The sequence below is a fragment of the Acomys minous genome (genome assembly GCF_964271855.1).
Source record: "Acomys minous genome assembly, chromosome: 3".
Lineage (NCBI taxonomy): Eukaryota > Metazoa > Chordata > Mammalia > Rodentia > Muridae > Acomys > Acomys minous.
In genome coordinates this window covers 21,842,940-21,986,506 of record NC_140485.1, presented here as the reverse complement: position 1 = coordinate 21,986,506, position 143,567 = coordinate 21,842,940, and the positions used below count along the sequence as shown (strand labels likewise).

Here is a 143,567-nt window from a genome sequence, read left to right as displayed (position 1 = left end):
TGTTGTTTGGGGAGTCTCTTGGGCTGCCTCACAATAAGTCAAAAGGAGGCATCTCAATGCCAGGCACTAGCTTTTTTAAAAAAATCATTATTATTTTTTAATTTTTACTTTTTGGTCTATAGCTTCTTGGGAGAGGCATTATCATCCCAAGAGCTATAACTATATATATTTTGGGGGGGGTTCGAGACAGGGTTTCTCTGTGTAGCCTTGGCTATTCTAGACTCGCTTTTGTAGACCAGGCTGTCCTCAAACTCACAGCGATCCGCCTGCCTCTGCCTCCCGAGTGCTGGAATTAAAGGCGCGCGCCACCACGCCCGGCTGCTATAACTATATTTTAAGAATATGTCTCACCTGTAATTTTTAGACAAATACAAAATAATATGATTGCCGGTGGCTAGTTCCACTCTCCCTCATCTTTTGTATTGCACTCTCCCACCAACCCCCCAGTTTCCCCTGCTAGTCTCCTCTCTGGAGCTCTCACTACTCACGGTCTCTTTTCATGCAGTTACTTCCGATTATATACTCACATAGGAAGATTTGAGCTAGGGACCACAGATGAGCAAGAGCATGCAGCGTTTGTCTTTCTGGGTCTAGGTCACCTCACTCAATAGAGTATTTTCTAGCTCTATCGATCTAGCTACAATTTTATGATTCCATTTTTCTTTGCAGCTGAGTAGCATTCAATTGTGTATCTGTACCGCATCCATTATCCATTCACTATTTCAAAGGCGTTTAGGATGTTGCAATGCCTGGCAACCAGCTGGGGGGTGGGGGGGTGGGGGGTGACCTGAATTAGGACTGAGCTTGTGCTCAAGAACACAAGTAGGTTATTTATGTCTCTATGCCAGGTGGGCAGGCTATAGGTCAAAGGTCTAGGGGAACATGTATGTCCCCTGGGTGTAGATGAGCATAGGTTGAGAAAGCTTAGCTGAGCCAGGCATGGTGGCACAAGCCTTTAAATCCCAACACTCGGGAGGCAGAGGCAAGCGGATCACTGTGAGTTCGAGGCCAGCATGGTCTACAAAGTGTGTCCAGAACAGAGACACAGAGAAACTCTTGTCTTGAAAAACCAAAAGAGGCAGGGCAGTGCATGCAGTTAATCCCAGCAGTTGGCAGGCAGAGGCAGGTAGATCTCTGTGAGTTCGAGACCAGCCTGGACTACAGAACTAGTTGCAGGATACCTAGAGCTGTTATACAGAGAAACCCTGTCTTGAAAAACAAAACAAAAAGAAAAACAGAAAGAGAGGGACAGAGAGAGAGAGAGAGAGAGAGAGAGAGAGAGAGAGAAAGCTTAGCCATCACATGTGGTTGCATATGGGTATTTGTGTTGGTTGAGAAGGGTCTTACTGGCCAAGGGCGTTGTCCGACCTTTCTGGCTTCCCTTGCTTACTGCTCTCTCCCTTGTATCCTCAGTCAAAACCAGAGCTTTACTGACTTTATGATTCCCCAACCCCGGTCTCTGAGAAGACTCAAAAACACTAAGATACAAATGAACAAAGTTGTGGAAGCTGAGCCAGTCTTGTTGGATAAAGTGAAAGGCAAAACCGTCATTGTTGGGCTACCATCTTTGTGTTACCGGAACAGTGCCTAACAAGGAGGTGAGGGGACTCTACATCTTCCTTGCCAGAGGCAGCCCTTACTATACCAGTTATCCCTGGACAGTTATCAACAGATCTCCTCTTACCCACAAAATATCCAGCCGATAAGTTAAGGATTGTCCACATTTTATAGGCCGTCCTCTGCCTGTAGCTCAGGTACTAGGCACAGATAGAATCTTCTCAAAACTGCTTCCTTCTGCTGTTGGGTTCCCTAACTGTCTCTGTGTCCTTCTCTCCTTTTGAAAGTTTCATTCCCAACTTGGAAACTACCAGGATACAAATGAAAGTACATAGAAGAATTTTTTTTTTCTGGCCATTAGTTAAATAATAAACTAAATTTTGCTCCTTGGATGAAATCCTCCAGGGTCACTCCTTATGGATTTAGAAATCCTGCTTAAAAGTGTTTCCTCTTTCTATTGGCTGGAAAAGAACTTCTTTCATTGGCTTACTTCTTCATGCAGGCGCGTTGCTGGCCTTGACCGCATTGTCTACACTACAGTGCCTGCTCGTGGTCCTTATCTGCCGCCGGCAGTTAGAGTTTGTTCTAGTGTTGCCCTGGGGCCAGGATCTTACGGCAGATAAGGCTGAGAACCTGGCACCTGCAAATTCATTCCCAGTTATTCTAGCCCAGAGGCAAAGCAGAACACCAAAATCTCACAAGAGGCAACACGTGTATGCATATAAATAGCACTTAAGGAGGAAGAAACCATAAAAGCACAAAGCCATAGCATTCTTTCAGAGCTCGATTGGCGCTATAAAAAGCACATAATTTAGGTGCATTTGACCTGCTTCTCAGCTCCCTGTTGGTATTGAGAAGTGTCGGTGTATTCATTTGGGTTTCTACCAAGCAGACATGTTAGCACGTCTCCTCCACAGCTGCTGTTCCCCTAGCTATGCTGGTTGTACATGTCCCACCCGGCCTCTATAAAGAGCCATTGGCAGAAGGATTTGCTGTGCATTTCAAATTGGGGACATTTCAAATTCAAGCTAACCTAAGGATTTCATAACTTCGTTTCTATTAGCAGATTCAAGATGGTTACAAATTAATCCATTTAATGTACCTGGAGGTTAAATACTAGCATGAAGGTGAATGTCAAAACTGTAGTCCTCGTTCTCCTCCGTTTATGGGTACACTCTCATTTTTTTTCCATTTGAAATAGTTATCTATGCTGGGCACAGTGGCACACATCTTTAATCCCAGCACTAAGAGAGCCAGAGGCAGGCAGATCGCTGTGAGTTTGAGGCCAGCCTGGTCTACAAAGTGAGTCCAGGACAGCCAGGGCTACACAGAGAAACCCTGTCTCAAAAAAAGCCAAAAATCAAAGGAAGAAAGAAAGAAGGAAAGAGAAAAAGAAAGAAAGAAAGGAAGGAAGGAAGAAAGAAAGAAAGAAAATAGCTATTTTAATTTTTAATTTTAGGTGCGTTGGTGTGTCTCTGAGATCCCCTAGAACTGCTACAAACAGTTGTGAGCTGACGTGTGGGTGCCGGAAACTGAACTCAGGACCTCTGGGAGAGCAAACGGTGCTCTCCTTTTTTTTTTCTTTCTTTCTTTTAAAAAGATAACTATTTTATTGTGAATATATAATTTCATATGTAATCCTAAAATATGTCCGACAGGTGCCAGTTTATTAGGGATAAAATAGAAGTTTCATTTTAATGGTACAATTTGGAGGCAGTCTCTACGACATAACCAAACTACCTAGTTTCTTTCCTTTCCCAGTACTCTTTTTTTTTTTTAATTTAAGTAGTTTATTCAGATTACATCTCAGTTGTTATCCCCTCACTTGTATCTTCCCATTCCCCTCTCCCTCCGTCCTTCACCCTATTCCCCTTCCTTAGGCCTGTGACAGAAGGGGACCTCTTACTCCCACTCCCACCCTCGATATGGTCACAGCCTGTCAGGTCTCATCCTGGTAGTCTGCTTACCCTTCCTCTGGGTGCCATCAGGCCTCCCAAACAAGGGCGGTGGTGGTCAAATAAAGGGGCACCAGAGTTCATGTCAGAGTCAGTCCCCCCCACTCTACATACAACTGTGGAGAATGCGCTGTCCATTGGCTAGATCTGAACAGGGCATCTAGGTTTACTGCATGCATTGTCCTTGGTGGGTAGAGTAGGCAAACAGTGCCCTTAACCACTGAGCCATCACTCCAGCCCAAGTTTTCATTTGTTGTATTTGGATCCATCCTAATTGATACTGTCATTGGCGTCATTGGCCAGGTTCCTTTTTTTTTTCCCTCTAACAATCAGTTTATTTACTTACGACAGCATTTTAAAGACAAATATGCTCATTTTGATGAACACACCCCCCAACACCCCCAATCCTACTAGTGTTCCACGAATTCTGCACCCTCCAAGACCCAGGGGGCTCACAAGCTGTGTCCCCCGAGACTGCAGCTACTCTCAATACCTAACATGTAGGTTGATTTCAGAAGCCTTGAGGGGCCTTGGTCCCCCCACATCCAGGGCCAACAATTCCAGGCCCCCACAACCCTTGCCTCTAGCATCAAACTTGTAATGTGGAACACCCAGGCGCCCCAAAGTACAGAGCAGAAGAAACCAGTGAGAGTCCAGGTAGTCTCCAAGCTTGTGTGTAAACTTGTGGGCAGCTCCGTGGTGCTAGGCTGTGGAAAGGTCGGGTACGAACACACCCCATCCGCTCTGCACTTTCTACTTTGGCAGAAGAACAAAATCACCAAAAGTTTTAAGAACATGTGTAAACTTCAGGAGACAGAAACATAAAACAGCAGCCTGCACACACAGCCTTCAGGCCACCCCAATCACCCTCACTTCCTGCTTGTTGCCAGCATCCCCACTGTGAAAGGATGGAAAACAGCTGACCACAGGCATAGGTGACTGTCCCAGGTCCCCTTTGTTAGCCACCCTGGCTTTCCCTTGGAGAGGACAGAAAGCAGGCAGTAGCCTGTAGCTAAGATGACAGGAGAGCCAGGGGGACCTCAATCTTTGAGAGTAAGAAGCTCTCACAAGGCCTGGGAGGCTGTGACACTGGAGGGCCTGTCTGCACCAGGCAGACAGCTCAGCCTAAGTGGCCCAAAATTCCTTTAGAGGCAGTAAGGCTGGCAGGGACCCAGCCTTGAAATTACAGGGTAGTTCTCTTCCTGTGGGCTGGGAAGGGAGCTGAGGGACAGAAAACCCAAGCAGGTTCAGCCAGCTGGCAGTGGTAGCCAAGACCTCGGCCCTAGAACTCACTTTTTAGATGGGCTGGCCTCAGACTTACAGAGATCCTCTTGCCTCTGCCTCCCAGAGTGCTGTGATCAAAAGTGTGCACCCAACATGCCCTGCTGAAGAAAAAAATTACAACTTGATCACAGTGCACCTTTACCCTAGGGAAATGTTGGGGTCTTTGAAAACTTGCACTCTGAGTCATCAGAATGTTAACGGATATAAGGCTAACGTGTGTATGCAAACCAGGTGTAATAGTATATGCAGCCAATCAAGCTACGCTCTGTAAGATCAGGACTACTTGCTGTACACAAAAATGCAATCAGACTTGGGAGAAAGTGCCAGTTACCAGGACAAGACCCCTCAAGGGCATAGAAGCTGCAGCTCTGCAGTCTCTTCGTGGATGACACTGAGCAAGCAACATCAGGAGGAAGTGTGAACAGTGCAGGAGCCCAAGGCTTAGCGCACACGCTTCTTCTAAACCCTTATAGATTATACCCTCCTCTCTTTCCCTCCCCTCTCCTCCCCTCTCCTTCCCTCCTCTCTCCTCCTCTTTCTTCCCTTCCTACTCTACCCTGCCCTGCCCTCCCCTTCTCTTCCATTCCCTTCCTTTGTCTTTTGATAAAGACTTTGTAGCTTTGTAGCTCAGGTAGGGCTTGAACCCAGGGTCCTCCTGCCTCCGCCTCCCAGAGCACCACAGGCTGAGATTACAGGTGTGGGTCACCATGCCTGACAATAAATTCCTTTTTTTTTTTTGTTTTTCGAGATAGGGTTTCTCTGTGTAGCCTTGGCTGTCCTGATCTCACTTTGTAGACCAGGCTGACCTTGAACTCACGGAGATCTGCTTGCCTCTGTCTCTCCCTCAGTGCTGGGATTACAGGCGTGTCCCACCACACCCCGCCATTTTCTTTCTCTATTCATCTGCTGATGGGTGTCCAAGATCTTGGTTCCATATCTTGGCTATTGTGAGTAACACGGCAATAAAGATGGGTGTGTGGTGAAGGAGGGATCTTAAGTGCTTTATGGCTAGACGTGGAGGTAGACATGTCATTCCTTCTTTTGTTCCTTTGGTGGGAACTAGTCAAGAGGCCCTTCCTGGATAAAGGACAACGGATGTTTCCCGTGGGTATGCTAAGAAAAAGAGCGTAAAGGTCAGCAGATCTGTGAGAGGAGAGGCAGCAGGAAGAATGAGACGGGTTCATAGGTACTTTGCGTTAGAAGAGTTTCACTTCGTACAATGTGGCTTAATTATGGTGAAGAGACAAGCTATAATCAATATACTCCTTCATTGATTTATTAATTGCTTTTTTCAATAAATAAAAGGTTTTGAGGCCAACTTGCTGAGTGTGTAGTGAATTTTATTTGAGCAACTGTGGCACTGTGAATGTTTACTAGAATTTATATTTATATATTTGGTATTCATCCTGTTTCCTAGGGTAAGACCCTTAAAACCTTTGGAATATCCCAAGTTGAGTGTCCTTTTATGCTAGTGGCCTGGATGGTAAACTTCTAAATAATCAGGACCCTATCAGTCACCACAAAGACCAAGGCAACTACTAGAAGGTTGGTTGGGACTCGAAGCTCTACTTTGAAACCTTTTGTGAGTTAGTCACCAATAGCCAAGGTTTTCAGTCATGCCATTGGACGATGCTGTCACAGAAGAGCTTCTAGTACCTGGACATACGACCATATTTGCTGGGTGGTGTTCTTGAGAAGACACTGAAGTGGCACCAACCCACGGCCTGGCCTCATGTGCCTTCCCATCTGGCTGCTCGTTTGTACTCTTTGGGATTAGATGGAGAGAGGGGAATGTGGCAGCTAATTTTGGTTGTTATCCTGACAGCATCTGGAATCAATAAATGCATGTCCCTGAGCAGTCCTGCGAAGGGCTTTCTTGATTAGACTGTTTGAGGTAAGAAGACTTCCAAATGTGACTTATGGCAGAGCTCAGATAAAAGGCGATACAAGAAGAAAACTTGGCTTTTTGCCATCTTGCCTTCACTCTTGCTGGTAAGTCCATCTACTCTTTGCTGTTTTTTGGGACAGGTTCTCACTATGTGGCTCTGGCTGTCCTGGAACTCACTATGTAGACAAGGCTGGCTCTGTGAACTCAGAGATCCATTTGAATCTGCCTCCTAAATGCTAGGATCAAAGGCTTGACCCACTATGTCCAGCTGTATATAGGGTTTTGTCTCCATGTATGTCTGCACCCTAGAAGAGATAATCGGATCCCGTGGGACTACAGTTACAGACAATTGTGAGCCACTATGTGGGTGCTGGGATTTGAACCCAAGACCTTCAAAACGCAGTAGCTAGCACTCTTAACCACTGCGCCACCTCTGCAGCCATCATGCTTAGTTGATGCTTAAGGAAAACTCAGTACATATTTCATTTGAGACATTTTGTACTGAGTTACATGTGAGTGTAATAAAAACGTTTGCCTTTTGGCTCTATCTTTAATACAAGTGTCTATGGTGCACTCACTATTAACAGTGTTCCAGGTGCTGAGACGGACCTGTGGACAAAGTCAGACAGTGCCATTGCCTTCTAGATGCTCCTAGTTTCATAATGGATTTAGACATGGATGTAAACAAACACACTGTCAGAGAGTGGTTCAGGATGCTTCAGGGACCCAAGTGAAAGCACATCTCAATTTACGGCGGTTGCGGTGGTAGGGAATATTACTGCAGGTAGGATTACTGAGGGGGTTTTGTTGTTGGTTTGGTTTTTCTGTGTGACACATACTTTTCCAAGCAATGTGTGTCTACTATTGCTTCACCTCACAACTACCCAAGGAACTTATTTCCCTCACTTTATAGATGAGGAAGTAGAGCGGAAAATTATCTAACTTCCCTGTGTACACTGAGCTTGTAAGTGGTGATACCTGGGTTTGAGTCCAAATCTTGCATTTAGGGAATGGTTGTGAATTAGGATGGTCTAACTCAGAAGCACTGCCTGTGATGGTTAGAGCTAGGCCTCAGCCGTGGGGGTATTTCTATAAAGAACTCCACAACGGCCTTGAGTTTTTTGGTTTGGTGTGTGTGTGTGTGTGTGTGTGTGTGTGTGTGTGTGTGTGTGTGTGTGTGTGTGTGTGCTTTTGCCTGTTGGTTTGTTTTGAGGAATGTGGGAGACTTTGGAACTTTGGACTAGAAAAAAAAAAGCTAAATGATGTAGGAGTCTAGAAGATAGTAACGTTGACAGAAATGTGACGGTAAAGGCCTCTACCTCATAAGGTTTCAATGTGAGGCAAGGACGTCATCAGTCACTGGGCTAGAGGCTATTCCTGTGATATGGAGGCCAAAAAAAAAGGCAGATCTAAATTAAATTTCAGGAGTGATATTGAGTCTGTGGCATGGTTATCGCTGATTTTCCTTGTATGGGTCTGGGACAGAAAGAAATACAACATGTGGTTTAGAGAAAGACAGGGCAGTGGGACGCCTAATGCTGCTGCCAGGGCCTGTGCTGGACGAAATGAGTGCAGGGTGCCGGGGCGAAAGGGAGGATGTCCTCAGGGCAGGACTCCACCCAGCAGAGTCTCCAGTGTGTGAAAGGAAATGGTCTGAGGAGTTCTCGGCTCCTTGAAAGCAACTGCGCACAAAACTGCTGCTGATGTGGTCTAAGGACGCCAGGGTCCACCCCAAGCTGGCAGCTGACCTAGGCCAGGTCCACGCACTGCTGTGGAGACATAGACAATACAAGAAGGACATGTAGATTCTGCCTCCATATTCCAGGCAATGTATATATTTCCTGAGTGACACTGAGTCTAGGGCATGGTTACGACTGACTTCCATTTCTCTTATGCAGGTCTACACTGGAAAAGAGCAAAGGGGCAGAAGGCAGAGGGGGAAACATATATATATGTATTTATGTGTGTGTATGTATATATATATATAGAGAGAAAGATATATATAAAAGATATATATGTGTGCATGTGTATATATGCATATACATACACACACACACACACACACACACACACACACACACACATATATATATATATATATATATATATAGAGAGAGAGAGAGAGAGAGAGAGAGAGGCAGAATTGTTCACTGAAGTGGATCATTTGCCCTTTCGGCTGGACTGGCTAGCCAGTGTTAGAAAAGAGTACTCTCAGTGTCTCAGACAGAAACATGGACATAGCTAAGTAACCAGGCAAGCTTGCACCAGTTATATACAAAAGAATTTTCTTTTGTAGAAAGTGTGTGCAGGACCTACACCAGGTGAACAGGAAGTTGACTTAGTGGACTGCATCACATTCCACCGGTGGGAGAGCGACCTCGCTGTCTGGCACAAATGGCTTTCGTAACTAGTGGGAAAGGGAAGCATATGCTGGAGGGTCGGTTCTCACGCTTTTCTAGGGGTTGTGAAAACAGACACACAACAGTTTCACAGGATGAGGAGGTTTACAGACAAGCCACCTTAGATAGGAGAAAAAAAATCAATTTCTCACATTTCCCCCTCTTCATTTTGCTTTTTCTTTTTAAAATTTTTTCAAAATAGGTTTTCTCTGTGCTGTTTTGGCAGTTCTAGACTCCAGTTGTAAACCAGGCTGGCCTCAAACTTACATCAATCGACCTGCCTCTGCCTCCCAAGTGCTGGGATTAAAGGCTGTGCCACCATGCCCAGCTACATTTTCTTTTTTTTTTTCAAACTCTGACAGCATATCCTGACTTTCTGGAGTCTCTAGTGAGAGTATAAGTGACTGGGGGTTGGTTGGTGACAGCAGTCTCACTGGGCCTCAGGAGCTAATTATTCCATCAACCACTAGCATGTCTTAAAGTGATCCCACCTTCCCAGGGGTGGCCTTTATCCAAGCTGGTTGACCTGGCCCAGCTGGAATGTTGGGTATCCACCTGGGCCAGAGAACCTGTTTGCTTTTCTTTCTTTTTTACTTTCTTTCCTTTTTTTGTTTGTTTGTTTTTGTTTTTTGTTTTGTTTTGTTTTTTGTTTTTTTTTGTTTTGGTTTTGGTTTTGGTTTTTTGTTTTTTTTCAATACAGGATTTTTCTGTGTAGCCTTAGTGATCAGCCTGCCTCTGCCTCCCAAGTGCTGGGATTAAAGGTGTGGTGGCTAGAACCTATTTTCTTAACCAGAAGTTTCTCTTAACAGGCCTTTACTGCCTCTCTAACATTCTGTGTGTGTGTGTGTGTGTGTGTGTGTGTGCACATGTATACATATATGTGTGTACTTATGTGTGTGTGTGTATGCATATATATTGGTTTTCTTGAGTCAGGATTTCTCTGCATAGCCCTAGCTGTCCTGGAACTCTCTCTGTAGACCAGGCTGGCTTCAAACTCACAGAGATCTGCTTGCCTCTGCCTCCAGAGTGCTGGGATTAAAGGAGTGTAGTGCCGTTGCCACCACCTGTCTTGCCTGGCCAATTTTATTTTTTCTTTTATTTATTTTAATTTTGGTTTTTCGAGACAGGGTTTCTCTATGATAGCGTTGGCTATCCAGGACTCACTTTGTAGACCAGGCTGGCCTCGAACTCTCACAGATCTGCCTGCCTCTGCTTCCTGAGTTCTGGGATTGAAGGCGTGCGCCACCACTGCCTGGTTTACCTTGCCAATTTTAATCCTTTATTTGTATCATCTCCCCATCCCCCAAAAAGGTAACCCTAATGATGTTATAGAATTGGGTCAGCTGGGCAGTGGTGGCGCATGCCTTTAGTCCCAGTACTCAGGAGGCAGAGACAAGTGGATCTCTGTGAGTTCGAGGCCAGCCTGGCCTACAAACCGAGTCCAGGACAGCTAAGAATACACAGAGAAACAGTGTCTCAAAAAAAGAAAAATAATTGGTTCAATGACCAATTTGCCTTTTTCTGCCTGACTTGGGGTATTGGATGTAGCAGTTGAGGTATCCCTCTGGTAGGCTTATCTAAAATACACTCCCAAAGTGTACCTGTAGGTCCATTTGTATAATCAAGGAAACAAAGTCAGCCATGCCGGGTGGGGTTTGGCTTTCACTGGGATTCAACTAGAAGAGGATCTGTGATCTGTGGACTGGTTAGAATTCAGTTATGACAGACTCTGCCTCAAAACAAAGGAATTCAGTTATGAAGGGACATGGGGTCTGGGATCAGGGTCAGCGTTTACTAGGACTCAGCTAGGAGAGGGAGTGCGGTATGAGTTGTCATCACAGCTTTTCGTAAAGAAGGAGAAGGATTCCTAGGAATCAGGCTGCCACCTTTAGTCTTCTCTAATCTGGACATGGAGTTATCATTCTGAGTGTCTTCTTAGCATCATGATGGGGACATAACAACCTTAAGGGCCTCCGTAGTGTCGACATGGCGTCCAGACCCAACGCAATCGGTCTAACAGACACCACCCCGCCCCTCCCCCACCCAACCACCCACCACACAGACACCACCCTGCCCCTCCCCCACCCACCCACCCACCACACAACAACTAGTAGATTGGGAAAATTAGACGGTCAGTAGCTGGGAACACATGGTTATCAGCATCCAGGCTTTAATTTCTGTAAGCAAGCTGCATAGCTGAGGAGAACAAGAGGCTATCGGTAATGTCAGGGTTCGGTCTGGTGGCATAACCCTGGGTGCAGCTGCCTCCGGGCAGATAAGATGGTGAAAGAGGCTGGCTCAGGATCCAGACGCAGCCCTGGGACACTCAGGCAGGTAATTTTGGGATCTTGGCAATGTGGAGGTAGTATAGTGGCTGTAGGCGGCAAGGTAGATATTCCAATAAAGAGCCCAGTCCATGCAGGGCAAGAGCAGGGCCTCCCCTGTGTCTACAGATAGATTAGGTCGACGGGTTCACACTGCCCTTATGGGTGGGGCGCTTCTCTATTTCTGCACAAATGTTGAGCCATGGAATTCACACAAAAATTGGAGTTTAGTAGCCAACCCTTTGTGTATCTTTTTTTTTTTTTAAGATTTATTTATTTTTATTTTATGTGTATAGGTATTTGCCTGCATGCGTACCTGTAACATGGGCATCTCTGGTGCCCATGGGAGCCAGAGTGTGTTGGGCCATCTGGAGCTGAAGTTACAGGCAGTTGTGAGCTGCCATGTGGGTGCTGGGAATTGAACCCAGGTCCTCCATAAGAGCAGTAAGTGCTCTTAACCACTGAGCCGTCTCTCCAGTCCCACCCTCTGAGCATCTATCAAGTCAGTTATCCCCATCAGAGCACAGGGCGCAACAAATGTATGGGAGTAGGGTACCTACTCTGTGTCCCAGCTCTCGCCCTCTTTCTCCTCTCCCTTTCTCTCTCCCTCTCTCTTTTTTTGGCATTGGAGAGCAAGTCTAGGGTCTTACTCATGCTAAGCAACTGAGCTGCAACTTTTCATTTTGGCCCATTAAACCATTAACACGTTCTCGAAGTAGATCTGATGATGACTTTACTTGGATAGATAGGTGAGGCAAAAATATTTACTGCAGGGGGCTGGAGAGACATGGCTTGGCAGTTAAGAGCACTTGAGTGGTCTTCCAGAAGCCCTCAGCTCAGTTCCCGTGGTGGCTCACAACCATCTATAATGAGATCTGATCCCCTCTTCGGATGTGCATGAAGACAGAGTTTTCATATACATAAAACACATGAATAAATAAATCCTAAAAAAAAAAAAAGCCTGGGATAGTGGCACCATTCTGTAATCCCAGCACTCAGCGAGGCACAGGCCGTGGGATCTCTGTGATTTCGAGGCCGGCCTGCTCTACAAAGCCAATCCAGGACAGCCAAGGCTACACAGAGAAATCTGTCTCACAAAGCCAAACACAAAACAAACAAAAGAAAACAGAAACACTATCTCAAAAACAAACAAAAAAAATTACTGTAGCCAAACATAACACACATCATAAACAGCTGCCCTGCCGTACACATTCTAACCTGTTCATTTCTTTATAATAGTCTAACTGAGAGAATAACACTCAAGATCAGAAAAACCAAACGACGCATTTAGAGCCATAGAGGAAGAGATGACGTTGAAGCATTCATCCCCACGCTGCCTCTCGTGAAAGCCTGTGTTCCTCTCGCTAGCATCTGCCACATCTAAGAGCTTTAAGCAAAGTAAAAACCAAATTTGTGAAGCCGGAAACCAAAGTTGTGTTGTGTAATAGTGCTCTTCCTTATGTTTCTGAGATTCTAGACAATTCCAAGGGAAGCGGCGAGCCACCAGAGCCTGTTGGAAGATGCCGTTCCGCAGCATGTCTTCTGCTGCTTTGTGGCTTCCTCTGTCTCCTAACAAAGCCTTCTCTGACCCTACCCTCCACTCTCAGCTTCTGCTGGCTTTTTATATCCTCTCCTGTTCCCAGAAATCCCAGAGGCAACAGACACTGAAGGTCATAGGGTCAAGCAGTTCTAAAGGCTAAGAATTCCCAAAGGGCCAGATGGCTAGAAACAGGGAATCCCTTAAAGGGCCAGGCACACAACATAAATCACACACAACACTGTTCTCTTTTATAATCCTATATCGAATGGTCGTGTAACTGACGTGTCAGGGTCAATCATTTTATCCATGTGTGGACTGCATGTTGAACAACACCCAGGGATCGCTCACCTTGTTTATATTCTTGTTTTGATTCCCAAAAAGTTACAAAGATGCTCATAAAAAGGCCAGACACAGACAGAATAGAACGAGAGAAATATCCCAGGTAAATAAACTAGACCTGACTGTGAAAACGCTTGGTTGGCTCTTTGGGTTTGGGTGTTCTCTTGTTTGTTTGTTTGTTTGTTTTGCTGGTGTTCCTCCCAGCCTGCTCCATGCAGAACAAGCATGTCATCCTGTGGAAGGGAGCAAGACTCCCTGGATCCGGATTTGCTTAAGGTTTAATGTTTCTCGTGGTGAGCTTCTCCATAGATCCAATGAGTTAACAGGATTTACTATACTGTAAAAATTTAAATCATAAAACACAAAACATTCCCCCAATTCTTTGTTTTTCTGTTTTGTTTTCTTTTGGTTTGTTTTTTTTTTTTGCTGTTGTGGTGGGTTTGGGTTTTTTTGTTGTTTGCTTTTGTTTTGTTTTTTGTTTTGTTGTGGTGGTTTTGCTGTTGCTGTTGCTGTTGTTTGTTTGTTTGTTTTTCAAGACAAGGTTTCCCTGGCTGTCCTGAACTCGCTTGACTAGGCTGGACTCGAACTCACAGATATCTGCCTGCCTCTGCCTCCTGAGTGTTGGGATTAAAGGCGTGCACCACCATGCCCGCCTCTATCCCCCCAATTTTAATGCTAAACTCCAAACACCAATAAGTCCAGAGCTTAATTCTTCCACTAGGGGCTTGAAGAAGAGACTGAGGAGACATAAGCGAAGGAAAGACAGTTTTCAAAGGAGGTCTGACCTCACCCTGATGCTGTGGAGAATTCTGCTCCCAAGCTTACCTAGCTGGGCTAAGAGAGCTGGACTTAAATATTCTGTCACTGCTGGGCCAGAGGTATGGTTCTAGACACAATTCCGCATTTCTGGAAGTGCTGTGACAGTTGCTTAATTGGAAGCTGGAACCAGAATGGAGAAAAAAGGCTCCCAGGCTATTTTTTTTAAAGGATTTATTTATTCATGTATTTTATGTATATGAACACTGTCTTCATGCACATCCGAAGAGGGAATCAGATCTCATTATAGGTGGCTGTGAACCACATACGCATACAGAACTTCAGCTGTGTTGCAGGCGCCTACTTGATACTCAGTGCTTCTTTTTACTACAGATCCAATTCTGGTCAGCAACAGCCGGACGCTCCAGAAGCCAGCAGTGGGGTGGAAAAACCTCAAGGATTTGAACTCTTAGAGAGAGCCTGAGAAAATCTGGCTGGCAAGAATATGATCATCCCCCCCACCCCTCACCCCCCAACACACACACATAGTCTAAAAAACAAGTTTAGACCATTTAAACATATGCCACGACACCAGCCCTGTGGGGAAGACAAACGCTGATCAGATTAAGGTGGTTTGTTGTTGTTGTTGTTGGTTTTGTTTTGTTTTGTTTTGTTTGTCGTAAGCAGCTCACCCTCTCAGATTCATGTAGGTGAGACAAGTGTGCTCAATTCCTGGAACTGTGTGATCACACTGTCCAATTCCGGGAAAAGGAATGGCACCCTTTGCTTACACTTTTTTCAAAGACTTACAGTCTGGATGACGAATACGGTTAGATCAAGCCCATGCATGAAAGTCATCAAAAAAACAAAACAAAACAAAACAAAACAAAAAAAACTAAGAAAAGCCTCTGTGCTAGAGACGAGCACATTAGGGTTGAAAGTTGGGGGCAGATCACAAACTAGTGTGACAAGCACAGTGAGGCGGAATGCATTAGGGAGATTTTTTTTTTGGCTCCGTATTATTTTTCAGCGAAAAGTTCAGTGTCTGTATTTCATAGACACAGGGTGAATAACGTGAAGCGGCATTTATACCATTCTTTTATACATCATTAAGGGGAAAAACCTGCCTGGGTAATGGTGGCACAGCCTTTAATTTCAGCATTTCAGAGGCAGAGGCAGAGGCAGAGGCAGAGCCAGGCGAATCTCTGTGAGTTCGAGGCCAGCCTGATCTACAGAGGAAGTTCCAGAATAGCCAAGGCTACACAGAGAAACCCTGTCTCTAAAACAAAAACAACCCACCACCACCACCAAAAACAAAAAACAAAAAAACAGGGCATTTGGCTCAGGGCAAGGCCCCAGGTTTCATGTCCAAGGCTGCAAAACCATCATCTTCAACAAAACTGTCAACCAAGTTGCGCAAAGTCGTCACTTTATTTTTTTATTTATTTTTATTTATTTATTTATTTATTTATTTATTTTGGTTTTTCGAGATAGGGTCTCTCTGTGTAGCCTTGGCCATCCTGGACTCACTTTGTAGACCAGGCTGGCCTCGAACTCACAGCAATCCACCTACCTCTGCCTCCTGAGTGCTGGGATTAAAGGCGTGCGCCACCATGCCCCGCTAAAGTCGTCACTTTTAAAACACTAAAAACTCAATACAAAAAGTTTCTTTTAGAGTTGATATAAATTGAAATGAGAGAGAATCCTTTGGGTTTTAGATTACAGAGAGAGGGTAACCACTTCTCCCTGACTAGAGGATTGGGTTTTCGTCTCTGCTGTGCCTCCTGAGAAGAGAGAAAAACGGACTAACAAGCAGAGGTCCTTGGTTTCTCTCAGCGGCTGCCAACGAGAACAGTGCTGGCGGCAGCGTTTGAAATGGCGGCTAACACTTACCATTTACTGAGTGGCTCTGCCCCTGGGGCAATTGTTCCTCCCTCATTGCTTAATTTAATCCTTTCTTAATCCATTGAGTAAAGGTTTCATTTTACTGATGAGTAAACTAAAATTTCAAGAGGGTCAGCGATTTCCCTGAGGTCACACGGCTGCTGAGTAAGAAAACGACACTGGTATTCAGGTGCGACCATCTCCCAAGCGCGTGTTCAGGAACCGGCGCCAGTAAATGATTTGATAAGACCTAGCGGTTTTGCAATGGGGGGGGGGGGGGGCGGGGCACGGCAGGGGAGGCGTGAATCAAGACGCTCCATCTTGGCCAGCATTTATCAGCAACATTTCTTTTTATGGAGGGTTCAGAAAGCTAAATATTGTCATACGGACTGCAAAGGAGACCAAGCGACCCGTCTGAAGCTGTGCCTGTTTTCCCCATGCTACCACTGCAAAACCACTCTTTATACAGTCTGCGAATTATACTGCTGGATAATGTCTTTTAAATTGCATGTTTAAGTAGACTAAGAACTCTACAGTTAGTGGGGTGTATTTAAAAAACCACAGAGTAGATAAGGCGCACAATTAAAGAATCCGTTTCTGCCAAACCCCTCATTTGTGTTAGGATATTCAGTTGCCATCCTCCGCGCAGCCAGGAGTTTTGATCCGGTAGCAGCGAAGTCTGGCCCAGAAGTCTGCAGACTCCGAGTTAGTTAACCAGAGGCCATTACTTAACTCACGTTTGACACAACTGTTTACGTTCGCAGGCAATTTTGGGTTACCTGAATTTAGACAAGATTGGATAATCCTTGAGTAATCTGAGGTTAAGAGGTAGAATTCTGAGCCAGGGATGTTAGTTTGCTGGCATCTGAGTTTGGTTTCCCTATGAGCCGGACCATCAGGTCTCCCACTTATACTTTCAGAAAAATATTTTGCTGGCGTTGCTCAGTGATGGAGTGTCTGCGAGGGAGCTTATGGCCCTGAGCTTAATGCCCAGCACTGCAACAAATAAACAAATAGACAAGTCAAAGACTCCAACGGCCTCTTGTTTTGTTTTATTTTCTTTTTGAGATAGGGTCTCACTATGCAATTTTGGCAGACCCCAAACTTGCTATGTAGACCAGGCTCGCCCCAAACTCACAAAGGTAATTCTATATTTATTTATCTATTTGTTTATAGGCAAGGTCTCACTGTGTAGCCCAAGCTTGCCTCAGATTCTTACATCAGCTTCCTGTGTGCGGGAATTGCAGCACAGGCAACCATGTCCAGTTGTGTTTACTTTTACTTTTATCTTATTTTTATTATTTATTTATTTTTGTTTTTCAAGATGGAGTCTCTCTATGTAGCTTTTGTTGTCCTGAGATTCACTCTGTAGACCAGGCTGGCCTTGAAGTCACAGAGATCCACCTGCCTCTGCCTCCCAAGTGCTGTGATTAAAGGCATGCGCCACTACGGCCAGACTTATTTTATTTTTTAAAGAAACTACCGTACAGCTTTCCTTGGTCACGTTTTTAACTTTCTCCCCCTTCTCACCCGCTCCACATACCTGCCCAATGCTGGGAATTGAGCCCTGGGTAAACACTGAATGGTAAAGGCACACCCTTTATTTGTTGTTAGTGCTTTCAAAAATGTACTGTTCACAATATGGAATTTTTTTTTTTGCTTCCCTTGGATTTTGTCCAGTAATATCCAGTGGGTACCTTTTGGATTTTATGTATACCATGCAGAATTATAATTTTTCTGGTAGAGGCTCACAGCTTAACTAGAATATTCAAACAAAAACAGAATAACACCAGGTGGCTCACACTTGTCAGCCTTGCACTCGGGAGGCAGAACAGGAAGAGATAAAGACCTGTTCAAGGTCAGGCTGGGCCACACGGGGGTTCTGGGCTGGCCACGGCTACATAGGAGACTGAATCTTAGAACAAATGGTAAATAAATTAGAGCTTTTGAGTCAAAGTCTAACTGGCAAAATATTAGAAATGAGAAAAATATGTTTACTGGGCACTGTGTATTGCTGTTCCATGTTTCAGGGGCACCATGTCATTAAATGCTATATCGTCCCTGCTCTAGATCATAATAGATCTGAAACAGGCAGCCTCAAACCATGAGACTTGGATGGTCCAGAATCTGTCAGAAATATCAACAGTTTCTCAGTCTGTTAATATCCATCTTTCATCTATTTGCATGCCTGACAGCGTTGGGAGATGGACCCAACAGCACCTGACAACATTGGGACATGGACCCAATAGCACCTGAGACAGCGTTGGGAGATGGACCCAATAGCGTGAATCCCTGATGAAATTTAGGGGAGATGGCCATAAACTTAAGAATACCTTGTAGTTCTTCAGGGGCCTGAGGACAAGTGTCTAGAAAGAACACAAATTAGAAAAAGATGAGCTGGGCGTGGCGTAATCCCAGTACTCAGGAGACAGAGGCAGGTGAATCGCTGTGAGTTCGAGGCCAGCCTGTTCTACAAAGTGAGTCCAAGTCAGCCAAGGCTACACAGAGAAACCCTGTCTTTAAAAAAAAAAGTAAGAAAGGAAGGAAGGGAAAAAAAGAAATAAAAATGAGAAAGTGGGGATAAGAGAGGGTAATGAGTGTGTGTGTGTGTGTGTGTTGTGTTGTGTTTGTGTGTGTGTGCACACGCACATGTGCATGTATGTGAATATGGCCAAAGTATGTTATATATTTGAATAAACTTGTCAAAGAATAAGTAAAAAAAAAATGAATTACTCAGAGATATAAAATATGCTGTATGTGAAAAGTGAAAAGAACAAAGGAGAAAGGTTGTCAGAGGAGGAACAGAGAGTGAGCTAAGTAATCTGTAACTGGGTGGACCTGTGCTGACATTGCCTTCTTTTTTCTTTTTCTTTTTTTTTTTTTAAGATTTATTTATTAATTTGTATACAGTTCTCCCTGCATGCCAGAAGAGGGCATCAGATCACATTATAGATGGGTATGAGCCACCATGTGCTTGCTGGGAATTGAACTCAGGACCTGTGGAAGGGCAGTCAGTGCTCTTAACCTCTGAGCCATCTCTCCAGGCCCTGACATTACCTTCTAAAGTTCAGGCAAATGGGAAAAGTGACTATGGCTAACTGGCTGCTACCTATCTGCCCTTCAAGGAGCTATAAAGCTAAGTGGCAGAGGATGCAGAGCAGAGCCAACTCCTCCAACTGGTAATTCTGGTGGGGCACCCATTCATATATCTTCCTCTCTTATCCCCACTTTTTGTTGTTGTTGTTGTTGTTGTTTGTTTTTCCAGAGAGGGTCTCTCTGTGTAGCCTTGGCTATCCTAGACTTGCTTTGTAGACCAGGCTGGCCTTGAACTCACAGCGATCTGCCTGCCTCTGCCTCCTGAGGGCTGGGATTAAAGGCGTGTGCCACCACACCCGGATCCCCACATTTTTCTTATACTTTCATTTTCTTCTCGGTTTTCACTTTCTAAAATATACAACTGCATATTTGAATGCAACAGCTTTAAAAAACGAATTCTGTTGTCAAGGAAACCTGTTTAAACAGCACTGTCAGGGGCTGACTGTGTGGTTCAGATGTTAGTGTGTATGGGGTTTTGGGTTCAAGTCCCAGCTCCTCCATGTGGACACACAGAAAAACAAAGGAGTGGATATATAATTATAGAAAATGTTCTTCCTTCTTCCCTTCCTTCCTTTCATAAGGTCTCACTGTGTAGACCAGGCTGGCCTTGAATTATCAGAGATCTGCCTGTCTCTGCCTCCTGAGTATTGGGATAAAGGTGTATGTTGCCACACTCAGATCTTATTTATTTTTATTTTATTTATGCATATGTATATGTATCTACGTGAGTGTATACCATGTGAATGCAAGTGCCCTCAGAGCACTTGTCTTCTGCTGCTGGAATTTCAGCAAGTTGTGAATCACCTGACTTGGGTGTTGGCACTGAACTCAGGTCCTCTACAAGAGCAGCAGACACTACTAGCCAGTGCACTAGCTCTGCAGCCCTGAAAAGGTTCTGTAACATGGTACCACATGCAATGAAATAAAAGAGATCAAACAAAGGACTAAACAAAATATCCACATAACTTTGTTATTGATGGACTTTAGAGTAAATTCATTAGATTGACTTTGTTTTGTTTTTGGCAAGTGCCTAGAAATTTTGTATGAATTATAGAAAACATTCAAATTTTATTGGTTAAAGAATAATCAAATATGTAAACTATGGTATTTGCTTATTTATTTATTTATTTATTGTTTTTTTGAAACAGGATTTCTCAGTGTAACAGCTCTGGCTGTCCTGGAACTCGCTCTGTAGACCAGGCTGGCCTCGAACTCACATTGATCTGCCTGCCTCTGCCTCCCAAGTGCTGGGATTAAAGGCATGTGCCACCATGCTTGGCCTTATATTTTTTAAACAGATAAGGAATCATATTTTACCGTCACTAACCATAGCACTATGGAAATTTTCTAGTTGAACAATGAAGCACTTCCTTAGTCATGATTGTTTATGTACTCAAAACTTGGTTTGTTTTGTTCTTTTATTTTTGGTTTTTCAAGACAGGGTTTCTCTATGTACCCTTGACTGTCCTGGCTCACTTAATAGACCAGGCTGGCCTCAAACTCACAGCGATCCTCCTGCCTCTGCCTCCCGAATGCTGGGATTAAAGGAGAACTTGATATTTTTGTTTCCCTTTATTTTATGTGCATTTGTGTTTTGCCTGCATGTATGTCTATGTGAGAGCATCAGATCTGGGAGTTACAGACAGTTGTGAGCTGCCATGTGGGTGCTGGGATTTGAATCTGAGTCCTCTGGAAGAGCAGTCGGCACCCTTAACCACTGAGCCACCTCTCCAGCCCCTCAAAAGAATGATGCTACGAACTCTCAAGGCTGAGAGAACCTCAGCTGCTCGTCCTCTCTTCTGAAGACACTCGTGTTTACCGAGTAGAGCACGAGATGTAGTCATGGACGGTAGGACTCCCTGGGGAGGGAAAACACAAAGTAGTTTCTGTCAGAGCAGTGACAAAGAACACTACACAACCTTGAAGCACACTCATGAGTGGAATGTGGCGTTTGTGAGCTCTTCCTGGGTCTCATCAGAGGCTGTGTACTTTATTTACTGTCTCCACTGATGCACAAGGTGGCTCTGTCCATGATACGGTTTGTCCATTCAGGGCTAGGTCATAACGGATGACGATTCTCCGGAATGTTATATCCACAAGTCAAAGACAATAGCTATAAAGAAATTCCAGCTACTTAAGGTCACAACCTGTTCTGCCGTAACAAAGACTGTACGGTAGTCTGTTGATAGTCACCCTACCTTAACCCTCATTCTCTCTTTCCCCTTGCTCCTCTCTTCTCTTCTCTTCTGTGTTTACTGGATGCCTATTACATTCCAGACACTGGGGTAGGCACTGCATGCCCAGTACCAAATAAAATAAACCTTGGCTCTTTTCTTAGATCGTTCCCCCCCCACCCCCCCACCCCCACCCCCATTTCAAGGTAGTTAATTCTGTAATGATATGGTTTGGCCCTTATGCCAACTTCTAAAATATCATCTCTTGGCTCCCCACCCATCCTTCCATATTCTGGTTTGATGATGTCAGGTGGGGTCTGTGGAAACTGTCGTTCTGCTTTGCCTAACATCCCTTTCTGTTAGGCTTACTTGCAGTGGTACCCGAGCTCTGCACACTGGGGGAGTTGGTTTAATTCAGTATCAGCCCTGTGGCTGTAAGTCATTACAGTCAGAGCTGGTTTAACTCACGAGGAAACAGTCTCATCACACACACACACACACACACACACACTCAGACTCCAGCTCTTCAGCTCTTCTTTTCTTTGCCATCCTCCCCCCTTTTTTTAAAGACGGGGTCTGGAATTCACTGTGTAGACCAGGTTGGCCTTGAACTCCAAGCAGCTCCCCCCAGGTGCTGTGATTACAGGTCCAAAGCATCGCACCTCCCTTGTACCCCGTCTTTGGAGTTCAGGGTCCCATAGATGCCCTTCTCTGAGCAGGCTGTAAGACTTTAATACTAGCTAAGCACCGCCTTAGATTTGTTTTTAATTTTATGTGTACAAGGTGCTGAGTCCCACAAACATGTCTGCGCACCATGTGTGTACAGAGCTCTCAGAAGCCAGAAGAAGGCATTGGATTCTCTGGAATTAGGGCTATAGATGGGTTGTGAGTGGCTCTGTGTGTGCTAGAAACCAAACCCCCGTCTTCTGCAAGAGCAACAAAGTACCTTTAGCCAATGAGCTGTCTCTCCAGCCCTAGCATGACCTTCTATTACTCAGTTTCTTGGGCTCCCTCTCCAACCTTCTCAGTTTTAATTATCCAATCTTTCCTACTGCATGGGTAGAAAATCCTTCTCACGAGTTACTCTATCTATGTGCTGACCTAAAATCTTCATGTTCAGTTCTTTTCTTTTTCTTTTCTTTTCTTTTTTTTTTTTTTTTTTTTTAACGCTTCAGTACCTAGTTAGCCACTAGTTGAGTTTCCCTGTTATAACTAGTAATCACATTGGACATGATCAGACCATAGCTGGTAAGGCTTTGATTCGCTTTATGAATTTTGATAATCTTCCTTTTCCAGGTCTCTTTTTGTTGCTGGCAATAAGAGTCCTTGCTTTTTCCTAATGTTCATGTTGTTTTCCAAGCTTGTTCTGGGCTTTAGCCCATTCGTGCTTAACATTTTTTTTTTTTTTTTTGGTTTTTTGAGACAGGGTTTCTCTGTGTAGCCTTGGCTGTCCTGGACTCACTCTGTAGACCAGGCTGGCTTCAAACTCACAGTGATCAGCCTGCCTCTGCCTCCCAAGTGCTGGGATTAAAGGTGTGTGCCACCACCACCTGGCACATTTTTCTTTTTAAAAATAGATTTTGTGGGCTGGAGAGATGGCTCAGAGGCTAAGGAGCACTGGCTGCTCTTCCAAAGGTCCTGAGTTCAATTCCCAGCAAGCACATGGTGGCTCACAACCATCTATAATGTGATCTGGTGCCCTATCTGGAGTGCAGATGTTACATGCAGGCAGAACACTGGTTTACATAGTAAGTTCCAAGTCAGTTAGGGTTTACATAGTGAAATCTTATCTTGTCTCAGAAAAAAAAAAAACCAGCCAAACAAGCAAACAAGAAACCTGGAAATTCCAAAGGCTCTGAAGTGCTGCAGATGTGAGCCCTGAGGATGATCTAGAATTGACAGAGACTTCAGAGGCTACCTGCCTGGGATTGACCTGAACGAGACCTGTCCAAAGCCAAGAGAGAAAAAAACTAGAATTAAAAGGAGGTTGGAGAGAAGGAAAAGGCAAACACATTTCTCTTAGAGAGATTGAGAAGGGAGAAGGGGGAACAGGACCATCCTCAGAGTGCTGAAGCCTCATTATATCTATGTGAACATATTATTTTTATTTCTAATGATTGTCAAAAATAGAAGTTTTTTACACTGATTAATTATCTTGGAAGAATAAAAATAAAAGAGCTTAGCTGGGTGGTGGTAGTACACACCTTTAATTCAGTACTCGAGGCAGAGGCAGAGGCAGAGGCAGATCTGTGTGAATTGGAGGCCAGCCTGGTCCACATAGCAAGTTCCAGAACAGCCAGGGCTACACAGAGAGAGACCCTGGTTTAAAAAAACAAAACAAAACAAAAAAAGAGCTTTTAGTTTTACAGATACTGAGAGCCTGAAAGAATAGCAAAGAATGTATTTTAACATGAAGGGTACAAACCCAGAAAGCACCAAAGAAAGGAGTGTTGAACTTGGGTCAAAACAAATCACAGCTGAAATTTGAAAAGTGCAATGTTTACTCTTGCCTTGGGAAATATATGTTAACTCAAGGACAAAAACGATCTTGAGAGACCAAGTCTTACACCTGCAAAAATTTTCCAGTAGCTATGGAAGCTACAGCAGTCATAAGATACACCAGAAACATTTGGCATTCTTAATGAAATGCCCAGACTTGTACCCAAAGCCTCATAAACTCTAAAAGAGAGAAAAAAATGAAAATTATACATCTACACGGCCATAATTAAACCCAAAGTTGGGAGCCAAGTGGAAAGGGTCAGCCTTAATTTATAATTAGCTGTTTTAAATTCCAGTAACTGCTAATGCTTAATGTGAAACGGAATTCCCAGTACGAATCCTGAATAAATGACATCAGGCTCGAGACATCCCGAGCCTTAAGTCTGAGGTGAGCTGGTCTCACCTTTGACTTTCTGTAACCTTGAAACTGCTTTCTTGAATTAAAGGGTCTGAAGAAGATTGCAATTCTTACCGAGGCAAGCCTATACTTCTGTGGTTGTAACGGGCGTATTAGCAGGCCTGGAGTTGACCTCAGCTTTAAACACCGTATCATTTGGTATCTCATCTTGAATGTGTTATTTTATACGTGCTCCAGACATTAGCGTATTTTTTTTCTTCTTTGTATGAAGTCAGGTGATTTATTTCAAGGTGAAAACAGTCGTTCACATGAATTTTAGCCACGTCAAGCTACGTAGAAAGCAGCTAATTCAACATCAGGAAACGTTACTTAAGAAACTCACTGTTTGCCTCTCAGGCTGCCATCTTAACCCCGAGACCTCCCAAAACGTTGATGAGAAGGTGTAAACGTAAACAATGGTGCTTTAGTAAGTAGCACCTGTAGTTCGTGGGGATTATGGAATAGGGAAACCGGATGGGGCCAGTTTATGGGGTTCTGTAGTGGCAGAACTGGGTAGTTTAGCTTCGAGCTGGTAAAGAACGGAGATTAGTTCACTTTCCACCGTAAGCCAGTGATTAACCAAATACAGGTGGAACTGTAATAAAATCTTTCTATTACCGCCAGTTCTCTTATCATCCACATCAAGGTCATTTATCTTTTCAGCAGCTGGACGGACTGCTCACTGGTTAGCCCTGGCCGCTCTACCAAAACCCTAGGTTGCATGGCAGGTCCAGGAGATCCAGCGCCCTCTTCTGACCTCTGTGGGCACTGCATGCACACGGTGCACAGATCAGTCATACACGCAAAAGAAATATTTTAACATTTACCTAAAATATAACTAAAAGATAGTACCGCTATTAAAAGCCATAAAATAGAATAATTTTGCCCCTTGTTATTCTTTTGGATAAAGTCTGCATTTGGGGGCGCTGGAGGGATGGCTCAGCTGTTAAGAGCACTGACTGCTCTTACAGAGGTCCTGAGTTCAATTCCCAGAAACCACACAGTGGCTAATAACCATCTATAATGTGATCTGATTTTGGCCTGCAGAGGTACATGCAGGCAAAGCACTGTATATATAATAAATAAATAAGCCTTTTTAAAAAAAAGCCTGCATTTTGTTTGTGTATTTTTGAGACAAGGTTTCTCTGTGTAGCCTTGGCTGTCTGGCTGTCAGGGACTTGGTTTGTAGACCAGGCTGGCCTTGAACTCACAGTGATCTGCCTGCCTCTGCCTCTCTGAGCACTGGGATTATAGGCATGGGTCATCATGCCTGGCCTACAAAAAACACATTTTTGAGATCTGGTTGTGGAGAACATCAAAATGTAAGTCAAGCCTTTAATCCCAGCACTCGGGAGGCAGAGGCAGGTGGATTGCTGTGAGTTGGAGGCCAGCCTGGTCTACAAAGGGAGTCTAAGGCAGTCAAGGCTACACAGAGAAACCTTGTCTCAAAAAACAAAAAAACAAAACAAACAAAGCAATTCAAAGCTACCAACGGCTGGGTGTTCCTTGATATCTGACATCAGAGTGATGTGCACTTGAATTTTGGTACTGATGAGACACCACATACAGCCTTGTGTGTCTAGAGGCCAGTGTCTTAAAACCGGCAAGTTAGTATCTAGCCAAGTGTGGAGTCAATGCTATAATGTTAGCACTTGGAGGTTGAGGCAGAAAGATCACCAGTTTAAGACAAGCTGGTCAGATCCTGTCTCAAAAAGTAAAAAGAGCCGGGTGGTGGTGGCACACACCTTTACCTTTAATCCCAGCACTTGGGAGGCAGAGGCAGGCAAATCTTTGTGAGTTCGAGGCCAGCCTGGTCTACAAAGTGAGTCCAGGACAGCCGAGGCTACACAGAGAAACCCTGTCTCAAAACAACAACAACAACAACAAAAAAGTAAAAAGAGAAGGTACCGTTGGCAGTGGGCCAGTAGCACAGCATAAAACAGATCAGCTTCACAGGGTACCACACCATACAAAATAAAGTTAGGGGCTGTGGAGGATGCTTGGTAGACAGTGGCACTTGCTGGGGAGGCATGAGGGCATGGGCGCAAACTTTCAGCACTCACAATTACAAAACAAGCCAAGTGTAGCTCTAGAAGCCTCTAAGCCCAGCACCATGGGACGAGTGGAAACAGGAGGCTCGCTGGGGCTTGCTGACTACCAGTTCAGTGAGAGAATCTGTCTCAGGGGAGTTAAGTCAGAGGATGGCAGGGCAGGACACTCAGAGGAGGCCTACACACACATACATAGCTGCACACTCATATGCACACCCACAAGCATGTACACACGTGCCCATGCCTATACCAAGTAAAATTATTTTTTAAAATACTCTAATACAGCATAACTAATATGCACACATACACACACACACACACACACACACACACACACACACACACACACACACCTGCATTTTATGGTTAAGGATATATAGTAAGAGTGGTATCTGGGGGAGAAAGAAGATTGGGAGGGAAGTGGAAACAGGATACTGCCTTCTCAGAACAGAAGGTCTTACTTCAAATTCCCCAGACCTTTCCTACAAATCCTTTTTGGGGCTTCATCAGTCTGTCATCCATCTATCTATCTATCTATCTATCTATCTATCTATCAATCATCTATCCTCCCATCCTCCCTCCCTCCCTCTCTGCCTTCCTCTCCTCCTCATTTGGAGGACAGTTTCCAACCTTGTTTGCCCATCACTCTCCGTACTCTGTAAGCCAGCCTGTTGCTGCCGCTCCAGACCCCCCTAAACCTGCCGCTGGTCTGCATATTCCCTACCAACTGCGCACAGCCAACGCTGTCTTCTCCTCTGACTGCCACTGCAGTCGGCCCCGGGCTCACTTTTACCGCTGTCATTCCTTTAGTCTCCGGGAGGCGGCGTATTCCTCTTGTTCGTTAACTCCGTGGTAGCCACCGAGACTATTGGACTTTGAATGTCATCGCTATTCTGGTCCCACAGCCACCTTCCCGTGCCTTTAGCGCATTCACAAACTGACCGGATTTCTCCGAAGCGTTCTTCACATTGCTTCCTTGATCAAAACCTCCCATGGGACAGAAGTGGGTGTACCCGCGGAGGAGTCCCGGCTCACAGAGGACTGGGGGGTCCACTGCAGCCTGGGGAACACCTTCAGGGAACTGTCTGCCAACACTGTTGTCCCCTGGCTGCCCAGCATTGCTCTGATTCCCACTTCTATTCTCTTTCAGGGAACTCTCTTTTCCTACTTGATACAGTCTAGAAACTTGGGCACGTGACTCTTCAATGTTTTCTAATTTTAATTTCTTAGAAACCTAATAAAGAGACCAACTATGGCTGGATACTTAGTCACCTTGCTTTGAGACCACTACTGTAGTCCCACTTTTTAGCCCTTTCCAGGCCTGGTTCTTAGGCCTTCCTATTGTCTCTGGACGCTCCGCAGATTTTTCCCATACTTTCTTCTGTTGCAGTGGTGTTGGGAGTAGCTCCTGATGCTAACTCTTCCTCTTCTCTGCTGCACAAAATGTGAGTTTCCTTGCCACCTCCGGGCTCCCCAATAACCCAGCCCCAGCTTTATTTCCTTTACCCAAACCACAGCCATCACAGCCACATCCTGAATCTGAAAAGTGCCATGTGAGTCTTGCTTCTCTCTTTCGTCTATATGTGTGTTCCCTGATTCCTCAAGGTTCTGTCCAGGAATTACATTTACTATGAAAACAAATTCTATGTCTTACATTATCATTCGCAACCACTGCAGTGTTAGTGCCCAGTGCCTGTGATTAATTTCCCAATTAGTATTAATTAACTTTTTTTGTATTTTCAGGAACATTGATAAGCCAATTCCCTACCTTCTCAATTCCATCGTCAGGCAGCTGCCTGTGGTCAAGAAGTTCGTTCTTAAGCCTTTAATCCCAGCGCTTGGGAAGCAGAGGCAGGAGGATTGCTGTGAGTTTGGACCAGCCTGGTCTACAAAGAGAGTTCTAGGACAGCCAGGGCTATTACACAGAAAAACCCTGCCTTGAAAAAAAGGAGGAGAAGGAGGAGGAGGAGGAGGAGGAAGAGGAGGAGAAGAAGTTGTTCTTTCTTATATAAAGCCTAAACTTTTTTGTCCTGCAGCTACTGGCTCCGTTGATGGTTCCAAGTCGGTGTGTGTGTTGCCAGGCACGTGAGCCATTTCTGCTTTTACGGTGGAGACAGCCATAATACACAGATGCACATTTATCCTTAAATGTAAGGCAGGGTTCCTAACCAGTATGCTCATTAGAATCACCTCAAGAGCTTGAAAAAATAACCACCCTGGATCGTCAAACCCCAGGTAGTTTGTCTCGGTTGACTGGGAGTGGAAAGTTCTTTTGCCTGGTTCTAATAAGCAGTCAGAGTTAAGAACAGTGGAGTGGGAAGGAAACTGGAATTTTGAGCAGAATCAACCTTTTTTAAGCTTCCAGGAAGAAACACTTCCCCTCTTACCCACAGGACTGGCCCATCACAATAGTCCCGGGCTCCTTGAGCTTTTGGACATCCTTCCACCTTGCACAGCAGCACCCCACCTAGGTATTTATACATCAACAGGCCTGGCCGAGAGCAGAAGGGTCGGCAAACAAGGAACAGACTGGACGCAAAAAGCCTGTTTGAGAATGGGGGAAATGATTACAAGGTGTTCCTTCAAGTAAAAAAAATCAAAATTCTATAGACAATCTCCTGAACAGGTAGCAGTCCTGGGTATCAGGCAAGGTCAGGGAGACACTTGTCACTCAGAGTGCCAGTAAGTCTCTTTAACATGAGATGCCTTTCAGGGCTAAATAACTGATTCACCTCAGTTTAACTTCGGCTTATGGCATTGGGGTTTTAGATTCTAAGGTTCATCCCATCCTCTAACCCCAATAACCCACTGTTGTTACAGTTCTGACATAGTTGTCCTTCTTATCAAAAGCAATATGTTTGCTGGTCACCCAGAGTGCGCCAGGATAGCACAGGTGGCACGCACCTATAACTTAGCATCCAGGAAGCTGAGGCCAGAGGAATGCTAGCTTAAAACCAAAGCGAGCTGCATAACTTTATTTGGTTTCCATTAGCAGATGTCTCAGCCCCCACATCTCACAGCAGCAAAGCAGGTATGGGCGTTCTGCTTAATGAATCTACTACAAAAATGGTGAAGAAAAAAGTGTAAGGAGGGTGATGTGGGAAGAGTCTGGGGAAGTGAGTCCTTTTACCTTTTTAAAAAGAGAGAGGTGGGGATCTCTGTGAGTTCCAGAAGGCCAGCCTGCTCTACAAAGTGAGTCCAGTGGCGGCGTGCACCTTTAATCCCAGCACTCGGGAGGCAGAGGCAGGTGGATCTCTGTGAGTTCGAGGCTAACCTGGTCTACAAAGCAAGTTCCAGGACAGCAAGGGCTACCCTGAGAAACCTTGTCTGGCGCAGGGGTGATGGGAGCTGGGGAGAGAGAGAAGGAATAACAGGGTTGTGCTTCTGTTGTTGTTATGTCTCAGCAAAACAAAACAGTGCCGCCCTGGGCTCTGACTTTTTTGTTTGAAACTTCAAAAGTGAATACAAACCAGCTTTCTCCAATCCCCACGTCTGGTAATCCCCTCTAGGCGAGCCTAATAGGTTGCTGTGTGTACAGATTGCTTTTGGTTTTCACTTCTGTTCATCTGTCTGGCAACCATACAGAGCCCTGCCCAAGGTTTGCAGGTGCGTGCCCCAGGGGTCAGGTGGGACCACACAAGCCTGCACCTGTGCAGAACTGCCAATGGATGTGGCCCTGCTTTGTGACACCCACTCTGAAGTCTTACGGTGAAAGAGGACACAGTAGATCTTAGGAGAAATACATCGGCATATAAATAACAGGTGCCATTTATGTGCCAGGTATTTATATAAAACTTTATGCAAATAAGTATTAGCTCACTTAGTTCACATGACTGCATTCCAACATAAAATCTGTAATCCCCACTTTACAGCTGGGAAAACTTAAGTCTTGGATTCTGTAATATGTTGAAGCCTCACTGCTAGTAAAAGGTGGCGGCTGCACATAAACCCAAGGATGCTGGCTTCAAAGTGCTCACTCTTCACAGCACTATTCCCAATTCATTATGTGTCTATCTCACCAAAACACAAGTCAAGAATCCCAAGCAAAGGCTGGACATGGTGGCTCATACCTTTATTCCCACCAAACAGGAGGCAAAGGTGTTGAAGGCCAGCTCCAACGGTGTGTCCAGCGACCCAAGGAGGGGATGTGGGGTTCGCAATGAAAGTAAAGCAAGTACACACTTACACACAGTAGATGAAGAAGCTTCAACAAGCAAGCTCCAACAACTTCACATACATACATACATACATACATACATACATACACACATAGATACACACACACATACACATATATTTGGTAGATGGAACAAAGACCCAACAACTTTATTATTTCTCCCACAGTTTATATATCTCAGCAAAATCTTTCAACAGTATAAAAATCATGATGTGGCTTCATTCCATTTTTCTTTAAGAGGACAATTATAATGAGTATATGTAGAAAAACATATTCCCCAATATCATCACAAGATCAAATGCTTTGTGTATACCAGATGAAAACACATTATTCTCAAGAACCCACATACACTTACAACTAAGCAACTTGTTATAAATTTACAAAGTGTAAGCAAGCAAGGTAATTTTCTCAGCTGGTTTCCTTATTGGCAGGCTGCCATTTGTGGTTACAAAAAAAAGGATCAATTGTCTTATTATTTATCTTTTTTAAAAAAAAGTGATCTGATAGCAATCTTAAAAGAATCACAAATGTAAACTTTTATATAAAAAAACATTCAGTCATTTCTACTTTAAATCCTCAGGGTGCACATCTACTCATTAACACTTTTTGTTAAATCCTATCAGACGCTGAGGGCAAAAACAGGTATAAGAAATTAATCATCACCTTGATCACCAGCCCAGCTTTAGCGAGAACAAGGCACATCAGCTGGCACCAGTCAGGCTGCCATTGACCTCAAAAAAATCCCTAACTCAGCTACTAAGAGTATGCCTTTCTGAATTTCAAATTATTCCCTAATATTTTCTACATCAACTCCACTAACAAAAAACATCTTAACCTAACTCTACCAACAATTTACCTTCCTGAGGGTGGCTGTCGAGACATTAATCTGTTCCAACAGCAAGGCTTAAAGAAGATCAGTCACTGTCATTGTAAGTGACAATGACACTGCCCTTAGAGTTTTTCATACACCTCATAGATTATGAGGGATGTGCTGACCGTGGAAGGCAACGAGCAGAGCGATGCTCTGTGACAGCAGGAAGACCCCGGGACACGGAGTCAGCCTCTTCAAGGAGCACCCATTGTGATTTGTGGTTACACTAACTGGTGGGCCGTGGCCCAGGAGTTCTAAAGCGGTTTTGCTGTTCATCCCACACAGCCCCCAGCACAAAGGCAGGAGGATTGCTGCAAGTTTGAGGACAGCCTGGGCTACATGAGACCTAATCTCAAAAAACACACACGCACAGAGCTCAATGTTTCCCAGCTTTCTTCCTATCACATGAGGATAACAGAGAAGATAGCCGTGTACCAGGGGACCCGCCAGATAGAAACCCTTGCAGCACCTTGATCTTGAACTTCTAGCCCCCAAAGCTATCAAAAACAAATGTCTGTGGGACTGGCGGTGTATGGTGGAGGCAGAGCACTGTCCAGTGTGTCCAAAGCTCCAGGCTCAACCCTGAGAACTGCAACAGACAAGCAAACCAACACATTTAAGGAAGACATGTTAGCCGGACAGTGGTGGCGCACGCCTTTAATCCTAGCTCTCAGAAGGCAGAGGCTGGCAGATCGCTGTGAGTTCGGGGCCAGCCTGGTGTACAAAGTAAGTCCAGCCAAGACTACACAGAGAGACCCTGTCTCGAAAAACAAAAACAATAAATAAATAAATAAATAAATAAAGGAAGACATGTTAGTTGTTTGCTACACCTGGTCAATGGTATCACTGGAGCAGCTTGATTTAAGACATGAAGGAAAACAGGGGTCACACGGATTCCCTGAGAACTTTTCACTGTAACCAGGATGCAAATGGCTCCCAGAATCAGTCAACCCCAACTAGATCTTGACCCAAAGAACACAATATCGTCTCTCCTCTCTCTTCATTCCTTTCTGGAAAGACTCTAACTCTGAGTGACAGGAACTCATTAGGTTCTAGACAGGAAGGCAGACAGACAGACAGACAGATGTAGGAGAAAAGACCACAGATAAATAATAAAGATGGCTTCTTTCTTGCCCTCCAGACCTGATAAAAAGGCATGCAGGTTTAGTCTTGCCAGAAGACTGGTCCATGTTGGGCAGGTAAGTGCTGGTCAGGTTCTGAGTATGTCTACCGAAGCCGTGGACCTTCTTAGCTGACCAACCAGAAACTCAAGAGTCTCCTTTCTGCTCCTCAGGGAGCCTCTTCCCACCCCCACCTGTAGATGATAGCAGCTGTTGAATATTCACTCCTACACTATCTTCAAAGCAATGGGATTGAAATACATTGAAATAGAATAGTTGGTGTGGTTTAAGTATGCAAATATGGTTTCATCCCTTAGTTCATAGAGGGGGTTGGTTTTTTCATTTTAATTTTTTAAATTTATTCTTCTCTCATATATTGCATCCCGGCCACATTTTCCCCTCTCTCCTCTCTTCCCAGTCCCTTCCCCCTTCCCCCTTCCCCATTTACGCCCCCTTGGTTCTCATCAGAAAAGGGCAGGCCTCCCATGGATATCACCCTAACATGGCATATCAAGTTGCCGTGAGACTAGGCAGCTCCTTTCATATCAAGGCTGGGTGACAAATATAATATGACTTTTATTGATGTTGAAATACATTCAAAAGATGGGCATGGTGGTGAATGCCTATAATCCCAGCAGCTGAGGAGGCAGAGGCAGGCGGAGCTCTGTGAGTTCAAGGACAGCCTGGTCTGCAAAGTTAGCTCAAGACAGCCAGGGCTATACAAAAAAAAAAAACAACCCTGTCTCATAAGAAAAAAAAAAATATATATATATATATATATATATATATATATATATATATATATATATATATTAGATTATATATATATATAATCTAAACCAGTGTGGACTAATTATTAGCATAAATAAGTTCTGACTGTGAGCACAGTTTACCTTTTCTTTTCCTTTTTTTTTCTTTGCACTGAAACTTATGAAGAGCCTCTTCCGGTCTCTTTGGCCTCAGCAGCAGAAGCAAGATGAGGAAAGGAACGCCATCTTTTGAAAGCTTCGAAATAAGACGCACTTGTTGTGCCGCGGCTCTGGCTCTAAGGCCCATCACCTTCAGAAGTCACCCTGTGGCAAATGTGGCTGCCCTGCCAAGCGCAAGAGAAAGTATAACCGGAGCGCCAAGGCTAAGAGACGAAACACAAGCGGGACTGGGCGGATGAGGCACCTAAAAATTGTCTTCCGCAGATTCCGACAGTGAAGGAACACTACCCAAGCCCAAGAGGGCGGCTGCTGCAGCGTCCCCTTCATCTTGAGGATTTCAATCAGTCATGACGTAAATACTCTGGTTTCCAAAGGAAGGAAGGAAAGAAGGAAGATAGACAGATAGAAAGAATAAGAGCGTGACGCTTGTGCATTCTTGAAGGAACAGGTGTGTGTAGGATAAGCGGCCCAGCGTGGGGCCAGGCTGCCTTCCTCTCCTGAGGCTGAGATCGGAACATCTGCCTTCTCTTGGGCCTCAGCAAGGATTTCTGAATACCACCTTCGCCAGCAAGAATGCACACCCTGAGGCACAAACAATGGGGCGACCTAGTCCCTCTGATCCTTAGAGAGAGAGGAGACATCGCCTCCACTTCCAGACTGGCAAAGCAGACCGTGGTGAGCTAGGAGCTCACGCTTCCCTGCTCTATCACGGAGACTACCCACGGCTTCTCCGCGGCAGATATCTACACACGGGGTTCTCTGTGTGCTCTTCCTGGCCCAGGAGGGCTGTGCGGCTCAGGTTTTTTGTAAGTAACTCAAGTTGGGCCATTGCCTCAGAATGAAGGCTGACCGCAATGGGAAGTTTTACCTCTTTCTAGACTGGGAAACTAGCTTTCTGACGAGGATGTTCTAATAATTCTTTTAGCGTCCTCCCTCTGCTTTCTTCTTTAATCCTGGCTGCTCTGCCTGCAGGAGCTTGTTGAACCAAGTTGAAACAATCCCCTTTAAAAGGTCAGGGCAATGTCTTGGAGAAGCGTCTCATTAGCTAGGACAAGAGCTAACCCTTCACAAGTCAAGCTACCATAAACTCACAAAGACTTTGAAATGCTCTCCTTAGTAACGCCTCAGTGTCGGGCCGCTTCTGTGGATTTTTCCTTCCTGTGAAAAAGAAACTGGCCTTAGAGCGCCAAGGAGCTGGGAAATAACCCAGTGGAGGCAGCTGCCAGACCTCATCCCCTTCCTCCCAGGAATTCTGAATCATGTTTCTTTAGAACTTAAGAGTCAGAAGCGAATTTTACTTTTTTTTTATTAATTTATTTTTAGTTCGTGCACATTGGTGTTTGTTTGCGTGTATGTCGGGGAGAGGATGTCTGGATCCCTGGGACTGGAATTACAGGTGTGAGCTGCCATGGTAGAGCCTGGGGATTGAACCCAGGTCCTCCAGATGAGCAGCCAGTCTCCCAACTGCTAAGCCATCTCTCCAGTGCCCAGAAGCAAATTTTAAAAAGTACAAAGCCACCATAAATTATAGGGAAAATAGATTTCTTTACAACAGAAAATTTCTTTGGATGCCATAATCATAGACACATTAATGATAAATGGCTGTATTAAAGCATTAGAATGGGTATTTTATTCATTTATTAATTTGAGGCCCAGTCAAATGGGGCTCTAGCTGTCCTGGAATTCATTATGTAGACCAGGCTGGCCTTGAACTCATGAAGATCGGCCTGCCTCTCCCTCCTCAGCGCTGAGATGTTTTGAGGGCCTGATAAGATGGCCCAGTGATTAAATGTACTTGCTGTCTTTGCACAGGACTAGATTTTGGTTCCAGGACCCACATAGGCAGGTCACAACTGCCTGTAACTCCAGCTCCAGGGGATCTGATGCCGTCCTCTGGCCTTCTTGGGCACCTGCCTACATCTGATACACATAGCGACAGCAGGCACACACAAATATACATTAAAAGCCAAAAACAAAAAAGGGATATTTTTTTGGAAGCCACAAATGGTGCTTTCTTTGTCAGTAGCAAAACCAAAGCTTAGATTGAAGGGGAAACGTTATTTAAAGAAGCCTGAAAGTACAGTGAACGTTTTAGCTTTTATACAAGGTTGATCTGGCTTTGTAGATTCCTCCTAGTAATTGGATTTAGGACTCAAATCATCTCATGTGACTCCCATAAAACTAGAAGTTTTAGCTAAGCATTGACATACACAATAAAAACGGAAACAAAAACCCATCTTCCTTCAGGAGCAGCTGGAAACTTAGTAATATATGTACACATATGTAGTAATTAAGTCTAGCTTCTAACAAATGTAAAGTTAAATTTTAATGACTTTTTATGGCTGGGTAATAAATTGTATGCAAACGAGACAGGGGTGGATACTTAGTTTATATAACTCACAAAGGAACACTGATGGGTGCGCTGAAAGGCAGCCTTGGCAATCTGTCCCCAACCTAACCCAGGCCCAACTGGTCCTTATGCAAGTCAGTCAGCTCCCCTGGACCTCCCACCTTCTGTAAAGTGTGACTGCCTGGCCTAGGAGCGAGGATTAATATTTGTGCCATGCTATGTCTTCAAAGCTCTTTTCTGTGTGTGATCTAACTTAATCATTCAGATTCCACAGGTAAGAAGGGCAGTGCCTGTTGCCCTCATTACCGAGGTGGAGATGGAGAAGCTCACGGATGTAAACTATGTAATTAGAGCGGCCGAGGTGGGATTCAGACTCGACTGTCTGGGCTCAGTTCTGTGTAGGTGGTCACGATTCCCACCAACTCTGAAAGTCTGGCTTAATAAGGTGACATTTAGTCATTGCTCAGTTACAAGCAGACTTTTAAAGGTGTCTTAAACAGTTTTCATCAGGGACAGCATGTTCTTTAGCCTGTGGGACCGAATGCTTTTATGGTTCCATTGTGGGAGGAGCCAATTAAGTAGCCGGTTAATAGCCCAACTTTATAGCTAAGTTAATAGAAAAGCCACATCACACTGGCTGCGTTTTGCCAGTCCAGCCACTTTCAAGAGTTCCTGCTAATTTACGTCTGGAGAGCTTCCAGAATCCCTGGGTCGCTATAAAAATGCATTCTCTCATTACTTGTTGCTAATGTGTTAAAAAGTCGTAACAGGAGCAACAAAACTTGTAAGTAAACTCTGGAGTGAATTCCACTGGTGTGATAAATCATGTTAGGAGTCCTGGCGGGTGCCCTGGAAGGAACATGGCTCAGCGGGTAAGGTGTTTGCCACTCAAGTGTGAGGACCAGAGTTCAATCCCCAGAACCCATGTGAACCAGACATGGGGGTAGTGTGGTGTGTGTGTGTGTGTGTGTATGTGTGTGTGTGTGTGTGTGTGTGTAAGGAGAATCCTTGGAAGCTGGTGGGCCAGGTAGGCCGCATAAAAAGGAAGAAAACAAGACAAAACCAAACAAGAAAAGGTACAGTAAGTCTCATAGTAGAAAGTAAGGAGTGATTGCCTCATATGCTTTGGCGTGCAAATGCTTGTGTTCACACACAACATGGCACACATGTGCCCAGAACATATATACAAAGATAAAGACAAGAAAGAAGAAAGGCTATGCCCACACACTTTCCTCAGAAAGTCAATCTCAAATTTTTGGTAATTCCTCACAAGCCATTCATTCTGTTGCTTTTGATTTTCACATGCAGTGAGACTATCTGTGTAGCAGACCAATAAAGTTATGGATTCAGAATCAGGCCTGAGAAACTCTACCAAAACCCATGGACGTGCAAAGGAAGAGAAGATACGGAGTGAGGTTAATGCTGAGGTGGCATTGTTTAATTAGTAGCATTTTAAAGGTCATTTTAAAACTCTAATACACTTAATAAAAAATACTCAGAGACACATATGCCACCAATGTACCAATGCTAGAGAATCTGCATTAGTTACCAAGAGGATTTGTATCTGTGTGGCTCTTGATCTGATCCAATCTAGAAGCTTCCAAATGTTATGGACGTATTTGTGAGAGTATAAGAAATTCTATCTAAGCAGGGCATGGTGGCGCATGCCTTTAATCCAGCAGTTGGGTGGCAGAGACTGGCGGATCGCTGTAGATTCAAAGCCAGCCTGCTCTACAAAGTGAGTCTAGGACAGTCAAGGCTACGGGGTGGAGAGATGGCTCAGAGGTTAAGAGCATTGTCTACTCTTCCAGAGGTGCTGAGTTCAATTCCCAGCAACCACATGGTAGCTCACGTCCATCTATAATGTGATTTGATGCCCTCTTCTGGCCTGCAGGTGTACATGTAGATAGAGCACTCACATACATAAAGTAAATAAATCTCTTAAAAAATAATAAAATAAAATAAAGCCGGAGAGCTTCCAAATGTACTCCAAGCATGGTCTTATCAAAAAATTGTTTTGTGCCTCTCCTGTGAATTCCAGTCTGAGAGAAAGAAGGAAACAGGGGAGAACAAGAGCAACAAAGAGAGCCAGGTGCCGTGGCGCACACCTATAATCTCAGCATTTGGGAGGCAGAGGCAGGCGGATTGCTGTGAGTTCGAGGCCAGCCTGGGCTACAAAGTGAGTCCAGAACAGTCAAGGCTACACAGAGAAACCCTGTCTCCAAAACAAACAAACAAACAAAAAATTTTAGGACCAACAAGTCATGGACAGAGATTAGGATGCCTGACTATAGTCTCAGCACCTAGGAGGAGGCAGAGGCAGGAAGAGACAGCCATGGGTTTGAGGCCAGCCTGGTCTACATAGTGAGTTCTAGGAAAGCCAGGAATACAGAGTGGGACCCGGATTCAAACAAAACAAGAACAAACAACAAAACACCAAAATAAAATAAAGAAAGGAGCCACAAAATAGAAGACAGGCTATAACGATCATTAGTGTAATTTATCCAGAAACAGTGGACAGCTTTCTGAGTCTTGGAAGGCAGACCCCACGTATTTTGGAACACACAGGCCTCTTTACTGTTTTGTTATTGGCTACGGCGCTTAGGAAAAAAGTCTAACTCAGTTTACTTCCTCTTACAGAATGATCCCATCACTGGGACCCAGCTGATTTCCTCTTCTTTCTCCTCTGGACATACAAGGTCATCTAGTGACAGCATAGGGAACTGCAGCTACCCTCCAGCTCTTGAGGACGCTGACTCTGGTCCCCTCACCTGTCATTTTGGACCTGCCTTGAAAGGAGTCAGGTTGGCGCTGTCCACCTCAACACGGCCATCTGTGTAAAATTGTCTCCTGTGCACCACCACCACCACCGACCACCTTAACAGGCCACTTTGTAAGACTGTCTCCTAGTGTCCTTCTCCCCAGAGAGACTGCCTTAACAGCCCGACTTATAAGATTGTCTCTTTGTTCCTAAGCCCCAACGGAGACCAACTTAACAACATCCTTTGTGACGGTGTCTTCTTGTGCATCACTGAGCCACGTCAACAGTTAGATTTGGAAGACTTTCTTGTGCTCAGCCTCCAAAAGAGACTCTCTCTCTCTCTCTCTCTCTCTCTCTCTCTTTCTCTTTTTCTTCATTAAATTCTTTTCATAACCTTTTGAGAGCTTTGTACATGAGTATTGAGTCTCCATCACTCTATGCCTTTCTTTATCCCCCTGTCTTCTACTTCTACTGGGCCCCTCTTTAGAACCCCTCCCCACCCCCCCACCCCTCCCCACCCCTCCCCACCCCTCCCCATCCCCCCCCACCCCTCCCCATCCCCTCCTCACCCCCTCCCCACCCCCCACCCCGTTCATGTCGCCCTGCCTGCCTCCTATCTCCCTTTGGTCCCTTTTTACTTTCCTGGCTTCTTCAAACACATGTTATGAACTCAGGTCTGGAAGATCTGGAGGTAGGCGGTATCCACAAGATGAGCATATATGGCATCTGTCTTTTGGAGTCTGGGTCACCTCAGTTGTCGTATTACCTAGTCCCAAAGATTCGGGTTTTTTTTTTCTTTCTTTCTTTCTTTCCTTTTTTTTTTTTTCCTTTTCTTTTTCTTTCTTGAGAAAGAGTATCTTACTATGTAGCCCTGGATGACCTGGAATTCACTCTGAAAACGAGGCTGACCTTGAACTCACAGAGATCATCTGCCTCTGCCTCTCAGGTGCTGGGATTAAAGATGTGTGCCGCCTGCTTTTGATCATGGTCTCTATCACAGCAATAGAAACCCAAGTTCCCACCACAGACTACACACCTCTGGAACTGCGAGCCAAAATCACTCTCCCTAATGCTTTTTGTCAGGGTGTTCATTACAGCGGCTGAAGAAGAAACTCTACAGTTTTATTTAAATCTTAAAATTTATTACAAAATCGAATTCAATATCATTCATCATATGGTCCTCATAGTAACCCCTAAAGTGTAAAAAGGAACAGTTTTGTTCATTTACCCAGGCTCAAATTGGAAAAGGCCAAGCATTTTTTAAGAGCTAAGACTTTAACACAAGTTTTCTGGGTCCCTGTTTGAAGCTTCCTGCCACTCAGAGCCTTGCAGAGGCCTCTGTGCTGCACTCTTTTCTGGAAAAGGTGCTTTCCCCCCTTTACTGAGGAACATAACCTTTAATCCAGGCCGTGTAGTGATTGCATTTCCTGATGGAATAATTCATGAATTACTGATTTTTAAGTGTGTGTGTGTGTGTGTGTGTGTGTGTGTGTGTGTAGTGCCTCGGTGCCCATGTGGAAGTCTGAGGACCACTGTGGGAGTCAGTTCTCTCTCCATCCATCCTGAGAGCCTTTACCCCACTGAGCCATCTCACCGCCTGGGCCGTGCAGTTTTTAAAAGACCGGATTCTCATTAGTCAGCACAGGCTCAGGTTGCAGCAGGGTCACCTCTCTTGGAATGTTACTTTCACTCCCTTTGACTTGATTAACTTCTAATGCCCTGGTCACTTTCTAAACCCACGTGCCCTAGGTGTGTTTGAATACTGCATTCCTACCCCATTTCTTCTGGAAAGGCTTTTGTTTATTCTAGCTGGAGCTTATTTCTTTTCACTTTCCTGGATCTTGTAGGCTGTTAGGAAAAGTCCTTACAAGGATATTCAGGGACCAGGAACTTGTACAACGGGTGCCCATAGAAAAAATGCTCAAAGGACATAGAATGCTCTGGTTTTCTACTGTACTTATTTCTTAGGCTACTTAGGGAAAAGCAAAAACAACCATGGATTAAAAAACAGAACAAAACTCAATGCTGGGTGTGGTTGCTCATGCCTTTAATCCCAGCACTCGGGAAGCAGAGGCAGGCAGATCTCTGTGAGTTCAAGGCCAGCCTGGTCTACAAAGCGAGTTCAGGAAAGCCAGGGCTACACAGAGAAACCCTGTCTGGAAAAGAAAAAAAAAACAACAGCAACAAAAACTTTCCTTACAAGTGGTTCCGCTGGACTGTCTAAATACACAGTGTGGAACGGAATTTTGTTTCATAGGACATGGCTAAAACTAGGACAGACAATACAAGCTGAGTCATGGAGAACTTATATAGAGACTTTACCACAAAGAATTTGCTGTAGAAGTATTTATCCAGTAAACACAGAACTCTTCAAGCTAATGCCAGGCTAATTCTGGTTAGACAGAGGGCGTGGGAAAACACTGTGGGTATAATCTGGCTAGCTAGGGGTCAAAGCAGAGGAAAGAAAGTACAGGCAAAGGTCTGTGTGAAATGTGAATTATTCACAGTGGAAAAGCAATGTAAAAGTTGTCTCCTCCTGGGGTGGAGGGGCCTCTTCTTGGGACTTACTCTTTTTTCTTTTTCTTCTGATTCTTCTTTGTTTTATTTTTATTTTTTATTTTGAGACAGGGTTCCTCTTGTAGTCCTAGCTAGCCAGAACTCACTTTATAGACCAGACTGGCCTCGAACTCAGAGATCTGTCTGCCTCTGCCTCCTGAGTGCTGGGATTATAGGCGTGCGCCACCGTGTGAAGCTGTTCCGTGGCAGCGTCCTGCAGGTTTCCCTTTTTTGAGCCTTTCAGCTATTGCATCACTTTCTAGCCAGTTCAGTACAATAATTAAACTTTGGTAAGAAGTTTCAGTGTTGCTCTGAAAAGTGGTAGCAACAGAGCTTTGCTTTTTATAAAGTTTATCACGTTTCTGTTTTGAATGTGTAATTTTTCTTCCTTTAAACATTTGTCCAAAAGATGACCTCGCTCTACTGGCACCGTGCTACAATTTGAAACTGTTCTATTGGATAAGATACACTAGGGCAAATGAGCAACACCACCCAGGCCAGGATAAAGAAAGCTTCACTTTACTTTTTGGCAGGGTTGCCAAGTTCCTTTTCCCCAAGTCAGAAAAGTATCTAATATCGATGCTAACCTCCTCTCAGCTTTCCCCACATTTTTTTAGATGCAAGAAAAAACAATTGGGATGAAGAAAGTTAGGACAGGGTTTCACATGCCCCAGGGCTGCCTTGAACTTGATTTGCAGCAGATGATGACCTTGAATTTTCTTGTTCCTCCTTCTACCCTCAAGTGCTGGGTTACAGGCGAATAACACTATACATGGTTGGAAAGTAAATTTTCTAATTTAAGCTAATGAAAAAGAAAAAGCCTAGGGCTTTTCTTTTAATGTAAGAAATAGTTTACTTTGGCATAGATTATTAAATTCTAAAGAAAATCTGTTTTTAAATACAACTTAAATATTGAGAAATTTTTCAATAAATTAAAATTTATCTTTGCAGAATTACTCTGTCAGGCAAACTTTTTCTTTTGTTGAGGTATAGATAGATGGATTCAAAAACAACTTCAAGATTTAAAACATTTTCATAGCCGGGCGTAGTGTCTCATGCCTTTAATCTCACCCAGCACTTCAGAGGCAGAGGCAAGTGGATCTTTGTGAGTTCGAGGCCAGCCTGGTCTACAAAGCGAGTCCAGCACAGCCAGTGCAACACAGAGAAACCCTGTCTTGAAAAAAAAAAACCAAACATAAACAAATAGTTTTTTTTTTCACTTATCACAGATGAAAATTTAGATATAAGAGCTTGTATAGGTGTTAACACAATAAAAAAGATGGTGGGTCATGCCTCTAATCCCAGGGTTTGGAGGCTGAAGAATGGCATGAGCTCACCAATCTACTACTTAGAAGATTCTAGAAAATACAAGAATACATTTCACCACTAACCCAGTCATCTTCAGATCACTTGAGAACTTCGCTCTTACTGGCAGACTCGTGCGCCCCCCGGCGGTATCTTTTGGAACTTCATCCTACTCGCACCTCCGGGAAGCGAATAAAGCTTTCTTATTCAAAACGCCGGAAGTGACTACGGAGACCCGGGAGGTTCAGCGCGAAGTAGCCGTGACGGGAGGCAGAGATGAGCGACATGGTGGAGAGGACGCTGACCGCACTGCCGGGGCTCTTCCTACAGAACCAGCTTGGAGGGCCTGCGGCCTCCAGAGCACCCTTCTTCTCCAGGCTGGGCGGCCTCATCCGCGGCGTCACTGCGCTATCGTCCAAGCACGTATGTGGAGGGGTTGGCAGGGCGGGATGGGGTGGGGCGGCCGGGCCGGAGGTGTCGCGGTCGGTCAGCTGGATGGACTCGGCCCCGGCATCCGCCCCACGCTTGGGTTTGCTGCCTGCACTGACCTCAAGGAGACCGACCGGCTTTCCGATCTAGAGGCCCGAAAACCCTCCGTGTGCTTTCTCCGCGTTAAACTGGTGTGTGTGTATGTGTGCGTGTGTGTGTGTGTGTTTCATAGGGTGCTTTGAGAATTAGGTGAGCTGTCAATCGAGTGCAAAGAGCCAGTGCGATTTAAGTTCTGAGCTATAGCCTCCTACGAAGTTTCTCTTCCCTTTTGAGTTTTAACTTAGTTCCTTCTATTTGGAGGCATCACGTACTCCAACAGAACAGCCGTCTCTCTCGCCCCTGACTGTGCTTTTATTTTTGCGGAGCTTGAGGTTCTTAGGCTAGACCAACGGGTTGGGCCAAGACCGGCTTTGAAAACGAGTAGTTAACAACAGAAGTTATTAAGTTCCCACGGATTGTGTGTAGTACTGACTCAAAGCCTCGAGGAATGTATGTCTTAAAAGTATAATATTGTGTCATAAATTTCTTTAGCAAATATTTATCAAGCGCAACCATGCATTAAACAAGGAAGGGGGGAAAACACTTTTCTTGCCATCAAAGAACCGATCGTCCACTTTGGGTTTAACATAAGCGTTAAGTAACTACGCTACAGTAAATGCCAGCAGAGAGAAGAAAGAGAAGCAAGGTGCTTGTGTTTTAACTGTGATCTGGTGTGTAGTGATTCTCTGTTGGACAGGGCTTGCTGCACTGCACACCCCACAATCATTATTTGTGAGCTTAGCATATCTTCATGGTTTTCTTTTGCTAATTTTGTGTGAGAGGCCAAGTAAATATTTTATGTGTACGTGTATATACAGTGTGTGTGTGTGTGTGTGTGTGTGTGTGTGTGTGTGTGTGTGTTGGTATGTTAGGGTGCATGTACCATGGCCCATGTACCGGGTTCAGAGGACGACTGTGGGTGTTAGTTCTCACCTTCCACCCTGTTTGAGGTACACATGTCTTGACATCTGTAACACCATTTCTGTTCAATGAATGCCTTCTGTCTTGGCACCCAAGTGTTGAAGCATTGACCCCCACCCCCCCCCCCCAAGTCTTTAGAAAGCATCCAGCATTTTAGTGAGTTTGGTGCAGCCGGGAGTCAGAAAGTGGGGGGCGGCCTTGCTACATGTGGGAGTGGCCCCACGGGCCAATGAGAGCCAGCAGTTGTGCTCACAGCTGGTGGAGGGCTCCGAGGGGGAAGGAGCCTGCACCTCCTGCTCGGTGTTTGGCAGCAGTGGCCTTCGTGGGTAGCACAGGAAGAGGTGTTATCCCGGGCGGACTGCTGCAGCCGGGGAGAGGGAGGGCACAGCTCCTGCTCCAAGGAACGCTGGATGAACCAAGTCTCAACTTGTTCCTCCTTCAAGTTGAGTCTGGTGGCCAGGACCATCCTTGAGGTCGGAATGCAGCTCCATCTTCAAGTATTTCTCCAGCTCCCAAAGCTACTCCCACCTGTAGCCCTGGTCCAGGGGGTCCAGGGAGTAGGAGGACAGGGAGCTCGGAGAGGGAGCTTCCATCTTGTCTGTCGCTCACTTCAGGTGTGTTCCCACGTCTGGGTTTTCTTTTAAATGATGGATTCTGTGCCTTAAGCGTAGGGAGCAAGTGCTTTTTATCATTAGGCCATCTGCCCCTGCTCCTGAAGGAAATTTTAAGCATGTTTGGTTTTTTGTTTTTGTTTTTGTTATTGTTGTTTTGGTTTTTTGGTTTTTTGCTTAGGTTGCAGTTTCAAACTGTAGTTTGAAACAGCCAGATGTGGTGGATTACGTTTTGTCTTGTTTTAGATTTATTTGGTTTTAAATTATGTGTGTGTCCACGGGTATATGTACACGAGTGCAGATGCCTTCGGAGCCCAGAAGAGAGTGTCTGAGCCCCCGGAGCTGCAGTTTTAGGAAGGTGTGAGCCACCTGGGTGGGTGCTGGGAACCAAACTGATCCTCTGCCTGGGCAGTCTGTAGCCTTATCTGCAGCAGCATCTCTGCAGCCCTCACTGGTAGTTCTTAATTAGCCACTTAACATCAGTAACTGGTGTGTGACTTAAAGATCTCACTGTATTAGCCAATAGTTGGCCAATGTGTAAGTGTTCAATGAGGTCAAGTACAAGGCAAGCGTTGGATTTGACCACGTTAGGCTGTGAGTGCAGGTGAAAATATGAGGAGAGGTAGGAATGAGTAAACGATAGGGAGGTAGAATTCAGGTTAGGTAAAAAGGACCGTTTCTGTCTTATTTCTGTGTTCCATGAAGGCGTTTTATTTTACTCCATGAGAACGTTTTGCTTCTTAGGGAAGATGTAACACTCATCCCAGATACACAATTTCTTTTTACTATCTCTCCATTTTGGATTTTTGTTTGCTTTTGGTTTTTTAGACAAGGTCTTGCTATGTAGCCCTGATGGTTGGAGCTTCCTGTATAGATCCGCTGGCCTTGAGTTCACCTGTGTTTGCCTTCAGAGTGCTGAGAATAAATGTGCATATCACCATGCCCCACTATTTTTAATTTTGCTTATTTTTTAAAAGAGATTTATTTATTATGTATACAGTGTTCTGCCTGCATGTGCACCTGCGTGCCAGAAGAGGGCACAAGATCTCATTATTGGTTGTGAGCCACCATGTGGTTGCTGGGAATTGAACTCAGGACCTTTGGAAGAAGAGTCGGTGCTCTTAACCTCTGAGCCATCTCTCCAGCCCGAATTTTGTTTATTTTTATTTTTATTTTTTATTTTTTAGTTTTTGGTTTTTCAAGACAGGGTTTGTCTCTGTATCCCTGGCTGTCTTGGACTTGCTTTGTAGACCTGGCTGGCCTCAAATTCAGAAAGATCCACCTGCCTCTGCCTCTGAGTGCTGGGATTAAAGGCGTGCGCCACCACACCTGTCTGCTATTTTGAATTTTTATATTTTTGGTTGGGGGCCTAGCCTTTAATGGCTAAGCCATATTTTGAATGTTTAAAACTTATATGTATGTATTTATTTTGTGTGTGGTGGGATTGTGTGTGTGGCCTTTATGTGCCGGGCTCAGTTTTTTGTTTTATTTGTTTGTTTGTTTGTTTGTTTTTGTCTTCATCATGTGGGTTCCAGGGGTTCAGCTCAGGTCATCCGGCTTCGCAGCACACCCCTCTATCCACTCGGCCATCTCACCCACCCCAGTTTGAAGTTTTAAAAAATTGTTTTTTCTGCCACTCTTTACTAGCAACTGAGTGAAATGAAGAGAAGGAGTAATAGGTTAACTTGGAAATATTTTTTCTTTCCAAGAAGGGTTCTATGGGGCAAGGAATGTAACTTTTTAAAAAGAATGATATTTCGCTGGGCATGGTGGTGCACACCTTTAATCCCAGCACGCGGGAGACAGAGGCAGGTGGATCTCTGTGAGTTCAAGGCTAGCTGGTCTACAAAGTGAGTCTAGGACAGCCAAAGCTACACAGAGAAACCCTGTCTTGACCCCCCCAGCCCTCACACCCCCCAAAAAAAGATATTTCATTTTAATTGAAATTACTGTAATTCTGTTTTTCAGGAAGAAGAGAAGTTAATCCAGCAGGAGCTGAGTAGTCTGAGGGCAACTGTCTCCGCTCCTGCCACGACCCTGGTGCGTCTCACAGCCCGCACACCTGCATCTGAAGCTCGCTCCACGGATTAGGACAGGGCCTCTCTGTGTGGCCTTGGCTGTCCTGGACTCGCTTTGTAGACCAGGCTGGCCTCGAACTCACAGCAGCCCATCTGTCTCTGCCTCCCAAGTGCTAGGATTAAAGGTGTACGCCACCACGCCCGGTGGATTAGGACTTTTCAAACAACATTCACTCACCTGCTCTATCCTGGCCGCTGAGCTGTTTGCAGGTCTTGAGATGCTGGCCCAGGTTTTTATTGTTACAGGTTTTTATAGACATGTACTAACTATATCCTTATAGGGCACATTGTAACAATCCAACACAAAATGTACACATTGTGTATTGCCACTTAACATTTATTCCACTTAAAACTTTTAGCACATAAGCCTGTGCTCAGGTGTGCATGCCGTAGCATGTGTGTGGAAATAAGAAGGCAAATTGTGAGAGTTGGTTCTCTCCACTACCGGTGTCTGTGGCCTTGAACTCAGGCCATCAGGTTCGGTAGCAAGGACCTTGACTTGCAGAGCCACTTTGCTGGCCGTACACTTTTACAGAGGAGGTTTCTTTTTTAACCAATCTGTTCATCAAGTATTTAGTAGGTGGTTTTTTGTTGTTGTTTTAGATTGATTTATTTATTACAAATACAGTGTTCTGCCCGCATGTACCTCTGCACACCAGAAGAGGGCACCAAATCTCATTATATAGATGGTTGTGAGCCACCATGTGGTTGCTGGGAATTGAACTCAGGACCTCTGGAAGAGCAGACAGTGCTCTTAACCTCTGAGCCATCTCTCCTGCCCCTAGTAGGTGGTTTTAAAACCATAATATCTATTTATTCTTACTTATTTTCTTTGTTGGTTTGTTTTTGTTTTTGGAGACAGGGTTTCTCTTGTAGTCTTGGCTTTATAAGACCAGGCTGGTGTGCGCCACTGCGCCCAGTTTATTCTTACTTGTTTTGATGCAGGGTCTTGTTGTGTAGCCCTGGCTGGCCTAGAACTTGCTGTGCCAGGCTGGGTTTGAATTCACAGGGATCCATTTGCCTCTTCCTCTGCTGGGATTAAGGGTGTGTACCGTTACACTCAGCCTGCTGAGTCTTTTTGTATGTGTGTAAGTCATTATGGAAATGTGCAACCGCTTAGTAAATATCAAGGTGATAATTTTGCATAAATACCTGGTCGTAAACATGAATATGCAAAGTCCAAGAGAAGGTAGTTGTTTCTTTTTGTAGTCATAATATTCAAGGAAATAAAATTGGAGACACTAGTCTTGTATCTTTGTATGTGTATGTGTGTGTGTGTGTTGTATATATAGATATGTACATCTGTGTGTACATGTCTGTATATATAGATATATATATATGTACACATGCTTTGTGGTGCTTAATAGAAATGTTAAATAGAAATAGTTTTCCTCTTTTTACTTTGTTAGGTTTTCATTTTCTATAATAGATATCACTGAATACAATTTTTCTTACTACAAAGCATAAACCAGGTAGTGGAGAAAACAGGTCACTGGGCACTCAGAGTTTAGCAGGAAGATTGTAACTGTAGCCATTCAGGCAGATCTGGGCACATCACATACAATTACAGAGCTGGGACCGCTGGAGGGAAGTTGAAAGGCAAAGCCCCACATTGGGAATATATTTTCTTCTCTACATAAAGGAATAATAATTTAGGTAATAATTGTACTTAGACAAAACTCTGAGCTCATGATATGAAACCAGGGTTGAAACTTTAATGGTATGGATTAGCAGCCTTATTCCTAACTAATATAAAAGCCTTTGCAAATGGATTCTCACTGTGGTTTAATTAAAAACATACGTGCACACTAACAAATGTTAAAGTCACTTAGTAGTCCTAATTGATATGTTAATAAATTAACTTTTGAGCAGGGCATGGTGGCTCGTCCCTTTAATCCCAGCACTCGGGAGAGGCAGGCAGATCGCTGTGAGTTTGAGGTCTGCAAAGTAAGTCTAGGACAGCCAAGGCTACACAGAGAAACCCTGTCTCAAAAAAACAAAAATCAATTAATTAATTACCTTTTACTGCTTTAAACACAAATGATTTGAACTAAACTGCATTTTCCAGTCACACACGTACACGGCTAAATAATACACACACATACATGACTAAATAGTGTCTTGCTCCAAGTCTTTTTGTTGTTTCATTTTTGTGACAAGGTCTCATGTAGCCCAGGATGACCTCTGACTCATGAGCTTTGGATCCTCCTGCTTTGACCTCCTGAGTACTGGGATTATAGGCAAACACTACCACACCCCATTTTGTTAAAATAGTTTGTTTCCTAAGCCTCTAGACAGACAGACAGACCAAAGGTCTGACTGTGTAGCCCAAGCTGGCCTCTAGTTCCCTCTTGCCTATGCCAACCGAGTGCTGGGGTTAAACATACATACCACCACACCCAGCTCTATTTTTAAAAAAAATTTTTGAGACAGATTTACTATATCCCAGGTTGTCCTTTGCCTCTTTGTCCTGATGTTAGGATTACAGATGTTGTTTATAGAACATTGAATTTTATATATTTTTTTCATTTTTTATGATCCTGGGATTGCACCCAGAACTGGACATGCACTATCACTGCCAAGTTTTAATTTTAGATATTAAAGTAGTCTGAACATTTTTCTTGTGGGTTTTTTCTTTTTTGGTTGTAACATTCACAATATTGTAAGTTATTTAAAAAGAGAAAAAGCCGTTCATGGGGGCGCACGCCTGTACTCAGAGAGGCAAAGGCATGTGGATCTCTGTGAGTTGAAACTAGCGTGGTCTACAAAGTGAGTCCAGGACAGCCAAGGCGAAACCCTCTCTTGAAAAAAAATAAAAAATAAAAATAAATAAATAAATAACATGATTATATATCTGTGATATAACACTGCTGAAGAAAGCTTATGTTCAATTTGATTTCCCTAATTTCTTTTTTTATGGCTTATTTATTATTTTTATGTGCATTGGTGTTTTGTGTGAAGATGTCAAATCAGTTGGAGCTGGATTACAGACAGTTGTGAGCTGGGTTGCTGGGAATTGAACTCTGGTCCTCTGGAAGAGCAGCCAGTGCTCTTAAACGCTGAGCCATCTCTCCGGCCCCCTCACCCTGTTTCTTGAGATGGGTTCTTCAGACCAGTCTCCAGCTCCTGGGCTCTCACAATCCTCTGCGTTAGCCTGCAACCCCAGTTCCTGAGTGCCAGGTGATAGGAGTACAGCTGGCTTGAAGTTTGATATTCAAAATTGAATATCTTTTTCTTCTCTCTTTTTTTTTTATGTGGGGGTGCAGTTTTGAGACAGGGTCTCCCTGTATATACTTGGCTGTCCTGGACTCACTTTGTAGACCAGGCTGGCCTCTGCCTCTGCCTCCTGAGTGCTGAGATTAAAAGGTGCGCCATTGTGCCAAGCTTGTATATTTTCGTTACAGAATATGTTACCAACTTGTGGCAATTTTTCTAGTTTTCATTTGGTGAAATATATTCAAACTGATTTTAAATGCCAAATATGATCACCACTGATGAAATTTTGTCTGAGAACCCCCTCTAATCAAACTTAGAACTAGAAGTAGCTTCAGGTAGTTTATAGTGTCATTATCAATGAAATATTTGAGCTAATTTTTTGACATTAATACTGTTGGTAGCCGGGCGGTGGTGGCGCATGCCTTTAATCCCAGCACTTGGGAGGAAGAGGCAGGTGGATCGCTGTGAGTTCGAGGCCAGCCTGGTCTACAAAGTGAGTCCAGGACAGCCAAGGATACACAAAGAAACCCTGTTTTGAAAAACAAACAAACAAACAAAAATACTGTTGGTACTTGTTAGAAGCAACTCTTATTCTGTATTCTATTAGGCAGTTGCTTTGTAATATGCACGTTAGTTCTTCATAAGCGGCTCACTTGCTAAATGAATGTGATGCACAGAAAAAGGAAAGCATTCCATTTGTCTACATAGTGATCGGTTTTTCACTTTTCAGAAAATGATGAAGGAGTGTATGGTGAGACTTATCTATTGTGAAATGCTTGGATATGATGCTTCTTTTGGTTATATACATGCAATCAAGTTGGCCCAACAAGGAAACCTCTTAGAAAAAAGAGTGGGTATGTATTTGTTTAAGACCTCCTACTTATTGTTGTTTTTAAGGTTTTAACCACTATATAAAATGATGGCTGGTATATAGTAAGTTTCTAGAGCATTTTATTATATATTTTCTCTTTTATAGTCTTGGGGACTAAATGTAGACCTACATGCTGAGACAGGTTCTCTACCACTGAGCTACAAAGCAGCCCATATCCCCAAAGCTTACACTTTAGAACTACAAAGCCTATACATAACACCAGCCTTCTTCTGCGTATGAATCGTTTTGGAGTTCCAGAGATTAAAAATTGCTCGATTGTGTGATAATGAGGTGCTACATACACATGTAAAATCTATTCAACTGTACACATAGGTTAGTCCTTGTATGCACATTGTACCTTAGTAACTCTTGTTTTAAGAATCGTATTTAATCCCAGTAGTTTAATTATGAGAGAAGACTGTTAACTAATCAGTTAATCTGCTTTTTAAAACAAAGTCTTACTGTGTAACCCAGACTGGCTTCAGACTTGCTGCTTTGCCTCTCAAATGGTGGATTACAGGCTTGCTCAGCTAAGAAGTAAATCTTTGTAAAATAAGAGTGGAAACAAAGTAGAGTAACTTAAAAATGCTGTTCTCACGTTCACAGCGCTAGCTATAGAGATTAGAGGCATTAAGATTTTTTTCCCTGCAATAGTGCTTTAGGGTATTTGGAAACATTCTTTCAAGGCCCTGAATTGTTTCCAGTCACTGGGGCGGAGTAGGGTGGAGCTCCGCCTCATCCAATGGGCCTGATAATGTTGAGCTCTAGGGACGAGCAGGCTTTATGGATTGTACTGATTGCCCAGGTGACGGAGGAGGGGGAAAGGTGAAAGGTAAACAGCACTCACATACTGTCCCCACTCCACGCCAAATCCTCTCCTGTCTCCCAGAGTAGAATGTTCTGTGGCATCTTCCTGTCCTTATTCCAAATTAAATTTGACTCTTCTGAGATCACTCTGTGATGCCCTCCAGCTGGTACCTTAATGGTGACGTGTGTCTTTTCTTACTATATATTAATGTTTCTTCATATATTAATGTTTTGGCTTTCAAACTCATTGAAGCTTTTTATAATCCTGAACTTTTTTGTGCTCTTAAAAAAAAATCTTTATTGGTAATTTACCTTAAAATTGATTTCTTGGGCCAGGCATGGTGGCGCACGCCTTTAATCCCAGCACTAGGGAGGCAGAGGCAGGCGGCTTTCTGTGAGTTCCAAGACAGCATGGTCTACAAAGTGAGTCTAGGACAGCCAGGGCTACATGGAGAAACCCTGTCTCAAAGACGGGGGGGAGGGGGGGGGTGTAGGGGGAGGGTGAGGCTGATCTCTTGGTGCACACCTTTAATCCCAGCACTTGGGAGGCAGAGGGTGGATTGCTGTGAGTTCCAGGCCAGCCTGGTCTACAAAGTGAGTCCAGGACAGTCAGGATTATTACACAGAGAAACCCTGTCTTGAAAAACAAAAGCAAAGGCCGGGCGTGGTGGCGCACGCCTTTAATCCCAGCACTCGGGAGGCAGAGATAGGCGGATCGCTGTGAGTTCGAGGCCAGCCTGGACTACAAAGCGAGTCTAGGACAGCCAAGACTACACAGAGAAACCCTGTCTCGAAAAAAAAAAAGAAAAACAAAAGCAAAAAACAAAACAAAATACCCCAAAACAGAACAAAAAAAATTCTGACCTCTGCCTCCCAAGTGCTGGGATTAAAAATATACATCACCACGCCGGCTTAAAAACTGATTTTTTTAAAAAAAGATTTATTTATTTATTATTATGTATACAGTGTTCACCTTCAGGCCAGAAGAGGGCATCAGATCTCAGTATAGATGGCTGTGAGCCACCATGTGGTTGTTGGGAATTGAACTCAGGACCTCTGGAAGAGCAGCAAGCGCTCTTAACTTCTGAGCCATCTCTCCAGTCCCCCAAAACTGATTTTTTTTAAAAAAGCTTCAGTAGGAAGTTCCTTTTTTGTTTTTATTGTTGCAGGACATTTGATCCCTGTGAACCCCAAGATTGTGAACTGTAAAAACCTGGGTCTTTTTGTTTTTGTTTTTGGAGTGAGTCTCATGAAGTCCAGACTGGCCTCTAGTTTATTATGTAGCCATGATCTTGAGCGTGCATCTTCCTGCCTTCATTTCCCAAATGCTAGGGGTGCCCTGCACTCCTGGCTTCTGTGAGCCTGCGGTTTGCGCCTTCCAGGCTCACACCCTCCTGAGAGTTTCCATAGCTTTTCTAATGATCTTCATTTAGCTTCTAAATGGTTACATTTGGAGTGTTTTTCTTATCTTGTTTGTTTGTTTCTTAAAGTTTTTGTTGTTTTTTTCTTTTCTTTCTTTTTTAGACAGGGTCTCATTATATAGCCCTGGCTGGCCTTGAGCTCACAGAGACCTACCTGCTTCTGCCTCTATAATTCTGGGATTAAAGACATGAGCCAACATGTCTATCAGAGAAAAGAAAAAAATTTTTTACATTATTATTGAACACTATAGGAGAAGTGAAAAGCAACTTCATCTTTTTTACTGATAAAGGGAGGTATGTTAGATATGAATGATTTGAAATGTCTATAATTTAGTCCTGGGAGGAAGTGGTGATGGTAGATTCCAGATTCAAGCAAAAGTCTGATGTTTCTTTGCTTTCTTCTATATCTTTCTTCTTATTTTCCTTTTCATTTCTCTACCTTTACTATTTCTTTCCTTCCTAATATTATCTTCAACATTGAATTATTTTTCTTCATTCTCTTTGTATATTGCCCTTTTTAGTTTATAAAATAATGGTACCCTTCTTTTTTAAATATTTAAAATAATTTTAGTGTCTTTATTGTATATGTGAATATGCACATGCCACAACACATTTGTGGAGGTAAGAGTTGGTCCTGTTCCTGCTGTGATGCCTTCTTAGTGTAGCTATTTTGTTAAGGACTCAGAACAGATCCAAGTGGATGCCCATTATATACCACACACTGCAGTCACTTGCATAGGTGGGTAACTTACATTGCTTCATTTGGAGACTCTGCAGTGGTGGGGGAGGGGATTGAAACCAACATGAAAGTTAGTAGTTATAATGTTAAAGTCACTTGCATGACCATGGTCTATGTGTTGTTCTCATATGGTCAGGCCTAAGGGTATCAATGGAACCCTCAGTTTCCCTGATTGCTGAGTCTGTGTGGAAAATGCATACCAGATCACACGATACAGTTCTGTGGAATTTCTTTAAATATTGCAGGCTAGAATTTAGTTAGACTTAGCTTTGGGGCAGCCATTTATTCATTGATTGATTGGTTGGTTGGTTGGTTGGTTTTTCGACACAGGGTTTTTCTGTATAACAGTCCTGGCTATCCTGAACTCACTTTTGTAGAGCAGGCTGGCCTCGAACTCACAGTGATCTGCCTCCCGGTGCTGGCATTAAAGGCATCAGCTATTTTTGTTTTGGCTTCCTTTGGCACAAACATGGGACTCCAGCCTGCTCTCATTTGTTGCTCGGCTGAGTTCTGTGTTGGGATAGGCAGGAATTCTAAGAAACAATAGATCATTGAAAATGTGGGTGAGCCAGGTGTGGTGGTGCACGTCTTTAATCCAGTGCTTGTGAGGCAGAAGAGGTGGACCACTGTGAGTTCGAGGCCAGCCTGGTCTACAAAGAGAATCCAGGACAGCCAAGGCTACACAGAGAAACCCTACATTGAAAAACAAACAAATAAACAAATAAAATATTGAGTCTGGCTGTGGTGGTGCACAGGTCTTTAATTCCAGCACTTGGAAGGCAGAGGCAAGAAGATTTCTGTGAGTTTGAGGCCAGCCTGTCGAAGCAGGACGTTTGTTGTAACAGAATTAAGGTTTCTTTAATATGACCTTTGAGTAGTTTGGTCTTGGAGACTTGGGTGTGGGTTATATTTTAGCTGGACAGGTGAGTCCTGAGCAAGAAGACACAGCTCTACTGTCGTTGCTCCCTGGCCTCGTCAGCTTTTCCCTCTCGTGTAGGAGTCATAGCTTTGTTCCTCTGTCATTACAGTCCCTTATGCTGCTGCTTTGTGGTTGTGAGACTAGAAGGTTCTAAATGGTTTCCCATGTGTACCCCAGACACAGATGCATGGGTAATGTGAAAGATAGCTAGCACCATGTCTGTATTGAGAAGGCTAAAGGAGCTGGGTAGAAAGAAGGATGGGCTGAGAGCTGGGCAAGCGGGCCCGAGGCAGCGGCACGGGCTCTGTCTGGTGAGCCGCGCTTCCCCCTTGTAATAGCTGTGGACTTCAGGACTTTACCCTCTCCCTTGATCTCGTCATCATACTGGCAGAGTAATCATGCTTGCATCATAGGGTTGGAGAATTAAACGAAGTAAGGCTTACAGAGTTATTGTCACATAGTAACGAACAAATACCACTGCCAGTATGAAGACGTGGCGTAAAGTACATGGGCTCCATGCTCATGGCATTGCTTCTTCAACAACTGTCATTCACCACTCTTCAAATTGAGAAACAAGATGTGAGTAATATAATTGTCAGCTAGCTCATACAGTATGTAAATCATCAGTGACTCAATGCTAACTCAATAACTAGGTTTTTGAATAATTGTATGTTTGGCTCTAAGGATATTTTGATTGATAATGCAGAGATTTGCACTAGAATCTGTGTCATCCACAGGGCTTTAATTTGGTGTTCATCTTGTAGAGTCTGTAGTTCTGAATCTGCAGGATGAAGGACACCTGAAATCTTTTTTTTTTGGGGGGGGGGTTTGGTTTTTCCGAGATAGGGTCTCTCTGTGTAGCCTTGGCTGTCTTGGACTTGCTTTGTAGACCAGGCTGGCCTCGAACTCACAGCGATCCACCTGCCTCTGCCTCCCGAGTGCTGGGATTAAAGGCGTACATCACCACCACCGGGCGACACCTGAAATCTTTAGTGACATTTGTTAACCTTGTATCTTACACTTTGTGTTTATGTTACCTGTAACTGATGTGTTTCACACTTAAAACATGGAATGGATAGGCTTTAATTTACTAGAATAGGAATTTTTGGGGAGGTAGGTAGTAATGAAAACTTTTCCTTCATTTTTTAATAGGTTATTTGGCTGTCTCTTTATTTCTACATGAAAGTCATGAACTTTTGCTTCTCCTTGTGAATACAGTGGTAAAGGTACTGTATCATATTGTACGCTGGTTAATATGAAGTCTTATTTCTGCTGTCATATGACTCTTTAGTCATAGTTACTTAAATAATTTTGAAAGTATAGGTTTACTTAAAAAATTACCTTAGGAAGATGGGTTGGTTGGTTGGTTTCTCTTTTGTTTATTTGGTCTGGTTTTGGTTTTTTTTGGTTTTCTAGTTTTTTGAGACAGGGTTTCTGTATAGCCCTGGCTGTCCTGGAACTTTCTCTGTAGACCAAGGGGGCCTCGAACTCATAGAGATCTGCCTATCTCTGCCTCCCAAGTGGCCACTAACACCTGGCTAAGATAGTTTTTTTTTTCAACTCTATTTTATTTTATTTTATTTTATTAGATGATATCCATTTGATTTCAATTTTCAGTAAATGGCATAATTTCATCCTTTTTTAAAATTTATTTTAAAAAAATAAAATAAAATAAAATTTATTTTTTATTTATTCATTTCACATCTCCATGGCAGCCCCATCCTCTTCACCTTCCAATCCTACTCTCCTTCCTTCCCTCCCTTCCCCCACCCCTCAGTAGAAGGGGGCCCCTCCCACAGCTCATCAATTTGAATCAGGACCAAGCACTACTCCCCCCCACCTCCATCCTCTGTGGCCTGGCAAGGCAGTCTGCCAGGGGGTAGTAATTGAAAAGCCAACTAGAGAGTTCATGCCTGAGATAGCCCCCACTTCCCTCAATAGAGGACCCACATGAAGCCCAGGTCGTTGGTTGGTGCCTCAGTAGTAGCAGGGGCCATAGAGACTAAAGAGAACACCCTCTAACTAGACAAGTCTAGTGGAGGGAGTGGAACACCAACACACACACACACACACACACACACACACACACACACACACACACCCTCAGAATTCACCCTGCCTACAAGACATGCAGGGATAAAGATAAGCAGAAACCAAGGGAATGTCAACCAATGCCTGGCCCAACCCAAGACCCACTCCATGGGAGAGAGCCAGCCCCAGACACTATTGACGGTATTCTGCTGTGCTTCCAGACAGGAGCCTAGCAGAGTTGTCCTCTGAGACCCCACCCAGCAGTGCCTCAAAACAGATGCTCAGACCCACAGCCAAACCGTGGCTGAAGCTTAGGGAGTCTAGGGGAACAGTGGAGGGAAGGAGCAAAGGGCCTGGGGGTGACAGGAGCTTTACAAGAAGATAGTTTATTTTTATACACTTATTTTTTTTTAATTACATGTATGTGTGAGTGTGAGTACAGATGCCTGTGGAGGCCAGAAGATGGCATCGGGTTTTTTGGTGTGAGAGGTAACAGCAGTTGTGGGCTGCCTGGCGTAGGCACAGGAATTCCAACTCTGGTCCTCTAGATGCACAGAGACTGCCCACTGACAGCAAGGATTAAAGGTGTGCACTACTCACCTGGCTGGTTTTTGTTTTTGTTTTTGTCCTTAAGATTTATTTATATATTTTATGTATATGAATGCTCTATCTACATGCACACTTGCAGGCCAGAGGAGGGCATTAGATCACATTATAGATGATTGAGAGCCACCATATGGTGTGGGAATTGGACTCAGGACCTCTGGAAGAACAGACAGTGCTCTTAACCACTGGGCCATCTCTCCTGGCTGTTTATTTTTTGAGAGAAGTTCTCCTTATACAAAGCTTGGCCCTGGACTGCTAATCCTCCTGCCCGCCACCCCTCCTGAGTGATGAGATTGCGGTGTGCACCATTACAACTGGGTTATGACATTGTGGAGACTGAGCCCAGGCCTTGTGCATCCCAGACATGTACTCTACCAATAGAACTACAGCCCCAGCTCGCTGTTATTATTAACCTGTGTGTGTGTGTGTGTGTGTGTGTGTGTGTGTGTGTGTGTGTGTGTGTTATAAGGACCGTTTCTATTCTCCCCTACCCCCTTACCTTTCTGAAATAGGATCTCATGTGTCTCAGACTTGCTTCAAACTCATAGCCAAAGATGGCACTGAACTCTGATCCTCTGTGCGTACCTCCGCAGTGCTAGGACTACAGGCACACACTGCCTGCCTTATGACATTTTCTCACAAGTTTATAGTATGTGCTGAGCGTGAAAGTGTTTAGTGGGCTGAGAGTTTTCTGGTAGTCTTAAGGTTTTATTGCAGATAGAATCGTATCTGTAAATTCTTCCTTTTGTGTTTCCATCCTTATTTTCCATTCTTGTCTCATTGTTTTGAGTTTTTCCACACTTAGGATAATACTGGCTGTAAGTTTGCCAGACATAGCCTGTCATGTTCCTTCCATTCTTAGTGTCTTCGAGACTTTCATCATAAAGAGAGGTTGCATTTTGTCAGAACCCTCCTTTGTATTTGGATGATCATGTGGTTTCTGCCTTGTGTCTAGTTATGTGATGTGTTACTATTAATTTGCATGTTGACCCATCCTGCACCTCTAGAATAAAACCTACTTGATCATGGTGCATGATCTTTTGATTTTGTTTTGTTTTGTTTGTTTTGTTTTGTTTTTCAAGACAGAGTTTCTCTGTGTAGCCTGGCTGTCCTGGACTCGCTTTGTAGACCAGGCTGGCCTGTGACTCACAGCGATCTGTCTGCCTCTGCCTCCTGAGTGCTGCACCATGCCCGGCTTGATTTGTTATTGAATTTGGTGTGTTGTTTTGTTTGTTTTGTCTGTTTTTAGACAATGTCTCACTATATTTCCCTGGCTGGCCTGGTCACAGAGTTCTGCCTGCTTTTCCGACCTGAGTGCTGGGATTAAAGGTGTGCTCCGCCATACCTGGCAGTTTGCAAGCATTTTATTGAGAATTTTGACATTTGTGTTCATCAGAGGAATTCGTCTTTAGTTTCTTTTTGTTTCCTGACTAGGTTTCATAGAGAGTGTTTGGTAGTGTCCCTGCTTTTCTTTTTTTATGGAATGACTGAGAGACTTTGGCCTTACTTAGTCTTTAAAGTTCTGGTAAAGTTCATATGCTCTGTGAAGCCTTCAGGGCCTGGATGGTTTCAGTGGGGATTTTATTTATTACTGCTTCAGTCCTGTTCCTGTTGTAGTTATATTTAAATTATCTCATGTTGGTTTGATTTTGGTGGGTCATGTGGATCTGGAAATTAATTTATTTTAGATTTCCTAAAGTAGCATAATGCATGTTTTTAAAAAATTGGCCTGGAGAGATGGCTCAGCTGTTAAACGCTAGGCTCACAACCAAAAATAAAAAAATGTTCTATTCTGAATTTTATTGTTGTCTGTTGAAATGTCTCCCTTTTCAGCTGTAATTTTATTATTTTGGGTCCACCTTCTCTTTGGTTGTTTTGCCTAAGGGTTGATCTCGTTTATCCTTTCAGAGAAACAGATATTCCATTGATTCTTTGTTTTTCTTCGTTTCTGCTCTGATCTAGTTTTTTTCTACCTACTGGTTTTAGATTTGGCTGTTCTTCTTTACTGAGACCCTAAGGTACATTTTTATATTATTTGCTTGTAGTTTCTCTGATGTAAAAAAATTAAATCCAATTTATCATCATCATCATCATCATCATCATCATTACTGTATGTGTGCAGAGTGTGTGTGCCATGTGAAGGTCGAAGGCCAACTGTGGTTCCTTCCTTCCACTGTGGGTTCCAGGGATTACGCTAAGGCGTTCAGGCTCCTGAAGCGTATGCTTCTACGTGCTGAGCAAGGTTGTTCCCTTCCTCAACTCTTCTGACTAACTTTGGCTTAAGTTCTGTTTCATCAGCTAGTAGGATATTAACACCTGTTTGTTTCTTATTCTATTTCCTTGGATACCCTTTTCCATCCTTTTTGCCCTAAGGCTGAGTCTGTCTTTGAGTGTGAGGTGCATGTTTGCTTTGTTTTTAATACAGTATAGCATTCTGTCTTTTGATTGGTGAATTGAGGCACTTGGTAATGCAGAGTTATTATTGTAAGGTACATATTAATTTTGTAGTATTGGGTGTTTTCTTGATCTTCATTTACTTAACTAATTTTTTTAGTGTAGTTTATTTTTCCCAGGCTTCATTTTTCCTTTCAGTTTGAAGAATTTCTTCATGTATCTTCTATAGAATTGATTCAGTGGTTTTTTTAATTCCTTCAGCCTTTTCTAAAAGCTCTTTAAAATTATGTGTATTATTTGTACAGGGGCGTTCACTGTGCTTTATTCCTTACACGATGCAGTTTAGCCATGCTCACTTTGATCCTCTCTTGCCCTCTGACGCCTCTATTTCTCTTGGTCTCCCAGCTGTCCCCCTGCTATGTTCATGTATGGCCCAATGAGTTTCACTAGTATTATTTACAGGAGAGTAGGTAAAGGCATATTAACAGGAGGATGGGTACCTTACTGGTGGCTACACTGCAGAAGAAAATGTCTACCCTGCCTCCATCAGACAGCTGCATATACATCCTCATGGAGGGCTGGAGCCCCATGAGCTCATCTCTCTTCTAGGGCAGGGTGTTGATGGCCCAGTCAATCTTGTGCAGATTCTTTTTTTTTCTTTTCTTTTCTTTTTGTGCAGATTCTGTGGCTCAAGAGTATATGTCACGGCTGGAAGTTAGCTTTCCATACTTCCCAACTTCCCCCTGGCTCTTAGACTCTTTCTGCCCCTTCCTCATGAAGTTCTCTGATCCTTGCAGGGGTCATGTAGATGTTCCATGTATGGCTGGGCATTCAACTGTTGCTCATTTTTACAGTGTTTACCAATTACAAGTAGTCACCATTAGCCTGTTTCTGTTGCAGGAAAGCTGCTTTCCCCCCGACCGGCCTTGCTGCATGTGGTTGCCTAGCACTGATCTTTCAGAGCTTGAAATACAGCTCCAAGTCCTGCAGTCTTTAAAAGTTTTTGTTAAAAATTATTGTTCTCTTTTTGTTTGTTTGTTTTTTCGAGACAGGGTCTCTCTGTGTAGCCCTGGCTGTTCTAGACTCGCTCTGTAGACCAGGCTGGCCTTGAACTCACAGCAATCCACCTGCCTCTGCCTCCCAAGTGCTGGGATTAAAGGCGTGCACCACCATGACAGCTAGAAAATTATTGTTCTCTTAATGAGCCTACTCTTACCTATGACTTGGTGTTTGTCTGTTACTTTTCCATTGCTGTGATAAAACACCACAACCAAGGCAACTTATGAAGAAAGCATTTAACTGGGCTATGGTTTCAGAGAGTTAGAGTCCATGATGGCAGAGCAAAGACATGGTGGCAGGAACAGCTGAGAGCTCACATCTTGATCTACAACCAAGAGGCAAAAAGTGCACTGGGAATGATGTGGGCTTTTGAAACCTCACAGCCCAGCCCCAGTGACACACCTCTTTCAACAAGTCCATACCTTTTAATCCTTCCCTAACAGTTTCACCAAGTGGGGACCAACCATTCAAATGTATAAGCCTATGGTGGTCATTACCACCCAAACTACCACAGTGTTTCTTATGGCACTCAGTATGCCTTCTTCTGCATATTTTGTGTTTGAGGTGTAAGATGAAATCAGGAGGTTCTTTTCTGGTCTCATTTGTTTAGTATCCTAAATGCTTCCTATAGTTGGATGGGCAGTCCTTTTTTTTTTTTTTTTTTTTTTTTGTATTTGGGAAATTTTCTGCTCTAATTTTATTGAATACAATTTTCTATACTTTTGATATGGAATTCTTCATTTAATGCCCATAGTTTATAGATTTTATCTTCTCATAGTGTCCAGTAGATATGGAGTTCATTACTCTGGCTAGACTGGCCAACCGGTGAACTCCGGGATTCCCTGTGTCCTCTTCCCAGAACTGGGATGACGTGCGTGGCTTTTACATGGGTACTGGAGAACTCACCAAACCATCTCCCAACCCCTGTCAAAGTTTAAAAAAAAACATTTAATTGATTAGTGTGTACATGCACACGTGTGCACATACACACTTGCTAGAGCATGTATGTGGAAGTCGAAGAACAGCCTCTAGGAGTCAGTTCTCTCCTGTGTCACTGAGGCAGGCAGGGTCTGGTCTTCCTGTCACCTGCCCGTCACCTGCCCTTGAGCTTCTGGGCATTTCTATCTCAGCACCCCATTTTACCACAGTACTGGTGTTATATAGATGCTTGCCACATCTCTGGCTTTCTTTGTGGGCTCTGGAGATTAAATTGTCAGGTTTGCTTAGTGAACCTTTTTTTACGCACTGAGCCACCTTACCAACCTTTCTTTCAAAAATATATTTACTCACTTTACAGACCATATGCGTATTTAAGTATGTATGAGCACATACGTTTTATTGTATTGTGTAAATTCTAAAGCTCCATTTTTATTTACTAGAAAAGTTCATGAAGTTGTTTTATTAGTCTGGGAAAGTTTAAGGGTTATGACAAAGGAGACTGTTTGGCCTGTAGCCGGTCAGTTGCCTTTGACTCTGTTAAAGTAGGAAGTATTTCATAGGTTCAGAGGCAGGTGTGACTGTGTAAGTTGATTATAAAGCTAGGGGCAATGACTACGTAAGCAGGGTTGTTGTGATGCTGAGTTTGTCATCTCTTCTCTAAGTTTGTGCAGACTGTCTTCTTTGCTTACTTATGGCAGGACCTGCAGAGCACAAATCTGGTAGAAGTGTGTATGGCACTCACTGTTGTCAGCCAGATTTTCCCTCGGGAAATGATTCCAGCTGTTCTTCCATTAATAGAAGATAAACTTCAACATTCTAAGTAAGTAAATTGTTTTGACATAGATTAGATGTCTATACTATATCTATTTTAAATAGATATAGTATATGTGTATATTTTATTTATTCTTTCACAGTTCCATACATCTGTATAATGTAGCTCAATCATATCCACCTCTAGCTCCCTAGACCCTTCCCAATACATCTTCTTCACCTTCATGTCTTTTCCCCCTTCTAATAATAACAACAACAACCTTCTGAGTCCAGTCAGTGCTGCCCATATATGCAGTGTTGAACCACCCACCAAACACGAGCAACTAACAGGAGCCTGTCCCAGAGAACAATGACTCCTATTTCTCCAACAGCCATCAACTGCCAGTAGGTAGGGCTGGACCATTTGAGCCTCCCTACTGCTCATGCTGGAATATTCCCTGGCTTCGTTTTGTGCGAGGCTTTATGTAGATAAGCACAGCTCCAGTGAGTTCATAAGGTGGTGACCACGTCATGGCCAGAAGGCAGGCTTTTCGGGATTCCTCCCCACCCTCCAGAAGGCAGGCTTTTCCCTACTCCTCTCCACCCTCCCGCTCTTGCATTCTTTCCTCCCCTTTCTAGCATGTCCCCTGAGCCTCGAAGCGATGGTGTTGGTAATATAGATGTCCCGTTTACAGCTGAGCACTCATCAGTTTGATGAGCACTTCTCAGCACTTATCAGTTTGATGAGCACTTCTCAGCACTTTGAGCAGTTAAAAGTCTCTGCATTAACCACTGCCCCACTGCAAAAAGGTTTTCTGATTAAGGTTGAGAAAAGCACTCATTTATGGGTATAAACACAAATACTTAGAAGACAGCTTGGCAATGTGTCCATTTAACAAAATAATAGTAGTAGGTTCTCTCAGAAGGCCCATGATCCCCAGACATGGACTTTTGACTAGCTTACAGTATCATGCATGAATTCCCTCCTGTGGAGCAGGCCTCCTATCCAATTAGAGAGTGATTGGTCCCCGCTGTACTAGTCATGCCATTATTGCACTGGCACATCTTACTTGACAAATCAGTATTGTTGCATATAAGGTCTACCTCTGTGGTAGTCACCAAGAATATTGGTCACCTTCTCCCCCAGTGGCCTGCATGACACTTTCCAGCACTATTGTATTAGAGTTCTCTAGAGGAACAGAACCAATGTATATATATACATTCATTCAAACATACATACATACATTTCAAAGATTTCTTTTAATTATGTCTATGCATATATATGTCTGTGTGTGGGTATGTGCACATGAGTGCAGGTGCTCACAGAGGCAAAGGCGTTAGATCTCCTAGAGCTGGAATCACAGGCAGTTATGAGCTAACTGACATGGGTGTTGGGAACTGAACCTGGGTCCTCAGGAAGAGGCAAGAATAGCATGTGCTTTTAACCATGTATGTATACACACATATATACACATATATATGTATGTGTATATATCAATACATATATACATGCTATAAAATTATTATTAAAGAATTTAATAAGTCAGCTTTACAATAGTAACAACAGCAGAATCACACCCAAGAGTCGATAATCTCATAATTGCTTAGGCCTTGAGGCTGCGTGCTTCACCAGTCAGGACAGTCCCATGGTGGCTTTCTCATAGAAGAGGGCGGAGGTGGGACAACAAGGAAAATATAACCTGTGGTCTCTCACTTCAAAAGGCAAAGTGTCTCAGCAGTCCCAGTGTGGCCTGGATCACGCCGGTCTCTAGTTCACAATGAAAGCTTGGAAATGCTGGTTCTGCCATCAGCAAGGGGATCAGCAGCAGCAGCAGCAACAACGGGGCACATCAGTTGTGTCCAAAGGGAGGCCAAGCCTGCAGAAGGCAGGGTGGTTGTCCTTTTTGCTATACCCTTTTGCTATACCCTTTTGATCTGGGCTGCTAGCAGAAGGTGCAGCCCAGAATTCGCTGGGCCTTCCCACATCAGTAAGGACTAACAGGACACTTACTTCAGGCGAAGCTTCCTACTCAGGTGGTTCTGATTTGTGACAAGTGGACATCAAAACAACTAAACCAACAGTGGAAACTAGCTGCCAGGGAGAAGCTTCCAGTTACTTCCAGCTTGATGACTAGCTTACCATTTGTATATGCTACAGTACAATGCACTGTCATGTTAGAATGTTAACATACTTTTTGTTTTTGGAGAGTTTTAGGGTTTTTGTGGGGAGGGTTGGTTTTTCGAGACAGGGTTTCTCTGTGTAATAGCCCTGGCTGTCCTGGACTCTTTGTAGACTAGGCTGGCCTCGAACTCATAGTGATCCACCTACCTCTGCCTCCTGAGTGCTGGGATTAAAGGCGTGCACCACCACACCGGGCTGAATGTTAACATACTTCTAAAAACAGATAAAATAAGTAATAAGAGAAAAAAATCCCAAATCTCTAACAACCCTTATGTAAAAAAAAAAAAAAAAAGTTCAAGCATGCGTAGGGTTGGGAGCTGAGGAGGCGGCTTGGTTGGTAAAGTGTATGATGTACAAGCACAAGGACCTGAGCCCTCAGGTAAAAAGCTGGACATAGTACCACAAACAAATCTCTGTAACCGAAATGTGTGGTGCCTCTGTCAGCGGGGTTTCACAGTGTAGTTATTGTGGACAACCAAGAGCAGTGAGTGGCCTGTGTTGTTTGGGAGCCTTGGAGGCTCTCTTGACTAGTAAGCCATCTAATAGCCTATGGTTTCCGGGAAAAGTGTTGCTCCCTGCTGTAGGGACCCAGTTCAAACCCTTTCTTTTGTAGGCTCCATAAGCCTTGAAAAGGGACTGCTTTACTAGGGAATTCCTGCCCGGGACCAGAAAACTGCTCAAAACCTCCTGGCTCAGGAGGTCGTGGACCCTATGGGAGGACTTACTGTTGTTTTGCTAAGTGGACATATTGTTGAGCTATCAATATATATTTATGTTTATCCCCTTCCTTTTTTTTCCCCAAGACAGAGTTTCTCTGTGTAGCCCTGGCTGTCCTGGACTCACTCTAAGCTGGCCTAGAACTCACAGAGATCCTCCTACTTCTGCCTCCCGAGTGTCAAAGGCCTGCGCCACCATGCCCAGCTTTCCCCTTACTTTTGTTTGTTTGTTTGTTTGTTTTGTGTTTTTGAGACAGAGTTTCTCTGTGTAATAGCCCCAGCTGTCCAGGACTCATTTTGTAGACCAGGCTGGCCTTGAACTCAGAGATCCCCCTTCCTCTGCCTCTTGCGTGCTGGGCTTAAAGGGATGCGCCACCATACCAAGCTCCCTTTCCTTTTTTAAAATTTAAAATTACATTTATGCATGGGTGTCCTGTGTGTGCGTGTGTGTGTGTGTGTGTGTGTGTGTGTGTGTGTGTGTGTGTGTATGTATATATGGGCAGATGTTCATAGAGGCCAGAGGCAGCCAATGCCCCTGGAGCTGGAGTTATAGGTGGTTGTGAGCCCCCTACTGTGGATGCTGGGATTTGAACTTGGGTCTTTTGCTTGTCTGGTATGTACAATTCTCTGAGTTCAGTCCCCAGCACTGAAACACAACAACAAAACATAAAAGCAAAACCAACCAGAGAAATAAAAGACTAGGGTGTATGAGCTCATCTTTTCATTTTTGCTGCATGTTTGCGAGACATAATCTGCTACAGATGGAGTATGAGACTGGTCTACACTTTAGCTCTTTATTATCACGAGGCTTTACAAGTCCAGGAAGAAGAGTAGCATCTTTTTTTGATATGCCCTCTGTGCTTCCCTTTCCTGCAATGTTCCCTGCAATGAGTTTACTTACTTATTATGGAAAACAATTGCTGGGCATGGTGGTGCACACCTTTAATCCCAGCACTCAGGAGACAGAGGCAGGTGGATCAGTGTGAGTTCAAGGCCAGCCTGGTCTACACAGAGAAACCCTGTCTCTGAAAATCAATAACAAAAACAAAAAACCAACAGTAATTTAAAAGGGACTCAGGAGAGAGCTCAGTTGCCAATGTGCTTGGAGTGTAATCGTGAAGACCTGAGTTTGGATCCCTGCCATCTTTATAAAGCCAGCTATGTTAGCATGTGCCTGTAATACCAGTGCTGGAGAGGTAGAGACAGGGAGGGGAGGGTCCCAGGCCTTCCTGGCCAGCCAGGCTAGATAAATTCAATCGGCAAACTCCAGATTTGCCACATCTGACCCTGTCTCAGAAAAGAAGGTAGAGAGTGACAGAGGCAGATACTGACATCAAGCTGGCATCCGCTTGCACACACATGTACATCCACTTGCACACACATGTACATCCACTTGCACACACATGTACATCCACTTGCACACACATGTACATCCACTTGCACACACATGTACATCCGCTTGCACACACATGTACATCCACTTGCACACACATGTACATCCACTTGCACACACATGTACATCCACTTGCACACACATGTACATCCACTTGCACACACATGTACATCCACAAACGTGTGTCTGTACACAACAGTCTTCCCTCCCTCCAAAAGAGGATCTCTTGAAATCTTACTTCTTATCAAGAAGTAAGATTTTTGTCTTTTTTTATACTTTGCTACATTAGACTAAAATAATTAGTAATAGATACTTGGTGGCCGAGGTTGCCTTGTTAAATTTCATTTTTTATCCTTAGGGAGATTATACGAAGAAAAGCAGTTCTGGCATTATACAAATTTTACCTCATTGCCCCTAACCAAGTACAGCATATCCATACTAAATTTCGGAAGGCACTCTGTGACAGAGATGTTGGGGTCATGGCTGCCTCTTTGCATATATACCTTAGGATGATTAAGGTAAGTTGGCAATTACAGCATGTGCTCAGTAGTTACCATTGTAACAATATCACTGTGGAATTAGAAAACTCAGGGGCCAGCCGTGGTGGCGCACGCCTTTAATCCCAGCACTCGGGAGGCAAAAGCAGGCAGATCTCTGTGTGAGTTCAAGGCCAGCTTGGTCTACAAAGTGAGTCCAGGACAGCCAGGGATAGGAAACCCTGTCTCAAAAAGATGGGGGAAAAAAAAAGAAAGAAAACTCAGATACCGCAGTAACATGATTAGTATTTTATACCATTATCGGGCTAGAGAGATGGCCAATGGGTAAGAGTGCTTGCTGCACAGCAGGAAGACCTGAGATCAGATCCTAGCACCTATATAAAAAGCTGGCGTGACCATCCGTGTGTGCCTGCTGCCCTAGTGCTATGGAAGCCAGAGGCAAAGGGTTCTGCATCTTGCTGTCTCACAGTCTTGTTCTAGGTTCAGCGAGAGCCCCTGTTACAAGAGAATAAGGCAGGGTGTTAGAGCAGGACACCCAGAATCCCCTGCGGGGCTCTGCATGTGCATAGGCACACACTGTGCATATACCACAAACATATGTACTATATTTACACATATAAATATGTTTTATGCTATTATTTACCTTTTTTGTTGGTTTTTTTTTTTTTTTTTTTGAGACAAGGTCTCTCTGTGTTAGCCTTGCCTGTCCTGGAGTCACTTTGTAGACCAGGCTGGCCTCGAACTCACAGCGATCCGCCTGCCTCTGCCTCCCAAGTGCTGGGATTACAGGCGTGCGCCACCACACTCGGCTACCTTTTTTGTTGTTGTTTTTTGAGACAGGGTTTCTCTGTGTAGCCTTGGCTGTCCTAGACTCATTTTGTAGACCAGGCTGGCCTTGAACTCAGAGCGTTCCACCTGCCTCTGCCTCCTGAGTGCTGGGATTAAAGGCGTGCGCCACTATGCCCAGTTTTATTATTTACTTATAAGTGTAACTTTTGTAAGTTGTTGATAATGAGTTGTATGCAAAAAAGATCCGGAATCAAGTCCACAACTGGTCAAGATTTAGAGGAAACTGACTGTGTGGTGCCTGACCACAATAGATACATCCACAACACAACTCCCACACCGCAGGCTCGGGGAACGTTCTGCCGAGGGATGACAAGATTATAAGAGCCAGAGGACTAGGCCATCTGCTGTGAGATAGTGTCTCCGGTGACAGGGAGCAGCACTCATGAAATCTCAACAATTCGGTCACCTAAAAACCTGAGCAGTGACAGCAGTGGGTGGGAGAAGTCTCATAAGGCCCCCTCTCCCCAAAGGAAGAGCTACAGGCAATTAATGGCTGCTGGGGGCGGGGGCTAGTCTTCTCCAGTGGTGAGGCCCTGGTAAGCTACCCAGGGAATACCAGATGGTCAGTTTAAGCATATATACAAATGAGCAACTTTAAATGGACTCAGCAGATTGTTTTTATATGTATTTTATGTGCATTTATGATAATAATAATTAAAGAAGTCATGAGTTTCAGAGAGTGGGGGAAGGACGTGGGTGGAGCTGGTAAGAGGAAGGAGTGGAAATGATATAAATATAGTACTCATGTATGAAATTATAAACATATATGTGGATAGAAAGAATAAGGTGGCTACACAGCAAAGGTTAGCCCTAGATTATATGAGATCATGTTTCAAAAAAGAAAGAAAAGAAAAGACGTTGTTATTAACAGATTTTTTTTTTAATGTAGGAAAATCCTTCTGGCTATAAAGAACTGACTGAGAGTTTTGTAACAATTTTAAAGCAAGTGGTGGGAGGAAAGCTCCCGGTTGAGTTCAGTTACCACAGTGTGCCAGCACCGTGGCTGCAGATCCAGCTCCTGAGAATCCTGGGACTGCTGGGAAAAGACGATCAAAGGTAAGCCCTGCCAAGTCACCGACTGACCACACATGTCGTACAGCCTAGGTCAGTCACCAAGAAGCTTCATCAAAAACCTTCCAAAACTTTTCTAGCACTTCCTGCCTTACTGGTGGAACTAAATAACTGATGTGTGAACACAGATTCCTTCCGTTTACTGGGGCATTGCTAACTTACCCATATTTTCTCTTTGTGAAATGTACTTGCTTAATCATTGGAATAGAGAGTGAGCCAGATAATAAACACTTCACCTTGTGTGGGTCACATGCTGTCTGCTGCAGCTACAGCACTCTGTAATAGACTGAAAATAACCATAGAAAACACACAGGTCAATGAAGGTGGCTGTGTTCCAGAAGAAAAAAGTTTGATAAAGATTAATGCCTGAATTTCAGATGATCTGAACATTTCAAAAGATATTATTTTTAACATATAAAAGCTATTCATAACTTGCAGTCATAAAGAGGGGTGAGTATGACCAAAACACATTATGTATATTATGAAAGTGTCAGTATGAAGCCCATTATTAGTAGTAGATGCTAATAACATGGAAGTCACAAAAAGGAAACCATAAAATATAATATTTGTCATCTATTTTAGCAAACAGCAAAACAAAGATAGAGATTGTCTCTTAGAAGCACCTGTGCTGAAATTGAATTAAATTCACAGTCTTTCTTAGAGTTAGTTACCATTTGATAGGAAACACAAAGAGGGATATGTTAATGGTGTTAACTCCAAGATGCAGGCTGTGGAGAATAGGAGACAGATGACTTTCATCAATGATTACATGGAAGAGAAAATTGAAAAATAAGAATGGGACTGGAGAGATGGCTCAATGGTTAAGAGCACTGGTTGCTCTTCCAAAGGACCCAGGTTCAATTCCCAGCACCCACATGTCAAATTACAACTTTCTGTAACTTCAGTTCCAAGTAATTCAACACCCTCACACAGACATACATGCAGGCAAAACACCAATGTACATAAAGTATAAATAAATTAAAAAGCTGGGCATGGTGGTGCACGCCTTTAATCCCAGCACTCAGGAGGCAAAGGCAGGTCGATCACTGTGAGTTCAAGGCCAGCCTGGTCTACAGAGTGAGTCCAGGACAGCCAAGGCTACACAGAAAACACTGGCTTGAAAAATCAAAATAAATAAACTAATTAAAAAAGAAGAGGGGCTGGAGAGATGGCTCAGAGGTTAAGAGCACTGCCTGCTCTTCCAAAGGTCCTGAGTTAAATTTCCAGCAACCACATGGTGGCTCACAACCATCTATAATGAGATCTGGTGCCCTCTTCTAGCATGCAGACATGACATTATTCAGGCAAAACACTGTATACTTAATAAATAAATAAATCTTCTTTTAAAATTATAAAAGAAGAAACACATATGGCCAGTAACTAATAAACAAAGAGAGAAAGAAACGTAAGAATATGTAGATTAAAGACATTTAAAAGCATTAGCAACCAATTAAAATGTGTTGGTCCTGGGCTGGCAAGATGCTGAGAAGGAAAGGATGCTTCCCGGCAAGCCTGGTGACCTGAGTTCAGTCCCTGGGACCCACACAGTGGCAGGGCAGAGTGGACTTTGTTTTGGGTTTTTTTTTTTTGTTTGTGTGCTTGTTTTGTTCTTGTTTTTTGTTTTCTTTCGAGACAGAGTTTCTCTGTGTAGCCTTGGCTGTCCTGGACTCACTTTGTAGACCAGGCTGACCTCAAACTCACAGCGATCAGCCTGCTTCTGCCTCCCTGCCGAGTGCTGGAATTAAAGGTGTGTGCCACCATGCCTGGCTCAGAACTGACTTTGTAAGTTGTTCTCTGACCTCCATGTGGGTGCCACAGCTTTTGTGTCCACACACACATCACACTCACATGCACTCGCATGTGACACACAAAACAGGCAAATAAATGTAAAAGAAAGAATGGGTTTTATTTGGATCCTAATTTCCAAGGAAAAATCTATGCTGTAACTGATAATTTGAACACAAATTGGACATTAGGGAATTATGCCTGTATATATATTACAAAGGAGATCTAGTGAATATCTATATCTCTTGTATAAATGTACTTGATTTTGAAATATTTATGAACATTTATTCCTAAGGCTATGCTCTTCTAGAATTTACTTCAAAAATAATCTTTACATGTAGGAAGCAGATAGAGTTGTCCATTACTCACCTGTGGAAGTAATGTAATGAGAGCATGGACTGACACTACTCTTTTGTATGTCTTTCAAATTTTGTATATCTTTAAGTGTTTCCATAGTAGAAATTTAGAATAAACTTAATGTAAACAACAAAGAGAAACGGTTTTCAATCATAAAAGGAATAAGACACACAGGTATTGGGAAGAAAAAAATCCAGTCATTCATGTCCTGATGTCACCAAATTCTGTTGTAGCGAGGCCGGTGGACATTGGTCGTAGTAAGGGACCATGGTTTGGGAGTGGGATAAGTAGAGAAAATGCTATATTATTTGAAATTTTTTACATCTTACTCATCATGTATATTCTTGTACTAATTTTGTTGTCCTATTAAGGCTTCAATTAAATGGTAGGGTTTTTTTACTTAAAATTTTTTTATGTGTATGGGTGTTTTGCCTGCATACATGTCTGAGTACCACATGTGTGCCTGGTGCCCACAGGAGCCAGAAAAAGAGTCAGATTCCCCTAGACTGGAGTTACAGGTGGTTCTGAGCAACTGGATGCAGAGAGTTGAACTTAGGTCCTCTAGAAGAGCAGTCAGCATGCTTAATCACTGAGTCTTCTCTCTACTCCCAAATGCTAATTTCTTTCTTTTCTTTTTCTTTTTTCTTTTTTAATTTCTTAATACTTAATAAAACCAAGCAAACTAGAAACAACTTTTCGGCTGTATCAGGCCTAGAGCTGTCCTTTGCCAGCTCTTGCTCCGCTTGGAGATTGGTATCTGTGCACAGTGTGTGTCATGCTTTTCAAAATAATAGACTTTTTTAATTCCAAAGAAAAAAGGCCAGCATGGCCAGGCTCGTCACAGCAATAGCTCACTCTCAGGTACCACTTTCTGTCTTACTTATTTTTCTATTGCTATGACAAAACACCAATGCGAAGGCAACTTATAAATGCAAATATTACATTTTGGAGTTCACAGTCCCAAAGGTTAGTAGAGTCTCTTACCATCATGGCATCAGGCAGGTGGGAATGGTACTGAGAGCTTACATCTGATTCACAAACATGAGGCAGAGAGGGGGTTAACTGGGAATAGCACCCCACCCCAGAGACACCTCCTCCAACAAGGTGACACCTCATAATCTTTCCAAACAGTTCCACCAACTGGAGAGCAAGTGTTCAAGTATGTGAGCCCTTGGTGGCCGTTCTCATTCAAACCCCCGCAGTGCATAAGTTCGTATTCCTACATCATCTGTTTACATATGTCTGATACTTTTTAAATGATTGCCTCGTGGATTCCAAGCTGCCTCGAGCTCACTATGTAGCCAAGGGTGGCCTTGAACCTCTGATCATCCTGCTTCCACCCTGAGCTCCTAGACTGCCAGGACTATCCAGTTTATGTACTACTTTTGTTTTTAAAGTGTTTGCTGAAGTATTTGAGAGCAAGTCTAACTACATTTAGTATGTTTGAGAACAAAGATCATTCTGTGCTAAGAAAATACTTGCTTGTCAGTGTTCTGGTGTTGATGTTGTTCAGTGGGTACATCTGTACTTTGATTCTTAGCCTTCCAAAGGGACCATCCTTCAGTGCGTTGCTCTTAAAGTGCCTTGTCAGCATCCACCTCTCTAGGTGCTCACCAGTTCGAACTGAGCTTATAGAATTCTGTCCTGTTATGCCATGGAGCTAGTTCAAGGTTATTGGAATTCTGCCTGAAAATTAGTAATTTCATGTTACTGTATTATAACTTACTGATCCAAAAAAGAGCTTTGTCACTGTGTGTTGTGAGGAAGTAACTTCAAGGATGTTTAGCAAATTTACTAATTTTATTGTTACCATCTTCATAGATGAATTTTGAGAATACATAAAAAGATGAGGAAGATGCTCTTTACCTTCAGGTAGCTCAGTCAAATGGTAACTAGGTGAATTAAATAAATATGTAGAATCTGAAACTCTTATAGTATAGAAAATTAGAATGTTTTCTCCTTTGCTGAGCAAGCTATAATAACATTCTGTGCTAATAAATCTTACAGTTCATGGGACTGGAGAGATTGCTCAAGGTTAAGAGCACTTGTTACTCTTACAGAAGACCCAGATTTGATTCTCAGCGCCCTTGGGGTAGCTCACAGTTGTTTGTCTGTAACTCCAACACCCTCTTCTGGCACCAGGCATGCATGTGGTGCACAGACATTCAAGAAAAGCAAACACCCATACACACAAAATAAATTAAAATGGATTTTTAAATATTTATAATTCATATGACACTTAATTAGCTTAATGTGGCAACATAAAAATGTTTACTTCATAACATGATTATAAAATATTTTATTAAAAATCTTTCTTAGGAAAATGTTTTGTATCTATTATTTGATTATTTTCTATCATTATGCATGTTAGGTTATTAATGTGTAGCTCAACCATGTCCATAAATGTTTCATATTTCATGAGGTTTTTGCCTCTTTGACCAGACCGTGACTTGTAAAATTGAGATACCACACTATAATCTAGGTGTAGTATTATTGAGTTTTGTAGAAGGATTGGTAGTGCCTGCTGTAGTGAAAGAAATACACAGTAAAATGACAAATTTTAGAGTGTTATCCTGGAATCTCATTGTATATTTATACTTCTGTCTAGAGAAAATCAAAACACATCTACTTTGAATTAACTTTTGTTTTTTGTTTTTGTTTCTTTGAGACAAGGTTTCTCTCTGTGTAGCCCTGGCTGTCCTGAAACTCACTCTGTAGACCTGGCTGGCCTCAAACTCAGATCCACATGCCTCTGCTTCCCAATGTCTGGTATTAAAGGTGTGTACCACCACCACCCAGCTTTGATTTTTTAATTTTTAAAAGTATCTGCTTCAACCCAATTAACTGTCACTATAACCAGTGACCATAAAACATGATTGTTTGTTTATTTTTAATATAACTGGAAATTAAATTTTTCTTAGAAAAAAACCTAGTTGCTCTTTAGAAAAAGACTAGAATTTGAATATTTTTATAACACCAAGGCAGTTGATAAACAATAATATACATCTCAAATAATACATATGAAATATTAATACTGTAACTGAAAATGGAAATATTTTATTGTAAATAAAATTATAAGAGGGCATGCTCAATCAAATAATGATCTGGTTTGTAAACTAGGAACAGGTCAGGACAGTGTTGATTGACCTGTGTGTCTCCTCATTGGCTAAATTAGTCCCTTTTGGTAAAATAGGAAGTTTATCTCATGAAAAGACCAAATGAGTTCTTTTGATGTGAAATTTTGCATAACTTTACTGTAAAATGAATTTTTTCCACTTGTCTTCTGTAGATCTTCAGGTTTAAAGAGAGAGAAGTTTGAAAAACTGTTTTGTTGGGTTAGAATACTATAATTCTCCCGCAAATATAATATCTCTTAAACAGGACAAGTGAATTAATGTATGATGTTCTTGATGAATCCTTACGAAGAGCCGAGTTAAATCACAATGTCACTTATGGTAGGTAAAACATGAACTTGTTTTCCTAATGACTAATAGTGCTTTTCAGTGTCGGACCTAAGTCTATGTTAGATTACCATAAATTCCAAAGAAACGTTTATGCATTAATTTTAAGATAGTTCTTCGGGTTAATGTAAGCACTGAAAATAGTAATAATTTGAAATTGTGGCGTTTTGTGTGTGTGAGTATAGATAAGCAAGTATGTGTATGTGTGTCTGTACACATTCATGGGTGTGCACATTCCTGTGGAAGCCAGACCAGTTCTGGGTGTTGCTCCTACCTTCTGAGAATGGGTCTTTCCCTAGGACCTGGGGCTTGCTGATTAGATATCTGGCTGATCAGTGTGTTCCAGGCATCCTTCTGCCTTTGCTCCTAGCCCTGGGATTGCAAGCATGTGCCATTATTTCTGGCTTTTTCTGTGGGTTCTGGGACTAACAGAGACTAACAGTAACTAACAGGGTCCTCTTGTTTGTTCCTTGTGCTTGTTTGACAAGCATTTTACCAACTGAGCTATCTTTTCAGCTGTGAAATTGTGACATCTTCTAAATATGTATTTAAATTCCTTATTATAATTGTCTTTGTTGCAAACACCCACCAAAAGCCAGGCATGGTGGTGCATGCCTTTAATCCCAGAACCTGGGAGGCAGAAGCAGGCAGATCGCTGTGAGTTCAAGCAAGTCCAGGACAGCCAAGGCTATGCAAAGAAACTCTGTCTCAAAAAACAAAAAACAAAATCCCACCAAAACATTTAATTTTGAAGATAACTCATTAAGTCTGTGATCTATTTTGTAAAAAGTTTCTATTTGAAGTTCTTAAACTGGTTAACCAGTTGTCAAGTATTTATTACATTTCTTTGATATGTTAGAGATAAGACCATACTAAAATCTAGTCTGAAGAATTCTGGATTTTAATCATAACCCAACCCAAAATCTATAATCCAACCCAAAGTATCAAAGATAAAACTAGTGTTGTGAATGTTAGAACACTACAATTTTTAAAATTTAACAATTTATACTTGGTATTTGGATAAGGACTTGGATTGTTATTGAAGAGTAAACAAAGTATTGTTTACTCTTATTGTTATTATTTGCCTTGTTGTTATTAGGCAATAATAATACATAACATTAAATGCCTTGTTGTTGTTGAGGTATTTGTTGTATTTCTGATGTATATGTACAGCTTTCCATGTGGAACTGGAACCCACCTTTGTAGTGCGCTTCTCCACCTACGTGTGGGCTCCAGTAACCGAACTCAGGCGGCCACAGGTTTGTGGAAGGTGCCGTCTCCCACTCGCCCATCCCTCTGTCCTGAGAGGTTCTTAAGCTTCGACACTTGCAGAAGCACTTTCTACTTTAACCACTGCGGAGAGGGGAAGGAATAGCACAATGGCCGTTCTTTCCATTAGGGACGCATATTCCGATTTCTGTGGTGTTGGAGAGCTCTAGGTGGGAAAATAAAAATGTAAATCTTTCAAGTAGGAGATAAAATATACTCAGTTGCTAGAGTGCCTGTCTACCGTGCATGAAGTTCTGGGTGCAGTGTGTCGGCCACTGCTGTAACCCCAGCGCGGTGAGGAGGTAGGGTGGTGATAGGAGGGCCCTCGAGGTTCACGGTCACCCTGCATTACACAGTGAGTTAAGGTCAGCCTGGGCTATGAGACCCTATCCCATCCTCCAAAAAAAAAAAGAAAAAATCTATTAGATTCATTTTCTTTTTTTTCTTTTCTTTTCTTTTCTTTTTTTTTTTTTTTGATTGACCTTTCAACCTAATTATGCCTAAGTACAAATTTTGGAGTATTAATATTTTCTATACTGATAGCCTAGTAATCTCATGAGCATCTAAGTATAAAATCTAGAGTTTAGCTGAATAATAAACAAGTTTTTTGTTTATGAAACAAATTTGATATCAGGAGAGTTCCCAATGGCAAGAAAAAAAAATCAGTTATAATAGAAAAACAGAGTATCATCATTTTAAATTTTACTTGGGACTGTTGTAATAGTTCAGGATTCAACAAGTTTTTTTTTTTTTCAAATAGTGACCATGATATTAAATACTTTAGGTCTTTCACATCACATGGATTTCTTTTTCTTTTTCTTTCCTCCTCCTCTGTGTTCTTTTTTCTTTTGAAACAGACTCTCACAGAGCCTATGCTGGCCTTAAATCCATACATAGCTGAAGGTGACCTTGAACTCTTGATGCCCCTGCGTCTGCCTTCTCAGTGCTGAGACCATAGGCATATGTTACCATGGTTTTCACATAGGTTTCTATTGCATACTCTCCTTTTTAAAACCCTTAATTTCTTCTTGTTGTTGTCTGTGTGGAATGCTTACATTCCATATCTTGCCTGTGGAAGTCAGAGGACAACTTAGTAGAGTTCCCGCTCATCCCCCACCTGCCGGCCCTGGAATCAGAGTCAGCTCACCAAGTTTGTCAGGCAAATGCTTTACCCATGAGCCATCTCCCCGCCTTGCTCTCCCTGTTTGTTTTAAACCTTTGTAAAATATGAAAGTCATTTTTAGTTCATAGGCTTACAAAAGTTGTCTGAGGATGGCTTGTGGTGGTTGCCTATTTTTGTGAATTGTTGCAAAGCCCGTCATCTGAATTTAGGGTCACCTACTATGTAGTACTTAATGTTCAAAATCAGCTCCCCTCTTTTTTTCTTTTTTGTTTTCTTTTGTTTTTGGAGACAGGGTTTCTCAAATAGCATTAGCTGTCCTGGAATTTGTTCTGTAGCCCAGGCAGGCCTCGAACTCATAGCGATCCGCCTGCCTCTGCCTCCCTGAGTGCTGGGATTAAAGGCGAACACTACCGCAGCCTGGCATCAGCTCCCTTTTTGAATAGTAATTCCGATTCCGATTTATTTTTCTCGGTTGTGAGAGATGTTATATAAAATCTTCTCCAGCAGAATATCTGTGCATTAATTGGTGTGTGGCATCTAGAGTGAAATTTTCCTGGTTGGCTGTTGAACATCCTACAAGCCAGTCTGAGCTACAGGGATGAAGTGATTCTGCTGGCACTCCTGCCGAGTCTGGGCCTGACTATGTCTCATTTTTCTTTTTGTTTCCTTCATTTATTTTTGTTTTATGATGGAGTCTTACTGTGTCTTCCTGGTTGGCCTGGAGCTCACTATGTATTCATGTTGGCCTTGAGCTTTCAGCTTTCCTTCTGTCTCTGCCTCCTGGATGCTGGGATCGCAGGATGCTGGGATCACAGTTTGGCCTTATGTCTCCTTTCAGATGCTATGATTGCATAGGTCTTATAAGACTTAGTAATGTCTTAATAATTCTCCTTTCTTTGTGTGTGTGTGTGTGTGTGTGTGTGTGTGTGTGTGTGTGTGTGCACGCACGCACCTGTATGTGTTCTTTCTTGTGTACAAATGTGGAGGGCAGAGGTTGATTTCTCATGTCACTGTCACTCTTAACCCTTTTTTTTTTTTATCCTGCTGTGTCTGTGTGAGGGTGTTGGATCTCCTGGAACTGGGAGTTACAGACAGGTGTGAGCTGCCATATGGGTGCTGGAGATTGAGCCTGGGTCCTCAGGAAAGGCAGCCAGTGCTCTTAACTGCTGAGCCCTCTCTTCAGACCCTTATTTTTTTTTTAATGTAAGACTTACTTTATTTTTAATTATGTGTGCTTGTGTGTACATGTGGGTTTGTGCGTGTGAGTATAGGTCCCCTCAGAGGCCAAAAGAGAGCATCAAATTCCTCTGGAGTTAGGACCCATCCAGTGTGGGTGCTGGGAGCTGGACTCTGGTCCTCTCTCTGTAAGACCAGCATTCTTAACCCCTGAGGCGTCTTCCCCGCCCCTTTATCTTCAGTTTTGAGACCAGGTCTCTACACTGAGCCCGGAATGCACATCTTGGACAGAGTGGCTGCCCAGTGAGCCTCCTCTTGTCTCCACCCTCTCTCCTCGGTGCTGCAGTACAGGTCTGCGCTGCCATGCTCAGCCTCTCAGTGAGCCTCTTCACATGGCAAACCACATCCGCTCATGGTCTTTACAGGAACTTGAAAGAATCTGTATCCTCTTTAATCATTGTACTTATTCTTTTGACTTTATCACAAAATTAAATTTGAACATTTTCAAGATATCCCACAGCCTGTTTGTTCATTTGTTCTATGTATGTATGTATGTATGTATGTATGTATGTATGTATGTATGTATCTATGTATCCATGTATCCATGTATCTATCTATCTATCTATGTATCTATCTATCTATCTATGTATCTGTATCTATCTATGTATCTATCTATGTATCTGTATCTATCTATGTATCTATCTATCTATCTATCTATCTCTTTTAAAGAAGCAGCCTACAGACTCTTAGGTAGTGACCTTTGGAATAATGGCTGTGCATACTAGAGTGACTATTGTGTAAGTGGTAGAAGCTACATGAAAGGATATCTTTTTGCAGTCCTCAAGGACTGTTGAGGAGATCTGTTTGTGCAGAAATAATGATGTATATTTCATGTGTGTGTCCGATTGTGGGCTTCTTAAGGGTTTTTATCTATTTCAGTCACTGTTGTGTCCATAGTGCTAATACCATTTCCGGCATACATGAGTGTTCAGTACATACTTGTTGTGTGAATGAATGCATAATTCTGTTTTTTCTGGTGACAGGTTTCTCTTTAAGTTGTACTGTGTTAACCCAAATAACTGTATAAGCATGAAAAGAAAATATTTTATAAATAAAAATTTAGACTAAAACATATCTCCCAGTTAGTTTTATTGCTAAGTTGTAACCAAACTTGTTCTTCTATTGTACTTAAATAATTCTGTCATTTGTGTTGTCTTTCCTTAGCTATTCTGTTTGAATGTGTACACACAATCTATTCTATTTATCCTAAATCAGAATTACTTGAGAAGGCTGTCAAGTGCATTGGAAGATTTGTTCTGTCACCTAAAATAAACCTCAAATATTTAGGTAAGGTAATTGGTTCTTACGATGGGAATTGGAGAGAGAGCTTTTGAAATTTGTTGGGTACGTATGTCAGGTCGTTGAACTATAATGTGATCTTTATTTCTAGGACTGAAGGCTCTTACCTATGTTATCCAGCAGGATCCTTCTCTGGCTCTTCAACACCAGATAACCATAATTGAATGCCTAGACCACCCTGATCCCATTATTAAAAGAGAGGTAAATTAGGGCTGAAGAGAGAATGGCTCAGCAGTTAAGGGTGCTCACTGCTCTCCTAGAGGATCTGAGTTCAGTTCCCAGCACCCACCAGCTGCGGGGGGGATCCAATGCCCTGTCCTCTGCTGGCCTCCAGGCACCTGCACACGTGTGGCACACATTCACACAGACACAGATAAAGACCCACATAAGTAAAAGTTAAATCTCCTTTTTAAAAAAGATAGGTAAAATATTTTCAATAATGTGTGTAAAGTGGTAAGTTTAAAAAACTTTTTTTATATTCTTGAGAGATTCAGATGATGGCCAGTGGATGTGTATGTATGCAAGTATATTTTACCTCTTGTATCGTTTTAATTCTTCCTACTTTTAACATCTCATTTCTGTGCTTAGACAGTCCGGTGTATATAATGCATGTTAGTCATTCCACCGCTGTGCCCCTCTCTTACCCCCTGTGCTTCCCATCTTGTCTTTGTGCGTGGGTCTAGTTAGGCAGGGTTGCTTACATGAGCGTGGATGGCCATCTTGTCTTTGTGCGTGGATCTGGTTAGGCAGGGTTGCTTACATGAGCATAGTGACCATCTTGTCTTTGTGCGTGGGTCTGGTTAGGCAGGGTTGCTTACATGAGCGTGGGTGACCATCTTGTCTTTGTGCGTGGGTCTGGTTAGGCAGGGTTGCTTACATGTGTGTGGGTGGCCATCTTGTCTTTGTGCGTGGGTCTGGTTAGGCAGGGTTGCTTACATGAGCATAGTGACCATCTTGTCTTTGTGCGTGGGTCTGGTTAGGCAGGGTTGCTTACATGAGCGTGGGTGACCATCTTGTCTTTGTGCGTGGATCTGGTTAGGCAGGGTTGCTTACATGTGTGTGGGTGGCCATCTTGTCTTTGTGCGTGGGTCTGGTTAGGCAGGGTTGCTTACATGAGCGTGGGTGGCCATCTTGTCTTTATGCGTGGGTCTGGTGAGGCAGAGTTGCTTACATGAGCATGGGTGGCCATCTTGTCTTTGTACATGGGTCTGGTTAGGCAGGGTTGCTTACATGCGTGTAGTGGCCATCTTGTCTTTGTGTGTGGGTCTGGTTAGGCAGGGTTGCTTACATGAGCATAGTAACCATCTTGTCTTTGTGCGTGGGTCTGGTTAGGCAGGGTTGCTTACATGTGTGTGGGTGGCCATCTTGTCTTTGTGCATGGGTCTGGTTAGGCAGGGTTGCTTACATCAGCGTGGGTGGCCATCATGTCTTTGTGTGTGGGTCTAGTTAGGCAGGGTTGCTTACATGTGTGTGGGTGGCCATCTTGTCTTTGTGCATGGGTCTGGTTAGGCAGGGTTGCTTACATGAGCGTAGTGACCATCTTGTCTTTGTGCATGGGTCTAGTTAGGCAGGATTGCTTTCATGAGCATGGGTGGCCATTTTGTCTTTGAGTGTGGGTCTGGTTAGGCAGGGTTGCTCACACGAGCATGGGTGGCTATTGACTGAAGAAAGCTGATGCCCCTTTCTAGCCACTGTAAACTGTCAAGTAATGCCTCACAGAAGGTTGTGACTACTAACCTGGGATTTTGTCTTATTAGGCAGGTCTTGCTGTGTAGCACAAGTTAGTCTCAAGCTTGTGATGCCCCTGTCTCAGTCACCAAATGCTAGGATTATAGGTGTGTCACCATAGCCAGCCCACAGGGACTTATGAACTGGAAAGCTTAGGTCCAGTTATGTATATGAAATCATTGATTTATTTATGTTTTAGTAATATAAGTATTAAAGTAAGTACTACAGAATGGGAACTGAATTCTAGTCCTGGGTCCTTGTATTAGTATAAAATAAAACATACTCAAGTTATATATAATACATAATTTATGATGGCTAGTAAATAAACTCACTCTTAAATAAGAAAACTGATAGGATTCTGTAGAACTATGAGATAATTTGAACTTCTTGTAAGAGAAATTATGTTCATGTGCCTAATGTTCTAACCTCCTTTGTTAAATTGATTCACTTGGGTACCTACATGAAGAGTTCTGTTCATTTTCTTCATTTAAATGAGTATATGGGCCTATTTAAGAAAAGTGAGAAGTTTATTTCATATTTAAAACATAATGATTTAAAAATTTTTCAAGACAGGGTTTCTTTGTATAATATCCCTGGCTGTCCTGGAACTTGCTTTATAGACCAGGCTGGTCTCAAACTCAGAGGCCTGTTTCTGCCTCCTGAGTGCTGGGATTAAAGGCATGTACCACCATGCCCAGCTATTATAATGAGGGTTTTAAAAGGAGAATGGAGAGCTGGAGAGATGGCTCAGTGGTTACAAGCGTTTGCTGCCCTGACAGAGGACCCAGGTTTGGTTCCCAGTACCCACATGGCAGTTCAAATTTCTAACTCTAGTTTCAGGGCATTCAATGCCCATTTCTGGTTCTGGCACCAGGCACACATATGGCACACAGACATATATGCAGGCAAAACACATACATATAAAACAAAAATCAATAAATCCTACTTCCTACCAGGCATAGTGGTGCAAGCCTTTAATCCCAGCACTGGGGAGGCAGAGGCAGGTGAATCTCTGAGTTTGAGGCTAGCCTGGTCTACAAAGCAAGTCTAGGACAGCCAGGGCTGTTACACAGAGAAACCTTGTCTGAAAAAACAGACAAACAAACAAATAAATAAACCCTACTTCTTAAAAGGTGAATATTAAATACCTTACTAACTTCAGAGCAGTGTGATTAAAAATTAAGCTTGACTGAACACCGTATTATGCATAGCAATTGTTTTTTAAAAGATTATGGGGACTGGAGAGATGGCTCAGTGGTTAAGAGCACTCTCTGCCCTTACAAAGATCCTAACTTCAATTCCTGGCAACCACATGGTGACTCACAACCGTCTACAATTTTATCTGATGCCCTCTTCTGGCATGCATGTGTACATGCAAATAGAGCACTCATGTATATAAGATAAATAAACATTCTTTTAAAAGATAATGATTTTTGAATTTTAAAAGGTATTTTTAAGATAGTTTTTTTGCACATGTATATATTTACATATAGATATTTACATATAGACATATAGACATCATAATTTAAAACAGCTTAAAATTAAAAAGACTCCAAGGGCAATAAAAAATAGTTATGCAGCTCATTTGTTTTATCAGACACACAGCATGCATTTTTGTGTTAGAAACTGTGTTAGTTAAACACGGTTCAACACAGAGTTTCCCTTACATTGCATGTCTATGTTCTTTTTTTCATTTTTCTTCTTCTTCTTCCTTTTGTTTTTTTTTTTTTGTTTTTGTTTTTGTTTTTCCAGACAGGGTCTCTATATATAGTCTTGATTGTACTGGAATTCACTTCTGTAGACCAGGCTGGCCTCGAACTCACAGCGATCTGCCTGCCTCTGCCTCTGCCTCTGCCTCCCGAGTGCTAGGATTAAAAGCATGTGCCACCATGCCTGGCATGTCTATGTCTTTTTCTTTTTTAGTTTAGGTTTCTTTTTAATAAAACAAACTTGTGCCACAGTTCTAATATGTGTCCCACACATCAGTCTTTCCATAGGGGAACAGTCTCCTCCCCACGCCCTCTTTGGTCACAGTGTAGCTCCTGAGAGCATCTCCACTGTATTCATCTCTCTCAGCTGCAGAAAAAAGATGTCTCTCACCAGCCTCATGGTGCTGTCCCTCCCCAGTTTTCCTCGTTCCCCTTCATATCACTTATATCTTGTAAGCCCCCTCCTCCCTCCCCAACTTAGTTGAAATTTACACTGTTTCCTTTTTTTACTTTTTGGCATTGAAGAATAGGACCTAGACCCACATATTCTAGGCCATTAAGTGCTAGTCTACCACTGACCTTTAACCCCAGCAAAATTGGCGTTTCCTTGTCACCTGTTAGCTGATTGTCCTGAGAATCTATACAAAAGCAGAACAGTTAACTAATTATAAACACATTTCTTAATTTATTGGTGTTAGCATGCATTGTTTTATAATACTTTTTTTTTCCCTCTTAATAGACTCTGGAACTTCTTTACAGAATTACAAATGCACAGAATGTGACAGTTATTGTACAGAAAATGCTTGAATATTTACATCAGAGCAAAGAAGAGTATATCATTATCAATTTAGTTGGCAAAATAGCTGAGTTGGCTGAGAAATATCCTTTGCTTCAACTATGACTCATACAGTGCCTTTATTCCCTGACTTGAAGATGGTAGTGCAGATGTGGCCACTTGTGAATTGAGTTCAGGGACCCAGCAATTAAGTGATTCTTAATTCTTGGTTCTTAAGTCTCAGAACTTGTCTAGACATCTTGGGGGTTGGCTTTTTTTTTTTCTTTTTTCTTTTTTTTAAGCTGTCTCTTGGGACTTGGGACTTGGTTAAATGTGCTCCGCATAGGCACTGCTGTAGCTCTGACCCAGCAGAATGATAGCTTTAGACCTGATAAGTTCTAACCTCAGAGAAAAGGTAAACCATTTGCTCCAGTGGGCACACCACAGCTTTAGCCCCTCTGAAATACATGGGAATTTTCCGTGATTTTGTCTATCACAAGATAGCTGGCTCACTTCTTCAAATTATTCATGTTTGTTTTTTGAATACCTGCTATGAGTGTGCCTGTTGCCTGATAAAGTAATGTAAACTTAGTTTATTCACTGAGTGGGCACCATTGTGTCTAGGACCAGGCTGTGGAGCACTGTTGGTAGGTAGAGGTACGCTGGCACTCTGGCATGAGTTGTGTTGCAGAGAGGATGATTTCAATAAGTGACACGAGGAAGTGACTTGTCCTTAACACTGGACACATATGCTCCTGACAATGTGTGGTTTATTCATACAATGAACGCTGTGTTCTCAGTGGGAGGAGATGTAATGCACCCTGATATTCTCAGTAACTTCCTGAGACTGCTAGCAGAAGGTTGGTAAAGGATTTAAACTATGTTTTTCTATTACAGACATTGGCAATTGACTGGAAACTAAACTGGTGTTTCAATTTGTTTGTAGGTTTTGATGATGAAACAGAAGATCAACAATTAAGAGTCTATGCAGTTCAGTCTTACCTTACTTTACTAGATATGGAAAATACTTTGTATCCACAGAGATTTCTTCAAGTTATGAGTTGGGTGAGCAAAGTGCACTACCTACCAATTATTAGAACCTAACATATTCTCCTCCAGAGAGCACTCAGCTCTTCTCACGTTCAGTTCTCTTCCCCAATGCTTACTTTTTTTTTTTGTTTTTTTCTTTTTTCTTTTTTTCTTTTTTTCTTTTTTTTTTGAGACAGGCTGTCTAGGACAGCTAAGGCTACACAGAAAAACCCTGTCTCGGGGGGGGGGGGGGGGAGATTGTTAGGCCAGTCAAATGGTATGTGCCTTGAGTAAGTTAGATGTGAAAAAGGCTATGTAGCGTGGTCAGTGCTCTTGACGTCAGCCCTCTAGACTGTTTTGTCAGTGTCAGCTGATGCTTGTTCAGCTGTGTACTCTGGATGCTCTCTACAGTCTTACAAATATACTTTCTAATGATAGAAAGTAGAAATCTGTGTTTTATGAGAGACCTTGAGAAATACTAGAGCTGGGTGATGGTGGTGCATGCCTTTAATCTCAGGCAGAGACAAGTGGGTCTCTGAGTTAAAGGCCAGCCTGGTCTACAGAGCAAATTCCTGGACAACCTGGGCTACAAAGAGAAACTCTGTCTTCAGACAAAAAAAAAAAAAAATCTACATTTTATAGAATCTTACTCTTACTATCATGTGAGACCTGCCTGTTTAAATTCTTATTGGAAAATAACCCAGCCTCTAACAAAGTGCAGAAGAACACTAACCTATGAAGATGTTTTACTTTATATATTGTTACTGATGAGTTTCAGTTCTTTTCTATTATACAGTTCTTGGTCTAATTTATAGTGTTCCTTTAATAATGTTCTTCATAAAAATGTATGCAATATCATCCGGTGCAGTGATGCTTGCCTGTAATCCCAGCACCTGGGTGGAGAGGTAGGCTGATCTCTGTGAGTTCAAGGCCAGCCTGGTCTACAGAGTGAGTCTGGGACAGCCAGGGCTGTAACACAGAGAAACTCTGCCTCGAATACTCAAAACAAAACAAAAAACTGAAAATGTGTGTAATACAGATAGAGGTTCATCCTAGCAGTAGGTGTGAATATGGGGCACTGCTGACTGGTATTTACGTGGACACCGTTGTTGTTTACTCTAGGTGTTAGGAGAGTACTCCCACCTCCTAGATAAAGAAAGTCCAGAGGAGGTGATAAGCAGGCTCTACAAGCTACTTATGAGTGACTCCATTTCTTCAGAAACAAAAGCCTGGCTGATTGCTGCAGTGACCAAGCTGACACCTCAAGCTCATTCTTCTCATATAGTTGAGAAATTAATCCAGGAATTCACTGTATCCTTGAATACTTGTCTGAGACAGCATGCATTTGAATTGAAACATCTTCGTGAAAATGGAGAGCTTATGAAGAACTTGCTTCAAGGTGCTCAGGGTTGTGAAGACATAGTGGTAAGAGTCCTGTGTTCCATTTTGCCAAAATCATGTTGCCTAAACCGAGTGCTTCTTGTATGTGTGATATATAAGGGATATATCAAAATATAGTTACTGTAGCACATATGATGAGCTTTGTAGTTTTTCTTATGTTGGTAGGGAGAGAATTGGAGAGGCTCCATTTAACACTGGTTCTAAATGGGAGCAGTTTCTCTCCTGAGAAGGGCAGCGCAGATGTTTTAGCTTATGGTAGTCTTGAGATTTGGGAAAAGCTGGGGAAAGCTATGTGGGCTGGGGATGGGGTCTGTGCCTGGAACAGGCTCTAGTCTACCCTTGTGTGGGCCTATCTTGGAAGTTAGGGTCGTGATCACACATTTCCACCAAGTCAGTGACTGCCAGGCTTTGTCTCTTGAATTTGAACAATGAAATTCACAAACCATAGAAGGGTAAGATTCAGGAAGAGGTTTTATTAGGGATCATAGGTTTAAGAGAAAAAAAAACAAAAAAACAAAAAACAAGTAAAGCTGTATAGCAAGATCAGGTCCTAAAAAATGGGTTGCCATCAAGGGGTCACTGTCTAGGGCCTTGCTCATTTGAAGCATGGGATTCAGTTTATAGTCACATTCACACATAGCCTTCATGCAGTTGTAAAAGAAGAAAACTAAACAGAAAGCAAATCAGGAATCCTCTGTGTGTCAGTATGGCTTCTCTGACCTGTTGAGGAGACACATTCTCACAGCAAACACCCTGATCCTCTGACACTTACAGTCTTTTTGCCCTCTCTCCCCCAGTGTTCCTTGAGCCTTAGGTGTGGGAATGCTTTGTAGATGTATCCATTAGGGCTCAACAATTTTGCATTTTGATTGGCTGTGGTTTTCTGTAGTGGTCTCCATCTTTGCAAGGAGAAGTTTCCTTGATGAGGAGTGAGGACTACACTAATCTGTGGGTGTAAGGACAGATTTATAGAATGTAGTTAGGGATTGTGTGCTGGTTTAGTAAAGTGATGGTTGTAGATTCTCCTACAGGATCCATGAGTTCACTATCCTGGATAATTGGCTAGGTTTCCAGTCCCAGACATGACTTCTTGATTGTAGAGCTGGCCGTAAATCCAACTAGAGAGCTGTTGGTCACCTCCAAAGTATGCATGCCACCACCACACCCTTAATGTTATCATGCTTTGCTAGTTGTTTCTTGTGGCTCATAGGTGTCATTACTGAATAGAACTATTGGTTACTCCATCCTTTGGAAGCCTGCGTGGCACTGTCTGACATAGTGAAAGCTAGTCCTCAGGGAATCGACTTCTAGGGCTGTCCTGGTTAGGTTACCCGTTGCCCTGATGAAACACCATGAACAAAAAGCAAGCTTGGGAAGAAAGGGTTTAACTAGCTTGTTTTTTCAGATCACTGTTTATTGTTAAAGGAAGTAAGGACAGGAACACAAACAGGACTTGAACCTGGAGGCACAAGCTAATGCAGAGGCCACGGAGGGGAGCTGCTTACTGGCTTTTCCCCCATGGCTTGCTCAGCCTGCTTTCTTATAGAGCCCAGGACCACAGCCCAGGGATGGCTCCACCCACAGTGGGCTGGGCCCTCCCATCAGTGACTATTTAAGAATATGCCTCCCATGCTTGCCTACAGCCCCATCTTACAGTAGCATTTTCTTAACTAAGGTTCCCTCCTCTCAGATGACATTAGCTTATGCCAAGATGACATAAAACTATCCAACACAAAGTCAGATAGATACAACTTGGGTCCTCTGGATCCTGTGTCCAAAACACATGATGTCTTCAGTAACAGGTACTTAACATCGACCTCTGGAGCAAGGACCAGTAGCAATAGCCTGTGTGTTTTGGGAGTCTCTGGGACAGCCCTGACCAACAACTCAAAAGAAGGCTCATGTTTGATATTAAACTTTCTGTCAGATAGTCTATGACTCTTAGGGAAACAGGGTCAGTCCAGGTGGGAAATTTTCATTTAAACTGTCTGTGTCTCTGTCTATATCTATGTCTGTCTATGTCTGTGTCTACATAGACTTCTAGTTCTCTGTCTGATACAGGCAGAACAGGCTGTGGCAGAACACAGGATGTTTGGGTCAGGCTGTGCCTAGAAGCTGAATATGGCTTAGATGAGCTGAGGTCAGGCAGCACAGGATGCTGGGTCGGTGTGCAGGATGTGGGTCCTAGTCCAAGCCTGGAATTTGGGGGTAGATCTGGGAACTGGGGTGGGTGTGAGGAAGGAAGGATAAAGTAGACTCACTGGCTAGACACTGGAAAAGGATATGCAAGAGACAAGTGGGTGAAGAGTTTGAATATGGCCTGGGGGGCACCTGATGTTGTGAACAAGTAGGGCAGGTATGGAATTTACACTAGATCTTGGGGGCTATAGAGGATACAGGCAGGCCAGCTTACCTGACTAGGCCCTGGAGAGGGTCTCTCTTTAAAAAGTTTAAGAGAAGCATATGCCAAGGTTTTATGACTGTATAATCTAGTCTTCCAAGTACATGGTTTTTGTTTTTTTTTTAAGTCCTGGTTTTTGCTTAATTTTAATGCAGGCAGATGCTTCTTTATCTTTCCTGGATGGTTTTGTGGCTGAAGGACTCAGTCAAGGAGCAGCCCCTTATAAGCCCCATCACCAGCGCCAAGAGGAACAGCTCTCTCAGGAAAAAGGTATATGTCCATCCCTTTAGCATACAGTGGATTATAGGACCTTTGTTTTGTTTTGGTTTTGGTTTTTGTTGTTACTGAAACAAGCTGTACTGACTGTACAGTGCAGGCTGGTCGAGAACTTGTCTCTGCCTCCAGAGTGTTGGATTAAGGGCATGTGCCACCATACCTGATGAGGGGACACTGAATAGCGTGAGCATATCTAGAAAGGTGCCAGAAACAGGCTGGAGAGATGGCTCAGAGGTTAAGAGCACTGACTGTCTTCCAGAGGTCCTGAGTTCAATTCCCAGCAACCACATGGTGGCTCATAATCATCTATAATGGGATCTGGTGCCCTCTTCTGGCTTGCAGATGTACATGCAGGCAGAGTACTGTATACAAAATTAATTAATTAATTAATTAGTTAATTTTTAAAAAAAAGAAAGAAGGGGCTGGAGTGCGCCTTCATGGGGCCGCACGGCTGAGGGCCAGCAGCCAGCCAGGAAGTCACTCACTTTTATTCAATAAACTGATGGTAGGAAAAAAAATTAAAAAATAAAAAGAAAGAAAGAAAGGTGCCAGAAGCAGCCCTAGTCACTGTGGGCTAGTGACTCAATTTTACTATGTATTAGACTGTTTCTCTAACTAAGCATCCACTTAATTATGTCACGAGGAACTCAAAAAAGCAAGAACTTTATACTTTCAGAAGCATAGTCTGTAAGGGAGTCTTTTACCAGGACCTTGGTACAGAGGAGATCACTGAGTCATTTACATGCCGCCTGGAACATTCTCCTGTGAAATAGGGAGAGCAGTGTGTACTGTTGGTTGTGATTTCAAGTATCAACATAACTGAAGAAAGATCAGTTTTTATTTGTTCTTTCATCGTTCAAATGGTTTTGTCGAATGTACATTTTCTATGCTGTGTGCCAGGCCATTATGTTCCGAATTCAACGAGATAAAAAGTTGCTAAGCATATTGTCTTTTACAGAAGTATTTGCTCTTTTAAAGGTTTTGATTAAAATTTTAAATTAAATTTATTTAAAGTAATTTTCAATTAAAGCAGTACACAAAGTATTAGGTTTTATTATTGCATTTTAAAACAAATTTGTGTTTGTTGATTCTCCTATCATCACCACCTCCCCACTCTAGGCCCCATCCCCCACCCCACCCTCCTCCACACACGCAGTCTTTTTCTCCATTTTACCTCCAGTAGTTTCCTTCCTGGTTCTGTGTCTTCTGCTGTGGCCTCTTGGCACTTTTCCCTCTCATGGTCCCCTGTCTAGTTGTATAGCCTGGACTCACAGGTCCACATGTTTGCGTTTATAACACTAGAGACTATGTACGAGAGAACATGCAATAGTTGTCTCTCTGGGTCCGGGTCACTTTATGTACTTTACAAATCTATCCATTTTCCTGAAAATGTCCTAATTTCATTTGGTTTTTTAGGGGGTATTGTTTTTTTGGTTTTTGTTTGTTGTTTTCTTTGTTTGTTGAGAAAGAGTTTCTCTGTGTAGCCTCGGCTATGCTGGAGTCACTTTGTAGACCAGGCTGGCCTCAAACTCATAGTGATCCACCGCCTCTGCCTCCCAAGTGCTGGGATTAAAGGTGTACACCACCACACCCAGCTCTTTTGTTTTATGCTGAGTAAAATTCCATTATGTATATGCACTACATTTTTATTAACACTTGGTCTGTTGATGGACATCTAGGCTGATTCTGTTTCCTTGGTACTGTGACTAGGACAGCAATAAATGTGGATGTACAAGTGTCTCTATAGTAGACTATAAAGTCCTCTGAGCATATGCCCAGGAGCTCATCTGGTAGTTGTCCTTTTTACTTTTTGGGAAACGTTCACGTTGGTGCACATAGCAGCGTACTAGCTAATAGTCCCACCTGTAGGCGTCAGGGCTCTTCTCTCAGCACAGTCTCACTGTCCTTTGTCCTTGTTTGTTTTCCGACTAGAATGAAATGGAGTCTCAAAGTATTTCTAATTTACATTTCCCTGATGGCTAGGACTTTCTGATGGAACACTTTTTTGGTACATAAACTTTCTATGTAGCCCTGTGAATTCCCTCTACAGACCAGGTTGGCCTCAAACTCAGAGCTTAGCTTACCTCTCTGCTTCCCGTGTGCTGGGATTAAAGGTGTGGGTCACCATGGCCAGCCAGGATTTAGACACTTTAAACAAATGTTTCCTGGCCGTTTGTGTTTTCTCCTTCTGAGAACTATCTAGGGCTCGTTTGATCAGCCCATTTCTTGGTTGGCAGGGTTCTTTGTTTGGCTAGTGTGTTTTGCTGCTGCTGTTTATTTTTTTCAGCTCTGTATATTCTAGATATCGACTCCCTGTCTGAAGTATGGCTTCCATAGGTTTTCTTCCATTTTGTAGGATGTCTATTCACTAAATTGAGAGTTTTGATTGCTATGAAGAAACTTAACTTTATGTAATGCCTTATAAATTCTTGGGCTATTTCCTGTGCCAACTGGGTCTTGTTCAGAAAATTCTTATCTTTAAGTGTATTCTCTATAGGAATCTACAGGTGGTATCCAGTTTTGCCAGCACCATTTGTTGACAAGGCTGTTCAGTTTTGTTTTGTTTTTTTTTTTCTTTTTGGTATATGTTTTTAACACCTTTGTCAGGAATTACATGACCATATTTGTCTCTGGAGTTTCTATTCTGTTCCACTGATCTGCATGGACTTTTGTTTAGTACCATGCTGTCATTGTCACTATGGCTCCGTAGGAAAATTTGAGGTCAGTGGATTGCTTTGTATATTCATGGTCTTTTGTGTTTCTATATGACTTTTTGGATAGTTTCTTCTAGTTTTGTGAAGAATGTCATTGAAATTTTGATGGTAGTTGAGTTGAATCTCTCACAGGTTTTTGTTTTTTGAGTTTTTGTTTTGGCACTATAGCCATCTTAATTTTTTGTTTTGTTTTGTTTGTTTGAGACAGGGTTTCTCTGCGTAGCCTTGGCTGTCCTGAAGCTCACTCTGTCAACCAGGCTGGCCTCACACTCAGAGATCCTCCTACCTCTTCTTCTTAAATTTTTTTATGATTTTATTTATTTATTTACTTATTTATGGATGTGTGCGCACACACGAGTACATACACATACACACAAAGGTATATGTCTAGTCCCTTCAGAAGCCAAAAGAGAGCATTGGATTCCCTGAATTGAAGTTACAGATAGCTGTGAGCCACCATGCTGGAAATTAAACCCAGATTTTCTGCAAGAGCAATAAATGGTTTTAGTTTCTGTTTTGTTTTTTTAAATATTTTATTTAATTTTAATTAATGTATATTAGTGTGAGGGTGTCAGATCTTGGAGTTACAGACAGTTGTGAGCAGCCATGTGGGTGCTGGGAATTGAACCAGGTCCTTTGGAAGAACCATCTCTCCAGACCCTTGTTTTGTTTCTTTGAGGCACAGATTCTCAATGTAGCCCTAGCTGTCCCAGAACTCTCTTTGTAGACCCAGTTGGCTTCAAACTCACTGAGATCTGCTTATGTCTGCCTTCCTGCCTTCAGAGTGCTAGGATTTAAGGTGCCACCACCTCCCAGCTGCAACAAGTGCTCTTAACCCCCGAGCCATCTCTCCAACCCCCATCTTACACATCTGTTTGGATGGTGAATCTTCCAGTTTTAACCCTTCCATCCTTTTCTCACTCTGTCTGTTACTTGTTTTGGTTTACTGGTAGTCACAGCTTTGCATACTCTGTGACACTTGATGCGTTCATTGCTCATGTCTAAAATGATAGAGTTGATGGTTATAATTAGATTTAGTTAATTGTTTCAAAAAATGAGGGCATACACAAAACATACGGCTATCCTTCTCTCCCATCTAGACAGGCAAGAAGTTGTTTAGTGTTTGCTTTGTAATCCTGAGAACTCCAGATTCTGTCTCTCTTGACGGTCTGACATCTTTGCTATTTCACTTTATGATTCAACATGGCTGCTTGCACTTCAGCAACCAACTTGCATGATAACCAACAGGAGAAAGGAAATGGGAAAAGAGAATTTTCTTTGCAGGGACTTCTCTCAGATGTTGCACTCAAAATGTGTGTATAATTTAATTGACCAGAGCACATAAGTCATGTGACAACAGAATCTGGAAATGTGTCCTCTGGCTGTTCGTGTACCTACCTAAGGCTGGAGGATTCTGCTACTTAAAGAAAGGAGGGTGGATGTTTGTCATCTGCTCTGCCACAATAATAATAGGAATCCCATGGCTCTGAGGGGATTGATTTAGGTAATATACATATTCAAGACAGTTAGCATGTGACTTAGTAAACACTGTTTGTATACGAAAGGAGGATTCCCTTTGAAGGCCATCCATTCATCTGAGGTAAGCAGAACATTGTTATCACTTCACTTTAGCTCATTACCTTCCTTTATTTTCTTATTATAGCAGCAAATTCTCAGTATGCCTGGCTTATTTTTATTTGCCATTTCTAACTGAATTCCTCTTTTGGCTTTTTAGGGGACATAAAAGGCTAAAACCAAAGGACAGTTTGTCTCTGATTACCCTAGTATATACAGACTTAAGTCAGTGGTGGTTGCTGCTTCACTCTTTTTTTATTTACAGTTTTTTTATGTAAATAATTTATTCAGATTACATGTCAATTGTTATCCCCTCACTTGTATGGCTGCTTCACTCTTACTGTGCATGTCTGGTTGGTTATACATAAAGCTTCTATTCTAGAAAGTTCTCACTGGATCCCAGCCTTTTAATGATTTCAACAGTGAATGGACTCTTAGAAGTTTTACTCTTGTGCTTTGTTTTAAATATGAACTTCTGTTACTGTTTTAACATTATAGTTCTCAATTTTGAACCATATGGACTGTCATTTTCGTCATCTGGCTTCACTGGACGACAGTCTCCTGCTGGCATTTCTCTGGGCTCAGACATATCTGGAAATAGTGCTGAAACGGGGCTGAAAGAGTAAGTCTCCTTGTAAAGTTGGGAATTTGGCAAGCTCCACTCCCTCCAGCACCCTGCCTGCTTTCTGCCTCTGCTTATGTCCTCAGGGTGATTCCTTGCTCATCATAAGGTGACTTCCAAGAAGTCTTCATTTTCAAATAATGCAGAAAAGAGCCGTATCTGTGACTATGTGTTTAATATCACTGAAAGGTTCCTAAGAGCTATTTTCTATGTGAGATTTTGTTTCACTTGCTTCTAGTGATTGGTTTCAAGATTCTGATACTATAGAATATGTCCTTAAACTTTGCGAGCTTTCTGCCTTCCAAAGCAACGTAAGCAGCTCACAGCTGCTGGTAACTCCAGCTCCAGGACATCCCATGGCTCCTTCTGGCCTCCGTAGGTGCCCACATGCATGTGTTCATACACATACATAGACACACATACATATTAACTTTTAAAAATATGCAGATTTGCACATAGTGCATGCTTTTTGCCACATATAATAAAATTTTAAGAAGCATATTGGAACTTTTAACCAGATAAGTATTAAGCGTATTTATCGTTCCTTATTATTTATATCATTCTTTTGCAAATATTTCTTCTAATCATCTAATAGAAGAGTGACAGATACAGAGATCAGCATGAAATAAGATAACTGACTGAAGCCTTGCTGTGGTGGCGCGCGCCTATAATCCCAGCACTCAAGAGGCAGAGGCAGGTGGATCTCTGAGTTTGAGACCAGCCTGGTCTACAGAGAGAGTTCCAGAAAAGCCAGAGCTCTTACACAGAGAAACCCTGTCTTAAAAAAAAGAAACAAAAGAAAAAAAAGACTGGCATTGTCTGAGGAAGCTCTATTCTTTGCTCAGAATACTTTCAGAGGCTCTGGGGAGAGAACTTAGCACTGGTTATGCAGGCACGAGAACCCGAGTTTAAATCCCAGCGCCTACGTGCATGCCTGTAACCCCAGTAGTGGGTGGTGAAGACGGATTCTGGGGCCTTGCTGATTACTCAGCCTACTAAAGTGACAGCTTCCAATTCAGTCTTGTCATAAGGGAATAAAGTTAAGAGACAGGAAGACATTTGACCTTGTCCTCTGGCCTCTGCATGCATGTAAATGAGAGCATACCTGCACACTGGCGGTCATGCCCCCCCCCCCAAATGTTTTCAGGGATTCTTTGGCCACTTTGAAAATTGCTGACACAGTTGTATATTTATTTGGGGCCAGTTATTATTCTGTTAAATATACTTTAATTTTTAGTGGTAGTGGTGGTACATGCTTTTAATCCCAGCAGAGGCAGGCAGATTTCTGTGAGTTCAAAGCCAGCCTGATCTTATAGAATGAGTTCCAGGACAGACAGAGCAAAACTCTGCCTCAAAAATCCAACCACAACGAAAACCCACCAGTGCCACATCATGCATAAGAATTTGTTGAGCCAGATTTACAACTGTTCTCCTCCATAGCACCAGCTGTCAGGTTGTAGGAACAAAGGGGAAGGCCCTGTGTAGACCTGGCAGTCCTAGAACTCACTGTGTAGACAAGACTGGCCTTGAACTCAGAGCTTCATCTGCCTTTGCCTCCTGAATACTGGGATTAAAAGTATGTGCCACCACTGCCCAACTTTAAAAATATATATATACATATATATATATATAATTTATATTAAAATATATAAAATATATAATATATATTAAAAATTCAAATGTTTTAAGTACAAATGTAATGAGAACTTAAGGATGACAACTATAAGGGACATTTGAATTTTGAATTCTTGTATTAAGTCAGTCACTTTATTTTCATACTTATAATTTATTACTCTTTCAATGAAGTAGTTATAAAATATTCCCCAGGAATAATATAGATATGATGAATAAAGAATGATATGATAGGGACTGGAGAGGTGGCTCAGAGGCCAAGAGCACTGACTGCTCTTCCAGAGGACCTGGGTTCAAATCCCAGCACCCACATGGCAGCTCACAACTCTCTGTACCTCTAGTTCCAGGGGATATGACACCCTCACAGACATATATGCAGGCAAACACCAATGTACATTTAAAAAAAAGAGTGATATGATGTATAAAATGGCAGGAGTTCTAATTCTACTTTTTATCCATTTCCCTTTCTGGCCTAACATTCTTAATTTCTTTCCTAGACATCTAATTTGAGCATCCCAGGTGTGGTTTGTGGGTTGTGATGGGAGAGGTGATGATTTTGTAGTGTCTCACACAGAACAAAGCATCAAGTAGAGACAGAGACCCTTCAGGCCCACGGAGAAAGACTATAAAGTGAACAGCATTCAGGGGGATGCGAGGGCTGACCTTATAAATTCTTTACTGTTTTATATCCATTACTTGTGCTTTTTTATTTAGAAACAGAACATGAAGAATGTATTGAAGTTTTCAGAGAAGATCACAGTTCACACATTTTTTCATATTCAGAATGTGTGTGGTAACTGGCAAGGTGAATGCTGAAAATAAGATAATAACAAATTAGAGAGACTAGTGAAAGTGAAGCAGTTTTAAATACACCATTCTGCAGAAAGGGCACCAGCGTAGGGAAAAGGCAGAGATGGCTGGTGCACTAATTTGGAACAGGACAGTGGTTTTTAAAGTCTTGATAGAGGACCTGGAGAGCTGGCTCAGCTGCTCTTCCAGAGGTCCTGATCAGTTCCCAGCACCCATATGGCAGCACATAACAAGCTGTGGGATCCAGTGCCCTCTTCTGATGTACAGTTGTACATGCAAACAAAACATCAATATATATTGTTGTTTTAATTGAAAATCTCACTGGGCATGGTGGCGTGCGCCTTTAATCCCAGCATTTGGGAGGCAGAGGCAGGTGGATCCCTGTGAGTTCGAGGCCAGCCTGGTCTAGAAAGAGTGCAGAACAGCTAGGGATACACAGAGAAACTCTCTCAAAAACCAAAAAAAAAAAGAAAGAAAGAAAGAAAAGAAAATCCCAGATCATTCTGTTTTACCAATACTCAGGAGCCAGATGCTGTGGTGAAAACCTGCTAGCTCAGAGAGGCAGAGAAAGCACCAACTGAACTTCCTACTCAGCTCATGTCCCAATAGAGAAGGCCCCAAAGGCTCACTAGCTCAGCTGACAGCCCAGGAGGAAAAGGCCAAAACTCCCAAGGGCACAGGCTTGCTAGCTCAAAGCCCCAAAAGCCAAAGACCAAGGAGCTGAGGAGCTAGAGAGCTATGAGCCGAAGAGCTAACGCACCAAAGACCAAAAACTCCTTCTACTTCTACCCACTGTCTTAACTGCCCCTCAACTCAAAGTCCTTCCTACTCTTTAGTCCCCATCAGCTGGTTTCTTGCTCCGCCTCTTGCCTAGGATTAACCTTATTAAATCCTGTGTACAGATAGCTCTTGGATTAAAGGTGTGTGTAAGGCTGGCTGAACCATATCTTAATCACCTGTTTACAACAAATGGAAAAAGTTCTTGGCTTAAAGGTGTGTTAGAAAAAATAAAAAATAAAATAAAATAATAAAGATGTGTTAGGGCTTAGCTGAGAATAAAGTCAAGCCCAATTTAGAATTCACTTGGAAGCCCATTATTAAGCATTACTCTACCTCAGGTGGAAATTCTAGAACTGAGGTAAAGTACAACCTTAATCTTTTGACAGTTTCTTGCCTAGAATTAACATTTGTGTCTTCATGGTCTGATTTACAATACTACAAAGGCACAGTATAGAAAACTGTGGCTTAATTCCAAATCCAGGCAAAGGTGGCTTAAATAGACAGCTTTGATTGACTTTCCCCATGTGTGTGAAATGGGCATGTGCTGTTCTTATGTGCATTGCCACTTTTAGGCTTTTGGCTGAGACATAAACTCTATGTTGATAATAGGTGTGTGTAAGTAAATGCAATAATTGAGAATAAGCTGTAGGTTCTTGTGGCCCCTTCTCCCACTCCTACAGTGACAGAGTGTGCGGAATTCTTAGGAATGCCTTTTGCAGCCATACCTGTGGAAAGAAGTGGGGAGAAACAGTTTGGACAGAGGAGGAGATGAAGTCATGTCCGTGACAGCATCTGCGCTGTTAGAATGACCTTAAGAGTTACTCTAAGCTGGGCTAAAATGGGTGGCCAGAACTTTTACACTGTGCGTGTGCACATCTGGTATACATGAGTGTGGGTGCACGCCTGTGGTGCACATGTGGACAGGTGAATTGTGAAGGCTTGAGCCTAACTTTTGGCATCTTTCTTGATCGCCTTAGTCTTTATTTCCTTAGGCAGAGCCTCTTGCTGAGCCTGAAGTTCACTTGGCCAGTTTCCATAGCATTCTTTATCCAGGGTTCCTGTCTCTGCCTTCCCTCGTGCTGATATCACAGCACCTACTTCGTTTTTTGTGTGGGTGCTGGGAGTCTGAAATCCAGACCTTATGTTTACATGACAAACACTATGCACTGAGCCACCTCCCAGCCCAGGCTTTATCTGCTCAGCATCATTGAATGGGCTGCACTGGGAAGAGCTCGATCTTTGGTGGGTTCTGAGATAAGCTCTGCCTGGCTGAGGCTCCCAGCAGCTGAGTCTGTGTGGGGCAGCACAGTACCTGTTTGCCTTTAGAGAATAAAACAACCCAAACTAAAATTGAATTCTGAATTTGAGTACTTTTTTGTAGGTGAAAGAAATGTTTTGGTTAAAGTAGACATGTAGTAGTATAACCACTTTGGTTGCTCACACATCCCCTGGAGTCGCTGCTTCTGAGCACCCTAGAGATACCCAGGCTCTTCCCAGGCTCTCATGACCACTCATAGAGCTGCCTGTGGCAAGCACAGCCAGGTGTCTTCTCAGCGGCTATTAGATAGCTGGAGATTGTCTTTACAGCTGCTCAGAAAAACCATTTGATACCTGCAGTGACTGTATTTAAATGTCAATTCGCTACAACCTATGAAGAGTTTCAATTAAGGAATTCTTTAGCTCAGTCGGCCTGTGGGCTTGTATCTGTGGGGATTTTCTTGCTTGCTGGTTAATATAGGAGGGCCCACCCTCCTATATTGGACAGGAGAAAGTTGGATGAGAGCAGAAGGGAGCAGTCGGTAGAGGGCATTTGTCTCTCTCTGGACTGTGGATATGGTTGACCAGCTGCAATTATGGACTGTAACTTGGAATTGTATGCCAAATAAAGTCTAGCCTCTTTTTTTTTAAGATACGAATTATTAATATATTTCTTCCTAAGTAGAATCACACTTAATTGTATCAGTAAAGTAAGTTTTTTCAAAGCAAACTGGAAGAAGAAAAGTTTAGAACATCTAGATTAAGTGGTTTCTGATTGGTTGGAGCGGAAAGGAGGGTCCTTCATTAAAGCACATGGGAAAGGGGTGATATAATTAGAGAAAAAAAAGTCTGGGCCATTGAGATGGCTTAGCAGGTAAAAGTACCTGTGCCCAGGCCCCACGTGATTTAAGGAAAGAACTGCAATTTGTCCTCTGGCTTCAACACATGGGCTGTGGCACTTAAGTAAAACTTATGGCAGATAGATGGATAGATAGATAGATAGATGTAATTACAAATACAAAGAAGCCAGGCAGTGGTGGCGCCTACCTTTAATCCCAGCACTCTGTGAGTTCAAGGCCAGCCTGGTCTACAAAGCAAGTCCAAGACAGTCAAGGCTACTAGAGAAACCTTGTTTCGGGGGGAAAAAAAGAAAAGAAAGGAAAAAAAAAAGACAAAAGAGCTCCTATCAGTCTGTTCCAGACTAGTCTTTATATCACTTTTCTAAAAATTAAACATGTAATTAGTGCTAACATTAATAAAACATTTTCTACTAAAAATATTTATGGGGAGCTGGGGAGATGACTCAGAGGTTAAGAGCACTGGTTGTTCTTCTAAAGGGCCTGAGTTCAATTCCCAGCAACCACAGGCTGGGTCACATCCACCTATAATGAGATCTTCTGGTGTGCAGGTGTACATGCAGGCAAAACACTGTATGCATAATAAATAAATAAATCTTTAAAAATATATTTATGTATTGGTGCAAATTTGAATGTTTTGCTCTCAATGGATTTTAAAATGACTTTGTGCCTGTATATTACTATTTTATGAATTGAAGTTTGATCTCATTATATGACTAAGAATTAAAGGTCAAGGTATCTTTGAAAAGTAAGTAGAGGAGAAGAATGGTCTATAACCATTCTTTTCTTTTGTAACTTACTCAGGTAATTAAATGACAATTACATGATCTGCGATTTTTAACCTAGCCTAGAGTTCTGGTGATCTAAGTTATTTTGCTAGAGGGAAGGAGGAAGTTAGGTCTGATGAACATAAATTTTTTAAATCTAGGTTTCCTTCTGGCCTATGGAATTAACATGAAAGCTGGGCTTTTGGTTTTTCGAGACAAGGCTTCTTTGTGTAGCTTTGCCTGTCCTGGGCTTGCTTTGTACACCAAGTTGGCCTCGAACTCAGAGAGATCCACTTGACTCTGCCCCGTTGAGTGCTGGGATTACAGGCATGCGCCTGGCTCTTGGTTTTGTTTTTAGAGACAGGGTTTCTCTGTATGGCCCTGGCTGTCCTGGAACTCTTTAGATTATGCTGGCCTTGAACTCAGAGATCAGAGTTCTGGAATTAAAGATGTACCCTACCACTGCCCATTATGAAAGCTGTTTTTTGAAAGGCATAATATGGTTGGTTTTTTTGTTTAGATTTTCAAGACAGAGTTTCTCTGTGCAACAGCTCTGGCTGTCCTGGAACTCACTCTGTAGACCAGGCTGGCCTCGAAGTCACAGAGATCCGCTTGCCTCTGCCTCCCAAGTGCTGGTATTAAAGGTGTGTGCTACCACTGCCCAGTGCATAATATGTTTTTAAAAAATACATCAAGACCGGGCAGACACATTGGTGCACACCTGTAATCCCAGCACTCTGGGAGGCAGAGGCAGAGGCAGAGGCAGACATATCTCTGTGAGTTTGAAGCCAGCCTGGTCTACAAAGCAAGTCCAGGATAGTCAAGGCTACACAAAGAAACCCTGTCTTGGATAAAAATAAAAAACAAAAACATATCAAGGATCTAACTATTCAGCAATTATTGAAATTGGCTTACTTTCTTAAACTCCTTAGGACAAGTAGCTTGAAGCTGGAAGGTATAAAGAAATTATGGGGTAAAGAGGGCTATCTCCCCAAGAAGGAGAGTGGAACTGGAGAGAAAACGGAAGCCCTGCATGTTCCTGCAGAAGGTGCAGCAATGGAGAATGTAGAGCAAGCCTCAGCCAGAAAGGACCAAACTCAAGGCCTTACCCAGTCTGCAGAGGAGAAAGAAAAGCAGCTGCTGGCATCATCGTTATTTGTTGGGCTAGGACCAGAAAATACAATCAATTTGGTAAGTTATCCATCACATTCCTATAAGAATCTCTGTGCCTTCTGCTGGTACCAAGAGCTAGGTTTCATCAGTGCATGGTAGGAAATGCTCTCGCAGCCTTCATCTTCCAGCTCTAGGGCTGCCAGTGACATGGTTTTCATACCACCGAGGGGACGAGTCCAGCCCTCTTGAGTAAGTTATTCTCTGAAGTCCAGTCGGCTAGCACAGGCCCAAGGGGCCCCATAAGTGAACAAGAATAACCAGGGCAGATGAAAGAGGCCTCTGAGGGCTGGATTGCATATTGTCAGTAAGAGTGGGCTATCTGTGGCTCTGCGTATAGCCTCACAGACTGTTCTTCAGTTAGATTAGTGATGGCAAATTTGGCAAGCATCCTAATTATGGAATTCTTCCCGATGTATTTCCTAGTCAGCTTCTGATACTCCGTTTTTTAAGTCAACCCAGTTTTTCTTCTCTGCTTACTAGCATAAACCATGAAATCACAATTATTAGATTATTAAAACAGACTCAGGTCTTCTTTGTAGTCAGGAGTAACTTGAGATTCTATATATAGCTCTGGAAACAAAAACATAGCTAGGTTGGCCAATCCTGTAATGTAGTATTTGGAAACCAAACAACATTTGTTAGAATTATTACAACTGAGTTTTGACCTTACCTCTTTTTCTGTTTATGTTTTTAAATCAGAGGTAAGATTTAGCTGATAGCTTTATGTTACATAGCTATCAGAATTTTAAGGTTTAAAATTTTTTTATCTGAGTTTTACTAATTTTTGCTTTACATCTTCCTAGTGTTAATATATTTTTCATTTGAAAGATGATATTTAAAGCTCATGACTAGTAAAGTATTTTTAGTATTACTGTATTTTGTTTTTGCAGTTGGGAAAAGCAGATGTCGTGTCTCACAAGTTCAGGAGGAAATCAAAATTCAAGGTAGCCCAAAGTGACAAGACAACCAGTGCTTCTAACCACACCTCCTCCACCCTGAGCCCTTTGTCACAGGTGCCTGGTGGCGATGATGGCGATCTGAATACTTTGGACAGAGGAGACACTGAACTCGGTTCAGAGCTTGTGGGTTCTGAGTCTCTCTCAGAGCTGCCCTTAGTTGAAAAACCCTCAAGTGTCAGCTTGCCTGCACCGTCTTTGTTTGCTGATAACAACATGGAAGTTTTTCACCCCCCTTCATCCTCTGCAACTTCAGTTGTCCAGGAAATCAGTTTAGCTTCTTTGTTGGAAGAAACTCCTGAGTGCGGGCATTCAAGCCTCATGGAAATCTGTAGTGATGAAGCCGTATCGGTGTCTTCTCACAAAATCTGGAAGGATGATTGCTTATTGACGATCTGGTCAGTCACGAGTAAGACTGATTCAGAGTTGACAGGTGTTCAGTTAGAAATTTCTCCTGTGGAAAATTTCAAGGTAAGACAACGTATACTATATCATCTCTGCCTTAAGTAAGTAACACTTAGTGAGTGTTTCTGTCTTTGGCTCTTAGTGCCTTATGAATTGCTTCCATATCTTCTTTTCGTCCCTAAAAACAGGGCTCAGGATACTTGACTCTAAAGAAAATACTATATTTAAGAAGACAGTTGAGCTCGGTGTGGTGGCGCACACCTTTAATCCCAGCACTCGGGAGGCAGAGGCAGGTGGATCTCTGTGAGTTCGAGGCCAGCCTGGTCTACAAGGGAGTCCAGGACAGCCACAGCTGTTACACAGAGAAACCCTGTCTCAAAACCTGAAGGGGAAAAAAAAAAGACCGTAAAGTGAGTTTCTATAGACCATAGTAAAGAATGTAGGTGTGCACACCTTTAAACCCAGCACGCAGGAGAAGAGGCAGGAGGATCTGTGTGTTCCATGCTAGCCGAGGACACACGGTGAAGTGAATACATACATTGACTCTCGCTTCTGTGCCCTTCTCACCATGTTACATGGTCAGAGTCCTTAGCTGCTTTTACTTGTTTCCTGCTGTTGAAAACAAGGACATTAATGTCGTGTTCCTAGAAGGAGTTAACTAGCTGATGTCTGTAGAAAGCTTGTAGCATTCAGTGCAGGCCCTGTTCTCTTGGTATTCTCAGGTTCTCTGTGGTCTCTTTCATGCGCTAAGTGCTACATTCACTCAGTGTCCTACTCACTGAGACTGTTTCAGATTATTTAACAAAACCAATAGAACATTAAGAAGAATAATGTTCTGGGTAAACATACACAGTTTTCTTTCTCTCCCTGATTTCACATTCTGTACTCAGTACTCAGGCGAAATTCTCTTCCTTAGCTCTGGAAGGGTGCTCTGGCGACTTGTGAAAGTTGGTTTGTCTGTAGTGCTATAAGTGTCCTTGGCACAGCTGTGACATTTGACAGGCCTGTGTCGTTGAACTAGGCATTTTCTTCTGTGAGCTACAGTGTGTTGAATGAGCTACTGCCCGGGCTACTGGCCAGGGCAGACAGGTAGCAGCTTACTTGTAGACCTTTAAAACCCAACAAAACCCCTGCCTGAATTCAGCCAGCAGCATTGAGTAGGGATTGAGAGTGAGGATGGAAGGCATCTGTATGATTGTTTTAAGTTTCCTAGCTTAGAATCAAGTGGGTAGGCGTGGAGAGACGGCTCAGCCGCTAAAGGCTAAGCTCTCAACAGAAATATGAGACTCGGGTGGTAGGAGCTCTGGACGGGTGCTTGCCGAGCACACAGACACTGGGTTTGTCACTATGAGTAAAAGAATTCTGGTGCCAGGTTAGAGCTTGATTGTTTGTTTGTTTGTTTCAAGACAGGGTTTCTCTGTGTAGCCTTGGCTGTTCTGCTTTGTAGACCAGGCTGGACTCGAACTCACAGCGATCCGCCTGCCTCTGCCTCCCAAGTACTGGGATTAAAGGCACGCGCCACCACCGCCTGGCCAGATTAGAATTTAATAACCTTAAAATATATATACACCGGTTGTAGCTATAATACTAATCTGTTAAGATAGTTTTGACCTATACAGTATTATCTGTTTTAGTGAATTTTTGTTAGAGGTTTTCATAATGTGGTTTGTTAATTTCCCACACTCACGTGCATTAGTACTTTATCATTTAAGTAGAAGGCTATTGTTCATATAGCAGTTTATTGATGCTTTCTTCAGTATTTTTATTACTTTCATTGACAGATCATTGAGCAACCTGGATGCTGTTTGCCTGTGGTGGAACCAGAAAGCACCAAATCCTTTCAATATAGTGTCCAGATGGAATACCCTTCTGTAGAGGGGACGCTCTCTGGTTTTATAAATTATCAGACGGTGGATACACATTCTGTTCAATTGGAATTTTCCATGAACTTATCATTATTAGATTTTATTAGGTAAATATTTTCTGATACGTTTGTTATTCATCCAGTATGCCCCCTCCCCCTCTTTTTTTTTTTAAGCTAGAGACACTATGCTAGCTATTAGGAAGTATAAGATTAAATATTAGACAATCTTGGGCTGGAGAGTTGACTCAGTGGCTGAGACGGCTTCCAGACTAGCACCCATAGCAGGTGGCACACGGCTCTCTGTAATCCCAGCTCTAGGAGATCCAGCACCACTCTGGCCCCTGTGACCATATATATACATGCATGTACATACACACACAGATGCATATATACACATATTTTTAAAACTTTATATTCTTATAAGCCAGGTATGGTAGCTCATGCTTATAATGTCAGCAGTCAGGAGGCTGAGGCAGGAGGATTGTCACCTGTTCAAGCATCACTAGGCTACAAAGCGAGCCCTAGGTCAGCCTTCACTTCAGGGTTAGCACTTTCCTACCCTTTCTTCACAGTTTGAAGAACACAGTATATATGCAACACAGTTTTGTATCTTTAAACTCTGTATCTTTTAAATGTTTTTTAAACAATATGTCTATGTGTACTTATCAGAAATTCAAATGTTATAAAAAATATAAATAGAATGTGAAAGTTGCCTCTAACCCCAGGTGTTCCTGGCATTATCAACATATAGCTATTCCATCGTGTGTGTGTGTGTGTGTGTGTGTGTGTGTGTGTGTGTGTGTGTGTGTGTGTGTGTTGTTAACAGAGTCTTAAGTTCTTTGGCTAATCTATTTAAAGTTTTTTATATTCATTCTCTTATACATCACTTTGACAGAAATTTCAAAGACAAAATTGAATGTATTATTAAAAGGAAAAGTGCAGTTTAAATCTTCCACTGTCAGGAACTTTATCAGGTTGGAAGACAACACTCAGCATTCTAAAACCTGGCTTAAAAGCATAAATCTCGGGACCCAGATTTATAGTGGATAATATGTATGTATTATATGTGTAATACATACTTAATTTCCATAAGCCATGTGAAATGTGTTTGTTCAGCATCATTATATTACTGTCAACATAGACTCATTTTAAAATTTATTTTCAGACCATTAAAGATCTCAACTGAAGATTTTGGCAAACTCTGGTTGTCCTTTGCAAACGATGTGAAGCAAAGTATAAAAATATCAGAGCCTCAAATTGCTCTGGCCTCTGTCCTCACCAGGCTGCAGCAGAAACTGAGACTTCATGTGATCGACGTCGTAGGTGTGTAGAATTATGAAAAGACAGCCTTCTGTGAATATGGATTTCCCTTCCAAGTGGTGTACTTCTTAGAGCTTCTTATCACGAGTATCTTTAAGATAAATGTGTTTTCCAGACTGTATTAAAGAATATTTGATTTAAAAATCCACAGTATATAATTAACTATCATTTAGCTTTTCTTTCTTTTTTTTTTTTCTTTTATGTGCATTGGTATTTCTCCTGCATGTATGTCTGTGTGAGGGTGCCAGATCTTAGAGTTTACAGACAGTTGTGATCTGGAGGAACCTTCCAGATCAGTTGCAGGTTTATCAGTATGAGAGACACCTGAAGGGTGTGCTGTCTCCAGTAACACGGTCTTATTGTCTAGTTGCAGTGACGTCAACTGTTTTCAGAGCCTTTGGAGCCTCCTGGTCAACAGTCACTGTGCTAATATGTTATACGTGACAATGCGGTTTAAAAACTTATGGTGTCTAGGAACAGCATCCTCATATCTTTGCAGGATACCTCTGTTCTAGATTTTTAAGAAAATTAATCATATCTTTCAGTTTGCTTATAAAGCACTAGATTTCTATATGTTTTTTTTTTCTTTTAACTTGAATTTTAGTTGACCTTGGCCATTCTGACTGGTATAGAATAAAATTCCAAAGTAGTTTTAATTTGCATTTCCCTGATGACTGATACTGAACATTAAAAAATATATATTTCTAGCCATTTATATTTCTCTCTCTCTCTCTCTCTCTCTCTCTCTCTCTCTCTTTCTTTCTTTAAGACAGGATTTCTCAAAAAAAAAAAAAAAAGACAGGATTTCTCTGTGCAGCCTTGGCTGTCCTGGACTCTCTTTTTAGACCAGGCTGGCCTTGAACTCACATCAATCTGTCTGCCTCTGCCTCCCAAGTGCTGGGATTAAAGGTGTGCACCACTACACCCAGCGCTGTATTTCTCCTTATGAGGACTACATTTAATTCTGTGCTCCAATTTTTAATTGTTTTATTTGTTTTCTTGGTCCATTTCATTTTGTTTTGTTTTACTCATTCTATAGGTTGCCTCTTCAATGTGATTGATGGTGTTCTTTGTGGTGCAGGAGCTTTTTACTGTCTTGTAGTCCCATGTTCAATTTTTGTTCTTAATGTCTGTGCTACAGAGGTCCTGTTCAGGAAATCCTGTTCTGTCCTTATATGTTCAAGTGTATTTCCTACTCTCTTCTCAATCAGATTACGGTATCAGGATTTGTGTGAAATCCTTTGTGTATTTAGAGTTGAGTTTTGTGCAGGGTTTGTGGTGGGCATCTAGTTTTATTCTTTTACTTGTAGCTGTCCATTTTGGCCAGCACCACCTTTTAAACATATTGTATATTTTCCGGTGTGTAGTTTTGGCTTCTTTGTCAAAAATCAAGGAACTGTATGAGCATGGGCTTATTTCTGCGTCCTCAATTCTATCGTATTGATGTGTTTATGTGTATATCTGTTTATATGTCAGTAGCATACTGTTGGTAAGAGTGGAGTCTTGAAGTTACTATGTTGGGTTAATCTATGTTAAACCTTTTAGAATTAGTAGTAGTTATTTTGTGAAATGGAATGCACCTGTGTTTGGTGAATACACATTTAGAATTGTGATGTCCTCTTGATGGGTTGTTTCTTTAGTGGCTATAAAGTGACCCTTATCACTTCTGACTGGTGATGCTATTAGTATATGTTACACTGAATACACTATAGTATACTACCACATGGCATTATTGTTATAGATCTTATTATTACAATAGTATATTGTTAGCCTGTTACCAGGCGCTTGAGGCACTGATAGGAACACGCTGCTGTGACTGTGAGTGTTGGAATACGGAATGTGGTTCTCGCTCCCAGTTGTTCTGATTATATACTCAGAGTAGAGTTGCTGAATCATGTTGATCATTAGATCATTTACATAGCAAATACATCTTTTCATTTTAGTAAGCAAGAGTTAATGTTTGTCCACATCTTCAGCAATGCTTTTTCTGTTTGGTCTTGTTTTATTTGGTTTGGTTTGGTTTTTGATTTTCTGAGACAGGGTTTCTCTGTGAAGACCTGGCTGTCCTGGAACTCAGTCTCCAGACCAGACTGACCTCAGACTCAGAGCTCAGCCTGTCTCTGCCTGCTAAGTGCTGGGATTAAGGACGTGCACCATCATCACCTAGCACTTTTTCCATTTTTAAAAATACATAAGATAGTCCTCCAAACAAATACGAAGTACTATCTCTAAAGTGTGATTGGGATTCCCTGGGGATTGGTAACAAACATCTTTTCATGTGGCCTTTTGTAGATGTCCTTGGAGGAAGGTCTAGTGAAGTCCATTTTGAAAAATAATTTTCCCATTTTGTTCTGTCGCAGGCAACGAAGGGCTGTTGGCCTGTAAGCTGCTTCCATCCACCCCGTGCGTCCTGCACTGCCGAGTGCACGCTGACGCGGTAGCCCTGTGGTTCCGGTCCTCCTGCTCGCTACTCTCAGACTATTTATCGTGTCAGTGTCAAAAGGTGATGGAGACATCCTAGCAAAGTTCTGTTAAGTTTCACTTTTCCACATAAATGGTTTACACTTATAAACTTACCAAAGTGAAAAGAACTCATGGTACTTCTGACAGAAATGGGGATCATTGTAAGTTTTGGTTTACGTGTTTTCTTCTTGATTCTTGATAAGAATGATCCCCAAGAAATTGTGTCACTAATTTTTTTACTCAGGATTGTACAGTGTGTTTGGGTGCCCCCAAAATGACCGAAGCTAATGTTATAAAATGCTAATGATTTATATGTCACTTAATGTGGAGGAACTGAAAAATATTTATTTTGTTATAAATGTTTTATAGCGGGTTTATTCTAACATTAATGATTTCTAATAAAGCCAAGACTCAGTTCTCTGCTTTGATGCAGAGACATCACAAGAGACAAGCCATGCGAGATGGGCATACACCTAAATTACACTTAGCTTTGGAATGCAGAGTGTGCTCTCGGTTATGTTTTGCTCAGGCCAGTGTTAAACTAAGGTGGCCTAGCACACACTAACTGTTGTAGAAGATCTGTGAACATGCTGGGTATTGGGCAGATTCAATCTTGTGGTTTTTTTAATTTGTCATACTTAATTTTAGATAATTTGGCCATAAAGTATATCTGTTTGCTATTATATTCTTTTGGCAATTAAAATTTGTGACCATAGTATAAATGGCCAATTGATTTTTTTTCCTGGCCCTTAAATTTACTAGTATTCAGTGGATATCGCAGAGTAGTGACCATGTAAATATAGCCTACAGATACTTCAGTAAAACATCATTTTCGTGTGATATTTATGCTTATAGGGCATCTGTTAGTAAAAAGAGATTATGCCTAGTATGTATGATAGGCTAAAATCTTGAGATTGTGTATTAACTAAAATAGTATTTTATAAAAAAAAAACTTATGGTGCTGTGGGAAATATTTATCCTTTTTGGTACCTCACCATTGAAATTATTCAGGTAATACAACTTCTTTTTTTTTTTTTTTTTAAAGACAGGGTTTTTTGAGCCAGGCATCGGGATGCGTGCCTGTAATCCCAGCACTCGGGAGGGAGGCAGAGGCAGGTGGATCGCTGTGAGTTTGAGGCCAGCCTGGTCTACAAAGTGAACCCAGGACAGGCAAGACTACACAGAGGAAAGAAAGAAAGAAAGAAAGAAAGAAAGAAAGAAAGAAAGAAAGAAAGAAAGAAAGAAAGAAAGAAAGAGGGGGAAAAGGCAGGGTTTTTCTCTGTAGCTCTGGCCGTCTTGGAACTCGCTCTGTGGACCAGGCTAGCCCTAAACTCGGAGATCTACCTGCTTCTGTCTCCTGAGTGATGGCATTAAAGGCATGCGCACCACTCCCCGTAATACAACTTTTAAGTCATTATGCTCATTATTCTAGTTCATAGGACTGGTTTTCACCCAAGTCAGACACTCTGGTTTTAGGTTATCTCATCCATATTTGCGGATAAAGATGCTAAGAGGAGGTCAGGTGATGGTGCCACAGGCCTTTAATCCCAGCACTTAGGAGACAGAGGCCGACAGATCTCTGAGTTCTAGGCCAGCCTTGTCTAAAAGCGAGTTCCAGGACAGCCAGAGCTACACAAAGAAACCCTGTCTTGAAGAACCAAAAAGAAAAAAAAGCTAAAAGGATTCTACAGAGCTAGTAGGTCTGTCATCCATAGTTAGAACAAAACAATAGTATTTTTTAAAATAATTTTTTGGTTATTCATTTTTAAGTGCAGTATTTTGTTAACTTCTCTTTTTAAAAAACATGCAGTTAAACCTTGCTAAAAGAGCAGTAGGTGACTAGACTGTCCGGTATTTTGGGGTTTTTCCTTTTGAGTAGAAAACCAGTTGCATTATCAGAGTCAGCACATCCATGACCAAGGGATCTGAAGCAGCTTCATTAACTCCCTTTTTATTGTTGCCTTCAGCAGCCTCCCTGCTCCCCATTGTGTGTGTCGTCCACCTGCTGCTGTGGTCACTGAGGGTGGGTCAGCTGTGGAGCAGTGGGGGTGAGGGGTCTGAAATCACAGAGATGGCTGTCCTGAGAGATTGGCAGGGTTTTGGGGTTTTGATTTGTTTTGTTTTTTTTTCCTCCTGATTTGTTACACGGTGTGTTCATAAGAGTAGCAGGAATTTTCATGGGACCTGATTGGCCTACAACACTGTCTAATAGTGCATGTGTACATGGCATGAATTTACATCTGCCAAAGGGAACGTAGTGTCACTTTTGTTCTTTCTGAACTCACTAAATAAAATGGAGGGTAACAGGGTTTCTACTGAAATGTTTAATAGACTGTTTACAATGTTTATGATTTTAAATAATAATAATAATAGAAAAGAGGAGATATTTTAAAGCTTTGGACCAGTATATATTACATCTAAACTCATTGAATTATGTTCTAAATCAGGCATCATCGCCCTTTTTGCATTTTAGGGGATATGATCATAAGCTAAGGAGAATTTTAGATCTAGTCACTTTATAATCACAATTCAGCCAATGAGGGCAACACTTGGGAGAAGAATGGCTGCCTGCTTTGTGCCAGGGATCTTTACTGAGAATGAAATAACAGCAGGTGTGAGGCTGGGGACAAATAAAGGAAGACAGGAAGAGCACGAGAGAAGCTGGAAGGAAATGGCTGTGCTTCCCAAGAATCATGCCCAGAAAAGGTCAGCACGAGAGCCACAGAGGGTGTTGTGTGGGGTCCTGTGTTAGTCCTGCTAGAGCCGGAGGAGGAGCTGAGCAGTTAGTTACTGAGGGCTACTGTGCCAAGCTTGCCCGGCAGAGCATGTGCGCTGCAGGTGAGCATAGTAAACATTCTTCCAAAATCTTCCAAATTGATTGTGTAAAAGCGCAGTATTTTATTTTCATTTTACTCCTGGTTCTTTTCTTTTCTATGGATAAACACAGTTTTTGTTGCATGGTAAGCCTTTAGAAGTGCACTGAGCCTACTCATGTGTCTTTAATCTGTTTTCCTATGTCAGAATTTTAGCAGAGAACAATGCAAGTGAATAGCAACTTAATATGATTCTTTTTTTTACTTTGTTTTGGTGTTGAACTCTGTAATTTGAAAAACTTCAATTGAGTGTATAATAAAAACATCAATGCTTTTTTTGGTTTTTGTGTTCTGTATAATTTAAGTAGATGAAAATTACTTAATTGGTATATACATGCATATATGTTTCTAACACATAAATACAACTTGCTTGGTTTCTATAATGTTACTTGTACATGTTTTTTTTTTTCAAGACAGGGTTTCTTTGTGTATCCCCAGCTGTCCTGGACTAACTTTGTAGACCAGACTAGCCTAGAACTCACAGAGATCCACCTGCCTCTGCCTCCCGAATGCTGGGATTACAGGCGTGTACCACCACGCCCAGCTGTACATATGTTTTTGCATGTGCATTATATGTACATGTTCATGTTTCAGAGGCCAACATCAGGTTTCTTCATCACTATTTTATTAGTTTTTAACTCTTTTTTTTTTAAAGATTTATTTATTTATTATTATGTATAGTGTTCTGCCTGCGTGTACACCTACAGGCCAGAAGAGGGCATCAGATCACATTATAGATGATTATAAGCCACCATGTGGTTGCTGGGAATTGAACTCAGGACCTCTGGAAGAGCATTCAGTGCTCTTAACCTCTGAACCATCTCTCCAGCCCCTAGTTTTTAACTCGTAATAATATGGCTAGCCCAGGGCTGGAAAGATGGCTCGGTGAGGAGCACTGGCTGTTCTTCCAGAGGTCCTAAATTCAACTCCCAGCAACCATATGGTGGCTCACAACCATCTGTACTGGGATATGATGCCCTCTTCTGGCATGCAGGTGTACATGCAGATAAGAGTGCTCATATACATAAAGTAAATAAAAAAATATTCTTAAAAAATGGCTAGCCAGTTCTGATGGCATACGATTTTTAATCCCAGCACTTAGGATGCAGTGACAGGAGGATGTCTGTGAGTTTGAGGCCAGCCTGGTCTACAAAGCTAGTCCAGGACAGCCAAGGCTATTTTTATGTATGAGAAATAAGATAAGATATAAGGCAATAAAATAATAAGACACCAAGTGCCAGATATTAGATTATAGGAGGCTTATTAAGTGAGCATGGGGTAAGAAGGTAAGGGGGCAGGGATACCCCAGAGAGAGAGAGAGACAGACAGACAGAAGAATAGACAGGAGAGAGAGGAAGAGTAAGAAGAGGAGGGCGAGCTAGGTCTGCCCTTTTATATACTGGGCAGGGCCACGCCCCCATGGCAGGTAGGCAATGATATCACAGGTAGGCAGACTGAAGCAGAATCCTACCAGCTATTACAGAGAGGTATCCTGTCTCAAAAAAAAGGGGGGGAGGGGTGGCTGGGGAGTGTCAGACGCCAGCCCTTGAGCACAAAGCGTCCTTCAGAGGCCTTTCCCTTACTTTTCTCCCTGAGTACCCTTGGACTAGATGGTACACTTTACCCGCAGAGCAACTCTGATTCTCCTCTCAGTGTGCCAACTCCTAGCTGTTCCTGGGAAGATGCTGTTTCCTAGCCCCGAAGGCAGGGAAATCACAAGCACTAGTCTTCTGGAATCTTCGCTCCTTACAGAAACAAGCTTTTGTATCAGATCAATTATTTTTTAGCTTAGGACCACCAGAAAAAAAAGCCCCAGAGAGTTACATATGGCGTGACATATGTAGCGATACCGTACCCAGCACTGCAAAAAACCACCGCATGGTCCACAGACCCAGAGCGGGAACTAGTCGCCCCCTCCCCCAGCAGCGTACGTGGCTAGCTGCGCAGAGACCACCTGCAGAAACCCCGCCCACCAGCCGGGCAACCAATCGAATCCGAGCAGTCGCTCGTCCCTCTACCCCCTACCTGCGTAGGGGCTGCACTAGGCGGGAGCCGGAGCCCGACGCTGGTCCGCGGCTGGCTAGGTGAGCTCAGACTGGGGATGGGCGCGCCGGGCGCGAGGCTGGGTGCGCGGTCCTGGGTGCGGAGGCTGACGGGAGACCCCGCGCCGCCCTGTCGGGACCTAGGAGCGTTCTGACCGCCCGCTCCTCTCAGTGGGACCCTTCGCAGGCCGGAGGGCGGCGAGCCGGAGGCTCCTCTCGGATAGACGGGCGTTCCCAAGTAAAGACCCTGAAGAAACTAAATCTTGACCTCCTTTAAACGTGCTGACGGACGGTTTCGGGCCTGAGGTAGACGAGGCTGGTGGGTGCCGCGCACTGTTGTCGGCCCGACTGGCCTGCGGTTCAACAGTGTAGTCTCCAGAATGGGGACTTTAAACTCTTGAGGGTTAGGGTTTGCGCCAGGAGTGGCTTTTAACCTCTTCTAGCTGGACTTTATTCTTTGAAGACTGAAAGGGGGGAAAAGTGTTGCAAGATGCTGTGAGGGTTGCATTGAAAGTTATATACTACCTGAAGAACTCAGAAATAAAGCTGTTTGTCTCCTACTTTAAAAAAAAATAAAAGCCAAGTGGTGGTTTTTATGTTTAATAGCAGTAAGATAAAATGATAAGGTAATAAAGGTACCAGATACCAGATACTATATTGTAGAGGAGTTTATTAAATGAGCATGGAGGGAGAAGGAAAGGGGGAAGGGGTACCCCAGACAGAGACAGGAAGAGGAAGAAGAGAGAGGAAGAGAGTGCACATGCCTTTAATCCCAGCACTGGGAGGCAGAGGCAGGTGGATCACTGTGAGTTCAAGGCCAGCCTGGTCTACAAAGCAAGTCCAGGATAGCCAAGGATACACAGAGAAACCCTGTCTTGGGGGAAAAAAGGTGAGTAGAAAGGAGAGGGAGGGGGACATGGGCGGTTTGTCCTTTTATATGGCCCTGGGCAGGGCCATGTCCCCGTGGCAGGTAAGCAATGACATCACAAGTAGGCAGACTGAAGCAGAGCCCTAACATTCCTACCTTTTCCTATAATTAAAAAATGAGGAACGTTGGATTATTTTTATATAAGGTAAGTTAAAATATATAAATGTAGGTAAGGGAGAAAAGAGAGGAAAAAAAGGCAATAGCAACAAAATGTCCAAATTATATGGTGAAGAGGAAGGAAAAGTTCTGCCCTGAAAGTTTAAGGTGGAGGGCAGGCTGTGTCAGCTATGTCCTGCAGCAGACAGGGACCGAGGAGTGCTGGGGGAACCTGGAGCTGTCTGTCCCGGGCCTGGAGCACACCATTTCAGCCTCTTGCAAATGGATATGGGGCAAAGTAATCATTTTAACAACTTCCTGCTGATGGTAGGGCGGCGATAGGGGGTTTAAACGGCTGAAATGTTGGCCACGTTCCGGAAGAACAAGAACAGGCTGTTGAATTTGCTGTCCAGGGTCTGAGAACCTCTGCAACTGGCAATGCAGGTCCAGCTGGCAGGATTTCTAAGGTTGGACGGCAGCACTTGTGGGTAGCTGCTTTGACAATGTCCCAGATGTAGGAGGTCTGGCAGGATACTGGACCATAGATTGTGGGCATAAGACAAAGTTAGTAGGTTAGGGAGAAAATTCCCTTTAGGTGTACATTTGATACTTTAAAGGGAGAGCAAAGAGAAAAAGCTTGAGACAATGCTGACTGCCACGGACCATCCCAACCAGGTGTGGAGGTGCCTGGGGTGAGGGTCCTCGACGACTAGGTGGGTAAGGATTTGGCGGTGACAAATAGAAACAAACACAGAGGCAGTTTGAACCTGAGTGTATTTTGCAGCTCTCAAGCAAGGATATTTATACACAATGAAACAAATCTTAACAACTCTTAGAAGATGTGTTCAGTGAAGCAATCAGGAACAGAACACAGAAGCTGTGCATAGTGAAGCAGTCACGGATAGGACAGATAACTTCATTGTTACTTGGCACAGGAAAGTATAAAATTATCCAAGGCAAATGGCATAATTCCAGGAACAGGTTAAAAATTTTTATGGTCAGTAGTATCTAACCTATATTTCTGTGAATCTTCAAGGTGTGATTTTAAACTATTTTAGTTTTTTATTTAAGGCTCTCTTAACCATATACCAAAACCCACTTCTGACAACACATGTATAACCATATGAAATTTTGTTGTTGGGAAAGTTTTCATCAATAATACTATTTTGTAATTTTATAAATGATTTTTAAAGTAAAGTGCTGGTTCTCCCGGAGATAAGGTCATAGCTAGTGACTCCATCTCAAGGGATGGTCTCTTATCCAATTTCTTGCTAAAAATCTCAGCCTAGGCTATCAGGAACATCTCGTAGATAAGAAGAGGAGTAGAATAGATTAATTGCCATAAGAATTATGGCTCAATATTTTTTCTCCAGACAACAGTTCCACAACCACTTCCAGGAGACCCCCTTCCTTTGAAGTTAAAGCCTCTGTCTGTGGAACTTGTCACCCAGAATCTACTGCAGTTGCTGTGGCAGCTGACAATGTGTGAAAATTTTGGGAGCGCAAAGAAAAGGTCTGGATATAGGGAGCCTCTTTCCATTTTACCCTAGGAAAGGCTTCAACATGGGAGAGCAAAGAAAAGGTCTGGATACGGGAACTTCCTTCCATTTTACCCTATTGCTGGCAGTAATTAAAAGATTTTAGTTTTGGATCTGTCCAAGTTTGGTTGCAGAAGCAGAGGCATGTAAGCCTAGAAGCCCTTAATGTGGACATAGGGATTTGAAATCTTCAGAAGACATACCAGAGGAGCCTGGAGAAGCAGCAAATGGACTGTTTTTCATGGGCATTGGTGGTGTTGGTGGTGGCAGCGATGGTGGTGCCAGCAGCAGCGGTTTCACCCAGTGAAAAAGTCCTAGTTGTAAGTTAGAAGAAACAGCCAGTCATGCAGACCGGGATTGTCAGCTGGTGTTGGGTGCAGAAAGGTGGCAACTGGGGAGTCCCAAAACCAGTGAAAAGGGAGAAAAATCCCATCCTTAGAGATAGGCAATAGGGGGCTGGAGACATGGCTCAGAGGTTAAGAGCACTATCTGTTCTTCCAAAGGTCCTGAGTTCAATTCCCAGCAACCACATGGTGGCTCACAACCATCTATAATGGGATCTGTTTCCCTCTTCTGGTGTGCAGGCATACGTGCAGGCAGAACATTGTATAAATAATAAAAATAAATACATCTTTTAAAAAAAAGAGAGAGAGAGAGAGTAGCCGGGCATGGTAGCACACGTCTTTAATCCCAGCACCCAGGAGGCGGATAGCTGTGAGTTTGGCTAGCCTGGTTTACAAAGCAAGTCCAGGACAGCCAAAGCTATTGGCTGGTTATTTTGAAAAACCAAAAATAAATAAATGAAAGTTTGTTCTCCTGCATATAAAGAGGGCTGGGAAGGTATCTGAAGCCTGTTTATTTTAACCTGAGGTCTGTGAGTAAGGAAACCTGTTTGCCCTTTTAAATAAGAGATCTAGTATCTAGTACTTGTAACTAGCTATTGAATTGACCAATGAACTAACATGGCAGATTACTCTGGGCTAAGGAACTGATTGTCTGTTTTCTAGCTATCAAGCTAAACATCATCAGCTTAATCGTCAGTGTGATCAGAGACCTGAGAAGGATAAATTGTAACATAAAGGAATCTATGTATTAATAAAAATGACAGAAAAGACTAGTTAGTCATATCTCAGTAAACAGACAGTGTCTCAGTTGTCTCCTGTGGCAGCATGGCATGATGGGCAGAGACAGTCTTGCATCAAGCACAGAGGACAAGAGGTTGTCTCTGTGGAAGGTGAACATGGAAAAGACTGACCTCACCTTGTGTTCAGCAACGTGAGATAATGATTCTCCGGGTGAACAGTTTGTCCACCAGCTGAATCCTAGCAGAGGTTGGGAGCAGTTTTGCTCTATGGCCAGAAACCACAATTCAGGTTTGAAGTCACTTGCATTTGTGTCCACGTCTTCTGAGACCTGAAACTCTTATGATCTGGGAGTCTCTGTTTTTATGAGAGATTCATGCATGTTAAATGCCATATTCAGAAAGCTGGATATGGTGGCCCATGCCTGTAATCCCAGCACTCAGGAGGCAGAGGCAGGCAGATCACTGTGAGGTTGAGGCCAGCCTGGTCTACAAAGCAAGTCCAGGACAGCCAAGGCTACACAGAGAAACTATCTCAAAAAACAAACAAACAAAAAAAGCCATATTCAGATTTGGGTTTGACAAGTTTGAGGGTTAGCATATTTGAGGTAAGCGATCTTTGTATCTATTTATCTGCTCTAAACTATATTTTATAAACATAAAATAAAATGTTGTGCTCTCATTCTATATTTGACCTTGAAAATATTAATTAGCATGACTAAAATATTTTTTGAACATTTTAGAGGACTTGATCATTTATAAGACCTTAATTAAAACTAGGAGTTACACAGAGAGAAGAACAGTTTCTTGTATGATTAATAACTTCTCATTTAGAATTTTAGGCTAAACATGTTTTAAGGCAGCGAATTAAATTTTAACATTGTAAGCAAATGAATGTTAATACAGCAGAACATTATACAGATCAGTTGACCAGGAAGCTTGCAGGAGCCCGGTGGGAGAAACAGTATTTATCTTGTTAATTTGAATAGACCTTTATTACTCTGAAATAAGAAACATTTAGAACCAGGGTACAACCAGCTGCCAGTCGCCGGTCACTGCGTGGAGAAGGTTAACTCCGCCCCTGGCCTGCCTGGCGGGGTCTGGTGCAGGCTGGGCTCCTGAGTGGGAGCCACGCCTGCGCTTATCCACTGAATCTCTGGCTTACCTGTGGTGGGAAGGGGGCGGGACCAGAGCGCAGCGGGAAGCTAGCGGAGGGGCAACACGGCGATTACTGTGTAGTGGCAGATTTAGAACCAAGAGTCTGTAAAAACTCAGAAGTGGCTGAGCGCAGTACAGACAGGGAAGCAGAGCTGCTGCAGCCCCCATTCCATCCCAGCTTTGTGTAGCCTGCACAGCAGGAACAAACCAAATAGAGACACGCCCTGGGTGGGGTCGGGGAAGTAGGGACAGAATGTGGGAGAGTGCACGCGGCTGATGGACCACAGAACACAGCCAGAGGGCCAGGGGACTGCAAGGGACCCAGCAGTTATCCCTAGGCGGCATAGGCTGTCACTGGCCTCCCTCGGAAACGAAGTAGACCATCTGCAGCCACACGCACATTCCGGGGGCTTGGATACCCAGCCCAATCAGAGGAAAGCTGCGCTTGGTAACCCCAGGCCTATGGAGAGCTTACCAAAAATAGGAGGGGTGGGTGTTGAGATTTACATGTAGCTTACCAAAAATAAGCAGGCAGCACCAGGGGCAGAGAGGTTAATCCAGCCAAAGACAGTCTACCGGTATACACCCCGATTTACTGCAAACAGCGCCATTGGGGGAGGTACAGCCATGCGGCAGAGTAAATTACCTGCATTCCAGGTCCCGAGAGAGAGCGAAGCAGCAGCAATTTGTCTCAGCTTAGAGTCAGGGTCTGAGGGCAGGGCAGTGACGGGTTAGGACGAGAATGAGTGGAGATTTAGAATGGAGTTTAATATAAAGGGTTCCAGTCATGGAAGAGCAAGCCCGGCGCAGGACAGTGTTTTGAGAAAGGAATTTAGACAACAGAATGGCCCTCTGGATTTCGTATCCGAGTCACGTGCGCCAATTTTATATTTAATAATTAAGGCAATAAGGTAATAAAGATACCAGAAGCCAGATATTATGTTGTAGAGTTTATCAAATGAGCATGGGGGGTGGAGGAGGGAAGCGGGGAGGGGCACCCCAGAGGGAGGCAGAGGAAGAATGAGAAGAAGCTGAGGAGGGGGGGGAGCCACTTGGACGGTCTGTCCTTTCATGCCCCTGTGGCAGGTAAGCAATGACATCATGGGTAGGTGGACTGAAGCCGAATCCTAAGTGGTGGCAGCGCATACCTTTAGTGCCAGCTCCTCAGGAGGCAGAGAGAGGCAGGCCAGTCTCTGAGTTGAGGTCAGCTTGGTCTACAGAGTGAGTTCCTGGACAGCCAGGGCTGTTCAGAAGCCCAGTTAGGGACAGGGTGTGGAATTAAAGCATTATGCTTATACAGGTTTGTGTCCAGATATTTTTTCACTTAATGTTTATAATGCCAGTTTAAAACTGCCTTTGGAAGCCGGGCGGGTAGGCAGAGGCAGGTGGATCACTCTGAGTTCGAGGCCAGCCCAGTCTACAAAGTGAGTCCAGGAGAGTCAAGGCTACACAGAGAAACCCTGTCCTCTCGAAAAGCAAACAAACCTGCCTTTAGATTTGGGGGCACATTAGCTAACAACCTCTTGCTGTCTCCGTTTCCTCGTTTGTAGAAGTGGGGGGTAAACTTGCTTTGGTAGGATTCCTATGGAAGGCAACAGAATTTCCAACGTAAGATTTAATAAACATCCAGCACTCGGGAGGCAGAGGTAGGCGGATCGCTGTGAGTTCGAGGCCAGCCTGGTCTACAAAGTGAGTCCAGGACAGCCAAGGCTACACAGAGAGACCCTGTCTCGAAAAACCAAAAAAAAAAAAAAGATTTAATAAACATTAGCACTCATAATCTACAAAGCAAACAATATTGTGCTAGAAGGTTCCGCCCATAATTAATGGAATTTCCATAATCCAAGAAGTTTTTTAAACTACTGAACTAGAATACTAGGGCTTCTTTTTTATTGTAGAAGATTGTCCTGGTAAATAACAGATCTTTTTCTTTGCATTCCTGAACAACACACTGAAGCCATGTGGTAGACAACAGTGTTGCCAGGGGGATTCCAACGGCTAGAAAACTAAGACATACATGAACTTTTAGAACTAAAAAACACATTTTCTCAAACTTCCATGACTGAGAGACAGACTTACTGCTAATACTGTGATGTATGCAATCCCAGACTTTCCTGTGTGGTTGTTCTCCATAGGTCTCAGTGAAAACAGGGCAGAGCAGGAGGGACGCTCAGAGTTTGAGGTCAGCCTAGGCTGCAGAATGAGTTTCATGCCAACATGGGCTACAAAGTGAGACCTGTCCTAAAAAAAATTAAATACACACACACACACACACACTCCTGCCTGATAAGAGAGAAAAAGTGGAACAAAAGGAAAGGAATTGTTGTTGGTCTTTATTGTAGACAAATAGGCAGAGTGAGGAAATCAGTGAGTGTGGAAGGGTGGAGGCTCAATTTTCTTATCAATTATATTTTATTATGAACTTATTAAATGAGCCTAACCTCTCTAACAACCCTACTAACCCAAACAATCAGAAAAGGATACTAAAGAGCACTACAAGGAAACTTTAAGGATATAAGTCCCTGGAGTAGTCAGCAGGGTTTCAGCAGACCAGCAATTCCACCAAAGTTGCTGCTAGAACCAGGAGCAGCAGCTGGAACCTCAAGCCTCAGCTGGAGTCCAAAGCCTTGAAACTTTCCCTGGAGCAGTTCTCTTTAGGAGCCTCTTGAAGTGCAAGGATTAACAGCCAAAAACCAAGTCCCAACCAAAAGCCCCCTCTCCTGTTTTGGGCATATGTTCAAGGGTGTTTTTCACCAAGCTCTCCCACGAAGCAGTTTGACTTCTATGTGGAAAAACATCCTGCTTTCTCACATCTAAGGGGTAAACATCCTGCCCTCTTCTGCATCCCACACTTGGGATCAAAACAGAAACAGGTTTATCTCCCCTTCCCAAGGGTGCAGCCAATGACGTACTTCAGAGTACCACTGCCTCCACCCACACTGCTCTGAAGGCATAGGAGGGACTCAGACCAAGGCTGGGGTATGGCAGAGGCAGCTGGAGCACTCCCATGCCTCCTCCAGGGCTGTAGCAGCTGTGGCCAAACACGCTTTGTTGATGAGCTGTTGGGAGAACTGTGCAGGTGAGACGGTGACCCGGCTCGGCTTCCTTTCCTAATCCTCCTTCAGTGATTCTTTATTGGCCAAACACCATTGCCAAGAGATCCATTGCCTCTGTCCATACAGTATGGAGGTTCTCAAAGATTGTTTTTTTGGGTTTTGTTTTGTTTTGTTTTTGAGACAGGGTCTCTCTGTGTTAGCTTTGGCTGTCCTGGACTCATTTAGACCAGGCTAGCCTCGAACTCACAGAGATCGCCTGCCTCCCGAGTGCTAGGATTAAAGGCATGCACCACCATGCTCAGCTAAAAAGGAATTTTTTTTTTTTTTTTTTGGAGACAGGGTTTCTCTGTGTAGCCTTGGCTGTCCTGGATTCCCTTTGTAGACCAGGCTAGCCTCGAGCTCACAACAATCCACCTGCCTCTGCCTCCCGAGTGCTAGGATTAACGGTGTGCGCCACCACCGCCCAGCCTACAAAGGAATTCTTAACTTACTGTCCACGGCAAGCTGTGGAGAGCATACCAGGCTTGCAGGTCTTGCGAGTCTGCACCTGTGTGGTTGAGTACCTCTGCTCCTTGTGAGTGACCCTTCACCCATATTCCTGTTGATGAGTTTTAAGTGACCCAATTAAAAACTTGCTCCGTCACCAAATCAGACATGGGAATAGTTGTTCTTTGGTCTGTCCAGGGCTCCCTTTTTGGAGTGAGTGAATGTGTGTGTACGCCTCACACACAACAGCTCCCTCTGGCAGTGTTAAGTTGACATCTGAAGCTAAGTGTGAAGACCGTCTCACAGAGCATTTGTGCCAGAACTCCCAGGGTCCTGAGCCTCTTTCTATCTTTACAGACACTGATGGAAGAGGCCAAGATGAACGCTGCTGAGGTGAGTCCCACGCAGAGGGCTTTTACAGATACCTTTGCTGCAACGTGCCGTATTTTGCTCATAGGTTATCCTTTCTCTCTCCAGGTTTTTAAAAAAAAAAAAAAACATTTCCCCTAGGCCACCTCCTTGCACATGGCTGTGGGTGAGAGAGGACGTTAGCTCCCCTGAGTTTTCATTTGTGCCTGCTGTGGGTCACTCTGCTGCCTCCGCCTCTCCCTTTCAGTCCCTAGCCATGGAGTGAGAGGTCTTCCTCCGCTGTGTGCTCCTGGCATGGCGTGCTTGCCTTCCAGGCCTGTACAACAAGGCCCACTAATCAGTGATAATGTTTCCAGGGTCTGTTATTGCACCTACTTAAGATATTCTCTGCCGCCTGCCCCAACACACACACACACACACACACACACACACACACACACACACACACACCCCGCAAAGAGTTTAGAAACAGCCAAACATGTGCACATGGCTCCAGGAGATAGAGGAAGCATGAGGACCTCCTGGATTCTTATCTGTGTCCACCTACCTTAAGTCAGGCCGTGCGGCAGGGCGTGGACCGAAGTGGAAGGGTTCATAGCCTGGAACCTCCAAAATAAGAAGTCAACACAAGCCTTTTTATATAGTGATTATTTCAGATATTTGCTATAGTCACAAAAAGTTCACAAAACCATTGGGCATAATCTTCGGGAATTGTCTCTGTATGGCATTCTGTCTCAGGTCACTTCTTAGATACTTTCCCGTGACTTTCTATGTAACCTTCTCTAGCCACCAACCTCAATTGCCCCGTTACTCCCTCTCAGATTCATGGTCTCTTTTTCATTAATTATAATTGTTACATATATATGTGTGTGCACAAATAGAACTGGGTTTAGTGACTGTGGTGGTAATGTATTCGGATTATAATGTGTTGTTGTTATGTAGGCTTTTTTAAAAATGGACTTTTTTTTTCTACTCTAGTTTATTAACATCTGTCTTCTAGCAGCATATCTAATTACTGTTTAAGCTAACAGAGTAGAGTGAATATGAAGGTGGCTGGAACTCAGCCATGGTAAGGACTTAAAACAACATGGGTCTTGAGTCTAAAGAGGTGTCTTCTGCCAAGTGTGGTGGCACACGCCTGTAATCTCAACACTCTGGGAGAGGCAGAGGCTGACAGATCACTGGGAGTTCGAGGCCAGCCTGGTCTACAAAGCCAGTCCAGGACAGCAAAGGCTACACAGAGAAACCCTGTCTTGAAAGAGAGCGAATGAGGGGGCCGGGAGGGAGCGGGGGAGGGAGAGGGAGACAGAGGGGTGTTCCTGTGTGCCCTGGTCTGTCAGCCTCTTGCACAGCAGCTGATGCCTCCGAATGACTCATAGCTGATTAGAGTCTTGTCTCTAGAGCCTGGATTCCGGTAGGGTGGAGGTGCCATATCAGACTGGTTTATAGCAGAAAGTCCCCAGTCTGTGGAGGAGTGGTTGGTCGGAGATAGAGCCAAATGGGTGGGTCCTTCTGGTACATGCCTGGAAGATCTTCAACACAGACATGGGCAGAGCCCTTTCCAAATGTGCTTTGGGTCTGGTTCTCTGGTGCCTGAGACCTGGCTTCTAGTGTGGTCTTACCCCAACTCTTATATGTCCAGGGTCTGGTAAGCTTTCCCTGCCAGAACCCAACCTGGTCCTCAGTTTGGGTGTACTCCATTAGATGCCTGGACTGTCTTCAAACCCCATGTTGGTCTTTGGTATTTCAGCGTGAGAGGAGGTTTGGTGTGGTGGTGGTTGGTGTTGGCAGAGCTGGCTCCGTGAGGATCAGGGACTTGCGGGATCCACACTCCTCAGCACTCCTGAACCTGATTGGGTTTGTGTCCAGGTAAGGCCCGCTAGCCATGGAAATCGCAGTGAGTGGCAGTGCCACACGGCATGGAGATTTTCTAGACCCAGGGTAAGGGAAAGCCAGCGACTCCAGAAAGCCACGCAGAGTGGTCCCTAGAAACTAATTTGGAACCATCTGGGAGCTCAAGAGTCAGGGGTCTACAGCTGCATGTCCAGTGAGTGATGCCCACTGCACGTCCCACATGGAGCATTAATCAGCATGGTGTTTGTTTACCACAGAAGGTGCAGTGAGCACATGGTAAGTTTGGCCTGAAGGAAGTTGATAAGTTTAGGTCATTTGCCATTCTGTCATTCCAGAAGGTCATGCCAGTGGCTTTGTACATTATACAGTTTTAAAATCATCCTCAGTACCAACTCCAGTTCAAGATAAGAAAGCAGGGCCTGGAGAGATGGCTCAGAGGTTAAGAGCACTGACTGCACTTCCAGAAGTCCTGAGTTCAATACCCAGCAACTACATGGTGGCTCACAACCATCTATAATGTGATCTAATGCCCTCTTCTGGCCTGCAGGTGTACATATAGGCGGAACACTGTATGCATAATAAATAAAGCTCTAAGAAATATTTTTAGAAAAAGATAAGAAAGCAGAGACAGAGCCAGGCATGGTGGCGCACACCTTTAATCCCAGCACTCAGGAAGCAGAGGCAGGCAGATCCCTGAGTTTGAGGCCAGCCTGGTCTACAAAGTGAGTCCAGGACAGCCAAGGCTACACAGAGAAACCCTGTCTTGAAAAAAAAAAACTAAACTAAACAAAACAAAAAGCAGAGACAGAAAGAATCAGTAATCTTGTTGAGGTCATAACAACTGGAAAATCCAAGAATTACATTTAATGAAAAGTGTTTGAGTCTAACACTATGTGCTCTTTTCAGGCTGGTGGTTGACCTGAACTTCCTTTTTTATTAATTTTTATGCGAATTATTAGGTCTCACTATGGCATTTTAAAGCAGAATTTGTTTTAGTCTCTTCTTCCTCCTAACTCCCTACGCCAAGTACCTTCCTGCTTTTATTGCATTTTTCTGTATGGATTTTTTTTTTAAACTATAACTCAGTGGAAGCTAAATCTTAATCCTCCTCCTCCTTTCTTTCTTCATGGTCAGGTCTGTTCCCACCCCACTAAGTATCTGCAACATCAGATTAATTTTGAGGTAGACACAGGGAGTGTGATGCTGCGGCAGTGACCATTTCAGGCACATCTCTATTTCCAGTGGTCCAGAAGAACATCAAATAATTTTATCCCTGGCTGTTGTGAAACTCACTCTGTAGACCAGGCTGGCCTCGAACTCCCAGCGATCCGTCTGCCTCTGCCTCCCATGTGCTGGGATTAAAGGTGTGCGCCACCACCACCCAGCTCAGTCATTCTTCCAGTCTCGCTGACTTGTCTTGGCCCTATTCCAGGGATGAGAGAAAACCATGTGTGCTGGAATCTTCTTAGTCCTTTTTTCCCTGTCAGACTCAAGGTGGGAAGGGTGGGGCTGCTTGCAACAGGAAAATCATGATTAATATTAGCCAACACACCCTACTGGACCTTTTTCTAAAGATGGAATCAAATATAATGTGCCCTCAAGATTGAAGCGGGAGTATCTTTTTTTCTTTCTTTTTCTTAAGATATATTTATTATATATACAGTGTTCTGCCTGCATGTACCCTGCACTCCAGAAGAGAGCACCAGATCTCATAGATGGTTGTGAGCCACCATCTGATTGGTAGGAATTGAACTCAGGACCTCTGGAAGAGCAGCCAGGGCGAGTAACCTCTGAGCCATCTCTCCAGGCCAATATCTTTTCTCTTAAGCCCCAGTTAGCCACCACGGCGCGTACCTTGAGACCTCCTCAACGTCCTCAATCATGTGGGAAGATGGCCCACTCACAGTCCTGCTTTACTACATCCTGCTGTTGTTACACTCTTGCCTGTGACCTCCTTGCTGGCTTCTATTCTCCCCTAGAAAGCCTGTGTAGAAACCCAAGATTAGATGTGCTTCCCTGTGCTTCCCCAGCCTCCCATCCGTTCTTGTCTCAATCTCACTTAGTCGTTTTGTTGGTCCTCCTACTGCTGCTGCTGCGTATGCTGTGTCTCCATGCCTCTGTCAGAACGTGAGCTCATTCGCCATGTTTTCTCCTCCAGTGCCCAGCACACAGTAGGCAAATGATAAGTCTTGGGAAAATCTAGCAGTGTAGATTGAGTAGCCCGTCGATGGGAACGTCTGCTGGCTGCCCCATGTTGCTTTGTCACGGCATCCTTCTAGGACCACTCACTCCCTACAGCTTTTATTCTGGGGAATGGTACAGAGTGGCTCTTTTACTGTTGTGTTCTCTGTCATAGTGATTGTCCCTTAGGTTTCCATCCGGGTCCCACTGGTCAGCTGTGGCGGGTGCAGCCTCTGGAGAAGCTTGCTTTTCTCCTGCTGGTCACCAAGCCTTGAAGTCTGTGAAGGAGCCTGGAGTATATGGTAGTTTATACCAGGGTGACGCGTGTGTGAGACTTGGCTTGGTATGGTAGTCATAGCATCTCACCAGGAGCTTAATACGAAATGACCACAAAGATCCTTTTGTGTGAAATGCCAAAGGTCTGGTTCTTTTTATTTTAGAGAAGTAACTCGGAAGGCTGCTGGTTTCTATAAGCTATTGGTGGCCATGTTGGCATTCCATGCCAGGTCCCCTGTCTTCAACCCTAACACTCCCTGCCTTCCTCACTCTACAGTAGAAAATACCCAGGAACAGGGAGGAGGAAATTGATTTCTTACTTTCCAAAAGCACATCCTGGGGATTGTTAGGAGCGGGGAGAGGATAGCTCAATTAGTATAAGCTTTGGCTCTGTCTGCTTTTGAGGCTTTGTTATTCTGAAACAGACGAGAGCTCGGGAGCCTTGATGGCGTACGGCAGATTTCTTTGGAAGACGCTCTCTGCAGTCAAGAGATTGATGTCGCCTACATTTGCAGTGAGAGTTCCAGCCATGAAGACTATATAAGGTAGGTTTCTTGATGCAAGTAGCCTTTGCCTACAAGTGGAGAGAAGACTGAGCAAGCTAAACCTATGCAAATGGGGCTTAATGGTCAACACAGGAAATTCTGGTTGTCCTGTGACCTTTAAAAATTACAGTCAGGAGCCAGGCATGGTGGCACACACCTTTAATGCCAGCACTCGGGTGGGAGGCAGAGACAGGCAGATTGCTATGAGTTCAAGGCCAGCCTGCTCTACAAAGCAAGTCCAGGACAGTCAAGACTACACAGAGAAACCCTGTCTCGAAAAGCCAAAAAAAAAAAAATTAGTCAAGAAACCGGGTGTGGTGGCGCATGCCTTTAATCCCAGCACTCAGGAGGCAGAGGTAGGCGGATTGATGTGAGTTCTTGGCCAGCCTGGTCTACATAGTAAATTTCAGGACACCTAAGACTACATAGTGAAACCATCTCCATAAAAAGGAGGGGAGCAGGGGATGAAATAAACCCTTCCATCCCAAGTTGCTTTTGGTCATAGTGCTTCTCACAGTAACAGAAAGCCAACTAGAGTTTGGATGTTGATGAATTATTTTATAACTGGAAAAGTGCTGTGTAGATGACTCTATTTTGCAGGGCTCTGACTCTTGGCTGTTTGTTCTGTTCACACACAGGCTCTTGTGCATTGACAGCGCTGTGTTCTCTGTCATACGGGGCATTTGAGCATTTACTTGAAGTGTCCTTTCTCTGTGTTTGTGTTTTCAAAGGCAGTTTCTTCAGGCTGGCAAGCATGTCCTCGTGGAATACCCCATGACGTTGTCATTGACAGCTGCCCAGGACCTGTGGGAGCTGGCTGCACAGAAAGGTGACGTATTCTCTGCCCCTGTGCGAGACTCTAGGGCACCATCTTTCTGCCTTTCCAGTAAGTCGCCTTATCTGCATCTGCGTTGGTGCCGAATTCCCCATCTCCCTGCTGCTCCAGGCTGTGGGTGCAGAGGGCAGGGCGTGGGAGAGTTTGTGGACTCTTGGCTTTGCTTTGATGAAACCTTGTCTCAAAAAAAGCAAAATAAAGTAAAATAAACACACTGTATGCTTAGTTCTCATAAAAAGTATTGGGGTTAGAGATCTTTGTTTACTGAAGTTGGTAACTTATGAAGAAAAGAGATTTACTTAGCTCATACCCCATATAGCTGAAGGTTGGACGTCCAGAGTCAAGCACCTGCATCCATCTGGTGTCTCAGAGTTTCTGGTTCTCCGTGCAGCAGGACTAAGAGCAGTTTGGAAAGACCCAAAATCCTTATGTGCTGTCTTCTATTTTACCAATTCTACTTTAAGGTTTCCCCTTGAGTTTTCTTTTCTTTTCTTTTCTTCTTCTTCTTCTTCTTCTTCTTCTTTTTTTTTTTTTTTTTTTTTTTTTTTTTTTTTTTTTTTTGGTTTTTCAAGACAGGGTTTCTCTGTGTAGCCTTGGCTGTCCTGGACTCACTTTGTAGACCAGGCTGGCCTCAAACTCACAGCAATCCTCCTGCCTCTGCCTCCCGAGTGCTGGAATTAAAAGTGTGGGCCGCCTGGCTTCCCCTTGAGTTTTTTAGATGGGTTTTTATGTTTTTCAATTCTATCTTCATTTTGCCTTGAGTTTTCTTCAATATTTCTGTCTCTTTACTGAACTTAGTTTTCAAGTCCCTAATTGCTCTTGTCATTTTGTTCAGCCTTATGCTTGTGTTTTCTTGGCCATCACTCAGGTGTTTGTTGCTATTCTTTTTCTTTTAAAAAAAAAATTGCCAGATGGTGGTGCCGCATGCCCATCCTAGCACTCAGGAGGCAGAGGCAGGCCGATCGCTGTGAGTTCGAGGACAGCCTGGTCTACAAAGTTAGTCCAAGACAGCCAATGATACACAGAGAAACCCTGTCTCAAAAAATAAATAAATAAAATTATTCATTGTTAAGCAAGTTAAGAATTACAGGCTGAGGCCTGGTAGTGGTGGCACACGCCTTTAATCCCAGCACTCGGGAGGCAGAGGCAGGTAGATCTCTGTGAGTTCGAAGCCAGCCTGGTCTACAAAATGAATCCAGGACAGCCAAGGCTACACAGCGAAACCCTGTCTCAAAAAACCAAAAAAAAAAAAAAAAAAAGAATTACAGGCCGAAGTTAAAAATTCTCCACTAGCCTCCATCTCCGCCCTGCCCTCGGAATTTATTGCCCCCATCCCACCCTACTTGGAATTTACTACCTCAGACCCCCATTCACATAAAAGGTCACCTATTGTTAGCCTGTCACTTGATAACTAACCACGTTACTGAGTTCTGCTTCTGTAAAGGGCGTTCAAACCCTCTGCTTTTACAGAACGAGGTCTTCCATCTCCTCGGAGCTTGGTGGACCCCGGCGCATCAGCTCAATAAAATTCCTTTGCTTTTGCATTGACTCTGGACTCTGACTCTCAACTGGGCTTCCAGGAATAGACTCTAACAATCTGAGTCTAACATTAGGACTGTTTTGAGCCCTGTGAGAAACTCCCACAGTGTTCCCCCATGACAGTAAGTTCTGAGCCGTGCTAGCAGTGTGTAGGGGTGCCTTCACATCCTGGCCAGCAATTTTTTGGCCTTTAAAAAAAAAATAATAGTCATTCTAAATGGAAGAAGTGATATTTTATTGTGGGTTATATCTTCATTTCCTTAATGATAAATGTTGAGCTTTTTTTTTTTTTCTGTAGCTGCTGGTCATCTGCATGTCTTCTTTAGAGAAATTTGTATGCATATTACCTATTTTTAATTTTCTAAATTTTATTATTACCATTTTCCCTGTGGAATTTTGTATTTTTTTTCTGGATATTACCCTTTACTGAATCTATATTTTACAAGTATTTTAATTTTGTATATGGACTTTTTATTCTGTTAATTGTTACATATAAATGTTAGTTTGCTGTCATATCACTTTAGTTGTTTATCTTTTATAGTCTATAGTTTTGTGTCTTACCTAAGAAATTTGTGCCTAGTCCAGTTGTGATTTGAGTAAGAAATAGGCTCTAAAGTGAGTCTAGGACAGCCAAGGCTACACAGAGAAGCCCTGTCTCAAAAAACAAAAACAAAAACAAAAAGCAAAAAGAAAGAAAGACAGAAAGAAAGGAAGAGGCTCTAATTTGAACACTTGGCTCCCAGTTAGTGGCACTGTTAGGCGAGGTTTAAGAAATAAGTCTGGAGCCAGGCATGGTGGCACACTCCTGTAATCCCAGCACTTGGGAGGCAGAGGCAGGCGGATCTCTGTGAGTTCAAGGCCAGCACAGTCTATAATGCTAGTCCAGAACAGCCAGGGCTACACAGTGAATCCCTGTCTCAAAAAATGAAAAACAAACAAACAAAAAAGAATAAGTCTGGAAGTCTGAGATTATACAGACGTGTCCTTTTCCAGTTCTCCCTCTCCCCTCTGTGCTTTGTGATTTTGATTAAATAGTGCTTCACTGCACTTCCTGCTGCTGTCCCTGCTGCCTGTCTCTGTGCCTCCTACCTGCTGCCTGTCTCTGTGCCTCCTACCTGCTGCCTGTCTCTGTGCCTCCTACCTGCTGCCTGTCTCTGTGCCTCCTACCTGCTGCCTGTCTCTGTGCCTCCTACCTGCTGCCTGTCTCTGTGCCTCCTACCTGCTGCCTGTCTCTGTGCCTCCTACCTGCTGCCTGTCTCTGTGCCTCCTACCTGCTGCCTGTCTCTGTGCCTCCTACCTGCTGCCTGTCTCTGTGCCTCCTACCTGCTGCCTGTCTCTGTGCCTCCTACCTGCTGCCTGTCTCTGTGCCTCCTACCTGCTGCCTGTCTCTGTGCCTCCTACCTGCTGCCTGTCTCTGTGCCTCCTACCTGCTGCCTGTCTCTGTGCCTCCTACCTGCTGCCTGTCTCTGTGCCTCCTACCTGCTGCCTGTCTCTGTGCCTCCTACCTGCTGCCTGTCTCTGTGCCTCCTACCTGCTGCCTGTCTCTGTGCCTCCTACCTGCTGCCTGTCTCTGTGCCTCCTACCTGCTGCCTGTCTCTGTGCCTCCTACCTGCTGCCTGTCTCTGTGTCTCCTACCTGCTGCCTGTCTCTGTGCCTCCTACCTGCTGCCTGTCTCTGTGCCTCCTACCTGCTGCCTGTCTCTGTGCCTCCTACCTGCTGCCTGTCTCTGTGCCTCCTACCTGCTGCCTGTCTCTGTGCCTCCTACCTGCTGCCTGTCTCTGTGCCTCCTACCTGCTGCCTGTCTCTGTGCCTCCTACCTGCTGCCTGTCTCTGTGCCTCCTACCTGCTGCCTGTCTCTGTGCCTCCTACCTGCTGCCTGTCTCTGTGCCTCCTACCTGCTGCCTGTCTCTGTGCCTCCTACCTGCTGCCTGTCTCTGTGCCTCCTACCTGCTGCCTGTCTCTGTGCCTCCTACCTGCTGCCTGTCTCTGTGCCTCCTACCTGCTGCCTGTCTCTGTGCCTCCTACCTGCTGCCTGTCTCTGTGCCTCCTACCTGCTGCCTGTCTCTGTGCCTCCTACCTGCTGCCTGTCTCTGTGCCTCCTACCTGCTGCCTGTCTCTGTGCCTCCTACCTGCTGCCTGTCTCTGTGCCTCCTACCTGCTGCCTGTCTCTGTGTCTCCTACCTGCTGCCTGTCTCTGTGCCTCCTACCTGCTGCCTGTCTCTGTGCCTCCTACCTGCTGCCTGTCTCTGTGCCTCCTACCTGCTGCCTGTCTCTGTGCCTCCTACCTGCTGCCTGTCTCTGTGTCTCCTGTGCCTCCTACCTGCTGCCTGTCTCTGTGTCTCCTACCTGCTGCCTGTCTCTGTGCCTCCTACCTGCTGCCTGTCTCTGTGCCTCCTACCTGCTGCCTGTCTCTGTGCCTCCTACCTGCTGCCTGTCTCTGTGCCTCCTACCTGCTGCCTGTCTCTGTGCCTCCTACCTGCTGCCTGTCTCTGTGTCTCCTACCTGCTGCCTGTCTCTGTGCCTCCTACCTGCTGCCTGTCTCTGTGCCTCCTACCTGCTGCCTGTCTCGGTGCCTCCTACCTGCTGCCTGTCTCGGTGCCTCCTACCTGCTGCCTGTCTCGGTGCCTCCTACCTGCTGCCTGTCTCGGTGCCTCCTACCTGCTGCCTGTCTCTGTGCCTCCTACCTGCTGCCTGTCTCTGTGCCTCCTACCTGCTGCCTGTCTCTGTGCCTCCTACCTGCTGCCTGTCTCTGTGCCTCCTACCTGCTGCCTGTCTCTGTGCCTCCTACCTGCTGCCTGTCTCTGTGCCTCCTACCTGCTGCCTGTCTCTGTGCCTCCTACCTGCTGCCTGTCTCTGTGCCTCCTACCTGCTGCCTGTCTCTGTGCCTCCTACCTGCTGCCTGTCTCGGTGCCTCCTACCTGCTGCCTGTCTCGGTGCCTCCTACCTGCTGCCTGTCTCTGTGCCTCCTACCTGCTGCCTGTCTCTGTGCCTCCTACCTGCTGCCTGTCTCGGTGCCTCCTACCTGCTGCCTGTCTCGGTGCCTCCTACCTGCTGCCTGTCTCGGTGCCTCCTACCTGCTGCCTGTCTCTGTGCCTCCTACCTGCTGCCTGTCTCTGTGCCTCCTACCTGCTGCCTGTCTCTGTGCCTCCTACCTGCTGCCTGTCTCTGTGCCTCCTACCTGCTGCCTGTCTCTGTGCCTCCTACCTGCTGCCTGTCTCTGTGTCTCCTACCTGCTGCCTGTCTCTGTGCCTCCTACCTGCTGCCTGTCTCTGTGCCTCCTACCTGCTGCCTGTCTCTGTGTCTCCTGTGCCTCCTACCTGCTGCCTGTCTCTGTGTCTCCTACCTGCTGCCTGTCTCTGTGCCTCCTACCTGCTGCCTGTCTCTGTGCCTCCTACCTGCTGCCTGTCTCTGTGCCTCCTACCTGCTGCCTGTCTCTGTGTCTCCTACCTGCTGCCTGTCTCTGTGCCTCCTACCTGCTGCCTGTCTCTGTGCCTCCTACCTGCTGCCTGTCTCTGTGCCTCCTACCTGCTGCCTGTCTCTGTGTCTCCTACCTGCTGCCTGTCTCTGTGCCTCCTACCTGTTGCCTGTCTCTGTGTCTCCTACCTGCTGCCTGTCTCTGTGTCTCCTACCTGCTGCCTGTCTCTGTGCCTCCTACCTGCTGCCTGTCTCTGTGTCTCCTACCTGCTGCCTGTCTCTGTGCCTCCTACCTGCTGCCTGTCTCTGTGCCTCCTACCTGCTGCCTGTCTCGGTGCCTCCTACCTGCTGCCTGTCTCTGTGCCTCCTACCTGCTGCCTGTCTCTGTGCCTCCTACCTGCTGCCTGTCTCTGTGCCTCCTACCTGCTGCCTGTCTCTGTGCCTCCTACCTGCTGCCTGTCTCTGTGCCTCCTACCTGCTGCCTGTCTCTGTGCCTCCTACCTGCTGCCTGTCTCTGTGCCTCCTACCTGCTGCCTGTCTCTGTGCCTCCTACCTGCTGCCTGTCTCTGTGCCTCCTACCTGCTGCCTGTCTCTGTGCCTCCTACCTGCTGCCTGTCTCTGTGCCTCCTACCTGCTGCCTGTCTCTGTGCCTCCTACCTGCTGCCTGTCTCTGTGTCTCCTACCTGCTGCCTGTCTCTGTACCTCCTACCTGCTGCCTGTCTCTGTGCCTCCTACCTGCTGCCTGTCTCTTTGTCTCCTACCTGCTGCCTGTCTCTGTACCTCCTACCTGCTGCCTGTCTCTGTACCTCCTACCTGTTGCCTGTTTCTGTGTCTCCTACCTGCTGCCTGTCTCTGTGTCTCCTACCTGCTGCCTGTCTCTGTGTCTCCTACCTGCTGCCTGTCTCTGTACCTCCTACCTGCTGCCTGTCTCTGTGTCTCCTACCTGCTGCCTGTCTCTGTGCCTCCTACCTGCTGCCTGTCTCTGTGCCTCCTACCTGCTGCCTGTCTCTGTGCCTCCTACCTGCCGCCATGCCTCCTATTCTGATGGAATCTTAAACTCTTGCTAAGTTGTTTCTGCAGATGGTATTTTATCACAGCAACAGAGCCAGTGTTCTCAAGAATCAACCATATGTTTTCGTGTCTTGTTTCGTAGTTTTTGAGCTTATAATTAAGTATTTAATATGTGGTGAGCTGATTTTGATAAGTGTGTAGTGTAGTACTTTGTATGTGAATATCTACTTTTCCAAGTATCACTTATTGAAAAAATTATCTTTCATAACATTTTGTGTGGCAGCAGTTTCTTCGTGTAACATTTAAAGCACAAGGAAAGTAAAAGTATAAAACTGTCGGGCTGGGGAGATGGCTCAGAGATTAAGAGCACCGGCTAAAGGTCCTGAGTTCAATTCCCAGGAACTACTTGGTGGCTCACCACCATCTATAATGAGATCTGGTGTCTTTTTCTGGCGTGCAGGCGTTACATGCAGGCAGAACACTGTCTACATAGTGTGTGTGTGTGTGTGTGTGTGTGTGTGTGTGTGTGTGTGTATATATATATATGTATTTTAAAGTATAAAACTGTCAAAATGTAGTTGATGCTTCAAAGGAAAGACTGAACGATATGAAAAGCAAGCTATCTGCAGATGGCATCATTGAGAAAAGTTTAACATTCAGGGTTCCACAAGTGAGAAACAGACCAAACAACCTGACTGGAAAAGTGCACTTTGAGGAAATTTTCATTTTTCAAAGTGGCAAACAAGTAAAACATCACCAGTTTTAAAAGAAATGCAAATGAAGACTACAAAAGATAGCACAGTCATTAGGTCGCTGTGACTACCACAGCCAGCAGAGTTAGATTAGTGGAAAGCAAAAAGGTAGCTCATGGGGAGGCAGAGGCAGGCGGATCACTGAGTTCGAGGACAACCTGGTCTACAAAGCGAGCCCGGGACACAGGCTACACAGAGAGACCCTGTCTTGGGGAAAAAAAAAAAGAAGGTAGTTGAGTTCAACACAACTAACTAGCCACTGCTTGTTCAAACTTCAGGAGTCTGACCCTGAGTAGTTTAGTTTACACATATTTAAGCGTGGCACAATTTGCTGAAAATTTTCCTAGTGATAACTAAATCCCATGTGTACAATAAAGTCTAAAATGGGACTACATCAAAACTCTTTGTAAAGTACATGTGACATCTTCCATGAAGATAGGTTCTTTAGGGGCTGGAGAGATGGCTCAGAGGTTAAGAGCGTTGACTGCTCCTCCAGAGGTCCTGAGTTCAATTCCCAGCAACCACATGGTGGCTCAAAATCATCTATAATGTTATCTGATGCCCTCTTCTGGCCTGCAGGTGTACATGCAGCCAGACTACAGTATACATAATAAATAAAAAAAATAAAAGATAGGTTCTAAGCTGGGCGTGGTGGCGCACTCCTTTAATCCCAGCACTCAGGAGGCAGAGACAGGTGGATTGCTGTGAGTTCAAGGCCAGCCTGGTCTACAAAGCAAGTCCAGGGCAGCCAAGGCTACACAGAGAAACCCTGTCTCGAAAAACAAACAAACAAACAAACAAACAAAAAAAGATAGGCTCTATAGATTGACAAGCACATGAAAGGGTCTGGACACAAAGGTCACCAGGCTGCTGACCATGTCTGCTCTCAGCTTTTTGGGCAGATAACAGGTTGTGCATCCCTCCTTTGAAGGCACAACCCTGTGTGTCTAACACTCCTGGCTCCCCTCTGCTTATCTGTGAGCACAGGAACCCGGACGCCTCCCACACGCACCCTTTATTAACCTGTAAATAAGTGTGCTCAAGGACATAGAGATGTTAGGAGCCTGTCTGTGCACATGAGTGTCAGCTGGGGTGTTCAGGGTAGAGTGCTGCTCTAACCTGTACTCTGGACACTGCGGGCATGCTGTATCTTGTTCCAGAGGAAGAATGACACAACCTCCGGTCACCCAGCTGGCTGTGCACACTGAATAATGGCCCCCTGCTGCTCTATTTTGTCACCACAGGGAAAGTCCTGCATGAGGAGCATGTGGAACTCCTGATGGAAGAATTTGCATTCCTGAAAAAAGAAGTGATGGGGAAAGAGCTGCTGCAAGGGTCTCTTCACTTCACAGGTCAGTGGGAGGCAGGGTTGCTGGTCCCAGGTGGATCCCAAGCCCCACCATCTTCTGTATGACACCGCTGGTAGCAGAAGCCATCCGGGTTAGAGTTGGCAGCTGGGCAGTCTCAGGGGCTCTGCCCAGGTGAGCTGGATGGACATCATCTGCTTCAGTCCTCAAAATGAGGGAAAGTCAGTAAGCTATTGAAACTGAAATCAGGAAGCAATTGAAGACAGCCATGTGCCGACCTGAAAGGAGCATATACTGAAATGCCTCCGCAGTAACTGAACACGCCATTTATGTCCAAAGAGATTAAAGGGTCTAGAGAGACAGCTCAGAGGTTAAGAGTCACTCACTGGCTCAGGTTTGATTCCCAGCATCCACATGGTGGTTTGTAACTGTCTAGAACTCCACTCCCAGGTGATCTGATACCCTTTTCAAGCACTCAAGTGTGCTGCGCAGACCTACATGCAGACAAAACACGCATACACAGAAAATAAAAATAAAGAGGAAAATGTTTAAAAATTTAGATTTAAGGCATAATTCATTAACTTTTTTTGTTTGTTTGTTTTTCGAGACAGGGTTTCTCTGTGTAACCCTGATTGTCCTCAACTTGCTTTGTAGACCAGGCTGGCCTCGAACTCACAGCGATCTGCCTGCCTCTGCCTCTGCCTCCCGAGTGCTGAGATTAAAGGCATGCTCCACTGTGCCCAGCTCATTAACCATTTTTAATAAGTATTGTTTTTATCTAAATTATCTTTAGAGAACTTCATACAAGAACAATAAAAACAGCTTAGCTAGGTGGCGCATGCATTTAATCCCAGCACTCGGGGAGGCAGAGGCAGGTGGGTATTGGTGAGTTTGAAGCCAACCCAGTCTACAAATTGAGTTCAGGACAACCAAAGCTGCTGCTGCTGCTGCTGCTATCGTCGTCGTCGTCGTCGTCGTCGTCGTCGTCGTCATATTTTCTAGTTAGGACAAAACACCTGATACAAGCAGCTTCAGGGCATGTTCATTTTGCTGGCTTGTTGAGGGGAACAGTACAGCGATTGTAGACAGAGGGCATTGGTTATGTTGTATGCTCGGTCAAGAAGCAGAGAGCCATAAGAGCTGGCTGTTAACTCTTTTCTCTTTTTATTCAGTCCCGGTCTTTGCCCATGGTGCACTGAACCACATTCGTGGTTCTTCTTCCTCGGTAAAACCCTCTTAACTCCGTGAAAGACACCCCCAAAGTGTGACTCTAGGCAACTCCAAATCTAATGAAGTGGACAGAGAAGATTTCTCTGTTTTTATCTTTCCTTAATGAGATGTATTCCCTCGATGTAACCTTGAATTAAAAGGTGAGTGAGAAATCTCAAGGGTGCTTCTGTCCCAGTCTTTCAGGCAGAATTTTTCTTGGTGAAATTTTAACTAGGGCTGGAAAGGGAATTCAGGGTTAAGGTGCTGGCCTAGCACAGAGGCAGGCAGGCTCTGGGCTCCGTCCTCACCACTACAGAAGTGAAAGCAAACAATCTTATTTTTTAAGATTTTATTTTATGAGCCGGGCGTGGTGGTGCATGCCTTTAGTCCCAGCACTCAGGAGGCAGAGGCAGGCGGATCGCTGTGAGTTTGAAGCCAGCCTGGTCTACAAAGCAAGTCCAGGACAGCCACGGCTAACACAGAGAGACCCTGTCTTGGGGGGGGGGGGCAGATTTTATTTTATGTATGAGTGCGCTAGCTGCGTGTGCACCTTCATGCCAGAAAAGGGCACCAGATTCCCTGCTGTGAGCCGCCCTGTGGTGGCTGCGGATTGAACTCAGGGCCTCCATCTGCTGAGCCATCTCCCCAGCCCTGGAGGGTCTCTCTATAGAATATTGTAGGTAAAATTTTCCAGAAAGGATTGGGAAATAAATGTTTGGAGAGGGGAATGTTTTCGTACGTCTTATGTAGAGCAAACAGAATGTTTACTCTCTTCCTGCAGCAAATTACAAGGACTTTGGCTATACTAGCCCTTCATCGTGTGTAATTTGGATTTTTATGTCAGTCATCTTTAAGTATTAACTCTAGGTACTTGGGATCTTGGGATCACCTTGGGTTGATTTGTTTCTTGTTCCCCTTGAGTGTATGCGCCTCCCTTCCCCCTTCCCCAGGGCTTTTACCTCAGGAGGCCTTTCTGTGTGGGAGGGCATTCCTGAGCGGTAGGAATGTCTTCCGTCTTGAATTATGTAAGAGCCATGACAAGAAGTGGTATAACCATTAACTTGAGACAGAAACTGCTGAGAATGTGGTATGTATGTGCTGGTTGTTTTTGTTTTGTTTTTTGAGACAGGGTTTCTGTGTGTAGCCTTGGCTGTCCTGGACTCACTTTGTAGACAGGTCAGGCCTTGAACTCACAGCAATCCACCTGCTTCTGCCTCCCGAGTGCCGGGATTAAAGGCGTGCGCCACCACGCCTGGCCTGTGCTCTCTTAAAATGAGACTTACGCTCTTGCTTTTGAAGCCACTGTTCATTATCCTTGTGATGCGGGCAAAGACACGAGCTCAGAAAGGCAAGGGATTCGACAAGGTCACACCTGTGGGACAGAGCCTGGCTGGAATTTCCCTGTGTGGCTCAAGCTTTCCGTGGCTGCTGAGTAACCTGCTGAGCAGACTGCAGCAGATGAAGGCCAGCACAGAGGGAGCCTGTGTGGTACTTAGTTTCCTGTGGCTTCACTCAGCCTTTTGTTGCTTTTATCCCTAACCTGCTATGTTTTAGAGCATCCTTAGTATTTTAAGTATGAATGCCAAAGGCAGAAGATAGATGATGTATGGTTTTAATGTCATAGATAAAAGTCCTTCAAAGTTTAAGATTGGGATTATGTTTAAACCAGGTGTGGTTGCGCACACCTTTAATCCCAGCACTTGGGAGACAGAGGCAGGCAGATTGCTGTGAGTTCGAGGCCAGCCTGGTCTACAAAAATGAGTCCAGGACAGCCAGGACTGTTACACAGAGAAACCCTGTCTTGAAAAACTACACACACACACACCAAAGACAAAGAAACAAACTTTTAAAATATCTCTGGCTGTATTAACTCCTATTGCTAATTTGTCTTATTTTACTAATAACATTGGATACAAATTTTAAATTTTTAATTAAAATACTATTTTTTTCTAAAAAAAAAAAAAACATTTTCCCTTTACACCTGGCTTTTCATCCTTCCATTGATCACGGTACATACATGAGCCATGAGGCAGGGTGTCCCCTTGATCACTAAGCCGTGCCCCTTCACCAACTTCCGGGGCATGACCTTTGTGAGACAGTTCCCTTTCCCAGCCCTCTTAGCATTTGTGTTTTCTTGCAGCTAGCCCACTGGAAGAAGAGAAATTTGGCTTCCCTGCATTCAGTGGCATTTCTCGCCTGACCTGGCTGGTCTGCCTCTTTGGGGAGCTTTCTCTTATTTCTGCCACGTTGGAAGACCGAAAAGAAGATCAGTATCTGAAAATGACTGTGCAGCTCGAGACTCAGAACAAGGGGTGAGTTGTGAGGGGCAGTAAAGGGGACGTCTTAATGCCCTCCGGCTCTCCTGGGCTCGCTCTGTAGACCAGGCTGGCCTCGAACTCACAGAGATCAGCCCACCTCCACCTCCTGAGTGCTGAGATTAAAGGTGTGCGCCACCACGCCCAGCTTTACTTTATTTTTCTATTTATCTTAGAGACAGGATAACACTGTATTGTCCAGGCTATTCCCAAATTCCTAGGCTCAAGCAGTCCTTGTATCTCAGCCCTTTTTGTACCAGAATATACATAAGCATATGCCATTGCTGCTATTGCATATTTTTAGCTATGAGGCAATTAAGAGTTTGAGGCCAGGGGGCTGGAGAAATGGCCCAGAGGTTAAGAGCACTGACTGTTATTCCAAAGGTCCTGAGTTCAATCCCCAGCAACCACATGGTGGCTCACAACTATCTATAAAGAGATCTGGTGCCCTCTTCTGGCCTGCGTGTGTATGTGTAGGCCAAACACTATATACATAATAATTTTTTTTTTTTAATTTTTAAAAAAAAAAGAGTTTGAGGCCAGCCTAGTCTACAAACTGAGTCCAGGACAGTCAAGGCTACCCAGAGAAACCCTGTCTCAAAAAACAAAACAAAACAAAACAAAAAAAGCAAAAGCAATTAAGGAGCAAGAACCATATTGGTATTTTGAGTTGCCTCAAACCTTGACACTCTGTTAAACACTGTTATTTGAATGGATATATGAAGTTGTCTTAAGTAGATAGAACTGTTTGGAATTACTCCAATTTATTTTATCCAGAATTAAAGTAAAAATTGTGATTATGTAGCCCAGGCTGGCCTTCAACATACTGTATAGACTGTATAACCCACCTCAAACATAAGTTCTTACTTCAGCTAGAATTACCAGCATGGCAAGATTGTTCTGTGAACTTTGCAAACTATGCATGGGGACTAATGTTTGGATAAAATTTGATTAGCTTTTTGTTACTTATGAATATTCAATGATGTATTTGCTTGAGATCACAATCAACTTAGGCAGAGATTTCTGTTTTCCATGGCCAGGTGCCATAGCTCTGCTGGGCGAGAGAGAAGGAGGGAGGGAGAGAAGGAGGGAGGGAGGGAGAAGGAGGGAGGAGGGAGAGAAGGAGGGAGGGAGAGAAGGAGGGAGGGAGAGAAGGAGGGAGGGAGGGAGAGAAAGAGGGAGGGAGGGAAGGAGGGAGGGAGGAGGAAGAAAGAAGCAACACAGGTGAAGCAGCGTTTTGGAGAGGCTGGGCCCGTGTCATGTAGAGGAAGTGAAGTAGATACAGCGATGCTTTGCTAACAAGAGGGCTTTTGCTATCGTGTATTCTTTTCTGTGAGAATCCCGTGAAATAACTTGAAAATTCACACACAAGATAACAGCAGTCTGCAGTTTTTCCTGGCTTCTGGTTGCCTTTCTTCCCTATCTGGATTTCCTTAAAGCACCCCATAATATTCAGGGTGCAAAGCAGTGTTTACACAGACGTTACCTAGTGGCAAATAAGTCCCTGGCTAGAGCAGTGTTGGAAACAATCAGGGTGCCACTGAGCCGCCACAGTGAGCCAGCCTTTCAGGAAGATGGGACCTGTCACATGAAGTCAGGCGTGAGCACCCATCTGCTTTCCTGTGTGGTTCTTTTGGGGAGGGCGTGGCATGTGTGTGACAGGCATGTGTTCGTGTGTGTTTGCACATGTGCACATGCATGTGGATGCTGGAGGTTGATGTTGAGTGTTATCTTCTTCCTTGACCAGTCTCCACTTTATTGACTAAGGCAGAATCTTTCACTGAATCCAGACTTGCATATTCTGAGTAGCCAGGCAGCTTGCCAGGGCTCCTGCCTCTGCCTCCTCAGCTCTGGAGTTACAAGCAGGCCTCCATGCCAGCACACTTTGATGTGGGAGCTGAGGCTCTCAGCTCTGGTGCTTGTACCACAAGACTGCGTGTCCTTACCATCTTCCTGCTCTGTCCAGTGAGGTTTTTAACATGAGGATTTGTTTGTTTGTTTGTCTTTCAGACTGTTGTCATGGATTGAAGAGAAAGGGCCCGGCTTAAAAAGAAACAGATACTTAAACTTCCAATTCAAATCTGGGACCCTGGAGAATGTGCCAAATGCAGGAGTCAATAAGAAAATTTTTCTGAAAGATCAGGACATATTTGTCCAGAAGCTCTTGGGCCAGGTCTCTGCGGAGGACCTGGCTGCTGAGAAGCAGCGCATCATCCACTGTTTGGGACTGGCTGACAGCATCCAGAAGCTCTGCCACCCCAACAAGTCAGGGGGAAGCTTCAGTACCCCTGAAAACGGGCCAGGGTTTCATCAACAGTTCACTGTTAGCTCTTAAAATTAAATATGCTGGATAAACAGAGTAAGTGTAGGAGTAGTATGAGCTGGAGCGATCCTGTGGGAAGAAGAAAAGAGCCTTCTGAGGTCAGGGTTTATATTAGTTTCATTTTTCTTCCTAGTAGCAGCCCTGTGAGCTGGATGTAGCCAGTACAGTATTCGCTCTTGTGGAAAAGCTAGCTTGAAGTCATGCAGGCAGGGGGTGGGGGGAGGGGGGGTGTAGATTTGAAGGTCTGTCCTTGTTCCGAACCACTTACCTTAGCTGCATTCTATCCTTTAGGGAATGTGACTGTCCCTCAGTCACAGGGTCACTACTGGTTGCTGGTAATCCTATCTTAGCGACCAGTGGGTAACTTGTGGGTTAGTCACAGGAAGGGTGTCAGCAATAGTAAATGACAAGGACATGAATAAAACGATTACCCCTGTGCACTGCTGGTGGAAAACCACTTGCGTTTGTAGGAAGGAAGTTCGGGGTAGAGATGGGCAATGACGTAGCCTGGAGCAAGCCTGGCGACAGCGCTGTGGCAGCTGGGCCTACAGGAGGGAATCCCAGAGAGGGAAATAGGACTTGGTGTGCTGGGAGGAATTATAAACCATAGAGGACAGATAGAGCACCGTGCTCCTGAGATTTATTACTTAACATAGTAATAGCTTGCCGAGTTCCTCAGCCCAGGATAAGCACTTAGAAGGCCATGGGAAAGAGGTGACAGTTTGCCAGGCGTGGGTGGCGCATGCCTTTAGTCCTAGAACTTGGGAGGCAGAGGCAGATGGGTCCCTGTGAGTTCAAGGCCAGCCTGGTCTACAAAGTGAGTCCAGGACAGCCAAGGCTGTTACACAGAAACCCTGTCTCGAGAAAAGAGGGAGGGAGACAGACAGAGACAGAGACAGAATGGGTTTCATTGCAACATTTCATACATGTGGATCATAGACTCTGTTCACCAGAGACACAGAGTTCTGCTTCCTGCTTGGGGTGGAGCCTGCTGCCTGTTTTTGTTTTTTTTTTTGTTTTGTTTTTGTTTTTTCCTGGTTTTTGTTGTTTTGTTTTGTTTTGTTTTGTTTCGAGACAGGGTTTCTCTGTGTAGCCTTGGCTGTCCTGGATTCACTTTGTAGACCAGGCTGGCCTCGAACTCACAGCGATCCTCCTGCCTCTGCCTCCTGAGTGCTGGGATTAGAAGCGCGCGCCACCACACCCAGCCCTGCTGCCTTTCTTAAATTTGCAGGAGCTTTGGTTCCTTGAGGCTTTCCTTTGTTGAATAGGCTTTCCTTTGCTTCAGGAGGTCCCTCAGGCCTTTCTTTTTACTGGTGAGGCTTAGCTGGGTGGAGACTCTTACAGAGGCCCCGTTTTCTTTATTCCATTCCACATCAGGCCTTTCTGTAAACTTCTCGTCTCTCTGAGCACAGCATTATTTATATTGGTGTCCTGGTGTCCTGTCTCTTCAAATTGTACATTGTTCTGTGTACAAATATAACATGAAAGCAGAGGACTGCTTTTGGGGGGCAGAAGACTACTAGGGGCGGCTAGAGCAGTTGTTCTCAACCTTCCTATTGCTGTGACCCTTAATACAGTTCAGGTTGTGGCGACCCCCAACCATAGTTATTCCATTGCTACTTCATAACTGTAATCTCGCTAGTTATAAATCGTAATACAAATATCCGATATGCAACCCCAAAGGAGTTGAGAACCCTGGGGTAGTGGACCAAGGCAGATTAATAGAGAGGGGAAGAAAAAGGACCCTGGTCTCACCACACTTTTATTTTTTTAAAAAAAGATTTATTTATTTATTATGTATACAGTGCTCTGCCTGCATGACAGAAGAGGGCATTAAATCACATTATAAGATGGTTGTGAACCACCATGTGGTTGCTGGGAATTGAACTCAGGACCTTTGGAAGAACAGCCAGTGCTCTTAACTGCTGAGCCATCTCTCCAGCCCCCAACACTTAAATTTATCAGTGAATTATATCCAGTATACCCCATTGTAAAATATGCAAAAATGTCTTCAGTGAAAAGGAACTGTAAACAGAGAAAAACATAAGGTGTCCTGCTAGAGAGAAGCAATGAGCTGGGGAGTTGGGGGGATCAGGAAAACTTGGCCAGTCCCAGGGAGACACAAAGCTGAGCGGGGATAGGAGCCTCCTGGTGTGGCAGACACTCCACCCATAGCCGAGGGCCTGACTGACTGTTCACGGGCTCTGAAACCTTCCCTTGTGACCTTCCCTTGTGACCTTCCCTTGTGACAGAGGAGCAGGTGCTATTCTGAATGTAATTCCCTTGTAGTGAGGAGGGAGGCTCAGGGCTCAGGAAGCCTGACTCACAAGGCCACACAAGCAGGACAGCTGCTAGAGACTGATGGAGCTGCCTGCGAGCTAGCTGAAGGCGGAAGCACCAGGGATGCAGCCTGTGAGTTGTCAGCCATGCTCACGTAACCTGATACTAGCTGCTTCATCACTTTAGACCAGTGGAATCCTTTGTCTGACATTAGCACCTGATCAGGAAGTCACACAGAGGAGGA

At 43.7% G+C, this 143,567-nt stretch overlaps 2 protein-coding genes and 1 long non-coding RNA gene across 5 annotated transcripts in view; 2 read left to right on the top strand and 1 right to left on the bottom strand.

Annotated features, from left to right (window-relative positions):
* LOC311593895 overlaps nt 1-1,773 on the bottom strand; it is a 9,141-nt gene extending 7,368 nt beyond the window's left edge. The window contains exon 1 of the long non-coding RNA XR_014777861.1: nt 1,685-1,773. This is a non-coding gene — a long non-coding RNA (uncharacterized lncRNA). The remainder of the gene's footprint in view (nt 1-1,684) is intronic.
* Nucleotides 1,774-42,414: 40,641 nt separating this feature from the next.
* Nucleotides 42,415-111,004, top strand: AP4E1 (adaptor related protein complex 4 subunit epsilon 1). Its single transcript, XM_084775280.1, has 21 exons — nt 42,415-42,636; nt 46,242-46,313; nt 50,298-50,421; nt 55,477-55,550; nt 62,052-62,173; nt 66,753-66,912; nt 68,630-68,796; nt 74,335-74,408; nt 79,207-79,329; nt 79,433-79,542; nt 83,518-83,645; nt 84,277-84,413; nt 84,500-84,618; nt 85,705-86,007; nt 88,540-88,654; nt 93,448-93,571; nt 100,607-100,865; nt 101,738-102,274; nt 103,990-104,180; nt 105,238-105,395; nt 107,753-111,004. Exons 1-21 carry the CDS (start codon nt 42,490-42,492, stop codon nt 107,911-107,913), a joined length of 3,405 nt encoding a protein of 1,134 aa, XP_084631406.1. The 5' UTR covers nt 42,415-42,489; the 3' UTR covers nt 107,914-111,004.
* A 1,706-nt stretch (nt 111,005-112,710) lies between these two features.
* On the top strand, nt 112,711-141,483 carry BLVRA (biliverdin reductase A). Of its 3 annotated transcripts, XM_084775278.1 has the most exons (9): nt 112,737-112,812; nt 120,465-120,650; nt 121,471-121,506; nt 123,233-123,351; nt 126,219-126,338; nt 127,070-127,167; nt 135,134-135,241; nt 138,546-138,717; nt 140,731-141,483. In XM_084775278.1, exons 3-9 carry the CDS (start codon nt 121,477-121,479, stop codon nt 141,053-141,055), a joined length of 972 nt encoding a protein of 323 aa, XP_084631404.1. In that variant the 5' UTR covers nt 112,737-112,812; nt 120,465-120,650; nt 121,471-121,476; the 3' UTR covers nt 141,056-141,483. The 3 variants fall into 3 exon arrangements, with proteins under 3 accessions (XP_084631403.1, XP_084631404.1, XP_084631405.1); XM_084775277.1 differs by lacking the exon at nt 120,465-120,650 and having other exon boundaries at nt 112,711-112,812; XM_084775279.1 differs by lacking the exons at nt 112,737-112,812; nt 120,465-120,650 and adding an exon at nt 117,683-117,799.
* The last annotated feature ends 2,084 nt before the right edge of the window (nt 141,484-143,567 follow it).

Coding starts and splice junctions, on each gene's coding strand:
- AP4E1 (XM_084775280.1), top strand. CDS start 42,490: ATGAGCGACATGGTGGAGAGGACGCTGACCGCACTGCCGGGGCTCTTC. Junction 88,655..93,447: donor ACAGCTCTCTCAGGAAAAAG/GTATATGTCCAT, acceptor TTAACATTATAG/TTCTCAATTTTGAACCATAT. Junction 102,275..103,989: donor CTCCTGTGGAAAATTTCAAG/GTAAGACAACGT, acceptor TTTCATTGACAG/ATCATTGAGCAACCTGGATG.
- BLVRA (XM_084775277.1), top strand. CDS start 121,477: ATGGAAGAGGCCAAGATGAACGCTGCTGAG. Junction 121,507..123,232: donor CCAAGATGAACGCTGCTGAG/GTGAGTCCCACG, acceptor TTGGTATTTCAG/CGTGAGAGGAGGTTTGGTGT. Junction 123,352..126,218: donor CTGATTGGGTTTGTGTCCAG/GTAAGGCCCGCT, acceptor ATTCTGAAACAG/ACGAGAGCTCGGGAGCCTTG.